This window comes from Protopterus annectens, chromosome 10.part0 (assembly GCF_019279795.1).
Source record: "Protopterus annectens isolate FY-2018-M chromosome 10.part0, PAN1.0, whole genome shotgun sequence".
Lineage (NCBI taxonomy): Eukaryota > Metazoa > Chordata > Ceratodontiformes > Protopteridae > Protopterus > Protopterus annectens.
The window spans coordinates 770,819,346-770,963,524 of record NC_056744.1 but is presented as its reverse complement, the minus strand read 5'-3'; positions in this window follow the sequence as shown (position 1 = coordinate 770,963,524).

The following is a 144,179-nucleotide window of genomic DNA, read 5'->3' as shown; positions in this document are numbered from 1 at the left end:
CATAGGGGACCTACAGACACTTGACCCCACCCAGTTCGGCTTTGTAAAGGGCAGATCCTGCCTTTTAAACCTGGTTGACTTTTTCTAAACAGTCACTAGAGCCATTGATGAGGGCAAAGCAGTCCATGCAGCATACCTGGACTTGGCTAAGGCCTTTGACACAATACCCCACTCAAGCATCATAGATAAGCTAAACAGCTTAAAAGTAAACCCTTATGTCACTAGATGGGTTGCAAACTGGCTAAAGGACAGAACCCATAAAGTTAAAATTACTGGAGCAATGTCAGACTCAAAGCCAGTCACAAGTGGTGTCCCACAGGGATCTGTCCTAGGACCCCTCTTGTTCGGCATTTATTTCTCAGATGTTAAAGCAAACATGGGAGGGCTGTGGCTGACAAAGTTCACAGATGACTGCAAACTAGGCGCCATAGTCGATACACCAGCAGACACACACATCCTACAAAAAGGCCTCACTGAAACGGACAACTGGTGCCGTAGTCACGGCCTTAAACTAAATGCCAAAAAATGTATAGTCATCCCTTTTGGAAAAAACAAAGTACTGTGCCTGTGTCTAGTAGTGACACAATAAAGGTCCCCTTATATAATAGAATTAGTTTACTGTGCCCCTGTCTAGCAGTGACACAGATGTGACCCCTGGGGTAAACTTACGATCTCCCATCCAGATAGCCTAGTACTATACTATGAAACTATGAAACTATGAAACTAAGGTACAGGGTTTAAGCCTGAGTAAATTAACCTGCCAGCCATCCCTAACTAGGGTGTTTTACAAACAAATAATCAGGATTTAAGTAAACGAAAAATATATGAATTTTCAATTAATTCAGTAAAGTTATCAGCATGAACAGTATGAAGTGAGTAAACATATAAGTATGGAAAATATGAAGTGACATTCACAGTCATCATTAAAAGTCCAAATATTTAAAAAACATACATAAATAAAACAGGATGAGCAAATCTATTATACTGTATGAACCATTACTTAAATTTAAATAATGGTTAAGTTACCAGCACTTGAATATTACGTTTAGTAATGTGGCTTCATTTAAACTAAACAGAAAATCCATCCTACACATAACGATCCATTTTTATTTTATTTGTTTTACTTGTGCAGTAATAATAGCTCCATGATTGTTAGTAAATATAGTATCATAGGAATTTAAAAATGTGTCAACTTGGAAAATCAATCAGCTTCAATAAAAGGTTTATCTAAGTACAAGAATAAGAACAATGCACAGTGAAGTAAAATTAACAGCCAGCTCTAGAAGCACTTTGGAGAATGTGAAATAAAAAAAATCTGTGGAAAGCAGAAAACATTGTTATAGCGTGAGGCTTATGTGTTGTATCTAGTATTTACACAGCATTTTACTGTTTTTGTTTGTCATTTTAATACATGTAAGTTTTAATGCTCCATTGATTTCCATCTTTATTTTATGATCTCCAGAACACTTCAAAAATACATGAAATTTGCCCAGGAATTCAGAAATATTGTGACCACAATCGTGCCAACCCTCTTTTGTTTGTTGTGATGCCCTATTAGCCCCAGTACTCATTAACAATGAATGCAGTCAGGGAAGTATGCACAACCAGCAGCTAATTAAACATAATGGCTGCAGACTCAGCAAGGACTGTGGACAGAGTGAGTAGGAATAAGATGTGGCCACAGGGATGTACAAGCAGTAATGATGCCCACTTGTTGACCATGAGCCTCAAGGGTACTCATTCTGATCTTGCATGCATAGTTGTAGTAAGAGAAAAAAGGTATGTGGCAGCCCAACAGGGTAATAATGCATGTGTGTTAATGTTTTTTGACATAATGGTAAATATATGCAGAGAATATAACCTGTGGAAGGTATTAAGGAAAGGAAGATTAAGGTAGGAGGTTAGGGGAGTCGGGCTACACAAACATAACTCAGACAAGACTGCAAAGGGAATCAGGGGATTCTGTCAGACAATAAATAAGGGTGTATGAAATGTCAGATAATGGAATATAAAAAAAATAATAATACACAATGAGTGGTGTAGAGACATAGACAAGACTGCAAAAGGAGTCGGGGAATTCTGTCAGACAAATAAGGGTGTATGAAATGCACAGATATAAATGTCAAATAATGGAATATAAAAAAAAAATAATAATACATGAGTGGTGTAGAGAAAAGAACCAATATATTGACCAAATACAGTCATGACATCAGCAGGATTTGACCACTGTAAGCTGCACTGTAATAAAAATGTCAGGGACCAAACACCCTACTGGGAAAATTAAGTGCTTATATGCAACCCTTATATAAACCCACAAATTTCTTCACTGACAGTGTGCAAAGCACTTCATATACAAACTGAACTACAAAGAGTATCAGAGAAGCACACAGCAGGTGGTTGTGGCACACTTATAGAAGGAGGAAAAGTGACAAAAAAAACACATACAGCCCTGGGGGGACATCAACCCATAACCCTCATCACTTGCATTAAGCAAAGCACTTCATGGGCAGGATGAGCTACACAACCAGCGAAAGAAGTGGCATCAGGGAAGCAACCAGCAGTTTGTAAAGTTACACTTGTAGATTGAAAGAAAAAAATACAAAACACATACAACCCAGAAGGGACTTGAACCCACACTTGCCGAATGAAAGAAAAAAGAATACAAAAAGTATACAACTCAGAAAGGACCCACAACGCTACTCACCTATAGTGATCAAAGCACGTCATTTGCAGGTTAAGTTACAGAAGCAGTGAGATAAAAGGTGTCAGGGAAGCACACAGCAGTTGGTAGTTGACACATAAAAACACCACCTTTGTGGCGTAATCTATTATCCACAGACATAGTTTACATTGCAAATCACTGCAGGGGTGAGTAGTCTAATCCTTATAGTTGTATCTTATTTTGTGCATGCCTGCTGCACTATGATGCTCAGCTCATATGTAAGCTGGAGCTGGCCAAAGCCAATATATGCGTACATATGGAACATGGTAACCTAGCTGATTGTTAGACAATGAGCAGTATCAGTAATCACTGACTGTACATGGTCAATAGTGGGACTGTTTACAGCCAACATGTACGATATAATTTCAAAAGGTAAATGATTTAGAAGCCATGGATGGGCATGAGTGGGTGTGTTTATCTAGTTTTTCATGAGATTAAAGATTAGAAATGAGAGTATAGGAAAGAGATGAAAACGGGAAGCAAGCAGAAGGAAGAACAGAAGGTGAGTAACTAAGAAGTAAAGAGGATGGCGGTGGGAAGGTGGGGCCATTTTGAGGGGGCAGGCACACATTTTTTATGCATAAACAGATGGTATGATGGGCAAGAAAGTTAGGGACATCACAGGAAGGTCAGAGGGTTAGATTAGATACCAGAAGAGAGACACAGCTATTAGGGTGAGGGGTAACTCAATGAGGGAGGGAGAACACAATGGTGAAGCAGACATCAGACAAACATAAGGAAGACAAGTTATTATAAACATCTTTATTAAATCACACCTACAGAATAGACAAAGGTACGCATATAGAATATAAAAGAAAGCAAATCAAAGTAACATTTTTTCATGCAGTATACACACACATTTCCACCTATAAAATCAGCATTCACTCTCACATTACATAAATTGTTGAATTCCTTCATTCCTTTAACTCACTTCTTTTTCTGAGTATTATTCTGCACGGATTGTTCCTACAGGTTTCATTTAAATCTATGCAATTTCCTTTTCCTTTTCAAAGGATCTTACCTCCAGTTTTTAATCTCCTTTAGATATTCTGAGGGGAGGATTGAACAACTATCAGGGGTAGGCATGGACACAAAATGGAGGGGAGGGGACCACCAGCTGTATAGGATCGGGTGCCACCAGCTGTAGTCTCTGCAGCTGTGACCATCTCTGCAGCTGTGACCCAGTGGGAGATACCACCCTGGGTATAGACACCACTGGGTTCTATCTCAGCAGTTGGTGACAGAGGTGGACAAAGACATGACTTAATGAATTACCGGAGGAGGTTCTTCACCTAGTTCATTTGGACATCCAATCTCCTGTCAATAATCTCACCCACAATGTCTACCAGCTGTCAATGGGTAACAAAGGTGTCACATTCACTGGCACTGCTACCAGTGGGCACAACTGTCCCAGCATCCATTGTAGGACTACCCAAAACAGGTCTTGCAGGCAGAACAGGGATTTTGAAGGTGATTCTGGCAGGGTGAAACATAGACGTGCCAGGTGCTTCTGCTAGTGGTGGTCGTGGTGGTGGTGATCGTGGCTCTGCTGCTGCCATCTGTTGGAGACCAACAGATTTTTCAGAAGGATGGTTGCAGTCCATGATGCTACTGTGTATAATAATAAATTAAATATAGAAAAGAAAACAAACCATAAATAAGATAAATGCATGCAATAGAAAGGATAGTGACAAAGAGGGTGGGGTAAACAGCAGTACAAATACGAAGAAAAACTGAAGCTGATATATATTTGAGTATGTTAAATTTAATAATATATATTTGAAGGATGAAAAATATAACAAGGTTATTAGTTCACTCAAACCAGGGATACCTGAACCAACAGCTATTACCACCAGCTTTCTAAGAGACACAGGAGTAACATGATGAGCTACTTGGACTCACCGGCAGGAGTCTCTAATCTCAGATGCAGAAAAGATGTCTGAAACAAATGTTTGTATATAAAGAAACCATGATACTCAGCTATACATTTCATTCACAGGCTGCAATTAATGGAAACAAATATATTGACAGTTATGTCCACACACCCAAAAATATTACTCAAACATATTTTCTGTGTCTAATGCTGTAATTAATATAATGAGGCAGAATCTCATTAAAAAAATATTTCATAATAACAAAACTGGGGAATGGGAAATAATTAAACCCATAGACATACTCATAATGTGGGACCACAGCCTTAATATTTTGACTCACTTGTCCATGTCTATGGCAGGATGATCTATAAACACACTAATAATAGTTAACAATCATACTGTCATCTTTGACCTATTTCAGTTATCACAGAACTGGCAGCAATGTCTGAAAGGTATACTTTTTGTAAATTAGTCTCTCCTACTGTTAATATTAAAAGCAGTGACATTCCCACTCTTGGCAAGTAATCAAGGAGCCTGAATCCTCACCACTGACACTGGATAGGTATGTTCACTCGGACCAAAAATGGATACACCCAGTATTTCCAGATGTAGCTCTCTGTATCAAGCACAATTTCCCATAAGACCACACAGGGAACAAACCCAGTCTGGGGTCTGGGTTTCTCTGTCTCTCCCAGGACCCCAGTAAGACTTCCCATTGGCACAGCTGTAGAGTTAAGTCCTCAGACAAGTGTCCAAGCCATGTCCTCCACCACTCTCTCTATAAAATCAATGCTTTGTGCCCTGCTCCAAGTAGATGACATACACATACACACACACACACACACACACACACACACACACACACACACACATGGGAAGGGCTGGCACAGGTTTACTAGCTATGCCCCCTTCTGCCCAGACTTTAAGGTAGTTACTACCATCAGACACTCCCAAGCCAAGTACTCTTAGGCTCTTACAAGGGTACCCAATTTTACTCAGTGATTATGATATTAGTACGAATGGTAGTTTGACCAATGCAGTAAGGCTTTCAGGAGTGGCCAAAGAATCACCAAACAGATATGAATACTCTCAAAGGTTAAAATATTCACTAAAGGACCAGCCACAATGAAAAGTTTAAATATATTTAATAATAAATAATAAGAGAACATGAAAATATTAAATATCTGTTTACAATAGACATTAGAGTTTCAACAAGAAATATTAAAATAACACAGATGAATAGAATCACCCAGATACAGAAAACAGTATTTAATTAATCTCAGTATATTTTCCTGACTAATCTAAAGAGTTACTATTCCCTGGTCACTTACTAGTGCAAGGCAAGATGAAGTAGGTAAGTGATCCTTGTGTGTCAGGTTTCCAAAACAGAGTGCCATGAGACTTCAGTCTCACCTAGTATTAATCATTATTTTAGTGATGGATTCCAAAATGACATCACATACATCTGGTCATATGACTTCTGGTTCCCATGCAACCCTCCCCCCCAGGCTAGAAGATGTCAGGATTTAGTAGCTATGTGTCAATAATGCACACACACACACACACACACACACACACACACACACACACACACACACACACACACACACACACACACACAGCTTTGCTAAGATTTGCTGCAGCTCCTGGAAGTCATAAAACCATAAAACATTTCCACTCTTTCTACAGGGCTAATAACCCATACTTTTTTACAGACATTGCATCTCTGGCTTCATTCAAATCTGTGAGGTTAACATCTTTATGGCCTAGGCCCTGTAATTTAATTTCTTACTATTTTTAAAGTTTCAGATTAACCTCTTCTCCTCCAGTATCTTCTGTTAAAACATATACATTTAAACAGTTACAATAATGCATGTATATTTCTTTTTTGTTCCAGCAGGGTATACTGTTGATACATTTTTAACACAAGCAACTTTACAAATACATGTTTAATCCCAGGTATCTCTACAAATCAGTTCAATATACAAATGACATATAATTCTTTACAAAATTCCAGATAGCTGTGTTGGGATATGTTACACATCCAGTGCCCTACTTCTCCTAGCATACCTCACATCATCACAAAAGCTGTACAGTCTAAAGCAAGTATACTCACCCTGTTAGGCACTACAGTCTCTTCCTGTGCAGCTACCTTTTCAACATCTTCAGGAGCTGCAGATGTATAAAGAGGACTGTGGGATATTTGTGGACAGCATGCAGTAGCAGGTGATATGTACAGCTAAATTATACTTACAGTGCATAGGTGGGGACTGGCATTTTGCTTCATCATGCCATCAGCATAGGAAGTCAGGATCATGGCACTTCTTATTATTGTAATGGTAAGGGCAGTGTTCCTCCATGAGAGGGATGACAGTAGCATGGGTGACAGCCTTGGCTAAACTATTCCAGTCTTCAATCTTATACTAAGGCCTTTTATAGTCCTTCTGAGCCACTGGCTGTAATCCTTAATGGAGGAGGTCCAGAAAATGTTTAGACTCTTCTTCATACCACCTTTGTGCTCTTAAGGAGCACCACCCTCTTCTTCTCTAGCCATGATATATCACTTTAAAGAATCTCACCGAAAAATGGCAGAAGACTGGCATACAGATCAGTGTTTGTGTGTCATCACATTGATGGGCATTAGCTGTCATCTCTTTTGCGTGCTGGCTAATGCGCTACACCGACATTGCTACAGTATCATTTTCATTCTCAATGGTACTTTATAAAGTACGAAATATGGCAGTCCTGTATCTCTGTGTATATATAGGTAAAAAAAACAGGCACTAGTGTGATTTCATTTCAAGATGGTTATAGGTGGTATTACAAATCTCCACCTAAAGGTTTGCAGTGGACCATGCATGCACGATGCTGCCACAGGGACATAGGCTTGTACATGGCACCAAGTACAACTGAGCACAATGGATAGCAAGTGTGTTCACTGGGAAGGCTGAGGGATTCAGAAACAATAATGAGTTGAGCCTTAATTAGTATACTTATCATGTCCAGCCAGAAGAATCTGTCCAAGGGTGAACAGAGAGAAATAATGTAATAAGGACCAGAAACTTCAAACCTGCCATAGCTGAACCTGTAAAGTATACCTGCTTTTAAGTTCTGTTACAGTTGTTCACCATAGTATCAAATAAGATGAGCAATACTTTTAAATGTTTTGGGAAGGTGTATTAAGCATTGTACTGCAAGGTTAAGGCATTCCTAACATTATTTAGCAATTACCTAAGCATGAACATAACCATTTGGCTGGATTTAAATATGCAGCAGGAGCAGCTCAGTTGTGTGTCATTTATATATTGCTGAAGCACTCCACAATCTTGTTTTGCCTTATTAGCGTACATGAAGATGCTCATTTTAATAAAGCTTCTCACTGATGTGCCATTATATGGCCAATGGCATATACTGAGGCTTACCATAATATCTAGCCTGGTGAAATCACTAAACTTGTTTTTCTGAATCACTTGTTTTTTTTATCTGGCAAAGGTTTTAGAATCTGGCCCCTTGTTCATATCAAATGAAGTATCATAATGGCAGAATGGTTTAGAAAAGAAAAAAAAGAAAACAGTGTACTATGCTGTTGGATTTTATAGCAAATCACAGATCCTGTTACTTGAATGTTTGATTTTTTATTTCATATATTTGCTGCTTAATAAATTCTTGTTTTTGACCCATTCAAATGTTGCAAGTACTTTAGGCAAAAAAGGCCTTTGAATAAAGAAAGTTAGTATTGTTCCTCTGTGAGCTTTTATAGTTCTGCTTTGCATGCCTTTTTTAAATTATATCCTTGAATTATGCCATTTCTCTACATTTTTGAGTGTTTCCATCAACCTCTGCCATCTCTGCCCCCTTTTTTCATACATGAATGATTTAACTATTAATATTAATTTTTCTGTGTTCTAAATGATTAAGGTAATACTGTTAAATAGAAAAACAATAAGCCAAAAAGACTGACTATCTCACAAAATAATAAATGTATTCAATAAACTGCAACACTGCAAAGTTTTAGAGTACAAAACTCTTTCTCAATGCAACCAGTGTTGTAGTATAATTAATTATAAATAAGTATAATTATATATAATTATATATTAATTATAAATAAGTATAATTATTTTTCAGATGGAATTTTTTATTGTATTTAGTTTCATATTACCGGTTTTGAATAGTGATTTAGTATTTAAGTAATATAATAATTTAGTTTTTTAGTGGATGCACAAGCCAGTGCATTTCTTTGTGCCGGTCCCAAGCCCGGATAAATGGGGAGGGTTGCGTCAGGAAGGGCATCTGGCATAAAACTTTGCCAGATCATTTCATGCAGTCACCAGTAAATATTTCCATACCAGATCGGTCGAGGCCCGGGTTAACAACGACCGCCACCAGTACTGTTAGCCAACAGGGTGCAGGCGTAAATTGGGCTACTGTTGGCCGAAGGAGGAGAAGAGGCGGAAGGCATGGCTGAAGGCAGGAAGAGAGGAGAAAGGCTAGGACTGTGGTACTGAGAGTCGGAACTTTGAATGTTGGCAGTATGACTGGTATAGGGAGAGAGCTAGCTGATATGATGGACAGAAGGAAGGTTGGTATATTGTGTGTGCAAGAGACCAGATGGAAGGGGAGTAAGGCTAGGTGTATCGGAGGTGGGTTCAAATTGTTTTACCATAGTGTGGATGGGAGGAGAAATGGCGTAGGAGTTATTCTGAAGGAACAGTATGCGAGGAGTGTTTTGGAGGTGAAAAAAGTGCTGGATAGAGTGATGTTTATGAAGCTGGAAATTGATGGTGCAATGATGAATGTTGTTAGTGCATATGCTGCACAAGTTAGGTGTACAATGGATGAGAAAGAAAAATTTTGTAGTTAATTGGATGAAGTGGTGATGACTGTACCCAAGAGTGAGAGAGTGGTGATTGGAGCAAATTTCAATGGGCATGTTGATGAAGGGAACAGAGGGGATGAGGAAGTGATGGGTAGGTATGGTGTTAAACAAAGGAATACAGAAGGTCAGATGGTAGCAGATTTTGTGAAAAGGATGGACATGGCTGTGGTGAATACGTATTTTAACAAGAGGGAGGAGCATAGGGTCACATACAAGAGTGGAGGAAGATGCACACATGTGGATTATATCATATGTAGGAGGGCCAGTTTGAAGGAGATTGGAGACTGTAAAGTGGTGACCGGAGAAAGTGTAGTTAGGCAGCATAGGATGGTGGTTTGTAAGATGACGTTGGTGATCAAGAAGAGGAGGAGGTGTGTGAGGACAGCACCAAGGATCAAATGGTGGAAAATGAAAAAGGGTAATTGTGAGGTGGGGTTCAGGGATGAGTTAAGACAGGCACTGGGTGGCAGTGAAGAGTTACCAAATAGCTGGGTAACTACAGCAGAGCTAGTAAGGGAGACGGCTAGAAAGGTGCTTAGTATCACATCAGGACAGAGGAAGGATGACAAGGAGACATGGTGGTGGAATGAGGAAGTACAGAAGAGTATACAGGCAAAGGGGATGGCAAAGAAGAAGTGGGATTGTCAGAGAGATGAAGAAAGTAGACAGAAGTATAAGGAGATGAGGTGCATGGCAAAGAGAGAGGTGGCGAAGGCTAAGGATAAGGCATATGAAGAGTTGTATAAAAGGTTAGACACTATGAAGGGAGAAAAGGACCTGTATTGATTGGCTAGACAGAGGGACTGAGCTAGGAAAGATGTGCAGCAGGTAAAGGTGATAAAGGATAAGGAGGGAAACATACAAGCGAGGAGAGTGTGTTGAGGAGATGGAAAGAGTACTTTGAGGGGTTGATGAATGAAGAGAATGAGAGGGAGAGAAGGTTGGATGATGTAGGGATAGTGAATCATGAAGTGCAATGGATTAGCAAGGAGGAAGTAAAGATAGCTATGAAGAGAATGAAGAATGGAAAAGCTGTTGGCCCAGATGACATACCTGTGTAAGCATGGAGGTGTTTAGGCAGTGGAGATTTTAACCAGATTGTTTAATGATATCTTAGAAAGTGAGAGGATGCCTGAGGAATGGAGAAAAAGTGTTTTGGTACAGATTTTTAAGAATAAGGGTGATGTGCAGAGCTGTAGTAACTACAGAGGGATTAAATTGATCAGTCACAGCATGAAGTTTTGGGAAAGAGTAGTGGAAGCTAGGTTAAGAAGGGACGTGATGATTAGTGAACAGCAGTATGGTTTCATGCCGAGAAAGAGCACTACAGATGCGATGTTTGCTCTGAGAGTGGTGATGGAGAAGTACAGAGAATGTCAGAAGGAGTTGCATTGTGTTTTTGTAGACTTAGAGAAAGCATATGACAGGGTACCTAGAGAGGAGTTGTAGTATTGTATGAGAAAGTCAGGAGTGTCAGAGAAGTATCTAAGAGTGGTACAGGATATATACGAGGGTAGTGCGACAGTGGTGAGGTCTGCGGTGAGAGTGACAGATGTGTTTAAGGTGGAGGTGGGGTTACATCAAGGATCAGCTCTGAGCCCTTTCTTATTTGCAATGGTGATGGACAGATTGACAGACGAGATCAGACAGGAGCCTCCATGGACTATGATGTTTGCAGATGACATTGTGATCTGTAGTGAGAGTAGGGAACAAATGGAGGAGACCCTGGAGAGATGGAGATATGCTCTAGAGAGAAGAGGAATGAAGGTCAGCAGGACTAAGACAGAATATATGTGTGTGAATGAGAGGGAGGATAGAAGAATGGTGAGGATGCAAGGAGTAGAGGTGGCGAAGGTGGATGAGTTTAAATACTTGGGGTCAATAGTTCAGAGTAACGGTGAGTGTGGAAGAGAGGTGAAGAAGAGAGTACAGGCAGGATGGAGTGGGTGGAGAATAGTGTCAGGAGTGATTTGTGACAGAAGAGTACCTGTAAGAGGGAAAGGGAAGGTCTACAAGAGGGTAGTGAGACCAGCTATGTTATATGGGTTGGAGTCAGTGGCATTGACAAATAGGCAGGAGTTTGCGCTGGATGTGAGAGAGTTAAAGATATTAAGATTTGCACTGGGTGTGATGAGGGTGGAGAAGATTAGGAATAAGAGTATTAGAGGTCAGCCCAGGTTGGAAGGCTTGGAGACAAAGCCAGAGAGGCAAGATTACATTGGTCTGGACATGTGCTGAGGATGGATGCTGAGTATATTGGGAAAAAGATGCTAAGGATGAAGCTACCAGGTAACAGAAAAAGAGGAAGGCCTGAGATAAGGTTTATGGATGTGGTGAGAGAGGACATGCAGGTGGTTGGTGTGACAGAGCAAGATGCAGAGGACAGGAAGAAATGGAAACAGGTGATCCGCTGTGGCAACCCCTAACAGGAACAGCTGAAAGAAGATGATGAATAATTTTGTTTTTTAGTAATATAATTATTATCAGTGGAATTTGTCCTGCAAACTTAGCAAATACAAAAACTAATACATTAATATATCATGGAGCTAATTCAATATTTTATATTTTTACATAGTTTCAAATTACAAAACACATTGTGTATGTTTTAATTTACAATATACACTGTTTGTTGAAAATTCAATAATTATATGCACAAATAAATCATTAAATAAATAACTAAATAAATGGAAGTTTATAAACTGATTCTGGATGGACCCAGTGTCAGTGGCCTAAGTTATAGCAAACACTTTATACTCACTTGGCCGTTAAGACCAGGGGTAGATTAACATGCAACATTAATTGCCAGTAAAGATTATATGCTTCCAGCCTGTTATTAAAAATTGTTGTTTTTATTAGTTTGTGTAACTTATATATGTTCATAGATACTCTCAGGCAATTTTTGTGAAGTCTTAGTTATGGAAAAGATACCTCAGGCATTGCATCAACATATGTACCTTGCCCCTCTACTACGGCAACAAAAGTGACCAGTAGTTCCAAAACTTTGTCCATGTGCACAGACATAACTATGGCGAGGCAGCAATGAACCTACAATATTTATAGTGGCTATTTCTGTTGCTGTTTTATAGCCAGTATTCTAATCTCTTTTGTTTACTATTTTAAGGTTAACACTCACCACCTTAGTAAGTTTACTGATACCTAGAATAATTTTTTAGATTTCAAATATAGTATTTCTTAAAAAAAAAAAAAAAAAAAAAAGAAGTAGAATTCAGTATACATGTTAAACTGAAAAATCAGCTGAATTCTTATTAATGTTTTATGACCCTTCCACCAATGCCTTTCCAGAGGCATTCCTAAGAATATTGCTGGATATTAAAAAAATCAACATTCAGGTGTTAATCTAGACAATCTGTTCAACTGCTTTTCAGGGCACTGCTTAACATACAGTGAGTAACTACTATAGCAATAACCCACGCCTGGGTGTGGGTAATGCGGGATTTAACCACGGTTGGCGTGGTTTGGTCCCGAGGGTGAAGCCCGAGGGACCAGACAAAGACAATCGTGGTTAAATCCCGCATTACCCACACCCAGAAGTGGGTTACTGCTATTATACTATGACATTATTTAAGAAAAGAAACAATTACTTTTCTTAAATAATGGCATTGTATAATGCCTCTTTGCTGCCCTTCCGCAGCTGTCTGGCATCCACGGCAGTTCTGATGTACTGCGCATGCCTACACAGTACATCAAAGCTGTGGCCAAAAACAATGGAGAAAGCAAGATCTCCGTTGCTTTTTTACTGTTTCGCTATGTTAAATGGATTTAACATAGCGAGACAGCTTTAAAATAAGCAATGGAGATGTCCGTTGCTTATTTTAAAGCTGTCTCGCTATGTTAAACCCATTTAACATAGCGAAACAGTAAAAAGCAACAGAGATCTTGCTTTCTCCGTAGCTTTTTTATTTTTTAAACCTGTCTCGCTATGTTAAATGGGTTTAACATAGCGAGACAGCTTTAAAATAAGCAACGGAGATCTCCGTTGCTTATTTTAAAGCTGTCTCGCTATGTTAAACCCATTTAACATAGCGAGACAGGTTTAAAAAAAAAAGCAAAGGAGAAAGCAAGATCTCTGTTGCTTTTTACACACTGTGTCACTATGTTAAAGGAGTTTAATATAGCGAGACAGCTTTAAAAAAAGCAACGGAGATCTCCGTTGCTTTTTTTAAACCTGTGTCGCTATGTTAAACTCTTTTAACATAGCGAGACAGTGTTTTAAAAAAAGACTTATACTAATGGAAAAAGCCCGGGCGACCGGACCTTTTTCCATTAGTATAAGTCGATTTACAACGTGCACGCTGGCCAATCAGCGTGCACGTTTTGGAATATTAATAGTATAATATGGCACTGGAAATATGGTTGTAGTTGTCCTGCAAATCCTAAACACATTTGTCCTACTAGTATCATCCTTAGTTTAACATCCAAATAACTGATCACATTTTCAAAACTAGCACTCTATGAAAATGTATATTCTATCAAAATATACAAAGAAAGTGATGCATCAAGTAAGCACAATTAGCACTGCTCACATTTAAAAGTGTTTGTTTTATGTGATAGAGGAAGTTGACAGGATTTCTGGGGTCATGATTTTAACAGCAAGATGAAAATATATTTTATGTACTGTCCTTAAGATGGCTTTTAATATTTGTTTTAATGTGATTAGACAACTAGATATGTTGTTGTTTGGGTGGATTGCTTTTTTCTGTTCTTATAAATGAAATATCTTGTGTATTTAAGGCAAAAACCCTCACCCAAATATTAAATTCATTTTTTTATGTTTTGTGGGGTCTTCTACAAATGATTGAAGTAAAATTCCTTGAGCATTTGTAACCTGAATAAACAACATGGAGGAACATAACCTCAGTCTTTGTTTTTCATAAAAAATCATTGCCTGTGTGATTTCTAATTGTGCTCTGACAATGATTCACTTCTTCAGGGAGATTTCTCATTTCGTCACATTTTGTGTGATTGTGGAGGTGGTATCTCTAGGGTGAGGAAGTGGCAAAAAACACTTGAAGTTATTTATTTATTTATTTATTTATTTTTTAATTTTATTTATTGCCATTTGTGTTTTGGGCACTTTTTTGTCATTATGATCCTTAGTATTTTATAATTTGCACGTGGGTTTGGTTTTTAGTTTTTACTTTTTTGTGCATTTATGAACATGCAGAGGTGATTTATATTTATTTTTTCTTAAATAAAGCATTAAAAGAGTAATGAAACACTGACTGGGTACTCTGTTTTAGTTAAAAAAATGCAAATGTGGCTCAAGAAAAAAATTTTACATAAGGCAGGTTTTTGCATATTTATTAGGGTATTATAGCAATGAATTCAAATAGTCTACCATGAAAAAAAAACTGGGTTGTAAAAATGAATCCAGGCTTAGATGGAAATGTTTATTTTTCAGTCTTTATAAAGGAAAAAACACATGTGATTAGTTTTTTTAGAGGAAAACTGCAAATCCAACATAAATTATAATACACTTATATACCAGAAATACTTTATAAGAAGTCAATAAAGTAATTGCTAGATTATAGGGCAAGGCTTAATTGAGAAGCATCATTTAATGATATGAAAAGGTTCAGAGCAAAGAATGTGACATTAAGGCTAGGTATACTGTCAAGAATGAATATTGTGAAAAAAACATCTTGTTTATTTTGTGACAAAGTACCCTTAAGGTCACAGGCATTTAAAGAATATACAAAAAGAAGCTGGATAATTTAACTTGCTAACTCACTACTCAAAATTACACTTCCAAAGACTCATATGATCTTCAGTTTATTAGCAGGAAATCTAGCACAAAGGTTTAGTACTATATTTTATCCAAGTAAACAGGGCTAAACAATTAAATTTTCAGACTGTAATATCTGGTCACGTATTGTGTCAACTACAATATGTGCAAATTTTGTGGTAGTGAAATTAAAGGATTAATTAATAATAATCATTTAAATTTAAACTTTTAGCCCCATACAAACTATGAAAAAGAGGAACATATTCATATTATGTATAGAATATAACCTGCTCTAAAGAGGCAAAACAACTATAGCTGTTATGATCTCTATACAGGATATGTCAGAGAATTTTATTTTACATAGTTAACTAGTAATTGAACAAGACACTTTACTGAAAGCCATGATGGAAGCTTAAGGTATTTAAAGTTTTTGTATTTTAGAAATTGCAGTCCAGTTTTAGACATGCAAAGGAACACTTGAGGCTTCCACATCAGCACAAAATAACCTGCTGAAAAACCATAGTGCACTGTTAGCGATTCCCTATGAAAGAAAAAGCACAATGCACAGGCAGTAATTTCCTAAGAAAGAAAAATCACAATGCATTGACAGTGATCCCCTGCAAAAGAAAAAGCACAATGCACAAATAATGATTCCCTGTGAAAGAAAAAGCACAATGCACTGACAGTGATTCCATGTGAAAGAAAAAGCACAACTCACTGACACTGATTCCCTATGAAAGAAAAACCACAACGCACTGACAGTGATTCCCTATGAAAGAAAAAGCACAAAGCACTGACAGTGATTCCATGTGAAACAAAAAGCACAATGCACTGACAGTGATGTCCTCTGAAAGAAAAAGTAAAATGCACTGACAGTGATTTCCTATGAAAGAAAAAGCACAAAGCACTGAAAGTGATACTCTATGAAAGAAAAAGCACAATACACTGATAGTGATTCCCTGTGAAAGAAAAAGCACAATGTACCGACAGTGATTCCCTGTAAAAGAAAAAACACAATGCACTGACAGTGCTTCCTTATGGATGAAAAAGCACAATGCACTGACAGTGATTCCATGTGAAAGAAAAAGCACAACTCACTGACACTGATTCCCTACGAAAGAAAAACCACAACGCACTGACAGTGATTCCCTATGAAAGAAAAAGCACAAAGCACTGACAGTGATTCCATGTGAAACAAAAAGCACAATGCACTGACAGTGATGTCCTCTGAAAGAAAAAGTAAAATGCACTGACAGTGATTTCCTATGAAAGAAAAAGCACAAAGCACTGAAAGTGATACTCTATGAAAGAAAAAGCACAATACACTGATAGTGATTCCCTGTGAAAGAAAAAGTACAATGCACTGACAGTGATTCCCTGTAAAAGAAAAAACACAATGCACTGACAGTGCTTCCTTATGGATGAAAAAGCACAATGCACTGACAGTGATTCTCTATGAAAGAAAAAGCACAAAGCACAGACAGTGATTCCCTATGAAAGAAAAAAACACAATGCACTGACAGTGATTTCCTATGAAAGATAAACCACAATGCACTGACAGTGATTCCTTGTGAAAGAAAAAGCACAATGCACTGGCAGTGATTCCCTGTGAAAGAAAAAGCACAATGCACTGAGTGATTCTCTATGAAAGATAAAGCACAAAGCACTGACAGTGATTCTCTATGAAAGAAAAAGCACAATGCACAGACAGTGATTCCCTATGAAAGAAAAAGCACAACGCACCGACTGTAATTCCCTATTAAAGAAAAAGCACAATGCACTAACAGTGATTCCCTATGAAAGAAAAAGCACAATGCATTGACAGTGATTCCCTGTGAAAGAAAAAGCACAATGCATTGGCAGTGATTCCCTGTGAAAGAAAAAGCACAATGCACTGACAGTGATTCTCTATGAAAGAAAAAGCACAATGCACCGACAGTGATTCCCTATGAATGAAAAAGCACAATGCACAGACAGTGATTCCCTATGAAAGAAAAAGCACAACGCACTGACAGTGATTCCCTGTGAAAAAAAAGCACAATGGACTGACAGTGATTCCCTATGAAACAAAAGGCATAATGCACTGACAGTTATTCCCTATGAAATAAAAAACACAATGCATTGACAGTGATTCCCTGTGAAAGAAAAGGCACAACATACTGACACTGATTGCCTGTGAAAGAAAAAGCACAATGCACTGGCAGTGATTCTCTATGAAAGAAAAAGCACAATGCACTGACAGAGATTCCCTGTGAAAAAAAGGCACAATGCACTGACAGTGATTCCCTATGAAAGAAAAGACACAATGCACTGACAGTGACTCACTATGAAAGAAAAAGCAATATGCACTGATAGTGATTTCCTATGAAAGAAAAAGCACAATGCACCGGCAGTGATTCCATATGAAAGAAAAAGCACAATGCACTGACAGTTATTCCTTATGGATGAAAAAGCACAATGCACCGACTGTGATTCCCTATGAAAGAAAATGCATAACGCACTAACAGTGATTCTCTATGAAAGAAAAAGCACAATGCACCAACAGTGATTCCCTACGAAAGAAAAAGCACAATGCACCGGCAGTGATTCCCTATGAAAGAAAAGCACAATGCACTGACAGTGATTCCCTATGAAACAAAAGGCACAGTGCACTGATAATGATTCCCTGTAAAAGAGAAAGCACAATGCACTGACAGTGATTCCCTGTGAAAAAAAGCACAATGTTCTGATAGTGATTCCCTATGAAACAAAAGGCACAATGCACTGACAGTGATTCCCTATGAAAGAAAAGGCACAATGCACTGACACTGATTGCCTGTGAAAGAAAAAGCACAATGAACTGACAGTGAGTCCCTTTGAAAGAAAAGGCACAATGCACTGACAGTGATTCCCTGTGAAAGAAAAAGCGCAATGCACTGACAGTGACTCACTATGAGAGAAAAAGCACAAAGCACTGACACTGATTCCCTATGAAAGGAAATGCACAATGCACTGATAGTGATTCCATATGAAAGAAAAAGCACAAAGCACTGAGAGTGATTCCCTATGAAAGAAAAAGCACAATGAACTGATAGTGATTCCATATGAAAGAAAAAGCACAACGCACTGAGAGTGATTCCCTGTGAAAGGAGAAAGCACAATGCACTGACACTGATTGCCTATGAAAGAAAAAGCACAATGCACTGACAGCGATTCCCTGTGGAAAAAAAGCACAATGTACTGACAGTGATTCCCTATGAAAGAAAAGACACAATGCACTGACAGTAATTCCCTATGAAAGAAAAAGCACAATGCATTGACAGTGATTCCTTGTGAAAAAAAGGCACAATGCACTGACACTGATTCTCTATGAAAGAAAAAGCACAATGCACTAACAGTGATTCCCTTTGAAAGAAAAAGCACAACGCACTGACAGTGATTCCCTTTGAAAGAAAAGGCACAATGCACTGACAGTGACTCACTATGAAAGAAAAAGCACAACACACTGATAGCAATTCCCTATCAAAGAAAAAGCACAATGCAGTGACAGTGATTCCCTATGCACGAAAAAGCACAATGCACTGACAGTGATTCCCTATGAAAGAAAAAGCACAATACACTGACAGTGATTCCTATGAAATAAAAAGCACAATGCACTGACAGTGATTCCCTATGAAAGAAAAAGCACAATGCACTGACAGTGATTCCCTACGAATGAAAAAGCACAATGCACCGACAGTGATTCCCTATGAAAGAAAAGGCACAATACACCAACAGTGATTCCCTATGAAAGAAAAAACACAATGCACCAACAGTGATTCCCTATGAAAGAAAAAGCACAATGCACTGACAGTAATTCCCTAAGAAAGAAAAAGCACAATGCATTGACAGTGATTCCCTATGAAAGAAAAAGCACAACGCACTGACAGTGATTCCCTGTGAAAGGAAAAGCACAATGCACTGACAGTGATTCCCTATGAAAGAAAAAGCACAACGCACTAACAGTGATTCCCTATGAAAGAAAAATCGCAATGCACTGACAGTGATTCCCTTTGAAAGAAAAGGCACAATGTACCGACATTGACTCACTATGAAAGAAAAAGCACAACGCACTGATAGCAATTCCCTATGAAAGAAAAAGCACAATGCACTGACACTGATTCCCTATGAAAGAAAAAGCACAATGCACTGACAGTGATTCCCTATGAAATAAAAAGCACAATGCACTGACACTGATTCCCTATGAAAGAAAAATCACAATGCACTGATAGTGATTCCCTATGAACGAAAAAGAACAATGCACCGACTGATTCCCTATGAAAGAAAAAGCACAATGCACCAACAGTGATTCCCTATGAAAGAAAAAGCACAATGCACCGACAGTGATTCCCTATGAAAGAAAAAGCACAATGCACTGACAGTAATTCCCTAAGAAAGAAAAAGCACAATGCATTGACAGTGATTCCCTATGAAAGAAAAAGCACAATGCACTGACAGTGATTCCCTGTGAAAGGAAAAGCACAATACACAGACAGTGATTCCCTATGAAAGAAAAAGCACAATGCACTGACAGTAATTCCCTAAGAAAGAAAAAGCACAATGCATTGACAGTGATTCCCTATGAAAGAAAAAGCACAATGCACTGACAGTGATTCCCTATGAAAGAAAAATCACAATACACAGACAGTGATTCCCTATGAAAGAAAAAGCACAATGCACTGACAGTAATTCCCTAAGAAAGAAAAAGCACAATGCACTGACAGTGATTCCCTATGAAAGAAAAAGCACAATGCACTGACAGTGATTCCCTATGAAAGAAAAAGCACAATGCACCGACAGTGATTCCCTATGAAAGAAAAAGCACAATGCACTGACAGTAATTCCCTAAGAAAGAAAAAGTACAATGCATTGACAGTGATGCCCTATGAAAGAAAAAGTACAATGCACTGACAGTGATTCCCTGTGAAAGGAAAAGCACAATGCACTGACAGTGATTCCCTATGAAAGAAAAAGCACAATGCACTGACAGTGATTCCCTATGAAAGATAAAGCACAATGAACTGACAGGGATTCCCTATGAAAGGAAAACCACAATGCACTGATTGTGATTCCCTATGGATGAACTCTGCTCGTTGACAGGTTAAACCTCAGACAACTGAAGCTCAAGTGCTCAGTCTTCATCCACCAGTAGATTTCCCATACTTGAACAAGAAATTAAAATAAAAAGTAACAGTACAAATATTGCAATACCATACTGAGATTCTACATAGTTTCAGGATCACGATACACATTTACAGCTTTCAAGGTTAATAAAATGCATCTTGTTTGTAGCACATTTCACAGAAGAAGAGTATAATATTAAGTTAGGATACTAGCATGTTGTTTGTTATTAGCAAGCATTAACTTCTTTAAGATGTATTTGATGAAATAGTTGAGTATTATGATGCTACAAAATGAAACTGTTGTAAGAACTGTAATTCTTTTCAAGGGATTTTTTTGTCTAAGGCATCAGAATATGTGAATTTTTTAAGTTAATAGACTTCTGCCATTTGAATGTTTACTTCTTTCCAGTGTTTTGTAGCTATTTGCTCTAAACATTAAATTATATTATACAAATTACAAACCTAGTAAAATGGATTATGTGATTATGTGAAAGTGATTTGCATCAGTATAAGCTGTACACAATACGTATATTTAATAAGTTACCATCTGAAGTAAGCCATTGCATTTAAATCTTCTCTTTTTTACAGCAACCAGCTACCAAGATAAATTGAAATTACTGTGGCTGGGATTCACAGACAAATTACACAGAGCAATGAGCAAATCAGTAATCACTTGATAGGGGGCAGACATTCAAAGACAATAGGTAATGCATAACTTCTCCAGTTTTAGCCATTGTGCAAAGCAAACTCCCAAATACTTGTGCCATGTTCTTGTGCAGCACTTGTCTGTAAATATCAGTCCCATATATGCTATATCCTGCAAAAGTTGTGTTGTTGTAGGACTAATATATATAAGAAAGTAAGCAAATATTAAACTCACCGGAACCCAAGTGTAATTGTGGTTTGATTTGTATCGGACTTCAAAATAGATCTTCTCATCAGATACATTCTTGTCCCAAAATACAATGGCTTTTGATGGTGAATCATTTACAAATTCCACTCTGGTGATATAAGGAGGCTTTGGTATCACTAAGAAGACAAACAATGAAATGATGTAAACCAAGTTCAAAGGACAAAGGCAAAATGAACATGTAACACTTTTATTGCTGAACTGTTATGGCTAATGCAGCTCAGATTAAGAAACTCTACTTCCAGTTTCACTATTCAGAGATATGAAATGTGATCTTAAACAAGTTTCATTTTCTAACAACATTTAAGCCATTCAGACACTGCTGTTTATGCTAAATTATACATAGACCACACCAAACACAGAGAATGTATATGGCTGCATTTGTGCTAAGGCTTAGAAGCATCTCACATTCATACATTTTCTGTTACATATTCTTACCTTAGCTCATAATTTCATGACAGTGTGCATTCAGGTATTACTTCTATATGTCTGATAAAATCTGTTTAATCCTCCAGGCATCGTTTTACAAAAATTCCCAGACTTAACTAAAAAACATAATTCTGTGTCCCTCTTAAAACTGTATCACTAGAGCACTGTCCTATTACAACCAGTACACAAAAAGTTTAGAATTCAGTATTTACTGGCTACAAGGCAGAGAAGGGTTTGTTACATATGGCCAATAATCTTTTTGGATAGCTTAACTCAAGTAAATGTCTTATTTTCATACACAAAACTGCTTCTTTGCAGTTTCAAAGTCACAATGTGCACTGCTCTTTTGAGATCTGAACTAATAATTTTCTACTTCCCAAAGAGGCACATTAATCTAACTTTTATCTCAAATACAAGAAATGATATGGGTGAACTCATTTTGGAGCAGATTCATATACTTAACTTGACTTTCTGAGCTTTGAAAGCTACTTCAAAGTCCATTTACTGGTGAGCCAAATGATACCACCTTGCAACAAACTGCACCCGAAATGTATTGTCTCCTTTCTTTGAGTGCGACATTTCACTCAGACAGGCACTCTCTATGACACAATGATTATATGATTATTTTTGTGAGAGAGACAACTGAACTCCAGTCATAACAAATGATTGTAGCTGAAAAGTCATATAGTTCTGATCATACTTTTGTTGAACCAAGATGCAAACAAGTAACAGTAACAAGCATACTTCTCAACCTCTTAGAGCAAGAAAGCTGGACAAAGCCGCAAACAATGGGGGCACAAAGGCCCAAAAATAATGACATTTTATTACTCTTACAGACTTAGAAAGTTGATAGAATGACAGGTTCTGCATTTATATGAATTTTCTAAAGGATATTAAGTCTGAAAATCAAATGTCTGCCATTGTTTTCTGACTTCAGTCCTCAGTTATTTGCCAGTAATTTGCAGTTTATGAGCTGCAACTGCCACATTTAAATCAACTTAGAATAAGCAATGATATTATTAACCACAAGATGGCAATATATATCACCTTAGCAGCATACAGAAAGTGATGACTAGAGCTGCAGAAAATAAAGTCAAAATCAAAACTACTGATGCGGAAAATGTAAGCAATCATCAAGTGATCTCCATAAATTAACAGACATTTCATTCACTGAAGTCTTTTTTTTTCTTTGTACATAAGAAAAAAAAACACAAGCACAAGAAACTGTTAATGAACCTGCATTCAAGAAATGGAATGTACCCTCATAGTTCTGAAGTTGTAAATATTTTTACACAAATTATCCTAAAGAGCCTGATGCTCTGCGTTACTGTCACTTTGTCACCCCATCAAGAAGAACAATTTCAAAACTGACTTCTGCTGGTTTTGCATTCTTCTTTTAGTATTGGAGAAAAAAATCACCTTCATGATAAAACTTTACATTTCTGTAAGTTCAGACATGAGCATGTACTAAAGTGTACATGAAAGAGAGAACATTGCTTTAGATCCAAGACTACTGACTTTTTCCTACTATTTGTTGACACCTACTGGCTGTTTTGATTGTTTTGTGAAGGCAATGTTTTAAGGAGTCTTGTAAGGAACTCCTAGCAATGACAAAGATGTGACTGCTGTTGCTTCACATGCATAGTTGACAAAATAGCTCCCTGCTTCACAAGTGTGGTGGTGGAAATTTACTACTGTTACTTTTCACTTTTAAATCCAATCATTTGGCAAGTTCAGCTATTCTGCTTTTCCAAATATATGAAGTGCTTAAGTTCACAGTCAGAGGGCAAACACTATTATATGTCCATAGCGTTTCCTTTATGCACTGGCTTGTTGCTCTACGATGTTGTCTTGTGTTTGCATTTCCCCCTTTTAGGCGCAATGTTTCCTCCCACATCCCAAAGACATGCTGCAGGTGGACTGAGCACTCCAAATCTGCCCTAGGCATGAGTGCATGCATGTGCCTTCTGTGGAAGGTTGGGTGCCGGGCTGGCAACTCGACACCGTAAAAACTCCACTGCCAATTATGAGGTGATCTGCTGGGCGACCCCTAACTGGGAAAAGCCGAAAGAAGAAGAAGAAGGCGCAACATTTTCTACCTCTTTCTATATCTCCTGTTTAGGAGTGCCCTAGGGCCCTCTACCAGAACCATTGCTATTTTTTTGATTTTACAGCTGCATCCATATTGATATAATTCTAATGATGCATAACTATTGTACAAGACTGATAATTCTCCCCACTGACATTTGATAGCCATAGATCACTACACTGAGCTACAAGTTGGGTGTTGGCTTCAACAAAATTAGATAATCTTAAATGAAATTTAAAACAAACATCATTGCACTTAGAAACTAGACAAAAGCAAATCAATATTTATTTACCATTTAAAACACTATAGGAGCTTCTTGTCTATAGAATTACTCTCAACAGGAAATACCCGCACAATATTATTACCTGTTATTCTGCATGATATCATTACATAGAACTGACTAGTGGCAGAAAATGAAACTTTTTAAAATCATACTGATACTGCTATAAAGAATCTTACAAAATAACCGGAATAACATAAGGTCTCTATAAAACTTCCTGGTCTTCTTTCGGCTTTTCCCGGTTAGGGGTCGCCACAGCGGAACTCCGGTCCGCTAATGATTGGCAGTAGAGTTTTACATGCTGGCTTTTGCCGGGCTAACGCACAACCTTCAACGAAGGAACGCCATTTCACGCATGTCACACACACTGGAGACTCGAACGGACTCGACTCGAACGGTCAACTGTGAGGCGACAACGCTACACACAAAACAGCTGCTTGTAGATGAATTAGTAATGCCTAAATTAATTTAAGGATTTTCAATAAAATTGTTCATACATATAGCAGAATTGCTAAAATTGCTTCCAACCAGCCAGCCTCTTTCTGTTGTTCATTTGTTCTACAATGCTAAAGATGGCTATCCCTGTAATCTAAGAGAAAGCTATCCCAGCTAATCTTTACCTAGAAACAGTGCTAAAATGGCCTTCTAGGCAAAGACCTTCATAGCCAGCACTGTGTACATCCCCTGTGCCCCAATCCTGGCTTCCCCACACCATTCAAATTACTTTATTTCTACCATTTCTCACATTTTGTCTTAATATTTCACTTTTTCCTGTAGCCTTTCAATAAACTGTAATTGGCCAAAACTCCACTCTTTATAACTGTGGTGGGAATAATTGAGTTAAGCTGAAGGTCTAGTCATGGGGGGTCTTGATGGTCTGAGTTGCATTCTAGGGGGTTTGTTTAAACAATCGTTCCATCCTCTGATGACATGACCAACAACCATGACTAAGGAAAGTATTACTCTTCAGCTTTGCTTTTTTGTGCATCCTTTCAATACACCTTTACTGGTCAAGAGCAGACTAATAACTGTTAAATAAATAATCATATTAAGACATTGGTCTGGGAGCTACTAGATCCCAGGTAACTATGCGGTAATAAAAGCTCTTGGGTACATTTGTCCCAAACATTTCATCCAATGCTGTTCAGCATGAAAACATGAGTAAGGAAAGAAGTTCAGTTTTATTTTTTCTTTCAATGAAGAAATAAATTGTGCTGACAAATTAGCAGTTCACAATAAATTCAGAAGACAAATGCTTGTGAGAATACACAAAACTTATCTGGGAAATGGGACTGTCTCCATGACCCTCTCCAACAAAAAATGTTTTTCACCTTCTCTGTATCATCGGGTGCTAGAATGACATGAAAGGGATGCCACAAATGGCCATAGTCATATATTTCAAGTGGTTGTCAACAAACATATATACAGCACATCAACTTATCCTTAGCCTGAAAAGGTAGCCACTTTCTGTATACAACTCTGATCTCAGATGGTAAGGAAACTTAAAGCGCAAACAAGACAGCAACAAATTTCATCCTGTTGCTATCACAAGTATAGAAACTGCATTCATCTTTATCTCTACCTCCTAAAAGATAGCCACCTGTATACACATCCTATATTTGATTGTGGAAAGTGGAAGAAACTAAAGATCACAGTTGCGTAATCTACCTTGTAACTCATAAACTTTACCTTGCCCTTAGACAAGCAGCATGACCTTTTATGCACATACCCGATGTCTGCGAGGAAAGTTAAATAACTAATGGCTATACTAACCTCAGTCCCTTCACAAGCTACAGCAACCATCGGTGCACACCTCTAAGCATGGCTGGTTTTAGACTACGGTGGGGGTCAGGGCAGACACCATTACTAAGTCTATGTGAAAATCCAGTTATACAGCCTGCGGTGGGGAGTCATCAGACCCTTAGGAGCTCTGAGGGTCTGGGTATTCTGTGAAGCATTTTATGCCTTATTTTTAAAGATAATAATTTGCTGTTTCTCAATGCCACCCAAAGAGTTATGCATGTGCCCACCAAAACTGAGTGATAAAAATCATTGATATTAGTTTGTTTACACACACACACACACACACACACACACACACACACACACACACACACATACGCATTCACAATCATACACATTTACTTACACAGCACCAGACAAGGCAGGCCTATTGCAATCTGATACACACATGCAGATTCAAACACATACACAGACACTGACACAAAGACGCAGACACAAATAAAAACATAAGCTGCACACTTACCTATAGGCAAACTGGTGGAATGCCAATCCACCTATGTTACTTTGGGGTATTGGTGGAAACCAGTACATACAGAAAAACCCACACAGAGATGTGTAGACTCCACAAAGGAGAAGCTAATGTCAAGAACTAACCAGATTCATGCACTGTGAGATGACAATGGTGTTGTCAGTCTTCAATTACTTTCATATGCATCCTGCTTCAGTCAGACCACCAAAAATAGACATCTACCATGTACATTGCTGATGCTTGTGATAGAAAATAAAAGAGATTATGGTCAACTTGTAAGTCTTAAATACACTGCAGACCCCCCCCCCCCCACACACACACACACACAAGTATAAGCCATAGCAAAACTAGTCAACCACAACAATGCATATGACCCTACTCCTGTCTGCTACTATCCATGAATGACCTCTGTACCCATCAATTATAGCCACTTCACTGACTGTACACTACAGATGTCCGACTGTGGTGAATGCTATTATTACTATTACTAGTACTACTACTCGTAATCATAATAATAATCACAGCAACAACACTAATAAAGTATTCCATCTACTTCACAGAAATGCACACTAGTCTTACAAAGCCAGAACGATGACAGTTTAAACTGAGCAAATGACAAGTGGGTTAGTTACTTTAAACAACAGATAACTCCATCCCAACAGAGCAATTTTAGGTACTTTAGTGTACATTTTAGATCCGAGATTATGATAAAAAGGATGGCCATGTGATGTATTTCAGTATTATTTCAAATAAACAATACCATACATTAAAGTATTCCAATCTGTTTCACACAATTCACAATATTCCTGCAAAGCAAGAATTTATTTATTTTATTTAACAGTTTTGGTTACAGAATAATGAGCAAACAATGACAGTTAGCCATATTACTTCAAAGAAAGCCCAGCATTTTATATACTATCTTATGTACTTAGAAAGTTAACAGAATTAGAAGGTTTGTATCAGCTTGCATTTTCTTTTTTTCAAAACAGGTTTATTGTTTTAACATATAAGAGAAATATCATAACAATTTTATACAAGTAATTAAAAATAGGTATTATTATAATATTCAACAAAACAACTAAAGTATTTACAAAGACATCCACTACAATCAGATCAATTAATTAAACTAAAATACCATGCTATTGAAATTAAAATTTTTTTAACAAATTTTGTAAATTATCCCATACAATAAAATAAGATGTTTTTCTATTTGTTCTAGTCCTAATTGTGTTTATTTCCATATGGCACACTATATTCATAACATTTTTAAATTCATTGAACGAAGGAGGTGTATCTGAAATCCAATTTCTAGTTATTATTTTCCTAGCCACTGCTAGAATAGACCATAACAAGGGAAGCTTAACCTTTTTACCACTTTGAGGTACAGGTGTGTTGAATAATATAAGAGATTTAGAAATAATGAAATTATCTGTAAAAAGAGCCTGCAAAATTCATTAATTGACTTCCAGTATTCTTTCAATTTTATACAGTCATAAAACATATGAGCCCAGTCAACATTAATTTCTACATTACATCTCTTACATAGATTATCTTTATTATTTATTTTTTCATCATCAAAGGTGTATAAAAATATCTATGTAAAAATTTCCATGTATAAAGTCTCCAGACAATGGAAGACGTAGTTCTATAAGCAGATTCCAATATATATTGTTTATCTTGTTGATTTGGTGGGTCCCCATTAATAGAAGTGAAATAATTCCAGTATGAATCTACACTGTAAAAAGTTTCTTGTCTGATAACTTTATGTATGTATGAAAGTTTACCTTTATCAGAAACTTTATGTTGTAAATTTAATATCAAGTAATCAATCAGTGTTGGAATAGATTCTTTAACAGTTATAGACTTTAAATCATCAACATAATGAGATGTTGTCTAAAGGTCTGAACCTCTAACCAGCAAGTTTCTCTTAGATCAAATTCTTGTTTTAAGAAATCTAGATTTTTAACTTTATTATCAGATATCAACTGATACCAGTACTTTAGATCATTATCTATAGCTAAATGAGTTCCTTCAGAAGTAGATGACAAAAGCATACCCTGAGTATACATTATAGGAAATACAATAAAATTCCATACCCTATACTTAGGGTGCATGAATATAAAGTTATGATAACTAATAATAATATTTAATGGGTAGCAAACCATATGTTTAGGTGTAATAGGTGAAGTACAAAATTCCTTTAGTAACCATAACATGGAGTTATTTACCATCATATTTTTATGTGTTAAGGAGATTTTCATGAAGTGTATACTAATTAGCTCCCAATAATCTTTCCATTTTGTGACATATGACTGATCTATTAATAAAGTAATAACTTTTACAATAGAAGAGATAGTATATAAATTAAAGTCTGGAAAAGAAATACCCCCTTGAGACCAGCTATTAGTATGTTTCTTTAATGCAATCCTAGGTCTATTAGGTGCCCATAAGAAATTTAACATTAGTGTGTTCAGTTTCTTGATAATTATTTTTGTAGGTGGAAGTATTATTGATTGTATTAAGTATAAAATCTTGGGGAATATTATCATTTTAATAATTGTAAGACTCTCCTCCATAGTAAAAACATATTATTCCAGGTATTAAAAAGATTTTGTATATTAAGAAAACAGGTATTATAATTATTATATATAATAGATTTAATATCTTTAGATAGTATTATACCTAAATAAGTTATCTGACCTGAATTGGGTACATATTTAGTAAAATCACTAATGAGAATATTTTTCGTGTATATATAGGTAGTATTTTAGTTTTTCTTCATTGAATATTAAACCAGAAATACTTTTAAAATTCATCATGTTATCAAATAGAGACTGTATAGAAGAATTAGATCCTGCTGATGTAATTAGAACATCATCTGCAAAAGTTGAATTTTGGATGTTGTATTTTCATCTATTTCAAAACCCTCTATGTCAGTACTGTTTCTGATCAAATTAGCCCAAGGCTCCATTACTAAAGTGAATAATAGTGGAGAAAGTGGATATCCTTGTTTTGTACCTTTAAGAATGGGTATTTTTGTGAAACATATGTTCCTACCTTAATATAAGCCAACGTTCCTTTGTATAAATGTTCAATTAGATTTACAAATGCATCCGAGAAGTTTGTGCACTTCATTAAGGTAAACAGATAGTCCCAACTTACTGAATCAAATGCTGAACTTATATCAAGACTAATAAGTGTTAAATCTTTCTTTTTCCTATTTGCAAAATCTATTAATGTTAAAGTTCTTCTTATATTATCAAAAGTATTTCTATTTACAATGAAGCCTGTCTGATCTATATCTATAATGCCGATAATGATTGTCTTCAATCTATCAGCAAAGATATTCATAAACATTTTATAATCAACATTAAGTAATGAGATGGGCCGATATGAAGAACATCTAGTTGGATCTTTATTAGGTTTTAAAATTGGCGAAATAAATGTATATTGCCAAGATGGGGGGGTTATTAACTCAGTTTGGGCCAAAATAAAAACCTTATATATTAATGAATATGTATTTTTAGAAAGGATTTTATATATCTCTGGTATAATACCATCATTACCCAGTGCTTTGTTTGATTTAAGCTTATTTATTTGTGTAATAACTTCTGTATATGAAATACTCTTGTCCAATAGTTTAATCTGTTGTTTATTAAGCTTTTTATTCATATTTGTGGTTATAAACTCCTTTATTTTATCTTTAGGTTCCATGTTAATATTATTATGGTTAATTTTGTGAAAGTGATTTCTAAATTCATCTAGTATTTCTGGTATACTAGAAACATTCTTCTTTTCCTTAGAGAAAAGATTTCTTTGATATGGTTTTGTTTATTCAACCTTTTGTTTTATTTGTAAGTCTATGTAAGTATTTGGGGCTTATTGAATAAGACAAAACTTGTATTTCTCTAAAGTTATTTTAACTTTATGAGTTAAAATTTCTTTGTATTTCTCATTTAGTTTGTTTATTTCTTCAATAACTTTCTTGTCCATAATATTTTCTTTATTATTATGTTTATAAGAGTCTAATTTACTTTGAATATCTAACAATTCCTTATCCCAAGATTTCCTTTTATTATTATACCATCTGATACTTTGTCCATATAGATATGATTTTAAGGCATCCCAAACATAAACAATGGAGACTTCAGGAGTGTTATTTATGTCTAAAAATGTTTTACTTCTGAAAGTATATATTCTTTATAGTCTTTTAGTTGAGTTAAGTATGCTGGTATCCTTTTGATCTGAACATTATGAGTATTTTTATCATGAATTCAAAACAATTGAATTATGATCAGATATAGGACATGAAATGATTTTGGAATTAATTAAATCTGTTACCATCTGGTTAGAAATAAAGACCCTATCTATTTTTGAATAAGTTTTGTATCTGTTAGAAAAAAGGTGTATGGTAATGATTTTGAATCTATCTGATTATTAATATCATTCAAATGATAAGAATTAGCAAAATCCTTTAAATGTTTTGCATTAGATGTAATTCTTCTCTTTCCTATAGTGGTAGTATCACTTTCATGTAGTATACAATTAAAGTCACCAGCTAAAATAATATCTCCTATAGAGAATGATATGATCTTATCAAGATGATGTTTCACTGTATTAATACCAATTCCAGGTATCCAATATACATTAATTAAAGTGTAAGCCTTCCCATTAATTTGTATTGTAACCATACAAAACATTCCTTTGTCATCCTGATAAGACTTAATGGTTTTAGGAATGGGCATACTTTTATTCCATAAAATAGCCACTCCTCTTGTTTTCTGAGTGTGCTCTGAACTAACCAATACTGTATATTTGTTTGTGGCTAGTTTATCAATATCTTTTTTCAAGAGATGGGTTTCTTGTAGGAAGACTAAGTTGGCCTTATGTAAATTAATGTATCTTATTAGGCTTGCCCTTTTACATGGATTATTCAATCCATTAATGTTTAAAGAAATTCCTTTTAAAGATGTCATTTGGCATTTTTAAAACTTAAGAATCTTATGAACAAAATAACAAATAACAAGATAAGTAATGTTACATCTCCTCCTTTAGGTGTACCTTTAAATATAGCTGTATTTATTGAATCTCTTATGGGATTTCGTATAGGATTCAATTTTGTTTGTAGTGACAATGAATGTACAAAATATATTGTGGATGTCAAAACTATATACAAATAACAATGAACAAGTGAAAATAATGTAAGGATTAATCCTTGCATCCAGCCTGGAGTTATAAACTCCAACTTAGAGTAGTATTTACCACTCAAGTTAACCCCCTACCCTAAGCAGCAGTACATCAGCTACCACCTTATCAATTTAATACTAGTTATATTTAACTGAAGTTAACAGTTTTCAATTCAATTATCTAGCAAGACAAGACTACACATTTGGTAAAACAGCATCATATAAACTAAAATAAACCTTTTTTTTTTAAAACTGTTCATACTACTATATACATCCATGTAATATAAAACACTTGTATTCAAATAGCATTCAAATAATCTTGATGTTAGAAATCAAGAGGAGAGAAAAATAAGTTCTAACATTCATTTAAATCAAAAACTTTGGCTAATATGATTCAGACATTACATATATTAGGATGCATCTATTTTCTGTCATGTAAATACAGTTAACAGCTTCCAAAAAAAACCTTGAATTGCTTGTATATGAGCATTTACTCAAACTCATTATTGCCAATAGAATAAAATATTGTATTCATAGAAATTGTTATAAATCATACTTCATAGTTAAGCAGATTCTCAGAAACATTTATATACATATCTACATACACACACACACACACACATACACACACACACACACATATATATATATATATATATATATATATACATACATACACACATACACACACATATATATATATATATATATATATATATATATATATATATATATATATATATACACACATGCATACACACACACACATACACACACACACACACACACACACACACACACACACACACACACACACACACACACACACACACACACACACACACACACACACACACACACACACACACACATACACACACACACACACACACACACACACACACACACACACACATACATATATATATATATATATATATCTGATCTCACTGAGTTGTATCTTTACTGAGCACCATCTTACATTGCTGTCCCTTCAATAAATCTGTCTGCTTTATACAAAATAATGCACAGCAAACACATTTTAGTAACCAGATTTTACAAACATGCTATACTACTGCTTTAAAATATATCACATGACAATTTCTTCCAGTATAGGGTTATAAAATTATTTATGCTTGTCAATCAGATGAATTAAATGAGTTATAGTAATGTATATGTTTGGGACATAGGTTTTTAACACATATTATTAATCTGCTATTCCTGTATCTGTGATGTGTCAGTGTGATATTTAGGTCAAAGGTGAGACCAGCTGCTTTCAGCTTCTCTGTGAGAATTCTGAGAGTTGAAGCTTTTGAAGTAGCTCATGGACACTGTGCATGAGACAGCCCACATCCCAGATTGTCTCTCTTAACATTTTGGCGGAAACTTATTAAAACTAGTGACAAACATTCATTTAGCAGTGTAAATGCATCTAAACATGACAAAACCTTCACAATGCATTCTACAGGTTATTACAGACTCTATGTAAGTGAAATCAAGCCCAAAATTATTAATAAGTAACAAAACTCAACATTTTTGTCCCAACTCAACTCCTATGCGAATCTTATTATTTACTGTGTCTATATGATCAAAAGTATTTCTATATATTAATAAAGAAAAGAAAAGAGAGTAGAAAGTAAAAGGGTGTAAGGCAGAAATAAAAAAAAATGTAAGAGAAAGCTATAAGAAGTATATACAATAGAATATTACTTACTGTTTATATTAATAGAGTTAAAAATAAAACATATTATTTACTATTATTTAGTTCTAATTATTATTAGTTAAAGCATGACAGATTATTTACAAACAAGCATAAGCAGTGTAATCAAGAAAGTATAATTAGGTAGTGTCATTCCTGTATCTGTGATGTGTCAGTGTGATATCTAGGTCAAAGGTGAGACCAGCTGCTTTCAGCTTCTCTGTGAGAATTCTGAGAGTTGAAGCTTTTGAAGTAGCTCATGGACACTGTGCATGAGACAGCCCACATCCCAGATTGTCTCTCTTAACATTTTGGCGGGAAACTTATTAAAAACTAGTGACAAACATTCATTTAGCAGTGTAAATGCATCTAGACATGACAAAACCTTCACAATGCATTCTACAGGTTATTACAGACTCTATGTAAGTGAAATCAAGCCCAAAATTATTAATAAGTAACAAAACTCAACATTTTGTCCCAACTCAACTCCTATGCAAATCTTATTATTTACTGTGTCTATATGATCAAAAGCATTTCTATATATTAATAAAGAAAAGAAAAGAGAGTAGAAAGTAAAAGGGTGTAAGGCAGAAATAAAAAAATGTAAGAGAAAGCTATAAGAAGTATATACAATAGAATGTTACTTACTGTTTATATTAATAGAGTTAAAAATAAAACATATTATTTACTATTATTTAGTTCTAATTATTATTAGTTAAAGCATGACAGATTATTTACAAACAAGCATAAGCAGTGTAATCAAGAAAGTATAATTAGGAATAGCATTTGAAGAACATATAAACTTTTAAAGGAAAAAAAATGTATCAAAGTACTGACCTTATTTTTCCTCTTCAGAAAGAGAAACAAGTTAAATCACAGCTTGCTATTAAATCTCCAGATATTTTGACTAGTTATGAAACAAAACATTTCTTTGCACACAGAGAATAACTTTGATTAAATCTTTTCAAAATATTTGTTGCTTCTTGGAAATGCAAGAACTATATTTAAAAAGATTAATAATAAAATAAAATGATGAGAGAGAAAAAAAAACATAGTATAAATCATTTGTTTTTTAGTCTCTTCTTCTTCTCTGAAGTCTTCCACGAAGTTTCAGTTGCCAGTCTCTTTAACGAAGGACTAGCCCATTCCATTTCTTCTATTTTTTCCAAAATCTTATTTTTTTGATAAACAGTAAAGCAGAGTCTAAGTCATCGAAAATTTTAGGACCATCAGGAAGGAAGATTTTAAGCTTGGCAGGAAACAGAAGGTATGTTTTAAACTGTGCTTTTTAAGCTCCCTTATTAGTGGCAGAAAAACTTTTCTTTTAGCTAATACCATGGAAGAATAGTCATTGTCAAAGCACAGTTGTTTCATTAATCTTAACAGGAGCTTTAGCCCAAGCAGATTTAAGAACCATCTCTTTATCAAAGATGATAGAAATCTAACTATAACTGATCTAGGATAGTTTTGTTAGAGTTAGTATTAGCTATAGATCTATGTGCTCTTTCGATACCAAAAGAGAATGCTTCTGGTAAATCTAAAGTTTTAGGGAGCCATGTTGTTAAAAAAGAAGTAATATTGTTACCTTCAATATTTTCTGGCAGTCCAAAAATCCTAATGTTATTGCGCCTAGATCTATTTTCCAGGTCATCCAGCTTTGTTTGTAAATGTGTATTTTGTTTCAGCAGAAACTCAATGTTGATTTCCTCTTCTTGTATTCTATTTTCCATGTCATTCACAGCTTCTTCTATGCCTGTCATCTGGATCTTCTGTTGTTGCAGGTCCATATTTAACAAGTCTATTTGTTTTGTAGTTTTTTCTATGAAAGTGTCTATTTTTGTATCCATTTTATCCATCTTAGCAGTAAGTTGCTGGACTATAATTATCAGAGACTGAAGTTCTTTCTTGATGCTGGAGTCTTGAGAATTTGTCTTACTGGAACTCATTTCAGACTGATAAACTGACAGGAAAATTTCCAAAGTAATTTCTGACAGGAATATTATTAAGATTTCCTTTCTTTTTTTAGATATAGTTAAAGAACTATATAAAACAAACATATTTAGAAAGAAAATTACTTCAAAAATTAATTTTTAAGTAATTAATTCCTGTCAATGTAATGAAATTGGTGGAGCTGAAGAAATCTGCTGCTATCCTGTGTTCATCCTTGGCCACGCCCCCTCAGCTTGCATTTTCTGAAGAATAAGAAACATGAAACCATACTGTATGGGATTTTTGACTGGCTGACGGAAATCCCCAATGATTTACCAGAAAATTAATAACCTTATGAGAGATAGGGCAAAAACATACAACTAAAATTGGGGAAGTTGTGCAAAATCAGGGACAGTTTAGAACAGTGGCTAACCTGTCCAATATATCTTGTAGCCTACCAGTACTAGCATTAAAAAAAATATATATATATATATATATATATATATATACACATGCACACACACACACACACACACACACACACACACACACACACACACACACACACATATTTCATGCTACCATTGACAGAACACTTATTTTCACACTTTGGGTATTCCCTACATTTTACACTTTCAAATTTGTTGGCTTCCTGCTCCCTTCTACCCATGAATCTATATACACTGTACTGTATTCATTATCTAGGAAGAGTGAGACGGACATGGACCTGGAAGGCAACAAATTGAATGGCCAGATGTACAGCACCTCCCCCACCCCTTGCATGCCACAGCTGCTTTATCTTCAAACAGGGTCACTGCAGGCCATTTCTTCATTTATTTCCTTACTTTTTAATGTCAAGAAATGCAGTGCTTCTTTAAATAAATAGCAGAAACATGCCACTGGCAGAACCTCCCCCTAAGTGGCCTCCTAAGTAGCCCATGTATACGGCTGCCCATGCCCATAAACTGCTACACAAAAAAATTATGCCCAGATATCTAATTTATCATCTTGGTACACCTCAAGTAGATAATTTAGTTCTACAGATCAACTTTTACTGGACAACTACATGGTTTCATCAAAAATGGGAAACAAAGCATCCAGAAATTCCCTTTAATCTATATGGAATGTCGTCCTTACTTGTATTAAAACCATACCCTCCCTTGTACTCTTCAAATATATTTGCAAAACACATCTTGACACAATAATATCATGTTATGCTTGTGGATTCACTCAGGATTATCTTCAAAGTGCAGCTCATATCTTTAGCTCACTTACTCCCTATGTACTCTATACAAAGTTCATACTATTACATCTGTTGTCTCAGCATCTGTCACCACTGGTCTCAAAACTCTGTTCCTAAGTTATAGACAGATAGATAGATAGATAGATAGATAGATAGATAGATAGATAGATAGATAGATAGATAGATAGAAAGAAAGATAGATAGATAGATAGATAGATAGATAGATAGATAGATAGATAGATAGATAGAAAGATAGATAAATTATATATACTTACACAAACATGCCTGCACGTGCGCGTGCGCGCACACACACACACACGTACATAATCAAAAAGGCTGAATACTTGTATGATTGAACAGTTGTTGTGAGTGTAAAAAAAGAGTGACTATACATTGAGTGAATGCTTATTTGTGTGAATACAAGATTACTGAATTAATATTTTAAATGCTGCTGGAAAGCAGGAGTATGCATTGAAATTAATGTTTGACTGAAGAGGTGCTGATATGAAGATGTGCACATTTGTGTTATAGTGGTTATTGTGTAAGTGTAAGTGTTTGTAGGTTATGGTTAGAGTAAGGATTAAGGAGAGGGAGAGAAGTTGTTCTATAGGGTGGCCACGGTGGTGCAGCGGTTAGCATTGCCACCTCACAGCAAGAGGTTCTCCGATTCGTTTCTCAGCTGGGGTGCCTTCTGTGCGGAGTCTGCATGTCCTCCCTGTGTTCGCGTGGGTTTCCTCCAGGTGCTCCGGTTTCCTCCCACATCCTAAAGACATGCTGTAGGTGGATTGGACACTCTAAATTGGCCCTAGGTGTGAGTGTGTGCATGTGTGTGCCTTCTGTGGAAGGTTGGGTGCCGGGCTGGCACCTCGACACCGTAAAACTCCACTGCCAATCATGAGCGGACAAGTGATCCACTGTGGCAACCCCTAACCGGGAAAAAGCCAGAAGAAGAGAATTTGTTCTATGTTTTTCTAGTGGTGTACTTGAAGTGTGTGCATGTGTATGTGTGTGTGTGTGTGTGTGTGTGTGTGTGTGTGTGTGTGTGTGTGTGTGTGTGTGTGTGTGTGTGTGTGTGTGTGTGTGTGTGTGTGTGTGTGTGTGTGTGTATGTGTGTGGGTGGGTGTCTTGTATAGTGGTACTGTTAGTGAAAGGGTTTTTAGTAATGCAATGTGTAAGTTTTGGGTTAGGAGCAGGGACAGAGCTAGAGTTAGGGTTAACACAAGAGTAACGCTAACCCTAACTACACTACCACCTCTAACCATAACCCTGCACATTTCATTTCTAAAAATCCTTTTCCTAACAGTACATCTTTTCAGACAATGTCTTTTCTGGATTTATTGGATTGGGTTTACTGAGACAGAGGTCTTCTATTGAGTGAGAAGTATTCAATAATTTGTTTATTTGCTGTTTGTAGTTTTCAGTGTTTTGTACATTTGCCCTTTCTTTTCATTTATTTGAATGCCACTGTTTTGTGTCTTTAGTGTTTCATGACATAATTATATATATATATATATATATATATATATATATATATATATATATATATGCATTTTATATATTTATATGTATGTGTGTATAGGTATATGTAAAATACCTGGTACAGTAAAACATCATAGCACTGATTATCAACAAAAACCTGATTGGAACTCAAAATGCTGACAGTTCAATATGCTTGCTCTGAAGCGTGAACCTGGACCTTGCATGCAAATGAAAAAATATTGTTCTTTGTAGATGAGAAGGTAGTCTGCATCCTGATGCATACACCATGCAGGGAGGTACCCCCCCCCTGTTACTTATATATACCAAATCCAAGATTGCACAGCAGTGGAGAAAAGGCACATTCATAGGATCACAGGAAGTTACTAGGCTATTGGCCTTGAGGTTCTTACAAGCCTAGCCAAGAATTTAGCTTATGTTCCAAGTCAACACACGATTTTCCACCACTGCTATTACAGCAATGTGTAATCAGCATCTTCAGTCAGCTGATATGTTGACCAAACAGTTTACATAACAACTGCTGACAAAATGCAAAATAAATCTCTTTCTCTCACTCTCACTCTCTCTCTCTCTATATATATATATATATATATATATATATATATATATATATATATATATATATGTGTGTGTGTGTGTGTGTGTATACATATGCATATGCACACAGAAGTACCCTGTGTCGAACTTCCTTTTTGTTTAAACATGAATCGCTGAATCATTTGGTCATTTCCTAGTATAATGCATGCTTACTTGTGTCTACACGACACTTGCATTTTACTTAATACTACAGTTGCATCACTGACTTTCTTATATCATACACACATAGAAATACACATAGACTTTCTATATGCCTGACTATAATAGTTCAAGCCCTTAGAAATATGTGTATATGCACCTAAAAAGGAAGTTTACACTGCATCAGTCTATGTAATTCTTATTTACCACCACTGCACATGTATATATATATATATATATATATATATATATATATATATATATATATATATATATATATATTAAATATACAGACTGCATAAAGTGATAACTACTGTATTTGCCTAATTACACTACATTCACTTTGGAGCTAAGGTTTAAAATTACAAATATGTAGGCAGCATCATAGGTCAGCTTTATACTATAACATATATGTATTATATCAGATGTTGGACTGCATGTGACATGTGTATTTTATCATAACTGCATATATATGATGTCAAGTGTGATATGTTTACCAATTTGTACCACATATGCCAAGTGTATACCTATAACAAATGTGCATGAGCATCTACTTTCCTATATTTGCCTGTTTAGGTTAAATTCACTTTGTAAATTAGTTCTAATGTATTTTATATGTTTAAAGAAGTTAGTCTTAGTGGGCAAAACCCATTTACAGAAGGCAGCCAGAGGAGAAAAGCACCTATAAAATATCAACAGCAATACAAAGAACATCAGTTATGGGAGATGTTACACATTATGACCTACAATTAAAACCGTCAGCCAAGTAATTTATATAATGTCAGCCAAGGGAACCTGAGCTTTTGCACCGTACAACGCGGACAGAATCAAAGAGAATGAAAGCATTATACATGCAATAAACATAATTCAATTTGCAGAGCAACACCTATAATAATGCACTTGTATCTAATGCAAAAATTAATTTTGGTAACAACACCCAAAGTACACTGCACCACAGAGGAAATTACTACCAAACAAATGTACAGAGAAAACTGCACCAGGAAAAAATAAATAAATAAATAAATAACATTATAATATATTTTCAAGTGTCATGAACATTACACAATGTTTTGGTGATAGTACTGGTGAAGTGTAATATAATCCTATAAAACTTCTGAAGAAAGACTTTGGAATATATGATATGCATATATAATTGTGTTATTGGGTGTTACTCTGTGTTGCAAAAACAAACTATAAACATTGAAACTGAAGACAGGTTATGAGCTGTACATAATATTCTTCCCTTCAGTGTCATCAGGTACTGGTGTTTTTGAGAGCACATTTAAACATTCATTTTGTCTGTATGTCTGATTTTCTGCAGAAGCTTGCTGTTTTGCATATTATGGGACAAATTTGGCCAGGTAACCTCTAAAAATTCATATGACCTAGTTGGGCTTAACCACCCGACAAAAGTAAAATCATAAAAAATGCATCAATTTATAATGGACATGTATGTTTATAACATATGCCACATAAATCATAAATTCAAACTTTAGGCTCAAGATAGTGAAAACTGTTCAAAATTCATGGAAATATTTGTTGTACGATGTATTAATATCATGGTCTTCTTTTGTAAAAGGCAATTTTAACAATTAGAATAGGGTACAATTTACTTTTTTGTCTAAACTGTGGAATGGCAGTGAAATAATTTGTGGCAGAGGGACTGAAGTCTCCCTTAGGAAAAACTTGGACCGGAAATTAAAAAAAATGGTTAGCTTCTTTTATTTGATGACCTTCTGGCAAAAATAATAAAGTATAGGCATGTTTTCACATTTTACCTTAACCTCCAAAGCAATAAAAAATATTTCCAAGAAGAAGGTTAATTCTATTGCCACATGGTAAGTATCAGTAACTATAGATTCATGGGACCATGGTCCTAGGTAAAGAATCATTTTCTTTATTTCAGGGTTAGAAAAAGGGCAAAGATACATAGTTTTTCAATTTCATGGAAAGTAACATATATGCAGAGAAATTAATTATGGAAGGAGGGAAGAGAAGGATGCCCAGGTATGGAGGGTAGTTGCTTTAGCAGGGCAACAGAAACAAACAGAAATGGACAGAAGACTGCAAAGGGAACTGATGACCAAATCAGGGCTGGAGAACACAAGGGGAAAAGGAGGAGGATGAGAGATACAAACATATAGCAATCTAAAAGTCTTGAACTTAGAAAATGTGAAAATCAGACAGAATAGGTGGGATACAGAAAAGTAACAGGAAGTACCAGTCTACAGCAGTCCTGCCATCATCAGAGTATTATCAATGTATCTGTACTATAATGCAGATGTCATAAAAACATCATTTCAGCCTTATGGGGATTTGAACCCTCATCTCACTCTAGTTGCACACTGCCCAGCATTTCCTCAACAAGGTGAACTGTAGAAGCAATGATGCAGAAGGTGTCATTGAAGCACATATCAATTAAATATCACATATTTGCAGACTGAAAGCAAAAAAAAAATTTCAGGCTATAAGGGATTTGAACCCATTGCTATTAAACACTGCATTAATATGGTGAGTCATAGAAGCATTCATACAGAACGTCAGGGAAGCACATAGGAAGTGAATCTTAAACATTTGCAGACTAGAAGTAGAAAAAAAAAGACAGGCCTCAAGGGATTTGTAAATATTACCTTTTTCAGTGATATGCTATTAAACATTATATTAATAAGGTGAGTCACAGAAGCATTCACACTGACCTAATGTGATGCAGTTTGTATGCAGAAAATAAATCAATGTTAACTAAAAATCATAATGCAAAGTCAAAAATATTTGAAAGTACATACAGGCAAAGGCACCCAGACATGGTAGATGTTACAAAAAGTAGAATAGTAGCACAGAGGTCTAATGTAGTGACAAGTAAGCAGTTTGATATAGAAATGGAGGAAACAAAGTAATAGATCAATTATAGAGTGAAGGATTTGAATGGGAATGCCAGACGCAAAGGTCACTTCAGAATGGTAGTTTATTTAAACAGGTGCAGCTTGAAGAAGGGACAAAGGAAGTAGAGCAGTACGGTAGTAGAGAAAAATCACTCTTTAATTTAGTTAAATGTTGAAAGTTGTAAAAATGTCTCACAAAACAAAATGCCACGGTAATTTTCAAGCCGAGATATTCCCACATAGAGGCAGAAAGAGCAGGAACATTAGACGATAGAAGTAACTCTCAATCAGGAAGCAAACAATTTAAAAGAAGATCTGCTGGATTTGATAGAAATGGATAAATATAATAATATGTATGAGAGACAGAGGCTGCCAAAAATGAATAAGACACAGATTGTTAGAATCTTAATAAGCCAAATTAATAAAGTAATTAGAACTATAAAGAGATATCCCCATGATATAATAGAAATTAACAGAACACATTATTGTGCAGTGAAAATAATAACAGACAAGGAATTACCAAGAAAGCATAAATTAGTAAAGGAAAATAAAGGGGCAAATAAGTTACCACCATGGAAGTATCAACTAGAAACACTTGTGAAACAGTTAAGAAAATAAGTAGCATTACTGGAAGAATACAGAAATGGGAATAAAGCTAAAATGCTAGAAAAGCAAAAGTATTAAAACAAAAATACAGCATCAAAAAAGATCAGGATTTGAGGTATACTATAACAATAAATTAAAAATCTTTGTGCAGGCTGAAAAATTTAGGACATACACTAAAAAATGTAAAGAAAGGATACAAAACAAACAGTTTAGGGTTGAGCCAAATAAATTTTACAGGGAGTTAGGAAAGAAAACAGCAATAGTTGATATACAATCAAGAAAAGAGGAAATTAATGTATTCCGGAGAAATAGCTATGAGGATCCAGTCTAAAACAATAAGGAGGATGAGTGGAAAAAAGAAGTAAAAGAACAGTTAAGAAACTCTGATACAGAAAATATGGATTAAAATGAATTAATTCCTACTGAGACAGAGATAAAGTTAAGAAAGACCCCCAACTGGAAAATGCCAGGCCCAGATGCTGCACCTCACTTTTGGTTAAATGTATCGACATCCTTGTACTGTGATTTAGCATCTAGTAAAAACTATTTATATGTACATGCTGAAATCACGCCCAGCTGAGTAGCAATGAGGAAAACCATATTCATACTTAAGTGAACATACGGATCACCCAGTAACTTGTCTTCCAACAACATACAACCTATATATGGGAATTTATGCAAATAGAGTAATAGAACAGCAGGGGAATAAAACAAATTCATGTGGAACAAATGATCATCTCTTGTTAAATAAATACATAATGTAGACCTTTAAAAGGAAAAGGAAACTCAATATGGTGAGGTTAGATTAAAAGAATGCAATATTCCTCACTCCTAGATTATAGAATGCTTAGAGATGTAAATGAGTAATCATGTACTGGTAAATTTTATTACAGCTACTATGAAGAAATGGCAAACCACTTTGCAGTTGAACCACAAAAAAAGGGAAAAATTGTTATTGAGGGTGCAAAAATCCAGCATGGAATAAAATTCTTGGGTAATTCTTTGTCAACATTATTGTTTTGCCTTGCTTTTGGACAGCCACGGTGGTGCAGCAGTTAGCATTGCTGAATCACAGCAAGAAGTTTTCTGGTTCGATTCTCGGCTGGGGTGCCTTCTGTGTGGAGTCTGTATGTCCTCCCTGTGGTCGCGTGGGTTTCCTCCAGGTGCTCCAGTTTCCTCAAACATCCCAAAGACATGCAGTAGGTGGATTGGACACACTAAATTGACCCTAGGTGTGAGTGTGTGCATGTGTGTGCCTTCTGCGGAAGGTTGGGTGCGGGGCTGGCAACTTGACGCTGTAAAACTCCACTGCCAATTATGAGTGGACAGGTGATCCGCTGTGGTGACCCCTAACCGGGAAAAGCCAAAAGAAGAAGAAAAAAGAATTGTTTTGCCTTGCTTATAATCCATTAAGCTGTTTACTCGACAACCTAGGTCATGGATTCAGTCTGACTCCAAGAACATCAACAAGTGAAAGGATATCTCATTTACTTTTGGATGACTTGAACCTATATAGTTCATCAGATAAACACCTGAAAGAGCAACTACAAGTTGTTAAAGCCTTCTCAGATGATCTGGACAAATATGCAAAAGCAAAATTTGAAAGGAGGGAACTGAAGACTCGAGAAAATATAAAACTTGGGGACAAATGTACTATAAAAGATTTAGAGCAATAAGAAGTATACAAATCTCTTTGAATAGACAAAGGGGTAATGATACAGCATGAAAAAATGAAAACAAAGCTCAGTAAGGAATATTTTCAAAGACTAAAATTAATACTGAAAACAGCCTTGACATCTAGGAATAAAGTTCAAGCTACATATCAATTTGTATTTCCTGTTTTAACTTCTAGCATTGGGGTGATTGACTGGCCACAAAAAGAGTTGGATAAGCTTGACAGGAAAATAAGAAAATTGCTCCATTCACATCAAATGATATACAAGAACCAGTGTTTGCTGAGATTATATACTCCTCACTCTGAAGGAGGCATGGGGCCTCCTCATACCTCCCAACCGTACTGAATTACTCAGTTTTTACCGGTTTTGAGGTCCAAATAATAGGGTGCCATGATTCCTGAGTGACACCCCTTAATTTATGAATTTCCCAGCTTTTGTATTTAATTTTTTTTTCAGCTGACATCATCACATGCACGATGACTGCAGCTCTGTGAAATGGCCTGCCAGCCTGTCAGAATTGGGCTCAACAACATAACGTATAATGTGCATGCATTTCTGGAAGCCACAAAGCTGTTGAACATAATGAGATGCCCTCTCTTGTGTTAGTGGTGAGGACTGAGGCTCCTTGATTGCTGGGCCAGGGCACGGGTGTCACATTTGTGGTTGGCAGTGGTGGGATATCCACATCACATATTAATTAGTTGGCAAATACTAAATGGCTTGTAGTGGTGTGGCTAGAGTGAATTCCTGTAGCTTGTGTACAGTGAGCTTTGAAGTTGTTTTGTACTCTAAAATAGCCATGCAGTGAATACTCAGAGTTCAGATCACAACTGTTGTATTTCTTTTGTTAGCTTAGTTAGTCAGGGTGAGCAGGCAGCATGTCAGCAGAGGAGTATGGAAATCTGGCAAGGAGCCAGCTGGAGGAGATGTGCCAGGCTAGGGGACTGGTGCATGGAAACCTGACTAAGGCCGACCTGATTGCAGCCTTGGTTACATCTGCACCAGAAAACAGCAACCGGGAGGACAATCAGACTGGCAGTGGAGATATAATACTCTCGAAGAATGGACAGCTCAACCTTTCTGCAGTGGACTTAAAAATCCAGCTGGAGCTAAAGAGACTTGAATTAGAGACTGAGGTGTCTAGAGAGTGAGGAGAATAAGAAACTGCTATGCCTAGAAGCTGAGGAAAAAGAGAAGCAGAGGCAGCATGAGAAGGAGATGCTGACTCTTCGCCAGAGTCATGGAGGTAATAAGAAAGGGAGTAACTGGACCCCAGAAGCACAAAAGGTTAGTAAATTTCTTCCGCAGTTTAAAGAGGGGGATGATTTTGGTAGTTTCATTCATATGTTTGAGAGGGTATGTAAACAGTACGAAGTTGACCAAGGGCTCTGGGTACGGTTCCTGACCCCCTTACTCCATATTAAAGCTGTAACTGTATTATCTAAAATGTCTAAAGTTGCATGCTTTGATTATACTGCTGTTAAGAAATGTTTTTTAGAACTATTTAAGCTAACACCTGAAATATATAGGAAAGAGTTTTGTGAACATAGACGCAAGGCAGATGAAAGTGTGTGTGAATATGTTGCTGAATTGAGCACTTATTTCCATAGGTGGGTGAGTGGATGTCAGGTCACCACTTCTGAAGGGCTGGCAAACCTTTTGGTGAGGGAACAAGCCCTTAGCACTTTGCCTGAGGACATGAGGATCTGGTTAGCTGATAGACAATGTCCTACTTCAGATGAGTTGGGTAAGGATGGAGACCTATATCTGGCAAGCAGAGCAGCCCTGCACAGGAAGGGGACCCCCCAGTACTGCTCATGGGTCTAAAGAAACCCATGGTGGGCAGCACAAACTGCCACAACAGAATCTGCCAATAGCAGGGGAAGCCACTAGTCCAGGTACACATCCAGGAGCTAGGCTTAAATGTTTTGAATGCAACCAGTGGGGCCACGTGGCATATAGGTGTCCATGGAGGCAAGGTGGGGAACCAAAGGTGAGGGAGCCAGTAAGTGGGAAAGACAAAATGCCAATAATAGGTTGTCTTGAGACAACAGGGGTACCAAACTACCATCCTGCAGATGTCTTTATAGGGAAGGATTTAGATGAGGCAGTACCATGTGCTTATGCAGTTACACGCAGTCAGGCTAGGAGACAAGCATGTGGGTCTGGTAGCCTGGGGGAGACCCAGACAGACTGCATACTTGCAGCCAGGACTGGTGAGGTGGTTACTTCAGGCAGGAAGCTATTCTGTAGCAGTGAGATTGAATGTAAGCCACAGCTGCTTGGGAGTACTGATGGTCCCTTGGACAGAGTGACTGCAATGGTAGAGGTGAGTAGTAGTACCCAGGCTGACAGTGAGGCACCACTGTCAGGGGATGCCAGACTTCCTGTGGAAGGAGTGCTGGGAAGGGTTACAAGGACAGAGTTGAGACAGGCTCAGCTCTCAGACCCTACATTGCAAAGCCTATGGCAGGTAGCTAGAGAGTCACTTGATTCTCAAGGAAAGGGGGAATCTGTATACTGGGACAAAGAGTTACTATACAGAGAGTGGACCCCTGAGAGAGAGCTAGAAGGTGAGAGAGTACAGCAGTTGGTAGTGCCTAGAGCCTACCATCTGGCACTTCTAGCCATAGCCCATGATATTCACTTTGCAGGTCATATGGGCATAAAATGTACGAAGAGGCGAAGCATGCAGAACTTCTATTGGCCTGGAATTTCCAAAGATGTAACAGCATACTGCAGGACCTGTGAGCAGTGCCAAAAGGTAGGCAAGGCAGGAAACAAGGCGAGAGCTCCTTTGATGCCTTTGCCTGTGATTGAGGAGCCATTTCAGAGTGTAGCTATGGATATTGTGGGTCCTCTGAGTACCCCAAGTTCCACAGGGAAAACATATATCCTAGTGGTAGTGAATTATGCTACACGTTACCCTGAGGCAGTGGCTTTGTTTTCCATTGAGAGAGAGAAGGTGGCAAATGCTTTGTTAGAGTTTTTCAGCAAGTTCGGTTTCCCAAAAGAAATATTGACTGACAGAGGTGCCAATTTCATGTCAGACCTGCTGGCTTGTCTGTGGAAGTCCTGTGGGGTGAAGCACATGAAGACCACCCCCTACCATCCCCAGACTGATGGTCTTGTTGAGAGGTTAAACTTTACAATCAAGTCTATGTTACGGGCATTTGCAGATCAGTTTAAGAGAGAGTGGGACAAATGTTTTCCCCATCTGTTGTTTGCTAACAGAGAGGTTCCCCAGGAATCCACAGGTTTTTCACCCTTTGAGTTGCAGTATTGGCTAAGGGTTAGGGGACCTCTAGATTTAATTTGAGATGAGTGGGAAGGTGAGTGCAAGTCTCACAAGGAATTTGTTGTGGCATATGTCCTAAACCTCAGGACAAGGCTCAGGGAACTCATGGGCTTGGCCCAGGAGAACCTGGCAGAAGCCCAACAACAGAAAAAGGTGTGGTATGACAGGAATGCTCAAGCTAGAGAGTATGCTGTGGGGCAGCAGGTAATGGTTCTCATTCCTGTCAGACACAACAAACTGCAAGCAGCTTGGGAGGGACCTTACAAGGTGGTAAGAAAGGTAAGTGATGGTAACTACATGGTGGAACTGCTAGGCAGATGGCAGGGGCACAAAATGCACCATGTTAACATGATGAAACCTTACCATGATAGGGAGGCCCTTGTGCTCAGCATTTGCAGTGGATTGCAGGAGGAGTCTTGAGGGAGATCTGGGGACTGATCTCCTCAGGGAGGCTCGGGCTGACACCTCAGTGGAAGGGGTAGCAATGTCCCAGCAGCTATCTCCTACCCAAGTTCAAGAAATCCGAACAGTGTTGCAGGAATTTGGGACATGTTCACTGGGAAACCAGGGTGCACCCACCTGGTGCAGCACAAGGTGGATACAGGACCCCAAAGGCCTATTAGGCAGGCCCTTTATAGAGTGCCTGAGAGAGTCAAACAGACTCTGAGGGAGGAGGTACAGGAGATGTTGGAATTAGAGGTGATTCAAGAGTCCAACAGTCCCTGGGCTTCCCCAGTGGTGCTGGTGCCAAAGAAGGATGGCAGCACCAGTTTCTGTGTGGACTACAGGAAATTAAATAGTCACACAGAGTCAGATGCTTACCCCATGCCTAGGACAGATGAGGCCCTAGAGTGGGGCTAAGTATCTTACAACCATTGATCTTACCAAAGGTTACTGGCAGGTGCCCTTGACTCCCAGTGCTAGAGAGAAGTCAGCCTTTGTGATTCCTTTTGTATTGTATGAGTCCATAGAGATGCCCTTTGGGATGAAGAATGCCCCAGCGACTTTCCATAGGTTGGTAGATTGTATCCTAGCAGGAGGGTTTGCCCTTGCTTACCTAGATGATATTGCCATCTACAGCCATTCCTGGTCAGAGCACCTTCAGCATGTCAGGGAGGTGCTTGGCAGACTACAGAGGGCAGAGGGTAGGGTTGACCATTAAGCTGAGCAAATGTCAGGTGGGTATGGTGGAGGCCTCCTACCTAGGACATAGAGTGGGGAGTGGTAAGATAAGGCCAGAACCTGCCAAAGTGGAAGCCATTCAGGTATGGCCTGCGCCTGTTACCAAAAAGCAGGTGAGGGCATTTTTAGGGACAGCAGGGTACTACAGAAAGTTTGTCCCAAGTTATAGTACCATAGCTGCTCCCCTCACAGACCTGACAAGGAAGAACAGGCCAGATAAGGTAGTGTGGACCCCAGCATGTGAGTAGGCATTCCAGAAGCTTAAAGAAGTTTTGGGAGGACCCCCTGTGTTAGCCAGTCCAGATTACAGCAAAGAATTTGTTGTGCAGGAGAATGCTTCAAACCATGGGGTGGGGGCTTTACTTAGCCAGATTTCTTCAGAGGGGGAAGAGCACCCAATGGTTTATCTCAGTCATTGGCTTCCAACCCAGGGAGAAATGCTATGCAGCTGTAGAAAAGGAATGTCTAGCCATAGTGTGGGCACTGCAGAAACTTCAGCCTTATCTGTATGGAAGGAAATTCACTGGTATGACAGATCACAACCCCCTAATATGGTTAAACAGAGCCAGCCAGCAAAATGCCAAGTTGCTAAGATGGAGCCTAGGGTTGCAAGCATATATGTCAGTGCAGCACCGCACTGGGAGTAGCAATGCCAATGCATATGGGGTCTCAAGACAGGGAATGGGGTAAGGTACACTCAGATAGACCTAGCCCTCTCAAGCAGTGTTTCTCAAGGGTGTGTGTGTGTCAGCTACTTGGACAGGGACACGAAGTGCTGGTTGGACAGAGAGGGTGCTGGAGATTTTAGCTTGCCCAGATGGCTGATATCTGGACCCTATAGCTGTGCCAGTGGGGAGTCTTATTGGGACCTGGAGAGCAAGGGAGTGACCAGCCCCAGACTGACTGTGATCTCTGTGTGCTCTTAAGGGAAATTGCACTTTACTGTGTGTATTTGTTATCCTTTCCTCACACATAATGGTGGTGGAATTTACGTCCAGACGTGGAACAAGCCGAAAGGCAACAAACTGAACTGCAGAGGTAGTTTTATTGTATTATGCTGCCACTGAGTTATTCTATTATATTATGCTGCTGAGTTATTAGTTACCTGCCACTGCTGAGGTATTCTTGTATTATGCTGGCAAGTTATTTGTTATAGTCTGCATAGGCATTTTTAGTTAGCTGCTGAGGTAGGTGTGTGTGTGTGTGTGTGTGTGTGTGTGTGTGTGTGTGTGTGTGTGTGTGTGTGTGTGTGTGTGTGTGTGTGTGTGCATGTGTTGAGGTAGGGGTGTGCATGTGCTGAGGTAGGTATGTGTGTGTGCGCTGAGGTAGGGGTGTGTGTGCTGAGGTAGGGGTGTGTGTGCATGTGAGCTGAGGTGGGAGTGTGTGTGTGTGTGTGTGTGTGTGTGTGTGTGTGTGTGTGTGTGTGTGTGTGTGTGTGTGTGTGTGCTGAGGTAGAGGTGTGTGTGCTGAGGTAGGGGTGTGTGTGTGGTGTGTGTGTGTGTGTGTGTGTGTGTGTGTGTGTGTGTGTGTGTGTGTGTGTGTGTGTGTGTGTGTGTGTCTGTGTGTGTGTGTGTGTGTGTGTGTGTGTGTGTGCACATGTGCACGCGTGCATGCGCATAAAATGCCCCAGTTGAATATACCTAGTGGCTAGAGGTACCCAGGCTCAAACCCTGTACTTTGGGATTTTGGGTACATGTAACAAGAGCCTAAATTCCCTACCCACCACCACTTTCCAGATTTTTGCCCCACATTTTTGTTCTGTTCCTCATACAATCTGTGGATTTCTGGATTTTTGTAGCAAATCAGTGAAGGACTGAATTCACTAAATAATGACAGGCATTTGAATTGCAAACTTTATATTCTTCAGAAAATACATGGTAACAAAAAATCTTTTATTCTAGCAATTTTCTAAGTTTATAAGATCAGTATTTGAAATTTGTCCTTATTTTGGGGCTGTATTCCCCCATTATTGGCTTTGCCAAGATGTTTTGTGCTAAGAGGTTGAAAGCTATGGTGAGAACTGAATTCGGTGAATATGTTTGGGGGCTGTATTCCCCCATTATTGGCTTTGTCCAGGTGTTTTATGCTAAGAGGTTGAGAGCTATGGTGAGATGTGAGAACTGAATTCACTAAATGCCAGCCATTTTAAGTTTCAGACTTCCTATCTTTCTAGAAACTGCTGATTTGGCATACTGATATGTTGCTCTGACTGTAGTGCACAGGGTCCTGGATTCAAGACTTGGCAGTGAAATGCATGGTGGCAACACAGCATTTTATTCTAGCAACTTTCCAAAACTATACAAGCAATGTTTAAAATGTGTCCCTGGTTTTGGGGCTTTTGTGCCCCCCCCCCAATAAATTTTTTTCCCTGATTTATTGTGGTGCAAAGTTGAGAGATACAGTTGAGTGTCGAGTGGATTTTACAAGGACCTGACATTTTCAGGGGAAGAGAAGTTTAGTGTTGCTTATGCTGTCCTCTTGCATTGTTAATAGCATAACAGGTTAAATACTTGCTTTTGATGCAGAAGGCTGTGGGTACTATTCCCACAGTATGTAGACATATTGCTGATACTGTACTGTGTTGTTGTACTTTTAAAAGGAGTGGGTGCAACAAGTCAAAGGTGCAGCTACAGATACAACAGAAGTGAGAAAATGTCATGCACAAGGGCATTTGTGCCTCAGTGGAAAAAGCAAAAAATATCATTAACCCAAATTCAGGAACAGAAAATCAGAATTATTATGTTCTGTGCTGCATTATAAGAAAAATATTTTTAAACAAGTGCAGTACATTTTCCAGCATTCAAAATAAAAAATATATGTTTCTATTGCAGACAGTGGAGAAGCAAGGGTCGCCAGTTGACAGCACCTGGATTACAATGATAGTTAAGATGCTTAAGGATGAATGTAGGAGAAGGTCTGTCAGGAAGTGGACTAAAAATTGGAAGTCTTAAAACATGCAGTTCACCTAGTTTATTTTGCTGTGCATTTACAGTTATTGAGTTGGTCTGATAACATAAATTAGAGTAAGTCAAGCAAAAAACTGAAATTGAAAATAAGTTCGAGAAGCTGTGCAAGATTCCCATGGCTTAAACTACTGTCATTCTATATACATGAAGTTTTTATATATGTATATATATATATATATATATATATATATATATATATATATATATATACATGGGAATCTTGAGGCAATGTTACAACTGCCTCATGTACACAGACAACCCGTTCCTCCTCCCAACAAATTCCAATACATGTGAGAGATGCAACCATATAGCCAAACTGGAGGCTAAGCTCTCTCAACTCAGTACTGGCATAACCAGTCAGGAGGAGAAGGAAACCACACTCACTACAATTCCAGTCTCACATAGACCTACCATGACAGCAAACCAGACACATAATCACACAAAAACATACTCGGAGGCTCTAAATAAAGATCTGCTTAAGCAGCAGAGACCTCCAAAGCAGACACCCAAGCAACCGCTACCCCAAAACAAAACATGTGCAACACATATCTCACAAAGCCAGTGTGCCGAACAGTCACAGCCCTTAAGACTAAACAACACACCTGATACACTTGTAATAGGTGACTCTATCGTCAGGCACACTGACGTCCCGCTCACCAGGCTGAACAAGGAGAGGGTCACGGTGAGCAGCCTGTCGGGCGCTAGGAAACGTCACATAACACAAGCACTCAGGTCACTCCAAGGCAAGTACAAATATGACTCAGTCATTGTCCATGCTGGTGTGAATGACCTCAGACGTACCTCCCTGGACTACATGAAATGAGACATAAAGGAGCTCTCTGAGCATGTAGCCCAGGCCGGTATGACCCTGACCTTGAGTAGCATCTTACCCTCACCAAGAATGATGCCACAATATGAAGACAAGATGATCAATTTCAACAATTGGCTTAAGTACTGGTGTCATTCAAAGGGGATCCAATGCCTGTCAGCTTGGGACGATATGCTCGACAAGCCACGATGCTTCGCTAGGGACGGCTTGCACCTGTCACCCCTGGGCTTTTGGATATTGGCAAAGGCTCTTGCTACCCCCATAGTGCCTTTTTAGGCAAGGCTCAAAAGACAAACCCACCTCCATAGGTATCACAAAGGATAAGAAACTAAGAGTAATGCTACTCAACGCCAGAAGTCTAAACCTCAAGATGCACACACTCTAAACTCTCCTTAGCATGGAGAACATCGATATCTGTGCAGTAACAGAAACCTGGTTCAGGGCTCCCGAGAGCACCCCAGCACTACCAGGTTATACCTCATACCATGCTTTTCGGCCCCATAACTTGGACCGAACCACAAAAGGAGGGGGAGTATCGATATTCATCAAAGATACCCACACCTCCAGGTTGGTGGCAAAGCACGAAGCATCAGAGACTATCCATGTGCAACTAACAGTGGGTAAAACTGCCTTCCAGTTTATAGCCTGCTACAGACCACCCTCCCAAACCCAGGAACCCCACTCGGCCTTCCTGAGAACACTGGAAAATATGAAGGTCTCTACAAACACCATTATATTGGGCAACTTCAACTACCCAAACATAGACTGGGAGCATTACTCTAGCTCCAGCACCCTAGCCCAAAGGTGCCTAGAATTTATAAACTCAAATGCTATGGAACAACTTGTTACCACTCCCACAAAAGGGGAAAACATACTGGACCTGATCATCATCAACATGGGGACTCTATGCTCCAGACCAGAAGTGTATCCCTCACTGGTAAGATCAGACCATAAACTAATCTCACTGGATATTCACATCCCGAACCCACCCCCTGCCCAGAAAACCACAGTGAAAAACTTCTCTAAAGCAAATTTCACACTCCTCAAAACTGAGGTGGAATCCTTCAAAGCCCCCAGGCCTGTGGAAAATACGGCCCAGACCGCAGAATCCTTTATAAACACATTCTATGAACACCTTCAGGAATGCATGGATCATGCGATCCCAAATAAAACCAAGACCCAATACTCCAAAGGCAGACGTCCTGTCTGGTGGACCCCAGCCATAAACAAACTATACAATAGAAGGAGGAAGCTGCTAAATGATAGAGCAAAATCCCAAAAAGGGAAGGCATCACTGATCAGTATTAGCAAAAAACTATGGGCACTCATAAAATTGTCTAAGGCCAGCTTTGAGAGAAAAATTGCACAGGACACTAAGGATAATCACAAGGCTTTCTTTAGTTATGTTAGGAACCTGGGTGGGAATTCCCAGATATGCTCAGAATTAGTCCAAAATGACAAAAAATATACTGAACCCACAGACATTGCCAACATCCTAGCTGACAGGTTCAGCTCAAACTCCCCCCTTCCCCACCAAAAGGGCAAATATCTATCCCAGCAGAGTGCTGCCCCCCTGACATCTCAGATGCTCAGGTAAGAGCCGCCCTCTCCAAAGCAAATAACACAGCATCAATGGGACCAGACGGTGTCCCGGGCTGCATCCTACATGAACTCCAAGAAGAGCTAAACCCAAACATAAAACTACTGTTCAATCTTAGCCTTACTACAGGATATGTGCCCAAAGAGTAGCGTACAGCAACAGTGCTCCCTCTCCATAAAGGTGGTGCCTCAACGGATCCTGGAAACTATCGCCCCATAAGCCTGACTAGCTTGGTCTGCAAAGCTATGGAAAGGATCATCATGGACCTCATAAATAAAGATATTGGGGACCTACAGACACTGGATCCTACCCAGTTCGGCTTTGTTAAGGGTAGATCCTGCCTCTTAAACCTGGTTGATTTCTTTAAAACAGTCACCAAGGCCATTGACGAGGGGAAGGTGGTCCACACAGCCTACCTGGACCTCGCAAAAGCCTTCGATACTATACCCCACTCGGGCATTATAGATAAGCTCACCAGCTTAAATATAAACCCCTATGTCACTAGAAGGATTGCAAACTGGCTCAAGGACAGAACCCACATGGTTAGAATTGCTGGAGCCATGTCAGACTCCAAACCAGTTACAAGTGGTGTCCCACAAGGCTCAGTTCTGGGACCTCTCTTGTTCGGTATATATTTCCCGGAGGTACAGGCCAACACAGAAGGAATGTGGCTGACCAAGTTCGCAGATGACTGCAAACTGGGCGCCATAATCGACTCGCCAGCCGACGCAAGCATCCTCCAAAAGGGCCTCATAGAAACAGACAACTGGTGCCAGTGCCATGGCCTCAAGCTAAATGCCAAAAAGTGTATAGTCATCCCCTTTGGCAAAAACAAAGTGCCCACAAATTACCACATAGGTGGTAATCCATTAAGTACAGAAGAAGTAATTAGGGACCTGGGGACCCAAGTTGATAGCAATCTCTCATTTGACAACCACGTGGCCAAAGTGGTTAGAAAAACATTTTATATAGCCCACCTAATCATGAAGGGATTCACATCTAGATCAGGGGAGGTCATCGTGCCTCTTTACTCATCCCTCATCAGGCCCATAATTGAGTACAATGCCCCTTTTGGGATGTACCTTACCAGACACCTGCAGCAACTGGAAAGACCCCAAAAGTACCTCACCAAGAGGATCAAAGGGCTCAAACAGATGCCATATGCTGCCCGGTTAAAGAAACTCCAGCTGTACTCAGTGGCATACCGCCTGTTCAGAGGCGATCTGTGCCTGATGTATAAAGCCATGTCCAACCTGGAATTAATGGACATGCTGCACCTCAGAAAATCCAAATCCCATTGAGCTACACGCTCGAGAGACTTGAACCTCAGCACTGAAATAAATAGGACATGCTGGACGGACAGATTCATAACCCAGAGGCTCCCTTCACTCTGGAGTAAAATCCCAGTTCAGATTAGGCAGAGTCCCTCATTGACTCTCTTCAAGAGGAATCTTGATGAGTGGATGGAAGATCGTAGGTTTACCCCGGGTATCACTTCAGTGTCACTGTTAGACAGAGGCACAATATACTAACCTCGAAAAAGGGCATAGCAAAATAAATTTAAAATGGTTGGCGAAAGCCAAACACATTCTGGCTAGGCTTATAAATGCCCTAGGGCAGATAGCCTAGTATGAACCTATGAACCTATGAACCTATATATATATATATATATATATATATATATATATATATATATATATATATATATATATATACATGTGTGTGTGTGTGTGTGTGTGTGTTGTTTGTGAAGGGAGACTTTTATGATGGAAATGTTCTGAACTGGGCAGTTTTTCATTATTGGTTCATGCATTTTGTTTCATTGCTTACTGGAAAAATGTTCAAACAATAAATTTAAAATGCGCTCTAAGTCTAACAAATATGCTGTATTATACAAGGAATATAATTTAATAAAGTCAGGAAGGTATATCAAAGAACACATGTATGTTTCTTGTTTCGTGTGCAAGGGGCCTAATTTTTGAAAACAGCCCAAAGGTAATCATTATCCACCACTGTCTAGATGCATTTTCTTTGGATGTGGTGTGGGTTTCAATGCTATTTCAATGAATGTGAGTTTCAAGAGCAGAGACGTTTTAATGCTAAGTCTATTTTCATTGTGAGGCACTATTGCTTTGTTTAGCAGATGTCTGTTAGTATTTCTGCATTGTGCTATAAAATGCAAAATAAAATCCAAATAATCATTGCAGAAGTAAAGGAGTATGCACATTAGTGTTTATGGTAAATGGGGTGAAATAGCCAGGTAATGGGGCATTGGAATGGCTGCAGGGGGACTCTGGAACCATATTTTGGTTGTCTGTTCTTCAGTTTGCATTTGAAAGTTGGTATCCCACAATTCCACTGGAGTGGGCAGGGTTTCTTAATTATGTATGCAAATTTTATGTTAATCAACATACAGATTTGTACCTAATTGTCATGGGCCTTTGTCCAGATTTTTGATGTTTTCAGGATGAGAGGTATGGGCCTCCTTGAAATCAGCTACACATATATGTCTGTGATTCTGGGAATGCATATGCATTTACTGACATCATCTGATCAAAATACACCAAAGGATCTAAAACATGAGCAAAATAAGTCCAAGATGACCTCCTTCCTTAGGTTAGTAGAAGCCTTTTAGGAAAAAAGGCAGACACGGATATCCAGCCAAGTATGGCAAAAAATCAGGTGGCTAAACAAATTGCAAAAAAGCAAAAGAAAGAATACTAAGAACAAGATCAGGGAAAAAAAGAAAAGACAAATGCAAAGATCACAATTATGGCAAGAAGTGTAGAGATTTGCTGGAAGAGCCACATGTTGATCAAGAGTTTTCATGTGAATGGCTTAGACAGGGTGAATTTAAACCAAAAGATGAAAGGTTAATACTGGCAGTGCAAGATAGTGGATTTCTTACCAGAGGGTTCACAAAATCCATAGAAAAGGTAGGAGATACAGATAAATGTAGGTTTTGTGATAAAGAACTAGAAACAGTTACATATCTTGTTGTAGAGTATGGTAAATTAATGACTGTAGGTTTCTATACTGAAAAACATAGCAATGTGCCAAGACACTTAAACTGGAGACTTTGTAAACAATACAACATAGAGGCAACTCAGAGACATTAGAAATATGACCCACAAAAGATTGTTGAAAATGATGAAGTAATGATGATCTGGAATTAGCCCATACCAGCAGCTAAGGGGGTAGAAGCAAACAGACCACATATTGTACTTCAAGAGAAAAACACAGAGAAAGCTTTGATTAGCAAAATTGCTCCTCCCGGTGACTATAGTGTCTTACAAACTGAAAGACATAAATTTGTGAAATATCAGGACTTGCAAACAGAAACTACAACTATGTGGAGTAAAGATACACAGATAGTTCCAGTTGTACTAGGAGCAACTGGGCTAATAAAAAATAATCTTCAAGCACGTCTAAACCAATAAAAGCAACACCTTATGAACTGCAAAAAGAGGCAATCCTGGGTACATTGTGAGTGGTGAGACGAGCACTCATATCCAATGTCAAATAATGATGCAAAACTGATTTCATGAAATTTAACTATGACCTGACTTAGGAATGGGGTCCATTCCCATCAAGGTTTATAAAACCAAAGCATTTGGAGAAACTAAACCAAGATGTCTGGGAAGCATATAGGTGGTGTGTTACATCTTTTCATAATTAAAACAGGAAAGTTTAAAAAATACAAAAAAACCTAAGGAGATGTGAGCTCCCTATTCTGGACATTGATACTCTACAACTTGTCATTAACAAATTGAGCCAGGCATGCAAACAGACTATGAGGATATACATCAACGTAATCTGTACAACCATTGGCAGCAAAAGCCAATTTACGTAGGCCATGACATCAGTTGAACTTTATTTTGCTATGCAAACAGCAAGGCCATACCTCATTAGTTGTACAAGGGCATCAACACTGCTCTCTCTGACCTACTGCACACAGCAGAACCAGAAAAAGATAAGTGCTTTAGAAGCTCATTTTGAGCATGTGTGCGATGTGTTCATTTTTTGATCAGATTAAAAGCTGGAAATGGAAGTATAGGATAGCAATGAAAAGGGGAAGAAGCAAAGGGTCAAAAATGAGAGGAAATAAGGAATATGCAGAAAAGAGGTGGGGTAGGAATGAAAGGTCTTTTTTGTGCGACAGTAACCCACTTTTTATGAAGAGAAGAAAATGATTTTGAAGGAAGGAAGGAAAATAATAGGTGGAAAGAGGGTTAGATTAAGTAGCAGGGAACAGACACGAGTGACAGGGTATGATGTAACACAATAAAGGAGGGGAGGAACTCAGTAGTGAAGGATACATCAGACAAAGTGAAGACAAAGGTAAGAAGATGACAGTAAAATCAACAGGGGTGGGCAGGGACAGAAAATGGAGAAAAACATCAGGTTGGGGGATTAGCTGCAGTATCTGCCACGTGAGACACAGATAGAGATTACTTATCACCCTGGGTACTGTTACCACTTGGCCTTGGCTCAGAAGGTGGATCGAGTGCTGCACAAGGGGATGACTCAGTGAGTCACAGCAGCATGATCTCTATTTGACTGATGCAGACACTCCAGTAGATGATATCTCCCAGAAGCTCTGTCAGCTGCCAATTGGTGACAAATTTGGCACCTCCATTCACACTGCAACCAGTGGGTACAACTGCACCAGCTTCCGGTGCAGGGCTGCATGATGCAGGTGGTGCAGGTAGGGAAGCAGGTGTGAAGATAACTGAGGTGCTGGGTACTTCCACTGGTGGTGGGGTGATAATGGCACTGCTGCTGCCACCAAGACAGGGTGACCTTGCTGGTGAAATGGGTGCAGGGTGCTGTGCTGCTGCATATAATAGTAAAAGAGATAGTGAGAAACCAAAAAAATAAATGTGCATAAGAGACATGATAACTACAAAGACAGTGGGAAAGAGAAATACAAATACAACAAAAACCTGCATTTATTACTATGCTGATAATTGTTCATTTAAACAGAATACACTTTTCACACTAATCATAAATTTCAGATGCATGTTTGCGTATGTGAGCGCGCATGCGCGCGTGCGCACACACACACACACACACACACACACACATATATAGATATATATATATATATATATATATATATATATATATATAAAGACACACACACACACACACACACACACACACACACATATGCAAGATGGAGCTAAATCTAAAGACATGATTACATACAGTCTGATATACAGAAGATTAATAGGAGGAGCTATTTACCATTCCACCACACTACTAATTATGACCTTTTTTATATGGACCATATACCACTGTAGTGATACTACCACAGAAAAACATACATAACATGTTTTTCATGATAACACAACTATAGAGTATCCTCACAATGAAAGAACAAAGGCATAACATCATGACCCACTTGCCCACCTATACAGGATGAAGCATACAGAAACACTGCACAGTCAGACTGCTACCTTTGAGCTATGCCAGTATTGACAAATGTGGCCTTGGTGTATGAAAGTTGTACAGTCTTTTTTAATCCCTGCTGCTGATGCTGATAAGGGATATTAGTTTGCCAAAAGTGTCTTAAGGGATACATTGTAAGCGTGCTGAATGCAGTAGCCTGCAAGATTGTTAAGGTTGATGGGAGGCACACCCCTGAGCTCCCATTCAGAGAATTGCTACATACTATTTTAACATTATGTGCTTGCATATCTTTTATTAGCCATAACCTTTGTAACTCTACTATTGTAATGGTCATGTATTCTTATTCAATTGCATTCCATTGGGGAATGTATGTTCAGTATACATACATCCCTGACATTTACTTAATATTGTAGACATAGATATCTGTCAAGCAAAAATACAGCTTAGTATATGACCCAGCAGAATAGTAGTAGTGTATAGATTTATAAGGCCTGTACAGGAACAAGGCTGTTAACTCCACTGTTTACCATACCAGCAGAGCTATGCCTTAAACAGGCTATACAAAAAAAGTGCTGTATCTGTTGGGCAATCCATATACACCCACAAACCAAAATTCACAGACACTGAGAATGAGGTGGTACTACAATCCCTCCATCTCCACAGCTGATGACTCCTGATGTCCATGCCATTGACCAGCCATACTTTGACTGTGCCTGGACATTGGATGTTCAGGACCATGGTTATGAAATGATCCACCACAGGGTTATGGATATTATCCATGCTGCCACCCTCAGAGGAGAAGCTGTGATAAAGTAACATAGGGCAACAGGTGGTGGGCTCTCGATTAATCATTTCTTAATGATATAAAGGAGTTCCTGGCCTCTGTTACAGGCAGTACCACATCCACAGAGTCCCACAGTGCAGTGATAGATGTTGGGCAGAACAGGACAGCCTCCAGAGAAATTCAACTGTTGATACCCTAGGTATGTAGTCCTATTTTATTGCATCAACAGCTGCAAGTCCCCTTAGTCACTCTAAGCTTCATTAAATCTGTCAGACATATGGTATACAGGTGCATTGGAGATCCAGCAGGCATGACCATCTGCATAAGGTGTGGACAAGGGTATTCGTTTTTATCATATGTTTATAGTTGTAAAGGAATCAGTTGCATGTGTAGTTGTAGTGCTGGGTCATACTTACTCTGGACATCTTTGCTCTAATGTAGTCACATGTGATTCTTTATCCAGCAACAGTACTGTGGAACTGCCCTTGTCTGGCTGTAGAAGATGTAGCCTCTAATACTGATGAGAGTAATGAGCCAGCACAAACATGGAGGTGCACAGTGTGTGTTTGACACAGGAAGTGTAACTACTGCATCCCCAGCACAGACAATGGATACAGTCTCTACACTTGTGTATACTCAGGATGCACAAGCATCTGAGAGATGAAAGGTATAATGGGGGCTCTTTAGATTAGGAAGTGTCACGACCTCTAGTATAAAGATGTTTGAATATGTCCCCAGTAGTTATGGGCATGGAGGTCCACACAGGCATGGTTAGCAATGATGTTCACTGGAAATATGGATATCTTCATCCTCCTGAGTTTGGTGTGTCAATGGCTACAACCAAACTTACGTGCATTGCCATCACAGCTATGACTGAGATAGTGAGGGTGATGCAGAGTGTGCATACTGGTCTACTGGATTGCATGTTCTGTATGTCTGATTTCTTGGATAGATTGAGTCACACACTGGAATGTGTGGTATCTTCTATGGGTTATCTGACAGAGGTGAAGGGTCATACTTGCAGCCAGTCATATGCTACATTTCAGATGTTAGCCAGCATGGCCATGAACATGCAAGATCTCATTCCTGCAGTGCTAGCAATTTGCAACAGTGACATCTATTGAGAAGGAGTCTACTCCCACAAAAGGGCATTCCTATGCTTGTGACTGTCAGAATGCCTACACATCACCTAGCAGATGTCAGTTGAGCTCACATACCACACCAGCAACTATCCAATATCATTGCACAGCCAGTGCAACAGCAAGGAGAGCCAGCTCCCATGGGTGGGGGTGTGCACAGGAGGGTAAACCCTCTGTGATGCATGGCCTGGACCTGTGTAGTAGGCCAAACCTCAGTGTTGCACCATCTGCTAAGGCTGTGTCCCTGCAGAGAGAGAGACACACACACACACACACACACACACACACACACACACACACACACACACACACACACACACACACACACATGCACACACACACTACCACCACAACCCACAACATATTACAGGCTTCCACTGATCTTGGCCCTTCAAGACATTAACCCCCCCATACCGCTTTTGACACATCACATGAAAAAAACGTTTGCTTTTTATACACATCAGCACAAACACTCAAACCCTTCCCTATGAAATATACGCATTCATGTACTCCTTTCTCCACCTTTGAAAATGATGATAACTGTGTCCTACCCTTCATACTTTCTTAGTTGGGTTGCTTGTATCTGAGACACAGGGTGGCCAGCCTGTGCATTGGTAAACACAGCCCAGTAGTTTTGCATGCATCATTTGTTTTACTTTAGTGCATTTGCTTAACTGTTGTATAGTTATTTTGTAAAGCTATGTGCAATCTGCTGTCCAGTTGCTAGTACCATAGCATACTGGGCCTGCCTCCATTTGGCATGATCATCAAACTGATGCTGGGTCCTCCTCTGATTCTTCATTTGTCCCAGGTTCTGCTGCCTTTTGTGCAAGAGGCTACTCTGCTGTAGCGACTTTTTAAGTATAATACTATGTAACATTACACATGGCAGGGTCATACTTTAGGGCACCATCAGATGAATCCAGACAACAACAGCATGACTTCTGCAGCTCAAACACATATTCTGTAAGGTTTCTGGTTTGCAGTAGTACATGATTGTACCCCTGGTCTGCTTGATTATGTAGATTTCTGATCGGTATCATGGACCAGGGTTTAAGGGTGTAGCCAACATCACCAACAAAATGCCCATGTAGGTAGTCACCCTTTGCAAAGTGTTAGTATATGTCAAAAGTGTGCTATATGTGGGAGTCATGAAAACAGTCTGGGTGGCCTGCGCACACAATGTAGATGATACCATGTGCGTTACAGACCACCTGGCAATTGATGGAGCTATAACCTTTGAAGTTCATATACCTCCTTCCCAGTTTATCAGGAGGAGCCCTTATTTCAATGTAGGTATAGTGTATGGCTGGTAGTACCTCAGGGAAATGAGATATATCATAGAACTTTAAGATGGTGTTGGCTCTCCTCTCCGGGGTAGTGGGAACCATGTATGCTTCCCTACATGCTGAAGCATAACATCAAGAAATTGATGGAGCTTAATCAAGGAATAATCCTGAGATACCCCACTGTTCCACCAGAAAGTCACTGAAAGAGTCTGTAGCTAATATACATAAAGCCACACATACCTTTTATCCACTGGGTTAGGTACTCTAAAATTCCCATGGCATTGCAGAACAGACTGATGCATTTCCATGATTTGTTTCATGGTGTCCCTTTCAACACGGTACTGGTCCACTATGTCAGTGTTGAGGAGGGCATGAAATGTTAAGCACTGTCAGATTACCTTGTGCCTTGGATATTACAGCTGCAAGGAGAGGCTCTTTCAGATCCACATTTACTAAGGTTGCAGCAAGCCCTAACATAATTTAGCAATCTACTCTGCCTGGGCAAAGACATATGACCTAATTCAAATTTAAAACTCCACTATCTTGTTTTGTTTCATTATCATACATGCCAGCTTATTATGCAGTCATTAGCATGTTGCACAGCTGACCGTATTATTTGGTTTAGTCATATCATATGGAAGAGTTTTCTAAATTGCACATACCCTTACTGTGGCCTCTCATCTTACAAATTTGCTTAGTGCAATGACTTCTGCTAAGGGTGCTTTTGGTGAAATCTTTCCTTCTAATTCAGATATCTCCTTGCATAAGGTAAGTGCTACTTCTTATAAACCCATTCTTTTATACAACAGTTGCTTTTGACAGCCCTTTAGCCTGATGCTCATAAGGGATGTAAGTTTGTCAGTACTTTTAAATGTGTGGGCCAAATTGTCTTGGGGATACACTGTAAGCATGCTGAATGCAATAGCCTGCAAGATTGTTAAGGCAGATGGAAGGCACAACACTGAGCTCACATTCAGAGTATTGTTCCATGCTATTTTAGCATTATGTTCTGTACATTTTATTAGCTCCAACCTTTGTAATGCTATTATTATAGCAAAGTTTTCTGAATCCGGCACCCAGTTTCCTTTGTGTTGTTTGGTGACATAGAAATGTAAATCACAAATGGGCTTTTTCTCTGCCTTTTTTGTACAGTACCCACATCTATGTATCCCATTCAGATGTTTCAGTTAAGCTCATCATGTCAGCATGACACAAAAGTTGATTTCTCTTCATGTATTTTTATTTATTTATTTATTAATTTACATTTGTTGACCGGGAGTGAGTGGGAGTTGACCATTTTACCAGAAGAAATACTAAAAAGCACAATGAACAACAATGGACCAAAAATACATCCTGAAAGATTACTTCTTTGCAAGAAGTAATAATGAGAACATTTATTATTTTTAGCATAATGGTGATAAATGCTCAGAAAACAAAATACCATCTGTCATTGCACTATTATGGTGTTTATGTGGTAAACCCCACATTCAGGACAGTCGACATCTAAAATGCAAGTGCACGCATACGAACATATTTATCATGAATTGTATTTGTAATTACTTATCACTTCTAAATACTTGGTCTAAAATTGTGTGCTAACTGAATATGAATGCTTGTTACCAAAGAAGGTATCTTGAAACATACCTGTCAACCTTTTAGCAGAAGAAATCTGGACAAAGCCAAAAATAATGGAAGGGCAAAGGCCTAAAAATTGGAACAAAGTTTACATATTGTCCTTATAAACTTAGAAAGTTGCTATTATAAAAGATTTTGTGTTGCCATGCATTTTCTGAAGGATATGAAGTCTGCAACTGAAATGCCTGTCATTATTTATTGTATTCAATCTTCATTGATTGACAAAAAAACTCCACAAATATTGTGAGAAACAGACCAAAAATATGAAGCAAAAATCTGGACATTCTGTGAAACTCTGGACAGTTGAGAGGTATGCTTTGAAGGTGCCAAGGAACTACCCTGGACATGACTGCTGCAACAGTAATTGTGAACTAGTTGATATACAGGACTGTTGCCAACAGTCAATTTCTCTTTTCTTTTTTTTTTTTTTGGTTAAGGGTTTCCTGACATCAAGCGTTCATCTGTTTTCTCCAGTGAGACTGAGATAAGCATTCGACCTCAGTGAAGAAAAAGTTATCACTTACTGTTGACAGTGTAACCAAACCTAGTACTGTTTCCAAGTTCCATGTTTATTATAAGACTTTAAACCATTCGCTTATGTTAACAGATTCCATGTTCACTCTAACTTCTCTTAATCAGTCAAATGTTACGGTTTGTGCTTCATTCAGTTGATTAACAGACATTAGAGTTTGTATCACTTTACCAAATCCTGTCTTATTCTAAAAGATGTAGAGGGTAAGGAAGTTGTGAGCATGCATAATACAAGCAAATTTGATTTATGTAACTATAATGTTACACTGTTTGTTGGCAGAAATGTCAATTTTCTAGAATATTTTCCATATCAATCTATTTCTTCAAAAGACACAAATAAGGGGGGAGCGTGGCTAGCATGAGCCTTGAGTAGCAGTACTTTCTTTCAGCTCTGCCTTATCACATCTTTTATGACAGGAAATTTTGAAATTAACTATCTAAATAGTAATTATTTCTACTTATTTGGACTCTCCTTACAGTTTATTTGGATAGTATATCATTCATTTTTAAATTGTATTACTTTATCCTGTCAAATTTCACAAGACAAGCTTTTGGTACCTGACTTCAGTATGAGCTTCACAAAATCTTCTCACCAGGACACATCATTAAAAAAGAAGCTACAATCTCTCCTATCCACTATCCAAGAGCTATCCACTAAAATAGACAGAGTAGACCTGAAATTGGATCATTTTAAAGAAAAATGTTCACAGCAAACGGAGACTTTACACCAAGACTTAAAACAGCAGAAAGAACAAATTACTGGCATAGAAACCTCACTGAATGACATGGACTGTAGAATTCAAGAAAATGAATATAACTTGGAATTTCTCTTAAAAACAAAACTCTTTACTTCAGTCAAAGATTGATGACCTAGAGAATAGAAGTCGTAGAAATAGCATCAGGATCTTTGGGTTGCCGGACAATATTGAAGAAAATAACATGAAGACATTTTTAACCTCATGGATACCCAAGATTTTACAACTTCCTGAAGCCCTCTCTTTTGGTATTGAAAGGGCTCACAGATCCCTGTTTCAATATAAGAACAATAAAATTAATTCCATAAGGTCAGTGATAGTCAAATTTTTATCTTCACATGATAAAGAAATTGTATTAAAGACTGCATGGTCCAACTCACCTATAAAATTTCAAGATAATATCATACATTTTGACAATAACTATTCTTCCTCTGTGATTGCCAAAAGAAAACTATTTTTGCCACTACTCAAAGAACTAAAGAAAGCTCAAATAAAAACACACCTGCCTTTTTCCAGCCAAGCTAATGATCTTTCTGCTGGACGGTCCTAAAATATTTGATGAACTAGAACCAGCTATCATATTTATCAAATCAAAGAAAATATTGGAAAAGATAGATGAGATGGATTGGGCTACTTCCAGTCACAAGAGATTAGCAGAAAACGGATCCTGGAAAACATCTGATCCTAAAAAGAAACTAAAAAAAAAATGACATGAGTCTGTTGATATTACCATTGTAGTTTTTTTTTTGTTCTATTTCTTTATATATAAATAATTCTTGTTTATGACCCAGAAGTCTAGAGAGATGAAAATGGTTCAACACGTGAGTGTTTTTTTTTTTTTGTGTTCTATGCCTGCTATTAATGAATATATACCTTTTTTTTCCCTCTCTTAAAGTCTTACTCTATCTTACATATATAGGAATAATAATCAGCTTAATACTTTCTGATCATACAGAATAATTAACCACCTACTTGATAGGTATTGAAAATATCTTGCCCAGTTATTAATAGTTTAATATGTTTTTATTGCTCTTTTTGGATCTAAAAACTAGCATTTATCCTTAAAAATTAATAAACTTATAGCTTATATTCATATACATAATGTAGAAGTGGTATATCTTGTTTGTTTGTTATAATACATAGGTTTAGTTAGATATTTTAGTAAGCTAGGGCTTGTTGCACTGATTGCTCTGGTCTTTCTTTTGGGTTGGTTGTCTAGTAATTCTGTTGTGAATTACATGTACGTTAACAGTAAAAAAATGGTGGTTTGGTAGTTGGTGCAGGGTTCTGGTGGTTAGTGCATACATTTGTTGCTTTTGTTTGTATATTAACAGGATAATAATGGTGGTATGATAGTTGGCACAGGGTTCTGGTGCTTTGTGAATTTATATGTCGCTAACGCTTGTTACACTTTTTTTTCTCTGTTTTGCTTGTACGCTTGTATTCTGTTTTGGACAATGCGTATATGTTCTTGAGAGTAGTGCTATGCTGGTGGCATTATCTTTGGTGATGTACATGGTGAGCCCGGGAAGCTCTTAGCCTTTGCAAAAGCATTTCTTGCTTTGTATGTGATGTTGAGATTGTCCCAAGCAGCTCGTGAGCCTAATAAAAGCTGTGTTTGTTGTTAAAGTGCCTTACCATTTCCCACTCTAACTATAGCAGCTTATTTTAATCCTCAAACTAGTTGAATTGTTTTCCTTATCACAGGAACAATTCCCATTGCTATGTGATGTCATCAGCAACTCGACAAAATACAAAGGGCGAAACCTTTCGAACACCTCTTTACTCAGCGGGAAAGGGAATGAAAGGAATCAGTCACCCTACTTATAGCATAACAGCAATATCAACATGAAATGCAGATGCATCTTTGTGTTATACTCAACTTAAAGGTACTATGCAGATTATATTGATTGCAGTGCTTCTCACAAATAGTTTTACCGTGAATGCCTGTTATAAAGCAATGTTTTGTATGACCTCCTTACACTGTATTATAATATAGTTAGGCTCTCTTAGAGAGCTCTTTTTCAACCCTTAGCCAGTTGGTGTTTAGTTAAAGAGAGCTGATAAGATACATTGGTACAGCTAGAGCTTTATTGATATAATTGGGAAAATAAAAAGTGTAAAAAGCAGAAAAGTATACATTTACAAGGGTGACAGCTCAAGAAAGAGTAACATACTAACATTTACATCTTATATGGGTTGTTGTGCAGTACTGCAAAACAAGTAAGAGTTTATAGATCATAATCTTGATGGTATAAGATATAGTAGCGAGATTCCTACACAGCTTAAACTTTTCTTATAAAAGTAGTTAAAGAATAATCCCTATTACCAACTTGATACATAAAGCTGTTATGGTACAAGATGTTTTTTTTCTCTCATTAGAATGTATTTTAGTTTGTTTTGTTGCAGAAATATAATACATTACTTTCTGTACAAGAAAGATTACAGTATTCCATGAAAGGCCTGACAATATCAGTGTACATCTATACTTTGTTGAAGTTTATAGTTTTGTTTAATGAACAGAAATTCAGTCTTGAAAGTTTTACAAAAAGGAGAGATAGGATTGTTGTAGAGATTTTATGATTAATATATAGAGTAGTTCTTTCAGTTGGAATCCTTATAATGGAACTATTTACTTCTGAGTACAATTTCATTAGAGTTCTCTATACAGCCTTAATCTACTGTATTACAATATTGTTAATACGAGCCCTGACACTATTTTGATCACTATCCTTACTTGACTTTGAAAGTATTACTATATGTTCACATTTACTGCATGTTTGTTTTTAAGGACAGTATATAAGCATAATTAATTGTCATCAGTGCACCTCAGCTGATTTTATTCATCTTGGTTATACAACATAATCTTATTTTAATATATGTTTAATAATCAGCTTATTGATTCATTGTAGTACAAAATAGTAATATTTCATATTGTTTTTCATAATTACTTAATAATATTTAACAATTTACTGATTTTATTATTATTCTATTTTAGTCGTGTTTACTTCTGTACATAAGAACGATAAGTTTACTTAAAAGTCATACATTTGAATATATAACAGTTTGCAAATAGGCAGTTCCTGTTTGAAACTTGCTGCTAGTTAGAATGATAATTTGAGTGATAGATGTCACTCAAATTAGGAGTTTATAACTCCAGAAAGATCTTGGGTGTTTTTTTTGTTAAAAAGTTTTGCTACAATTTATTGATAATGTTGTTTACGATGTTCACTGTAACTTATATAGTTGAAAGTTATTTTAATATAACTTTGATTTTACCTCTATATCATTTTTTAAGTATATCAAGCAGTGGTATTTCTTACATTTATCTTTTATACATAGACAAAAGAGTAATAAATGTATAGACAATATGCATTATCACACACGGAAACTATCTCATGACTTCTTTACATTGTCTGTCACTCAATGTTAATGGTCTAAACAATCCTAATAAGAGAAGATCTTTAAATAAATACCTCAAATTGCAAAACTCCCAAATAATATTTCTATAAGAAACCCAGTTGATATCTGAAGATATTTCTAAACTGGACTCTAAATCCTTTTCTATTCTAGCCAGTTCAGAACATTCAAAGAAAAAAAGGGGAGTTGCTATATTATAGCATAACAAATTACCTAAACCAAAAAATAATAGAATCATACCAAGATAAAAAAAAGGTATGTTAGCGTCAGTTATTATAGAATTTAAAATCAAAATATTCACTTTAATTAATACATACTGGATTCCTGACTTTGGACTTAAATCAGCACAGCAACACGCAGAACACATCTTACATTTTTCTAAGGGTAATATCATTTTGGCCAGTGATTTTAACTGTATTTTTGATAGCAAAGACTCTACCTTTATTGGTAAAAGAAAAATCTCATCAACGGCTAGACTTTCGAAAGAATTTTCTGATTATCTCCTGCTAAAAGATGTAAGTAATTATGCAGACCCCAAGTTTCTTTTCTACACGTTCTATTCACATAGGCATAATTCATATTCTAGGATAGACAGAGCCTTTGTTTCTAATAACTTGGTTGATTCTTTAACTAGAGTAAAGGTAATTACATGTCCCCTTTCTGATCATAACTCCATAACCTTTGATATAAATATCCACTCAACTTCTAATGTACAGATAAAAAGAATCCCAGCATATATCACTAAACTAAATGGTTTTAAAGCTTTCTTGTCTGAAGAAGTACATAACTTCATAGAACTTAACACAACTAGTGATACATCTGAAGTCTTTATTTGGGACGCAATGAAATCCTACTTATATGGTAGAATTACTAATTGGTATTTAAAAAAAAGACTTATGTGGGATAAAGAATTAAAAGAAATACAATCTAATCTTGACAAACTGAACCTTGATCTTTTAAAAAACAAAGATGACAAAGACAAAGAAAGAAATCTCTTTAAACAAAAGGTATCTTGAAATATTAAATCATAAAACCACGATTAGCTTAGAGAAATTTAAACTCATCACATTTTCATCAAATCCTAGATCCATGAATATTCTAGCCAACAAAACTAAAAGATTAAATAAATTTAACTATATTAACGACATTTTCTCACCAGAGAAGAAGAAAATGGTCTCTGGTTTACATAATATACTAAACGAATTCAGAGAATTGTTTCATAATTTTAATCAGTCTTCCGAATTATTAAATCCAGAAAAAGACATACGGACATTCATTAGTAAAAACTCAAAGAAAAAATTAACAGAAGAGCAAGCTGAATTACTTGATAGACAGATTACTTTCAAAGACATTCAACTGCAAATTAATGAACTTAAACAAAACAAAGCTCCGGGAAATGATGGCATCATCCCAGAAATTTATAAAATTTTACCTAATAAAGCTATCACAGTTTTACATGCTGTTTTTAACATAGTACAAACTAAAAACTTCATCCCACCATTGTGGAAATATACTTTTATAACCCCTATTCTAAAACAGGACAAAGACCCCACTAAATGTAACTCATATAGACCTATATCCCTACTAAATATAGACTACAAAATATTTATGTCTATATATGCTAATAGACTCAAAAATTTTCTTCCTAATCTAGTGGAGGTGGATCAAACAGGTTTCATAATAAATAGAACCTCTTACGACAATATTAAGAGAATATTAACTTTAACTGAATCAGTAAAGATTTAAAAAAAAATTTAACTATAATTAGTTTAGATATAAATTGTGCCTTCGATACAATTAATTGGGATTATCTCCTCATTCTTTTGGGGGAACTTAATTTTTCGGAACATTTTGTAAACCATATTACTAAATTATATAATGGTTGTCATGCATACATCAAAATAGGTCCTAATATCTCTCAATCTATACCAATAGTAAAAGGCACTAAACAAGGTTGCCCGCTGTCCCCTCTTTTATTCACCTTAATCATGGAACCCTGGGCAAACTTGATAAGGGATAACACTAATATAATAGGATATGAACTGGGTTTTAATGAAACATCAAAAATTCAAATGTTTGCAGACGACATTCTGATTACACTGGGTGGCAAAGACCCATCATTGCCAGAACTATTTAATAATATGGTGTTTTTTCAAGGGAACTCAGGCCTTAAATTTAACCACAATAAAACACAAATTCTTTTAGTTGGGCAAAAGAAAATTTATATACAAGATAATTTTAAGAAATATATAGCACAATCTAAACAAATAACATATTTAGGCATAATTATTACTAGCAGCATAAAGATATTATAAAACTGAACTTTAATAAAAGTATTGCAAACATAGATAATTTAATAACTAGATTGTCTAAAATAAAATTCTCCATGGATGAGAAATTATCAATTATAAAGATGGTGTTACTCCCCAAAATATTGTATATAATTCAGTCCATCTCTATACCCCCAACAAACTTAGTAATCAAAAAGTTTAACATGATGATTAAAAAATTCCTTTGGCTTCCAATTAAACCCATAATTGCTCTATCAATCCATATGTATAGCTGGGATAATGGAGGTATAGCTTTACCCAACCTAGAACTTTATTCAATTTCTTCAGTAATCAAATCAATCACTGAGTTAATTGACAGTAAATATTCAGCAAAATGGAAAGATTTTTTACTTTGTCTATCTCAATCTCCAAAAAACAATGATACTCATATGTTATACTTAATGAATAACACATTTATTTGGAGACTGAAAGAATATTTTTCTTTCTACTACACCCAAACATTTAAATCTAACTACATAACTCTAATTTTAAGGTCATTTAAAATGTTCATCCTTAGACATAAAATATATGAAAGCTGGATATTTCTTACTTTCCCCATTGCCTATACACAAGGGATTATGTTTACAGTAGATTTTCAGAAAATGTCACTATTTAAACAAAGAGCCTCATAGCATGGCATCAATTGATGAACAACCATGAATTAAAAGCTCTTAATACTATTATAGAAGAAAATAAATTTGACTCAGTACTATGGCTAGAATTACAAGAAGCAAGGAAATATATCAAGGGTAAACTCAATCTAATCCTTCCTTCAATTAAAACCTCAATTCCTAGTCTGATACAGCTTTTAACTCTCTTAACTCAAAAGAACATTTCACTGAAAGTTAGTCTTTCACTCATATATAAAACAATAAAATCAGACTTGGATATATATACAGATAATTACTGGGAATTTTTACCACCACTAATAATGCCCATCCTTCAGATAAGGATAAATTAAATATTCTGGGAACATTGTGTGCTAACAGTTATGCGAATGCTGTAATGACCAAATGGGAACAAGATAATTTGGTCGTGGGTGACTTTAAAGATGACATGTTATTTTTTCGCAGGTTTGTAGATGACCTCTTCCTTCTCTGGGGGGGGGGGTCTATAGAACAGCTAATGATGTTTGTAGACTATATTAATGCTTCAACGCATTTTCTTAAATTCACCATGAACTGTTCATATACTGAAGTTAGCTTTCTAGATGTCTCTATTATACAAGAACTTAATAGTGCACTGAGCACTAAAATGTTTAGGAAGGGATGTCATGTGAACGGTTTACTAGGAAAAGATGACATGCACCCTCAATACATTTTCCGGAATGTTGCACAGAATCAAGCTTACAGGGCCTCTAGATTGAATGCTAGAGAAACAGATTTTGTGGAACAACTAGCAGAGAGGGGCTATAACCAGAAACTTGTCAATCAAAGTATTAGGACAGTGAGAAACTCTAGACACAGTAGAGCCAGACCCTATTTCTCTGAACAGGTAGTGAGTGACGTATGCAACGGGGGTCAACAGAAACAAATCTCACAACCATTTAAAATGTGTTTTAGCTATTCTAGAAACATAAGATACTACACAGACATCATAGGCAAGCATTGGAATATTTTGACATCTGATAAACAAGTTATCAACCTGATAGGAACACATCCACAGTTTAATTTTAAAAATATGAAGTCGCTAAGGCGACTTTGCAATCCCAGAGACCAAATCAGGACTGAGGATACACCAGGGACTAAACCGTGCACTAGGTGCCAGTTCTGTAAATTTATAAATCAATATATGGAGTTTCTGCATCCAGACACTGGTGTAACTTATACACTAAGAACCAGTGCAAGATGTGATACTTCATATGTGGTTTACCTTGCTACTTGCAAAGTATGCAGTAAATTCTACGTGGGAAAGACAGATAGACTATTAAGGGATAGGATCAGGGAAAACCTATACCATATTAAGAAGGGTAGTGTGTTCAATACTTTAGCAAAACACATTAAAGAAACGAATGATCAACACACCTTTACATTTATGGTATTAGGTAAATGTTATGAGAACTTGAGGGGTGGTGACACCAGAGTTCAAACTGAGATCCTGGAGGCTAAATGGGATTGGGAGATTAAGAGCTAACACAGGACATGGTCTTAATGACCATGTACCATTGAGACCCATCCTGAAAAATAGACCATTACATAGATAGAATCTGTTACATTTATGTGGTTTACATGTACTTGTAATATGTATTTTTTGTAATATTGCTTTTATGAAATGTGGTTTTTGCAATGAAGTTTTTATATATTTTACTATGCATTTTACTGTGGGCTGAATACAATTGTTCTTTGTGCCTTTAAGAGTTTTCTCTTTTTAATCATGTGACTAGCTAATGCTTAGTATAAGAATGGGTGTGTTGAGTGCTGCTTTTTATACACCTGAAGAAGCCTTGTGGTGAAAGCGCTTGTGTGTCTTGTAAATGATACTCATATGTTATACTTAATGAATAACACATTTATTTGGAGACTGAAAGAATATTTTTCTTTCCACTACACCCAAACATTTAAATCTAACTACATAACTCTAATTTTAAGGTCATTTAAAATGTTCACCCTTAGACATAAAATATATGAAAGCTGGATATTTCTTACTTTCCCCATTGCCTATACACAAGGGATTATGTTTACAGTAGATTTTCAGAAAATGTCACTATTTAAACAAAGAGCCTCATAGCATGGCATCAATTGATGAACAACCATGAATTAAAAGCTCTTAATACTATTATAGAAGAAAATAAATTTGACTCAGTACTATGGCTAGAATTACAAGAAGCAAGGAAATATATCAAGGGTAAACTCAATCTAATCCTTCCTTCAATTAAAACCTCAATTCCTAGTCTGATACAGCTTTTAACTCTCTTAACTCAAAAGAACATTTCACTGAAAGTTAGTCTTTCACTCATATATAAAACAATAAAATCAGACTTGGATATATATACAGATAATTACTGGGAATTTTTTACCACCACTAATAATGCCCATCCTTCAGATAAGGATAAATTAAATATTCTGGGAACATTGTGTGCTAACAGTTATGCGAATGCTGTAATGACCAAATGGGAACAAGATAATTTGGTCGTGGGTGACTTTAAAGATGACATGTTATTTTTTCGCAGGTTTGTAGATGACCTCTTCCTTCTCTGGGGGGGGGGGTCTATAGAACAGCTAATGATGTTTGTAGACTATATTAATGCTTCAACGCATTTTCTTAAATTCACCATGAACTGTTCATATACTGAAGTTAGCTTTCTAGATGTCTCTATTATACAAGAACTTAATAGTGCACTGAGCACTAAAATGTTTAGGAAGGGATGTCATGTGAACAGTTTACTAAGAAAAGATGACATGCACCCTCAATACATTTTCTGGAATGTTGCACAGAATCAAGCTTACATGGCCTCTAGATTGAATGCTAGAGAAACAGATTTTGTGGAACAACTAGCAGAGAGGGGCTATAACCAGAAACTTGTCAATCAAAGTATTAGGACAGTGAGAAACTCTAGACACAGTAGAGCCAGACCCTATTTCTCTGAACAGGTAGTGAGTGACGTATGCAACGGGGGTCAACAGAAACAAATCTCACAACCATTTAAAATGTGTTTTAGCTATTCTAGAAACATAAGATACTACACAGACATCATAGGCAAGCATTGGAATATTTTGACATCTGATAAACAAGTTATCAACCTGATAGGAACACATCCACAGTTTAATTTTAAAAATATGAAGTCGCTAAGGCGACGACTTTGCAATCCCAGAGACCAAATCAGGACTGAGGATACACCAGGGACTAAACCGTGCACTAGGTGCCAGTTCTGTAAATTTATAAATCAATATATGGAGTTTCTGCATCCAGACACTGGTGTAACTTATACACTAAGAACCAGTGCAAGATGTGATACTTCATATGTGGTTTACCTTGCTACTTGCAAAGTATGCAGTAAATTCTACGTGGGAAAGACAGATAGACTATTAAGGGATAGGATCAGGGAAAACCTATACCATATTAAGAAGGGTAGTGTGTTCAATACTTTAGCAAAACACATTAAAGAAACGAATGATCAACACACCTTTACATTTATGGTATTAGGTAAATGTTATGAGAACTTGAGGGTGGTGACACCAGAGTTCAAACTGAGATCCTGGAGGCTAAATGGGATTGGGAGATTAAGAGCTAACACAGGACATGGTCTTAATGACCATGTACCATTGAGACCCATCCTGAAAAATAGACCATTACATAGATAGAATCTGTTACATTTATGTGGTTTACATGTACTTGTAATATGTATTTTTTGTAATATTGCTTTTATGAAATGTGGTTTTTGCAATGAAGTTTTTATATATTTTACTATGCATTTTACTGTGGGCTGAATACAATTGTTCTTTGTGCCTTTAAGAGTTTTCTCTTTTTAATCATGTGACTAGCTAATGCTTAGTATAAGAATGGGTGTGTTGAGTGCTGCTTTTTATACACCTGAAGAAGCCTTGTGGTGAAAGCGCTTGTGTGTCTTGTAAATGATACTCATATGTTATACTTAATGAATAACACATTTATTTGGAGACTGAAAGAATATTTTTCTTTCCACTACACCCAAACATTTAAATCTAACTACATAACTCTAATTTTAAGGTCATTTAAAATTTTCATCCTTAGACATAAAAGATATGAAAGCTGGATATTTCTTACTTTCCCCATCGCCTATACACAAGGGATTATGTTTACAGTAGATTATCAGAAAATGTCACTATTTAAACAAAAGAGCCTCATAGCATGGCATCAATTGATGAACAACCATGAATTAAAAGCTCTTAATACTATTATAGAAGAAAATAATTTTGACTCAGTACTAAGGCTAGAATTACAAGAAGCAAGGAAATACATCAAGGGTAAACTCAATCTAATCCTTCCTTCAATTAAAACCTCAATTCCTAGTCTGATACAGCTTTTAACTCTCTTAACTCAACAGAACATTTCACCGAACGTTAGTCTTTCACTCATATATAAAACAATAAAATCAGACTTGGATATACATACAGATAATTACTGGGAATTTTTTACCACCACTAATAAAGCCCATCCTTCAGATAAGGATAAATTAAATATTCTTCAATCTGCTGGTAAAACAGCATCTTCACACAAATGGAAAATTTTCACCTGGAGATTTTTAAATAGATCATTCCTTACACCTCATATTATCAGCAAGATAACTAAAGATAGTGTTTTATGTTGGAGATGTAGGAATGAAATTAATGCAGACTGGATACATATATTTTATGAATGCTCACTTTTAAAGAAATTGTGGGAAGATGTTAATAACTTCTTACAAGCAATCTTTACAGATAATTTTATTATTACTAAATCACTTGTTCTGTTTAACACTCCAATCCCAAAATGTGTAAATCCAAGCAAATATTCAATCTTATGGTCTATATTGTCCATCGCCAGGAAAGAAGTCACAAAAAATTGGAAATCTTCACATAGTCCATCTTTCTAAAATTTTAAAGATCTTCTCAAGGATGTTGACAATTAGATCTTGATCCTCAAGGAATACAACATACAAATATTGGAAGAGTATAGCTGAGCTATTAGAAAACCAATAACCTGAATGTAAAATCAAATCCTTTTTCTATTAGCCTAACAGTAATATTTCATTCTTGTACAGTGAACATTTATGTATATAGTTTATGGTATTATTGTTTATTATACCATTCTTTTTTTATTTGTATCTAATGTATCAAAAATCTGTACAATTATTTTAATAACGGTGTATATTTCAGTTTTGATTTCAATAAAAAATTTTATTAAGAAAAAAAAAAGCCACAAATAATGATGGTGCTGATACTGTTATTTGAAAAGAAGAATATTATCACATTCCTTCCATATTATTTGAATCCTTTTTTTGTCTGAAATGATAAAATATTACTTAAAATACAATAAAAATACAATATCTTACCTATATCATGAATATTAAATTTCAGAATGTCTGACTTCGTCATTCCAAGAGTATTATTGGCTTGGACCCAAACCAAGTATTCTGCATCTGTTCTTAGATTTTTTAGTGGTAATGTTAGATCATCATTTACAAAAAATATTTTTTCCTCTTTAGTGTACGAGCTGTAAAGACAAGAAAACATATACAGCATTATAGCAAACAGGTGAAAATAAAATAATTTCTGATCAAGTCACTTGTACTCATCCATCTGATTATGAGATTTCTATATAAAGTTCTTACAGACTACAGTTCCTGAAAATATAGCTTATGAGAAAGCTGTTAACTAAAGTAAACAGACCAGAATTAAGTCTATATTCCTCTTTATTCATTTATTTTTCTAAAAGTAAGCAAGCTGTCTAGATGGCTACATGGAAGTATATTGTACCTGACCAAAGATTCAGAATGTTCCAGTGACTCCTCTTTTTTGTTAAGGTGCCAATTTCTCCAACAGTACCACTCCTAGTGACCTTAGGATGTGGTTTGTATCAGCTTGGTGTCCCCTAGGGAGGGGGACCAAGGAAAAGAGCAAAACTCACAGTGGTAGAAGCCCTTAGAGACCTTATGAGACCTTATGATTGCCATGGATATCCTTGATCTAAAATTTGTGGTTCCAGTAATTGCAGTTCAAATAATTTGTTTCAGTTAAATTACATTCAAACAAATAGCGGAAATTTCACTAAAAATACCATTGCTGACAGAATATAGCTGAAAAATATCAGTGCTTATGGCCGGGAGTATATTGGAGTTGTGAAGAGATACAGTAGCAGGGGGAGGAGAGGAGTTGATAGCTGCTTTAATGGACATCAGACATGAGGGATTTATATGTGACACTCACTGAGGGGGATAAACAGGAAAAAGGAAACCACAATTCAAAGTCAGTTTAGCCCTAACAATTATCAAGAAATATTGTTGTTTCATTAGGTTTCACATTAGTTAGTCTAGCTTTCTCAGGTATAACACAAAGCGTGTGGCACATGTATTTAACAGTCACTCCATTACAGTGAAACAGACAATATACAGTTCAGTCAAGCTTTATTCCAAGAGGTAGAGAAATATTTAAGAATTGTTAGTCAATCAATTTCAGTGGAAACGTTGGGTTTTGTTTGTTGTTCAGGAAAGTCTTCAGCCTAAAATATTACTGTGTTTAATGTTTCTTCACAACAGGATGAACCTGAAAGATTATCAATAAATACAGCTTTAGTCAAAGTAATGCATTATACTAAATTTTGGGCCTTTGTTAGCTTTTATACATATAGTTTTGTTAGCATCCCCACAGCTGTTTACATCTGTTAACTCTCAAGAGGGTATATCATATTCACAGATGAAAAGTTTAGAACAATGCTCTAAAATGTACACAAATCATTTAAAACCCAATAACTACTGGAAGCCAAATGCACCCCCCCGACATCCATCAACATGTAATTCCCATTGGTAAAGTGAGCTAAATTTGCTTGCTCGGCAGTATAACTATTTTCAGTTCACATAAGCTACTTTAATTGTGTCTTAATTTAGTGGTTTCTGGAAAATTGTACCTACCTGGACAATTTCCTGTGAACATACCTCTCAGCCTGTTAGTGTAAATCCCAGCAAATACTGGATGCATATATATTTTAGAAATCTGGGAGGACAAATGACCAAAAATAGGGACACATTTTAAACATTCTCTTAGAACTTTACTAGAATATCAGGGTTTGTATTAACATGCATTTTCTGAAAGATCTGAAGTCTGAAACTCAAATGCATGTCATTTTATTAATGACTTTAATCCTTAGATCATCCCAGTGTTTTGCGAGAAAATTACAAATTTTATCAGGAACAGACTAAAAATATGAGGCAAAAATCTGGATAGTTGAGAGGTATGCCTGTGAATTACCTTGCTGCCATATACTCTTTAAAAATCTTTGTTTTCCTCACTACTGTTCATGACTAAATGGATGTACTGCAAGGTTATGTCTTCCTGGTGGATTAGGACCCACCAGGCTGTTTTATGTTTCGTTATACTTGATCAATCACTTGAGTCTTTGATAGACAAAATGAGACTAGAGGTGATAGTTCAGTAGTTCCAGGTGCACAAGGCAAAGATCTTCACACACATACACACACACACACACACACACACACACACACACACACACACACACACACACACACACACACATGCATATGCACATATATGCATCTATACCAACATAAAGCCTTTTTTTGTAATCCTGAAACTATTCCATAGTTTATGTTGCTTGAATTTACCTTCCCCAGCAGCTGGCCCTCAACATTATAGCTGTTGACAAAAATAATTTGACAGTGGTGAAAGTAACATGAATGCCTATCCTTCCTTTATACTAGGGGAAGGAGGTTGCCAGTGGGCCTTCCTTTATAGGTTGCATTAATCTGGTGATAGATTTTTCTACTTTTCCTTTGGTTTGACTTCATTTAAGAAATGGATGAGAAGCACAGTTTATTCATACGCTGTGGAAAAATCTGAATGTTAAGTCTTCTCAAACTTTTTATATGTCATGTAAACAAGCTTGTCTGTCCTGTCTTCCTATAGTATCTTTAAAGATGCAATACAATGAGTTAATCATTTCAAGGCCTATAGCCTTGCCCAGATAAGTCCTGAATATTCAGTTATAGTCAGTGACCAGAAAAAATGAAAATTGTGGAGTAGAAGACATACTACTAGTTATCTTATGTAACTGATTTCTGCATATTGCAATCCTCAGTATCAGTGCAGATCAAAGATACATTCACGTAGCACCATTTTGGCTTCTTGTTTATTCTTTCCATTTGTGAATTTTGCTCAAAAGTCAATAAAGATCCAAATAAAATAAAAAAAATGTTAGCTTTTGTCTCTGAAAATTGCCAGCCAGTTCTTGATCTTTACATATGAACAGGAATATGCACTTCTAAGGAACAGTGGCATGTTTTCCCCATGAAAACTCTTGACATTCCTCAAAAATGAATGCAGAGTTTCACAGAAATGGTAAGAATGATTAATAGACCCACTGATACAGGGGTGAGGTATCTGTCTGTGACACTGATAATCTGGGATGAACTAGCAACCTGGCAAGCAGCTTTGGAGGCAGGTAGTTTGAATGGTTGATAGCTGATGGACCTTAGGTAGAGGATGTTGGGCCTCTGATACAATATCACTCTCTGATGGAGTGTCACACATATGTGTGCTTGGCAGAGACAGGGCACACGTATCACTGAGTCATGCATGTGAGTGCACAAATGAACACATCGAGACATTACATACCCTATCTCCTGCGGAAACATTAGGGCAAAACTACCTGCCACAAGAAGAGATAACAATGCAGCATGCAGCTCATTCTCCTGTCTTTTTCGAAGATGAACACGTGGTCTGCCAGTTAGAGTTACAGGTTGGGAGTCACATCAGTAGGTCTGAAGGAGAGATAAGGAGATGAAGAAGGGGCACTGCTACAGCAAATGGTCTCTCAGTTTTTCTATGGGAGGGAGGTGGTGGAACCACAGCAAAAAATAAACAATGTTAATACTTATTATGATCAGTAGTTTGTTTCATATGCCTTTCTAGTTTTAGGACATACATCAAAACTGAACGTATTGCTGTCTATGAAGAGTAAATAGAAATGCATTGAAATACCACTTATTTTTTGTGTGTTCTTTCATTACAAATAAGCATTCTTGAAACACCCCTATACACGGAAAAACTGAACTGCAGCAATCTGAAGCCAAAGAAAGCTTTCTTGGCTACTACATGTCACATTTTCTATAGGTTAGAACCACAGGTGCAACACACATTTTACATTCATTTTTGTTGTTGTTGTTGCTCTGAAGTTCTGCATCTTTGTAACTTGATAACACACCTTAAAGAAAAATATATATATATATGACATGGTAACTGCCAAAATTATGTGTAAGCAAAATCTGCCATTTTAAAGTTTTGAAATACTATCTTTCTCTCTCTTTTTCAAGTCTTTCAAAATGCCTTCATGGGATTTTTGTAACATTTCTTCCACAGCTATTAAAACCTATGCCACTATTCTAGAGGCCTAATTTTTATGGCATAGACTACTTTCATCTATCTTCCTGATTTCAAAAGACATCATGTCACATTGCAGAGAACCTCCATAATCTGAAATTGCTACTCAAAATATAAATCCTAGTACTGCTCCCCCCCATATGGCATCATACCAGACTTTGGAGTAGACCATGGACTACCCAATTCTTTGGAAATGCAGTAATTCCATGGAGTACATGCTGTGCTGGTAGCAGTCAATGATAGTCTGTAACATTCTTTTTCAATCAGCCTCATTACCTATTAATGAAGTAAGCTGATGACTGTCAAACCTACACTAAATTCTCCAGGTTCGTCTGAAGATGGACAAATTCTATGTCCAGCATGATATTGTATGCATGACAGGTATAAACTCTGCTTGAAAATGCAGAAAGGGCATGCTGTGGTGTTGTATTAGAAAAGTGCAAGTAAAACACATTAAGAAATAGATGTCTGAGGTCATCTGCTGTATGCAAAGCAAGTGCTTCCTACTGAACATTATTACATATGGCCATGACCCACTTCCCCCAGCTAAATTCCCTCATCCTGCAACACAGCTTTACCTGTATGGGTATGTATATACTCATATATGTAAGGAATGGTATAGCAGGCATTTAGGCTGTACACTAGTTAATGCCTGCAGTACCAGTTTTCCCATGCAGGTAGAGCTGCTCTTCCTTAACAAGACACCAGCTTATCTCAATGGGCCCATAGCTCTCAATCTTCCATCTCCGAAATGAGAAACATTACCTTTCATAATGTGGAACAAATGGGCAAAATGCGGAAAACACACTAACAGTTTACTAACAACTTCATCTAGCAATTTCATAGGATGGTTGAAATGTGACATTTTTAGTTATATAATAGTTCTTTTAATGAATTAGTATAATTTAGTTTTATTTACCATTGATAACAGTTAAACAATTGCTAACACTGAATGTGTGAAACAGCCTTTCAATGTGAAACTTCGAGGGACATGAATGTTTTAAGACCCCCCAAATAGGACTGCTCCTTGTAATGAGGTACATTTGAGAGGTATGAATGAGCCACATCATTGTTTTGAACTTCAGATTCAAAGTCTGACTATAAATTGTGCCGATTTCATGTTTTGGAATCAAGAGTAGTGCTTTAGGATTGCTCATTAGTCTATGTTTGCAGCATGGAAAATCCCAAAGCCTTTATTTTGGAATCAAGGATAGTGTAAGTGTGGGGCATAGTGTGCTAGCGAAAACACCTTATTTTCAAACCAGCCTAATGCCTTAGATACCATTCAGCTTCCATTTCCTGTTATCATTTGGTTCTATGATCTTTAGAGACTGTTAATATTTTGTTAGGTATAGTTACTAAACAACAAAGTACTCATAGTGTCTTTTAATGTTTATGAGCTCAGATTTCCAAAATGGTAAAATAGCCTACTGGTTCTTGTTATTCTCCTTGTGTGGTGCAACAGACCAGTAAGCTAAGGATTTGCTTCTGATTTGTTTCATAAGCCTACCAGCAAGAACATCTTAAAGGTCATGTGAAGCAATTCTATAGAAAACTTGCACATTTTATAATGTCATTCAGACAGTAAGATGCGAAGTAAAGAGAAACAAAAGGACTGAGCCAGTAAAAATAAAATGATAGTAAACTACCCGTGTATGTGACATAAAAGTAATAACTATACATCAAAGCTTCTCACCTTCCGATGCACACCTACATAATCTTCGGTTGGTGGAATGTTCTGTCTGATTTCGGTTTAGAAATGAGTGTTCCTTTTGGAATCTGATACGTATTTTTTGTTTTAGGAAATTTTTTGCTGAATTCATTTTGACTGTTATTAACTGACATAAAAATATTTTTTCCTGTACACTTTTTCATGTATGTTGCAACAGTTCAGTTTAATAACAATGAAACCAATTAAATTCTTGAGCAAACTTCTCTAATAAACAAAGTCTGTATTAGAATGCATGAATTCTTAATGACATTCATTTCCTATATATTCTAATTCTCCATATAAACAACTGGCAATGATTGTATCTAAAGTTCTGAGAGATATGTCTCTCAGTGGTGAAGAACATTAGATAATAGCTGACAGTGATCAGGATTAGGAAATAAATGGGTAGATTCATGGTGGTCAGTCCATTGGGCAACAGGCACAGGGAAATAATAAAAAATAGTTTAGTTAGATTTGGCATTTAAATTATCATGTCAGTATGATGTAGTAAGAGAAATAGCTACTTCACATGTAAGCATTGACATATTTGTAAATAAAAATAGTATGAATAGTATTGCTGTTCTTGCCCCATTATGATAGGAAGTTTATGCTTTACATAAATGTTATTCTATTAGGTAGTACATTACTTAACAATTTCTTTAGAAAAGGTCCAAATAATTTCAGAGATAACATAACCAATCACTACTCACAGAAAAAAAGAAGCTCTTTGGTTAGGATGAGATAGCAGTTCATAAACTGAGAATACAAATGCTTGCAAGGTACATACATTATATTTATGAATAGTACCAGTCTCCCTACCCCACTCAAAAAAGGCAGTCTTTTTCTGTGTATCCCCGTTCTGTTAGAATGAGTTGAAAGTGAAAGCACAAAAGTTGCAGTTTTTATATATATATATATATATATATATATATATATATATATATATATATATATATATATATGTGGACCTCTCTGGTGTTTGTTTGGGAACAAAATAAAAAAACAGATAGAACATAAACATTTCAACTTGTTGCTATAAGATGTATATAAGCAGCATGCCTCCTTACCCTCTTCAAAGGTTAGCCAGTTATATAAGCATATTATGTTTGCTTATAACGAAATTGAAAAAAAAAATAATGATCACAGTAATGTTTCCAGTTTGTTGTCCCTAGACATACACTGCTCCTGTACAAGCTATAGTGACCCTCTGTGGATATTTCTGAAGTTTGTGAGAAAAATTAAAACAAAATAATGACCATGCTATCCCCTGACCAACACAAGCTATATTGACATGTGCATACCTTAGGTTTGGAAGGAAAATTAAACAAATAATGACATTGTCCCCAACCCCCCAAATAAGCTACAGCAACTATCTGTGCACACCTCTGAGCAGGACTGGTTTTAGAATAAGTGGCATTCAGGGCAGAACCTACTACTAAGCCTGTTTCAAAATCCAGTTATACAGGCTTAGGGTGTAGGGGCCACCATGACCCCAGAAGCTCTGAAGGTCTGGATGTTCTGTGATCATTTTATGTATTAAATTTTTGAAAGATAACTGTCTAAACTGAGCAATTGACAAGAAAGTGAGTTCCTTTCAGTCAGATAAACCCCACCAAACAATTACAGCTAAGTTTGTGGACAATTTGGACATCTGCAATAAAAGAAGATGGTCCTTTAATGTTCATAGGTTCATAGGTTCATACTAGGCTATTTGCCCTAGGGCATTTATAAGCCTAGCCAGAGTGTGTTTGGCTTTCGCCACCCATTTTAAATGAATTTTGCTATGCCCTTTTTCGAGGTTAATGTACTGTGCCTCTGTCTAACAGTGACACAGAAGTGATACCTGGGGTAAACCTACGATCTCCCATCCACTCATCAAGATTCCTCTTGAAGAGAGTCAATGAGGGACTCTGCCTAACCTGGACTGGGATTTTATTCCAGAGTGAAGGGAGCCTCTGGGTTATGAATCTGTCCCTCCAGCATGTCCTATTTATTTCAGTGCTGAGGTTCAAGTCTCTCAAGTGCGTAGCTCGATGGGATTTGGATTTTCTGAGGTGCAGCATGTCCATTAATTCCAGATTGGACATGGCTTTATACATCAGGTACAGATCGCCTCTGAGCAGGCGGTATGCCACTGAGTAGAGCTGGAGTTTCTTTAACCGGGCAGCATATGGCATCTGTTTGAGCCCTTTGATCCTCTTGGTGAGGTACTTTTGGGGTCCTTCCAGTTGCTACAGGTGTCTGGTAAGGTACATCCCAAAAGGGGCATTGTACTCAATTATGGGCCTGATGAGGGATGAGTAAAGAGGCACGATGACCTCCCCTGATCTAGATGTGAATCCCTTCATGATTAGGTGGGCTATATAAAATGTTTTTCTAACCACTTTGGCCACGTGGTTTTCAAATGAGAGATTGCTATCAACTTGGGTCCCCAGGTCCCTAATTACTTCTTCCATTAATGGATTACCACCTATGTGGTAATTTGTGGGCACTTTGTTTTGCCAAAGGGATGACTATACACTTTTGGCGTTTAGCTTGAGGCCATGGCTCTGGCACCAGTTGTCTGTTTCTATGAGGCCCTTTTGTAGGATGCTTGTGTCGGCTGGAGAGTCAATTATCGCTCCTAGTTTGCAGTCATCTGCGAACTTGGTCAGCCACAGTCCTTCCGTGTTGGCCTGTACCTCCGAGAAATATATACCGAACAAGAGAGGTCCCAGGACGGAGCCTTGTGGGATGCCACTTGTAACTGGTTTGGAGTCTGACATGGCACCAGCAATTCTAACCATGTGGGTTCTGTCCTTGAGCCAGTTTGCAACCCATCTAGTGACACAGGGGTTTATATTTAAGCTGGTGAGCTTATCTATAATGCCCGAGTGGGCTATTGTATCGAAGGCTTTTGCGAGGTTCAGGGAGGCTGTGTGGACCACCTTCCCCTCATCAATGGCCTTGGTGACTGTTTCAAAGAAATCGACCAGGTTTAAGAGGCAGGATCTGCCCTTAACAAAGCCAAACTGGGTAGGATCCAGTGTCTGTAGGTCCCCAATATCTTTATTTATGAGGTCCATGATGATCCTTTCCATAGCTTTGCAGACCAAGCTAGTCAGGCTTATGGGCCGATAGTTTCCAGGATCCGTTGAGGCACCACCTTTGTGAAGAGGGACCACTGTTGCTGTATGCCATTCTTTGGGTACATATCCTGTAGTAAGGCTGAGATTGAATGGTAGTTTTATGTTTGGGTTTAGCTCTTCTTGGAGTTCATGTTGGACACAGCACAGGACACTGTCTGGTCCCATTGATGCTGTGTTTTTTGCTTTGGAGAGGGTGGCTACTACCTGAGCATCTGAGATGTCAGGGGGGCAGCACTCTGCTGGGATAGATATTTGCCCTTTTGGTGGGGGGGAGAAGTTTGCACTGAACCTGTCAGCTAGGATGTTGGCAATGTCTGTAGATTTGGTGTATTTTTTGTCATTTTGGACTAATTCTGAGCATATCTGGGAGTTCCCACCCAGGTTCGTAACATAACTAAAGAAAGCCTTGTGATTATCCTTAGTGTCCTGTGCAATTTTTCTCTCGATGCTGGCCTTAGATGATTTTATGAGTGCCAGTAGTTTTTTGCTAATACTGATCAGAGTTGCCTTCCCTTTTTGGGATTTTGCTCTATCATGTAGTAGCTTCCTCCTTCTATTGTATAGTTTGTTTATGGCTGGGGTCCACCAGACAGGATGCCTGTCTTTCGAAGATTGGGTCTTGGTTTCATTTGGGATTGCATGATTCATGCATTCCTGAAGGTGTTCATGGAATGTGTTTATAAAGGATTCTGTGGTCTGGGCCATATTTTCCACAGGCCCAAGGGCTTTGAAGGATTCCACCTTGGTTTTAAGGAGTGTGAAATTTGCTTTAGAAAAGTTTTTCACTGTGATTTTCTGGGCAGGGGGTGGAGTTGAGATGTGAATATCCAGTGAGACTAGTTTATGGTCTGATCTTACCAGTGAGGGATACACATCTGGTCTGGAGCATAGAGCCCCCATGTTGGTGATGATCAGGTCCAGTATGTTTTCCCCTCTTGTGGGAGTGGTAACAAGTTGTTCCATAGCATTTGAGTTTATAAATTCTAGGAACCTTTGGGCTAGGGTGTTGGAGCTAAAGTAATGCTCCCAGTCTATGTTTGGGTAGTTGAAGTCGCCCAATATAATGGTGTTTGGAGAGACCTTCGTATTTTCCAGTGTTTTCAGGAAGGTCGAGTGGGGTTCCTCGGTTTGGGAGGGTGGTCTGTAGCAGGCTATGAACTGGAAGGCAGTTTTACCCACTGTTAGTTGTACATGGATAGTCTCTGATGCTTCGTGATGTGCCACCAACCTGGAGGTGTGGGTATCTTTGACGAATATTGATACTCCCCCTCCTTTTGTGGTTCTGTCCAAGTTTTGGGGCTGAAAAGCATGGTATGAGGTATAACCTGGTAGTGCTGGGATGCTCTCGGGAGCCTTGAACCAGGTTTCTGTTACTGCACAGATATCGATGTTCTCCATGCTAAGGAGAGTTTCGAGTGCATGCATCTTGAGGTTTCGACTTCTGGTGTTGAGTAGCATTACTCTTAGTTTCTTATCCCTTGTGATATCTATGGAGGTGGGTTTGTCTTTTGAGCCTTGCCTAAAAAAGGCACTATGGGGGTGGCAAGAGCCTTTGCCAATATCCGAAAGCTCAGGGGTGACAGGTGCAAGCTGTCCCTAGCAAAGCATCGTGGCTTGTCGAGCATGTCATCCCAGGCTGACAGGCATTGGATCCCCTTTGAATGACACCAATACTTAAGCCAATTGTTGAAATTGATTATCTTGTCTTCATATTGTGGCATCATTCTTGGTGAGGGTAAGATGCTACTCAAGGTCAGGGTCATACCGTCCTGGGTTACATGCTCAGAGAGCTCCTCTATGTCTCTTTTCATGTAGTCCAGGGAGCTACGTCTCAGGTCATTCACACCAGCATGGAGAATGACAGAGTCATATTTGTACTTGCCTTGGAGTGACCTGAGTGCTTGTGTTATGTGGTGGATCCTAGCGCCCGACAGGCAGCTCACCATGACCTTCTCCTTGTTCAGCCTGGTCAGAGGGACGTCAGTGTGCCTGACAATAGAGTCACCTATTACAAATGTATCAGGTGTGTTGTTTAGCCTTAAGGGCTGTGACTGTTTGGCACACTGGCTTTGTGAGCTATATATTGCACGTGTTTTGTTTTGGGGGTAGCGGTTGCTTGGGAGTCTGCTTTTTAGAGCCTCTGAGTATGTTTTTGTGTGTTTATGTGTTTGGTTTGCTGTCGTGGTAGGTCTATGTGAGACTGGAATTGTAGTGAGTGTGGTTTTCTTCTCCTCCTGACTGGTTATGCCAGTACTGAGTTGAGAGAGCTTAGCCTCCAGTTTGGCTATATGGTTGCATCTCTCACATGTGTTGGAATTTGTTGAGAGGAGGAGAGGGTTGTCCGTGTACATGAGGCAGTTGTAACATTGCCTCAAGATTCCCATATTCACCAGCTGGACCAGAGAGGAGATTGACAACTGACCTTTGGACATGCTAGAATAGTATTGGGAATTCCTTTATAATTGAAAAAAAGGGCCAATGGGGAACAAGGTACTCAAGGGGAGTTTGTGAGGGTGTAGTGCTTTTAATTTTTTAGTGCTGACCAGGCTTTAGAGTAGGAATAGGGTGTTTATTATGAGAACTAGATCAGTTCTAAGGGAAAAAGTGAAGAGCAGACTTTGTGGAGCCGACAATGGTTTAAACCCAATTAAGCGGAGCTGCCCAATGCTGCGCTATGCGCAAAATCGTGCAAAGCCGCGCCAAAGCGGGTTTTATACAGGGGGACTTGAAAGAGCTAGAAATTGGCCCAAAACGGCCAATAGACTACCAGATTCTTGTGCTGGGAACACTCCTCCAGGGATAGATAGGCTGCTCTAAGCTCCCCACTGCCACTGGTGAACAAAGATGCCTCCCTTTATCCAAGAAAGGAAATGGGCAACACCGGAACTTTCCAAAAGTCCAGAATACAGCAAAGCCTGTATTTGGACTACTCTAGGTCAGGAAAGACAGGAAACAATGATAATTTTCTTGTTTTTTTCTTTTTTGCAAGAAACAGCAGGAAAATGCAATAAATATGTAACACAGGCTAGCGCACTTGAGTGTGTAGCCTCAACTGGTAAATGCAACAAACAGGACAAACTTTAAAAGTGCAGGTGCAAAAACAACTTTAAACAGTTTAAAACAGTTCAAGAAGCAGAAATACTTGCAGTTTCGCTAGATCGGACAGTCGCCCAGGTAGTAGCAGGAAAAAAACACTTTTATCAGGTTAGCAGTCGCTCTTTTAGCCTCTTTGCTGCTAGCACCACTCTGCAGGACCACGAGGAGCTTGGCTTAGTAGTAACAAGCACAAAAACCACGCCAAAGTGGGTTTTATACAGGGGGACTTGAAAGAGCTAAAAATTGGCCCAAAATGGCCATTAGACTACCAGATTCTTGTGCTGGGAACACTCCTCCAGGGATAGATAGGCTGCTCTAAGCTCCCCACTGCCACTGGTGAACAAAGGAGGAGCTTGGCTGAGTAGTAACATGTATTTCATCTTTGTTTCACACACTTGACACACATTGTTTCACATAAATCATAGTAGTCCTGCAAAGTCACAATAATGAACAAGCAACGGAAGGCAGCTAGCCATATCCTCTACAAGAACACCCAGAAATGATATGTGCTTTGTCATGCATATTTCAGATGTCCAGTTAAGTTGCCCATCTAACTTCACATAAATGCATACTAACCCTGCAAAGCTAGGTAGTAACTGTTAAAACTGAGCAAACAACAAGGGTGTCAGTTACTTTCAACAGAGAGCCCCAACCTCCACCCAACAAGTTATAGCTACTTCCCAGCTGCCTAGTTCACCTGGATGTCTTTTTGTGACAGAATTTCAGAAGCAGGCTGAGTTGCATAAGTTCTGATGAAGGGAGGTTGGCATAATGGTTAAGGTGTTTACTTTACATACAAAAGGTGCATGATTTGATTCTCACATGGGGTAATTGGCTAGGCTTAAAATCCTCCACAAGAGCTGTTATCCTAATACTAATCCATGTACCTATGCATCAGGAGGAGGTATGATTGTAGCTAATTCCTACTGCTCTCTGAAGCCCACAGTCTTTTTATTTAGGCATTCAGCTGCTGTTTTTACCAGTCTCAAGATGTCCAACAACAGAGCTAAGTGGATGAGAACATATCCTCTCACCCTTGCCCTTTTCTTTGTTGTGTTCTTAAGAAACTAAGAGCTGGTGATATTGAACTAAATCCTGATCATCAGAGCACACATTGAAAAAGATACCCTTTTGGTTACTTGAATATATGCAGCATAAATAAATGGCCACAGCTACAAGCTTAAGCTGCTCTGTATCAACCACATATTATTGCTATCATCAAGACAGGGCTGAAAGACAACTTTTGGTTATTCCAAGTCATTGTCCAAAAATGCATACTAGGCACTGATAACAGGAGATGACCAAGACGTAAGGCAGAGTAATGGCTCTAACTGACACAACTGCAAATCTTTCCTCTAAGTCAATTGAGCAATGCACTGCTGCTAAAGTTACATATGCCAAATTTCTAGTGCTTGAACTTCTCAGTGGAAAGGCTAATCTTTACATAGCAGTTTCGCATAAATACATGTGTATGTATATATATATATATATATATATATATATATATATATATATATATGGGTCCCCTTCATAAACTTGAAAGCCCCATCCTTGAAAGTCAAAATATTGAGTCCTATTTATCAAATGGACAAAATATCAAAATGTGCCAGTAGCTGGTTATCTGAGATTGTGGTGCAGTGGAAACAGATTCTGCCCTTTCCCTGTTGTAGTGCAATGAAAATATTTAACAAATATGGAGGCTTTACTGTCACAGCAAAAAAAAAAGGCATGGACTGCAACCAACATACACAACCTCAACACTCTGTACTAACCCACACTAAAATATCTTACACTGAGGCTGTAAAAATCATTAACAAAGCCTCCAAGACCCATGAAGACTAGGTCTCAACAAAAATTCAGCAGCACATCACCTTCAAGGACACTTTCCAAAGAGTCACCAAAACTTAAACTATCTCAAATTCAATACAACAGATCACTCTGCAAATAGAAATGTTTTAGTGATTGGTGACGCTATAGACAGATACACTGATTATCTTCCCACTAGACCCAAAAAAGAGAAGGTAGTGGTGAGTTGTCTTTCAGATGCCAGGACCTCTGTTATCTCAGGGACTCTTAAAATCCTTTCACTTATGACATGGTTGTGGCACACATGAGGGTGAAATGACTAAAAAATCAAGACCCTATGGGTGGGATATGCAGAGAAACATGTTGGAACCATCCATGCATGTCAAAAATGCAGGAAAGAATCTGGTCCGAAGTGGAATCCTCCTTTCTCTAAGAATGATGCTTAATACAAAGAAAGGAAAATTGGCTTCAACAATTGGCTAAATACTTGGTGTCATTCCAGGGAATCCAGTATGCATCAGCATGAAATGTGATGGTCAACAGTTCTACTTACTTTGCAAAGGATGACCTACACCTCTCATTCTAAGGCTTTCACATACTAGCTAAAACCTTTGTTCCCGTATAGTGCCTCTGTTAGGCAGAGTCCAGGTAATGGACATCCCACTGTAACTAACATATTAAATCCAACACAAGATAACAACTAGGTGGCTCTGCTCAATGCCAGAATTCTCAACAACAAACTGCTTGACCTTAGAACTTTCCTGCATTTGGAAAATATCCATGACTGTGTAATTACTGAAGCTTGGTTAAAATGTTTGAACAGCATTCCCCCCATACCTGAGTTTTGTGACTATCATGTCTTCAGACCTGATGGCAATTGTGGTGGCATCTCCATATTTCTTAGGGACCATATTATCTCTAGACAGATTCCCAGAGACCCAGAGATGGAGCTTACTGAGCTCCAAATCACACTTAATACAACAACTATAATTTTGTAGCCTGTTAAAGGACACCGTCTATGTCCCTGAGAATCATGTCAGGTTCCTAAATGTACTTGATGAACTCCCTGTAAACAAGACCTCCATTATGTTTGGATACCTCAACTACATGCCTGCGATGTAGGATATACCCAAAATGTTCTTAGATTTAATAAACAAAACTTCCTGGAACAGATTAACAAATCCACTAGAGAACATAATATTTAGCGTTTATATCACGTTATTGAAAGATGAAAATAGCGAATGCTGTTTCATCGGCCCCAAAACATCTAAACATGAAAATATCGAACATTCGGAACAGTGAATTTTTTCCCAAGGAAAAAATTCGCTGCTCCGAAACACATACATACAACACAAGCACATCAAACAAACAGCAACCACACACATACACTTAAATTCCTACATCTAACCCTACACTAAACTAAACATGCACTGCTATCTACCCACTTACTTTAACCCAAACCCTAACCCTAAGTTCCGTCACTATTGTACACTCACCTAACCCGCACCCTAACCATAACTCACTTAAACTGCCCCCAACCCTAAAGTCTGTCACTATCGCACACATGCCTAACCCGCGCCCTAACTCACTTAACCTGCCCCTAACTCTAACGTACAAACAATCACACACTTACCTGAGCCCAACTCGTAACTCAAAGCCACAGAAACGGCCAACCGAATTCTTTCCCGAGGAAAGAATTCGCTGTTCTGCAGCTTCGCTATTCTTATCGTTCACTGAATAGTGTTCGATATCAGAACATTTGAAGTTTTAATACTTTGATGTTCTGATATAGACACAATATTTATGATGTGGTTGGAAATGCTGCACATCCACAAATCAAATGGGACAAGAGTCACTCGCTCCAGGAATCTCAACCTAGCCTGTGACATTAACAAAACATGTTGGCGAGACAGATATATCTCCCAGAGATTGCCACTCCTCCGGCATAAGCTCCCACCTCACATGAAGCAGAGCTCCTCAATGACCCTATTTAAGTACAACCTTAACAGTTGGATAGGTGACTGTAAACTCACCCCAGGGGTGGCAACTATGTCTCTCCTGCACAGGGGTAGTCGGTCCTGATCATAGAATTGCTGTGCTAAAATGACCCTCTAACTATGGACAATTAGGGTACACAGGTTTTTTTACATGGCTAGGCTTGTAAAGGCCTTAGGGCTGTTAGCCTAGTAACCCCCTATGAACCTATGAATCGATGAACAAATATAGCTTTTTTGTTTACTCTTCTCCTTGCATCTCCTTCCTTACTTAAGTCAGATCATAAACTAGTTACCTTCACCTTCCAAATCTCTAAACCCACTGAAAACAGTGCCTCAGAATTCAAGGATTTTGAATGCACTAATTTCATCAAACTGTATGACACAGTTTCAAAATTTACATATAACAGCCTCACCTCAGACATTGCCATGGCAGGTAACATCACTATGAAATTGTATGCCCATATAGATAACAAATTTAAATATAACATGAAATTAAAAAACAAAACCACCCTGGTCATCCACCAACACAAAAAAACTCTACAATAAAGGAAAATAATCCTTAAAATATACAGCAGGTCAATAGACATTTTAAGGATAACATTAGAAAACTGACTAAAAAAACTGAAAAAACAGCCCATATACTTAAGTTAGCATGTGAAACTATGGGCAATTACAAATCCTTCTTTAGCTATATTAAGAAACTAAGAAACCTGTTCAAAATGGCATCACCTACTCTGCTCCAGCAGACATTGCCACTATACTAGAGGATCAATTTTGTGTAAATTTTGACCCAAATATGACTGTCCAAAGATCACTTTTTGTGTAATCTCTTAGATGCCTTATCATCACTAAAGGATATGTACTAAAGCTGCTCTCCAAGACTAAGAATAGTTCCTCCATGGAACTTGGCAATGTACCTCACATTTTAATAACCACTACTAAACAAGCCCTGTCAGAGCCAGTCCTTATGCCATTTAACCTGAGTTTAGCCACTGACTTTGCTCCCAGGGTTTGCCCCTCAGCAGTAGTGATGTCTCTGTAAGGGTGACTCCGCCACTGGTCCCGGGAATTATAAACTCATCAGCTTGCAAGTATTATTTGCAAAACTTTGGAATATATTATAATTGACCTGATAAACCATGATATTAAAATATAATCAAGGTAGACAGTCAGCAATTTGGCTTTGTCAAGGGTAGATCCAGACTAACAAGTCTGGTTAACTTCTTCAAAAGAGTAACACAGGCTGCTTGTGCCAGTCTCAGGCTATTCAACAAGAGAGTTAATTGGTTGAGGAAAGGCTGAGAAAAATCACATCCTCCCATGGTTGCCATGGTATATGACACCATCCCCCATACCAGCATAGTTAGCAAGCTTTATGCATTACAAATAAGACCACTATGTTGTACACAGAATCTACATGGTTCCATAGCAGATGCATCAGCAGATCCCTCAGCAGAAAGTATGAAGTTGACGACTTCTGTGTACATAATATAACCACACATCTCTTTCCTACCAACCCTGTCTACTGGGATAAATTAAATAAATAGTCAATTATATGATTGGTCAACATGGAAACATGGAAACATGGTCTGGTATTTGGACATGGTATACATTTTGCTGCCATACAAGACACAGTATAAATGAAAAAAAATACTTGTGGATTGTGAGTTGCTTCCTGTTTAGGATAACTCTTATCTTTTTATGCATGGCTAAGCTACCTGACACACATAAATTCTATTTACCATGGTATAAAGCCTCCACTTGGTTCAACAGGTATTTTATGATGAAGTTATTGTCAAATCTTGAAATATCAAAAGAACCATTACAGCATACTTTGAAATCCACAGGCCTCAAGAAACAATAGCAAAGTAGCTATGCTTTGTGCAACTGACAACACAAGTGGCATGTTTTCCAATTGATATATGAAAATTGCAGCAATGCATTTGTTGCAGGCCAAAATGCAGCTACTATACCGCACAGAATTGTGTTGATTTAGCTGATTTAGTCACACAAAACTGCAACAAAATATCCTACAACATCTATATTTTATGTTCTGTGCTGTAGGCTAGCAAAGCTTGTATTCTATATATGTAGACATTTTAAAATATACATTGTAAAAGTTAGCTTCTGGCATTCCACAACAAAATTAGGCAACCTAATAGTATTTTTGTGATACTGTTTTTATTTTTATGGCTTTTGAATAGAATATTATTAGTATTTGTCGGCTACATTGTTTTATTTCAGTAACAGCAAGTTGTAATTATAATGTGATTACTGAAAATGTTGATTTAATCATTTTCAAACTTCCCTCATTAACTATCATGGAAAAATGATGCATCTGGGTTGGGAGGGTGGCCTAATGGTTAAGGTGTTTGTCTTACAAACACAAGGTACAGGGTTTGAATCTCACAGGGGATAATTGGCTAAGCTTGCAAGGGCAGTTAGCCTAGTACTTATCTATGAAACTATGTGGGCTGTATTCATTAGCACCTACACTAAATGTACACCATTCTGAGTGAATAAACAGCACAAGCATAACTCCCATCTTCCTCCTAATATTAGTTTTCTTGCGCTGCGGTAGCGTTGTCGCTCACAGCAAGACGTTGTCGTGTTCGATTCTCAGCTAGAATGTCTTCTGTGTGGAGGCATGCGTGAATGGGCGTGCCTTCGTTGATGGTTGTGCGTTAGGGTTGGTAACTCGGCACGTAAAATCCACTACCAAACATTAGCGGACCAGAGTTCCACTATGGCGACCTCTAACTGGGATAAGCCGAAAGACACAACAACAACAACTGATTTTCTTGCAACCTTCAAAATTAAGGGGGATTTGTAAAGTTTACCACAATATATGGACTATGTCTACACTTAGTGTAATCTTTCTGACTGAATAGACAGTTCAAAAATGTGGTAGGGATGTTCATGAGTACAGGTTATGAGCACAGTGTAGGAGTTCATGATTCTGGTGTCTATATATTCTCAGTTTCTCTGGAAATCATTGCACATTTTAACACTTCCTCTTCTGAGTTTCTCATTTAAAGGGGATGGGAGGATCACAATTTAAAAGGTATTTTTACTACACCAGTTAACATAATCAGTTGCTGTTATCACTCTTATCAAGCAACAACTTCCTTAAGAACTATAATAAAGATTGCACTGCAACTACTGAAGTTTGGAGACTAGAGAAGAAATTATAATTTAAAACAGCAAGTTCTGAAACATGATCTACCTGACAAGCCACACCCTTTCCTTCCCTTCTTTGATACCATGACATTGATAAGAGTGTTTTTGCAGTGTATGTTCAGAGGAAGTCAAAAGCTACATTTCCACTGTTCACCTTATTTTACCTAAAAAAATAATGTTGCTCTCAGCTGATCTAAAAGTCAACAACACAAAAGAGTTTAATTAATTTTGAAAGGGGTCAAAAGAATAAGTAATGATTTGACAAGCATGTTTTCAGCAACTCTTATTTCTTTATTCCATTCCTATATAAATCTACTTTTATTTTGGTGTTTAAACTGTCTCTCACTATTATGTACTAAGTTTGCAAGCCCTAATCCTCCTTCCATTTCCCAGTGAAATTTTTCTTATGAGTCTTGTTTACTATGTACCCTACAGTTTCTTGTAGCATCTTAATTTCTGCCTTCCCTTCTGGCAAGTAATTTCTTATACGTAACCATTTATGAAACAAAAAATTTAAGTGAGTGTTGGGAACTTATCAGTACATAATACTATAAGTATATAGGTAGTGTCTGACAGGAACACTGGACCTCATTCAAGTTGTGATAAGCAAAGGTGGCAAATGTACACCATTAATGGACAGACTGTAGAGAAATTGAAGAAACAACTTGCACATCTCCTTAACCTTGTCACAATACCATCCTGAGCATAAGCACTACCTAAAATCTTAAGCAGTTTATAGACCATTCTTAAAGCTGAAGTCACTATAATAGTCAGAGGCCTCAGTAGAGCAAAAGGTGCAGATGTGGCAGAGATCTGCCCAGAGTTGTTGAAGGCACTATACAGGGCTGACTTGTGTGGCTCATACAATACTTCAACACTGTATGGGAATCGGGGATGGCACTTCTAGGGACTCCATATTCAAATCGTAGTATTCCAGAAATAAATCTTAATAGCTTAGGCACAAGTGTGCATGAGGCCTTAGAACAAAAGAGCTACAGGACAGACATGCTGTTAGCTCAAAGGCTTCCTGAAAGTGTCAAGACCCTCCTATTCACATGAGTCACATGCCAAGTAACTCTACACTTTTAAGGTATCCTACATCTCCCTTTTATTATAAAAAATTTAAAAACTGCATACCTTTTTCACTGTACGTACACACATATGTATACGTGTATACATATATATATATATATATATATATATATATATATATATATATATATATGTATATATATATATATATATATATATATATATATATATATACACACACACATATACATATACATATATCCACAGTGTACTTTATATAGTACATCCAAGCTAACCTTACAGTATGCTAGCGAACACCAGGATGCAATGCATAAAACTAAAAATACCCCAGTGGCATGAAATTCACATTAACTATAAACATTATACAATCTTCCCAGTGGCATAGAACGCTAAAGACCTGACTATGACCTAACTGACCTGAGTTCAATTAGGGACTCAGGTGCTTGACAGCAGAGGCAGGGGGTATAAGGGCATGCCTATTCTGATTGAGGCAAGGACTGCAATGGTGGGAGGTGGGACTTTCTCAACCCTGGTGGAAGCCAGGACATACAGATACAGGAGCAGGCCAGCCTGGTGGCATATCTACCTAGGGCCTGAGGTGTGCACTTCTCCTGAAACATGCCTCATTGTTCAACGAGCCTTAAGCAGATGTCACCATCTAAGGGAATGGTTAGGGATGAGACCAAGAATAAGTTGCCCTGCTGGGAGCAGCAGTGGCAGCTCTCTGGATTCAATCCACTCTTATGACCAGAGTTGACTTGGTTGTGGGGGAGGGTCAACAAGCCACAGTCTTGAGAGGGTATGCAAATACCAGACAACCTAGACATAAGTGGTAGATTGAGCATAGATGGACTTGGGGGAGGTATTCTGCTACCACATGAATATATTCTGAAAAAAGACAACCCCTCAGGAAAAAAAAATGAACATTGTAAAGAGCCCATCAGTATTGGTACTTTTGATAAGTCTACCATATACGGTATATCTATCTATTGCATAGAGGTAAGGAATCATAAAGCTCATGAGGCAGTAGAAATGGGAGAGAGCAGATCATTGATTATAAGTAGCCTCTAAGTTAAAGCTGAAGTCTGAGCTCTCAGATCAGCTAAAGAAAATTTCACAGAAATATCTGGCATCTCAGCATTTCAGATCAGATCATAGATTCAGTGGCAAATAGAACTGGTCTGTTCATTTAAACAAATATCTACAATGTCTTCTGTACAACTGCATATCCTTTCCTTAGACATTGTAGGATATTGGACTCTAGGAAAGCCCAATATAGTTGCCTGATTTAAAGTTCCAGCCAAAATTTTCATGCAGTGTATCTGTGACTCTTTACCCTTTTTAGACTAGATAGGTTTCTAGCGCTTCAGTCATACAATTACTACTATTGTAGCCACCTTTTTTCTAAGTAACCTTGAAAGTTGGCATTCTACTTTCTAATAACGGTAGATTAGAATAAGATGACAATGTAGTTCACAGACTGCAAAGTTGTATTTCTTTAGTCTAGTAAGGAAAGATGAATGTTTAATCAAATACATTAATTCAAAATATTATTTTACTGACTGTATAATGCAGTCTACCTGCCCATTTAAGTGTGGATGTTCTGTTCTTGAAGAAACAAAATAAAACCTATGAGATCTTGAAGCCTATTTAAATTGTTGACTGATAAACTAGGGAACATTTTATCTGATATCACTTGCTTGGGTATTCCAAGTCTTGTAAAAATTGACTTAAGTAAATGTAGTACTATAGATGATATATGTATCAACTGGGCAAACTCTGGGATACTATGAATAATTCTGTACCAAACTTTGAATAATACAAAATGCATAGCAAAAAGCTGAGATTTTTACAATAAGAAATTGGGGGGATTACCATGAGCCTGATTAATGTCAGAATGTCATGCAGTGTCCTTTCCCCTTCCTGGTTTTGATTTGATTTCTCTTCCTCACAGTGAAGAGTTTTGCTCCATTTGCTCTCTTTATATTGTCATGTTACAATACATGATATTCTTTGTACCTAGATATGCCCAAATGAAACTAATAGAGCTTCACAACTATGACATTCACACATTTAAATAGTAATTCTTGAATGCATGACAATTTCTCAGTTATAGTATGGCTGAATGGACATATATCCTTTGCAATGTCTAGCTTCCCTGCCATTAAAACTTCTCTTAATGCTGAATTTCTTTATCTTCACTGATATCTGGGTCTTACGTTTTTGTAGTTTCTCAGGAGTTACTTGAATTTGTGTCACAGCTCAGAGGTCTTCCAGATCTCCTTACAACAAATCATCCCAGCATTCATCCAGATATTAGGTTTTCCTTAACATGTCAGCAATATCCATAAGTCTTTCCAATTTGAATTTGTAGATCAATATCATATTTCTGAAGTGTCAACAACATTCTTTTGCAATGTGGCAGGTGCTTTATGCAATGAGGTTCTAAGGTATTTTCCAAAAGCTTATGATTTGTATCTGATTTAATGTCTCCATCCATCTGTCCATCCTTCCCTTCACAACCATTCATAAATAATTATGACATTTCTGACAAAGAGTAGAGCCAGCATATGCATATCTGATCTGAGCATCTGTCAAAGCCTGTGACAAATTAGCAATAAGTGTACCCTCTTCAGTAGTCCTGCTTCTAGTCCTTTCTGACTTATGTACACTTGAAGTATCATATGTAACACTGCACCAAAATATTTAAATGTAGATATGTAGTTTGGAACAAAATAAAAAAACTAAATAGAGACATTAATGATTTCAAACAAGGGCGGATCTTTGAATGGCTCAGGGAGGAAATAAGGTCTACTACAAATCACATTAACCCTAGCACCAGACATCCTGCATCCATTAGGAATGACACATCTGTGTCTAGAAACCATACTGGGACTGAGGAGCAAACATCTGGCACATTGAATACATCTACCAATGTTACAGGGACACCTGTGGCCACTACGGCAGATAGGATTGTTGAAACATCCTCAGAAACAGGAATCATTCCTAAGAAAGGGCATTTCTTCCCATCACCACACAACTTCCATTTTTTCTGAATCAAACCAGTTACAAGAACCCACAAACTCACAGTCAAGACAGAAAAAGAAAGAAAATACTGAATTAAACAGTTCTATAGTGGTGAATATTTCTCAATTTGAATTAACCCAAGCAGAAACTTCTGTTTTACAGAAGGGGTTAACTTTCATATCCTCTTTAAGATCCGATCTGAATGAATTTGTTATAGACATAAAGCATTTTGGACGTAATGTGACATTAAGAAATATTTATGTCACAAACACAGAACAAGTTAGAACCTTAAGGAAACCAAGTACATTTGTACCTGTAGCCCATCCTGCTGTGGAACTGTTCATGCGGCTGTGTAATAATGCAGTGGAGAAATTAAGAATGGACACGCATACTAAACATTATAGAAACATTACGTATGAAGAAAGACAAGCCCTATGCAACTTACAACAAAATGAGAATGTGGTAATCAAACCAGCAGACAAAGGAGGTACTATAGTGGTTATGGATACTAATTGGTATAAGAAGAAAATGACCACCATGTTACAAGATGAAAAGACATACCATAGAGTTACACCAATCCATTTAAATCGAACTATACAAAAAGTGTCTTCTAATTCAGGATATGTTGACTGAAAGCCAAGTGGATCTGGACCTTTATAATGTTTTGAACAACACAAAACCTACTGTTCCGAATATTAATGGACTTCCTAAGATTCATAATGACCTTCATAACCCTCCACTACGGCCTATAGTAGCAGGACAAGGGTAGGTGACAGAAACAATGTCACTATTTGTGGAGAAAGAATTGAGAACTATTTTAAAATATTTTGATACAGTTCTGCAGGATACTGATGACTTCTTAAGAAAGATAAATCAAACCATGAATAGCATTACGGATTATGACCACCTACTTGTGACCACCCTGGATGTGAATAGTTTATTCACTTCCATTCCCAACGAAGCAGGCGTAGAAGCTGTAAGAAAGATCTTAAGCCACAAAAAAACTGTTAATGAAACCAGTAGGATTTGTGCTTTATTAGATTTAATACTGGAAAATAATTATTTTGTGTATGGTACATCAATCTATTGGCAAAAATGGGGGGTAGCCATGGGCACCCCTTGTGCGAACAGCTACTCAAATCTTGTGCTTGTAGACTGGGAATTGGAGCATGTATTGAACTCAAATAATCCATGGTATGAATGCATCAAATTTTATGGTCGATTTGTGGATGATCTTTTTATTTTTTGGGAAGGAACCGTACCACAATTTGAATCATTCCATCAATATCTAAATAGGACTACTACTTTCTTAAGATTTACAGCAGAACACTCTCATAATCAAGTTGCATTTTTGGATGTGAATGTTATTCTTAACGAAAACATGTTGGAAACCGAATTACACCGAAAAAATACATGGAAAAATCATTACTTGTTGAAAAGCAGCATGCATCCTAAACATGTCACTAAAAATATTATGCGAAATGAAACACAAAGAATACGTAAAAGATGTAGCAAAGATGAGACAAGAGAAAAGGAAATTTTGTTTCTACAACAAAACCTAATAAAGAGAGGCTATAATGAAAAAGATGTGAATGTTCAAGAAGTTATCCCAAAGAAAAACAAGACAGAAGACAGAACCACCAGAGTGATGTTAACTTACAGCACAGACAACACACAAGTTAAATCCATAATAAGGCAGTTTTGGCCAATCCTCACCCAGGATGCCAAGCTAAAAGACATTGTAGGTGAAACACCATGCTTTGGCTACAAGAATAAGAAAAATTTAAAGAGGTTACTTTGCACAAAGGATGGGTTTAGCAAACATAAAATCGTTGGACATAAAGGCACATTCAAGTGCAGCCACTGCACAGCATGCCCACTGATTGACTGTAATAATGAATTTGAACATCCAAGGACAAAGAAGAAATACACCTTTAATGTCAAAGCCACTTGTATAACCCCCAATGTGGTGTACATGGCTACCTGTAAACTATGCCCTACATTCTATGTAGGAAAAATCAATCAGATGTTTAAAAATCACATTTTGAGACATCAAAGAGACATTACCAATAAAGATCCACATAATGCTTTAGCAACGCATGCTGAAAGAAATGTCGGTCATTCTTTCACTTATAAGGTGACAGAGAATGTATATAGTGGAATAAGGTCAGGCGACATTGAAAATATTACTGAATGCAGGGAGAGTAAGTGGATTATGAACCTCCGTGCTGAAATTGAGCCAGGCTTGAATAGCATCATTACACTGAAACCTATACTAAAAGCTAGAAGACCAACTATCAGCTAACATGGAGGTGTGTCTGGCTTAATAATTCATGACTGGTCACACCCCTCAAAAGCAAAAGGTATAGGAAATGGAACACCCCCAGCTGAGAGGAAAGAGGATTGGTGCATTTAAACAGCTGATTGACAGTGTGATGACTGAATGATTGTCTCAACAGTAAAGGAAGCAAGCACTATAAAAAGGAACTTCCAGTCCCAATCTCTACAATCTGAAGAAGATACCAAAAGTGCTTATCATTTGGAATACGTAGGGACTGTTTTATTCTACATCAAGATTTTAAGCTGACATGAAGATTTTAACTTTTCCTACAATAAAAGGATTTTAACTGCCATTAAAACTAGAAGCTTTCATTTGATCTGTTAGACTGGTTAAGCTGTTATCACAGTTCATCACAGTCACATAGCAGCTACTACATCTTCAGTGTGGATACTTTGTATATCAGACCAAAAAGATTGGATACTTTGAAGTCATCATAAGACTGGATACTTTGGAGCCATCATTTCGCTATGGCATAACTGCATTCATAGTGTGAATATCTTGTAAGTGCATTTAATTTAAGTACTGGAAATTAATGCAAGTTTTTTGCTATATATGTTGCACTTTTAAGTTTTATATCATTTAACCACACTACCTATTCTCCAAGAGAACTTTACTTCATTAGCCATTGTTGTACAGCGTTTCATTTTGAATTTTGTTTTACTTGTTACTGAGAGCTGTACTTTAGCATTAGGAGGCACCCTTTCTTTTTTTTTAATTATGACATTTCTGACAAAGAGTAGAGCCAGCATATGCATATCTGGTCTGAGCATCTGACAAAGCCTATGACAAATTAACAATAAGTGTACCCTCTTCAGTAGTCCTGCTTCTAGTCCTATCTGACTTATGTACACTTGAAGTATCATATGTAACACTGCACCAAAATATTTAAATGTAGATATGTAGTTTGGAACAAACTAAGTTGTCCTGGGACATCTTCATGGGGGGGGGGGGGGTTAGGTTAATATTAAGGGGAGTTAAATGGGTTGGGGAGGTGAAAGGGTTAAGTGGAGGCAGGGATGGTTGGAAGGAAGTGAGATAATGATGGGGAGGGGCTTAAGAGGTTTAGTCTAGTGTAGTTGGGATAAGCAGTCACATTTGGCGTGAACTTGCTAGAGGGCAAGTTTATGTCCGAGATGACCTTGATGTGCTGGTATCAGGTAGGCCTTGGTTTGGTAGTCGTGGACAGGTAGTAGAGGTGAGTAATTACTATATAGGATTCATTGGTTTGAGGATGTTAGCTTGGGAGGAGGTTACTTGGTGATCATGGAAATAGTCAGTGCTAATTTCCTGCTTCATATGTATTTCTGGCTCTCTTTAGCACATGGTAGTTCTACTGAAGAAAGGCAATGGGAAAGTGGATGATAGGGCATGCTACTGGGCTTGGGAATGGTCTATTTGGCATTGGCTATTGCTGAGGCTGGTTCAGCAAAATAGTAGATGGTGTAAGGTAGGGGACTGTATAGCTTGGTATTTAGGAAGTAACTTATGGCCATTTGAAGTAATGTAGGAGTGTTCGTGCTGTGCGGTGTGAGTTTATCAGTTGGATTTCCTTTTCTGCTCATCCATGGTGCATTAATTTTCAGAGAAAAAAAAAAGTTTTCCTTGGTGGTGGTTTTCGTGGGCTCTGAGTGAGTGTTCATAGTAGTGCTGCGCATGAGCAGTGCAGAGCTGACAGTCAGAGCTAGGTGCAAGCTTATAAGTTTGAGTTTGTCGGGGGTGTTCCCCTGTTTTGTTATTAGAGAGGGTGGCTGTGGTAGGACCGAGAGGTATCTGGCACTGAAGTGCACTTTAGGGCAGCTTATGGTGCCGTATTCTAAGAAAAATGTTCGCAGTGGTGGTTTTGTGGGCTCTGAGGGAGTAGTTGATAGTAGCACTGTGCATGAGCAGTGCGGAGCTGTTAGCCAGGGCCAAGCATTGGCTCCATACTCACGTACATGGAAGGAAATTAAAAAAAAAAAAAAAAAAATGCTTGGTGGATTACTTTCTTTTCTGGGTGCTTGTTACCCATTAGTATAGCAGTAAAGCTAAATGAGGTAACGGTTGTTGCAGGATTGTGGTTGTCTGTTCCAGGGAGTGCTGGTTGTTTTCAACTGATGTTCCCTCCCTCATTTTCACAATCCCCCCCCCCCCTCAAATGAGGGATGATGAAAGTTTGCCGTAGGTTTGGTCTTTATTCCCCTCTGGAGCAAGTACAGAGTTCAGCTGCTGTAGTGCGGGTTCGTTAGTGGAATTCTATCAGTGACGTTTGCTTGTGAGGCATGGTGGCTGCTGTAGTATAAGTCATACCTTGTGGTTTCCTGACAACATAATCTAATTTTCACAGCTTCTGAGTATTGGCTGGCTGCGGGAAATGAGGGAACTCGATCAAGGGAGTTTCTTGTTGCTTTGGCTTCTTTCCGTGGGTGTTTGGGGGCTGGATGAAGGCTGGAGGGAGCTGTGATCGCCATTTTCATGGGCTAGGAGTTCCGCAGGGAAGGAGTGTGGGCTCTGCCTAAGGACAGTGTGGTCTGTGCATGCGTTCAGTTGCAGGGGAGGTGTTGGAGCAGCGTTAAGTCCTTCGCATTAAAGCCATTCGGTGTAGAAGAAGGCTAATGCTGAATGTTAATAAAGGGCATCCACATGATTTCAGATACTGCAAAACAGATGCACATGAACATATAATTCGTATAGTTAATCTCATTCTAAAACACTGCAAAAATTATCTCAGCAAATATTATACTGCACTGTAGTATGCATCATGTAAATATAATGGGATAAAACTACTAAGTTTGTGAAACATATTTGTCCAGATTATATAATATGTCAGGTATAGTCCAAACTCATTGAAATTTGATGAAGCTGTACAATAGTCATGCACCAGAGTGTACCTCCCCTAGGTTGTAAGGGGGGAAAGTAAAATGTCCCTCTGTAGTCAGAAGCTTATATGAAGGCAGGAGAATAGCTAATATTAAAAAATTAAAAAGGAGAAACACTGATTCATATTGTTTACTTAACTGTTAACTCAGTAAGTAAAAGGGTCAAGTTCTTATCAAGCCATATTGTGGACCAATATTTGGTTAAATGAGCTGCTCAGATTCATCATATAGATTATATAGACTGAGGGAATCAAATCCACAGCAACATAAAAAAAAAAAAAAATGGGCTGACCCGCTGGATAGAGCCTTGAGTTAAACGCCTGCAGCACATGTGCAGTACGTGTGGGGGCGGTTTAGACCACATGAGAATTGATAGGGTCCTTGGAAGCAGTTTCAGTTATAGCTGCTTTGTCATAGATGTGAGTGGTGGTGGTACATTCCTTCCTGGGTTGGCAGGATAGGTTGTCCTTGCATATGTCTTGGAATATGTATTTTGAATTTACATGTCTTTTCTTTCTTGCAGATGGGGTCTTGGAATGCTGCAGCTGTAATCTGGGATAGGTGGGTATAAGGTGGAGCTTTCTCTTTATATATTAGAGGACTTACTTTTCTACTTTTCTTTGTAGATGGTGGTGTGCCAAGTACCAGTTGAGACGATACACAGTGATTTTATAGAGGATGGAAGCAGTGATGAGCGAGGAGGTTACACATGGGGAGCACATGAGGGCAACAGTTACTGACGGAAGTAAGTGGATTTCAAAGTTGTTGAGTTTGGTAGATGATTTACACTGCTAGTCAGAGAAGGATAGGCATTTGAGTTTTTGATCTCAGGGTTAATTGATTGTACAATTTGTTCTATTAACCATTCAGTATGTTAGATAAGTTGTCCCTGTTTTAGGCATTTGCATTCATTAGTAAAAGGGAGCAATGGCCATTGGCCATAAGTAAGAGTTTGGGTTCCTGCATCTTGGCCATTGGCCATAGGTAAGAGTTTGGGTTCCTGCCGGGGGTTTGATGAGGTTACAAGTAATGCATCTTATTTAGTGCTCATTAAGACACGTCAATGTGGATGGGGTTCGGGTAAGTGGAGTGGAGTCACAGCACTCTTAGTATCATATGAATTTAGTAGGCTACTGGCTCGGGGATGGTTACAAACTAGACAAGTTTGGCTCTTTTCTTCAGGTAGCACTTATCACTCTTGTTCAAGAGGATATGTGTCATAGTATTATAAAAAACTAAATAAATAAAAAAAAGAGGGGGGCTGGTGCCATATTTTGGTGCAGAGTTTGGCAAACACTTGATGGGGTGGCAGGGGTCCTTGTCAGTGCCTCCATGTTAAGTAATTATTGGTATATGTGCACATAGAATTTATTGTTTTTTTTTCTTTTCTTTGCAGATGGTTGAAGTGCAGAAGGCATCATGTGGTGGCTTGAAAGGGGATTTGAAAGGTGATGTTGATAGGATGGATGTTCTTGCCACTGGAATGGAGCACAAGGAGGGTCTGAGTAATCACCTTAAGGCATGTTAGAGCTCTGTATTTAATTAGTGGGAGCTGATTGTGTTGATATAGGGAGCAAGTAAGGAAGAAGTAGGTAGGGGGCCAACAGGGGAAAACATTTGGATGGTTTATGGGGAGTGTGGGAATCCCACAAGATGAGTAGAGTTACAGGGGAGTTAGAAGGTGTAAGGAAGCCTGGCTGCAGGATAAGGCAGCTGTAAGATACTAGTGGTATAGGTAAACATAAGGAAAGAGAGCTTTCGAGGGCAAAGGCTAGGGACAAACAAGGGTTAAGTTTAGTAATGAGTGAATTGGGAGTGTTTATGGATTGGCACATGGAGTATTTTATTGTTGAGCATAGGGGAGTTTTCAGGAACTAGGTCAAGGGCTGTTTGATTTCTGTCATCTAAGGTTAGGACATTAAAAGTTTTGGAGTTGGACTATTCCCTATGGTAATGAAATTGTTGCACATATAGAATTGGGTAGTGGATGGGCTAAGGTGATATGATACGGTTATCAGCGATTTGGGTGTGAGACTTGCTACTAATTTGACTGGGTGTCATCTTGAGTTCAAGGGGTTATAGTTTGTGGTTTTGTTGTGCTTATAGGCTGTCAATACATTCAAGTTGAGCCATGACTTCAGCTTTGAAGGCAGTGGACCAAAAGGGGTATGTGTTCTCTTGGTGTGGATGTTCTAGTGTTACAATGGGGTCACAGTTATCCTACTTCGGTTTCATTAGGGTGTGTTTAAGTGATGGCATGGCAAAGGGGTTTATGATAGGATTCTAAGGTGCTTTACAGATGATGGGTACACCAAATGATGTTTGGCTTGACTTTTCCCTTTATGGGAAGTGGATTTAACAATTGGGGGTAGAAGGGAGGGGGAACAGCCTGGTCAGGCTGGTTGGCGGAGAAGAGGGATAGGCTTTCCCTCTTCTGTTTCCCCCTCTGATGTCTGGATGTTCATTTCAAGGATCTGGGGAAAGGAAATGAGTAGTTGGAGGAAGCTTGCTGAATAGATAAGCAAGCTGAGGTAAGGATGATGTTTTATTTTGTGGACAGTAATTCAATGGATGATGTATGAGGTGAGTCGGGACGCTGCTTCATAAGAAAAGTAAGTGAGCAGAGGTATGGACCAAGCTTGTTGGGCATGGTGAGTAGGTATGCTACCCTGATTTATATTACAATGAATGGTGTATGACGTGAGATGGGACATTGCTTTATAAGTAAAGTGAGTAGAGGTATGGACACTGCTTACTGGGGCAGGGTGAGTAGGTACGCTTCCCTGTTTAACATTACAAGGATGCTATGCTGTATTTAGTATCAATTATATCATGAATAGTTGTAATTAATAAAGTTGGTGATCAAAGCTATGTTATGGAAATCTAATAAAGGTCGTCAAATGTCATTTGGTGTGATGTGTGTTATTGAAGGGGACCGGGACAAGTGGTAGTTACCAGTCAGTTGGTTAGGTCAAAATTCTTGGTTTGGTCATCAAATCAAAACCAGACTGTATCCACCTCAGACAGTGTTTTAAATGTACAAGTATATCTAAAAAGTGAGGTATGAACTTGTGTCTTGCACCATCCCCAAGAATCACATTATAGGTTCATAGGTTCATAGGTGTGTACGAGGCTAATGATCCTGGAGCCTTTACAAGCCTAGCCCATAGGATTACCCTGGCATTGTGCCACCCAACCTTAGTTTCCAGTGCCTCTCTTGAGTAGAGCCGCTGAAGTGATCCCCAGAGTGAATTTTCTATTTCCCATCCACTCGTCAAGATCTCTCTTGAAGAGGGCCAGCAAGGTGCTCTGTTTGACATGTATGGGAAGTCTATTCCATAGCATGGGCAGTCTCTGGGTTATGAACCTGTCCCTCCAGCATGTTCTGTTGATTGCAGTAATGAGGTTGAGGTCTCTGGAGCATGTGGTGTGGAGGGATTGGGATTCTTTTAGATGTAGCATTTCTAACAGAGCTGGGTCAGACATGGCTTTGTACGTCAAACAGAGATCGCCTCTAAGTAGACGATATGAGACAGAATAGTTGGAGTTTTTTGAGTCTGTCCATATAGGACAAGTGTTTAAGACCTAGGACCCCCTTTGTGAGGTACGTTTGTGACCTCTCCAGTTGTTGCTGGTGTCTAGTGAGGTACATGCCAAATGGGGCATTGTACTCGATGACTGGCCTAATGAGGGAAGAGTAGAGGGGGACAATGACCTCTTTCTTCCTGGATGCAAAAGCTAATGAGATTAATAAGACTTTTCCTGTTTGCATATTTGACAGTATGTACCATTCTGTATCTGGCCATAGCCCATTAACAGTAAGAAGATGACCAAATGTATTTCAGAATTAATTTTACTTTGTTCAGCTTAAAACCTCGTGTCCTTATTTTATTCAGAAGCTTAAATCAGTCTGCTATTATGGTTTTGCTCTTATGTTTCCAGTTCTTTTCTTTAATCAGCTCAGCTACAGCAACTGAAAAAAAAACTCTGAAACTAACCAAATGCTACAAGGTAGCTGAATGAATCTTTATATGCTCAATAGTATGTTAAATTTACATTGCACAGAGATTGTGTCTCTAAGTTAGATGCCTTCAGCATTGAAAATATTTTTTTCATAACATATAATATTGATGACTTCTATTGTCTGTAGATTTCCTCAAAATCAGTTTGTTAAGATTTTAAGGGTCTAGGCAGATTCTAAGTTTGTCTAGCTTTACAATAGTCATCATGATGTTAACCTATTCTGTCAGATGAGTCTTTTTAAAGATAACACCTAGCTGTTTCATAAATTTTAGTCCCTGCTCTCTTTTGTCTCGGAGCTGGGTCTGTGTATTCTGTGTGTGAATATATCAATGACACAGCTTCTTGCAGTAATTTAATGAGATACTTTATCTTCAGGCAACTGAAATCCTCAAATAAATTAGAATATTTTAGTTGTAGAATGTTGCATACTATGCTTCTGCATCTGTAATAATGCTGATAAAACAGATATGTTTGTTCTGCTGACTCTTTTTTTCTGTGCATCTTTTGTCTAGAGAAACTTTAAAAGTTTGTTTTTTCTCAATTCAGATACTTTCCTGTGTCATTGCTTCTGTACTGTGTTTAGCGTAACACTTCATTCACACCAAAATGTTCTCAACTGCTCTTGCAGTGACAAAGCAAGGGACATAGTTGTAGGCCATTTCTATCAGCAACAACCAGAAAGGCCACAGAAATACCACATTAAAAGAATCACAGACCTAAAGCAGATGCCCTATGCTGACAGTGTAAAAAAAAAACTCCACCGATACTCTGTCGAATATCGTCTACTCAGAGGCGATGTCTGCTTAACATACAAGGCCATGTCAAACCCAGAGCTGTTGGACATGCTACACTTAAAGAAATCCCAATCCCTCAGAGACACGCTCCAGGGATCTAAACCTTGTCACCACAATGAACAAAACATGCTGGAGGGATAGCTTCCTGACCCAGGGACTCCTCAGACTCTGGAATAGACTGCCCATACATGTCAAGCAGAGTGCCTCTTTAGCCCTCTTCAAAAGGAACTTTGATGATTGGATGGGAGATAGGAAATTCACCCCAGGGACACACAGGGGTCCAGAGAAGTAAATACTGTGGGAAGTGTAAATACTGCAAACTGGGCGCCATAGTGGAAAGTGCATCGGACACGGATATCCTTCAGAAGGGACTCACGGAAACAGATAGCTGGTGCCAGAGCCATGGCCTGAAGTTAAACACCAAAAAATGTATAGTCATACCCTTCGGGAAAAACAAGGTAACCCCAAGCTACCATATAGGTGGCAATCCACTAAGCACAGAAGAGGTTATCAGGGACCTGGGGACCCAGGTTGACAGTGGCCTTTCTTTTGACACTCACGTTGCTAAAGTGGTTAGAAAGACCTTCTACATTGCCCACCTGATCATGAAGGGATTCACATCCAGATCTAGTGAGGTCATTGTTCCCCTGTACTCTTCACTTATCAGACCAATGATCGAGTACAATGCCCCATTCGGGATGTATCTCGCCCGACATCTGCAGCAATTGGAGAGACCCCAAAAGTTTCTCACCAAAAGGATAAAGGGACTCCAAAATCTGTCATATGCTGCCAGATTGAAGAAACTCCAGCTCTATTCAGTCGCATACCATCTGCTCAGAGGTGACATGTGCCTGACATACAAGGCCATGTCCAACCCGGAATTAATGGACATGCTCCACCTCAAAAATCCAAATCCACCAAAACCACTAGAGCAAGCGACTTAAACCTTAGCACGGATATAAATAGGACATGCTGGAGGGATAGATTTATCACTCAGAGACTCCCTATGCTGTGGAATAGAGTCCCGGTCCATGTGAGGCAGAGCACCTCGCTGGCTCTGTTCAAGAGAAATCTTGACCTGTGGATGGGAGATCGTAGGTTTACCCCGGGAATCATCTCTGTGTCACTGCTGGACAGAGGCACAACAAACTAATGGGTACAGTATTTTTTCATATAAGGGGTGGCGTAAGCCACAAAAATTCGGGCTAGGCTTATAAATGCCTTGGGGCAGATAGCCTAGTATAAACCTATGAACCTATGAACCTATGAAGAAATAGCCAGGGAATTGTTATGACTAGGCTTGTATAGGCCCTAGTACCAGCCTATGAACCTATAGTTGAAGGAAATGCATATTAATACTAATAATGGCAGTGGGTCCACATAGGGGATTTAGGCAAGGTTATACTGCAGCTAGTATTTGTCTTACGGCTGCACTTAGGTAATAGTTAGTACTATATCCCTGACTTATGTTTTTTTGTCTGAGTTCCTTTTGTAGTAGTGCGTACATGTATTTCAAATTTATATTTGTCATCAGACTTTATGTTGCCAATTTGGTCAGCAAAGGGTTATCCCATGATATTACTTATTTTGTTTATTTATCCTTTGTTGAGCAGGTTAGTACCACTAGGCTAGTAGCCTCTTTTCAGGGAAGACTCAAGCTGGCATTTATACTAATAGGAAAAATTTGACCATAGCATTGGGGAACTTTCCCTACACATCATTGTTGCGAGTAGGATCCATTTTGCAGGAGAACTTCCTGTTTCCATTCCAGTGACAGAGGTAGCCTGGAGAAACAGAGAAACAGAGAGACAGATGGAGATATGCGAGTTGTAAGAGAAATGGAGGAGAAAGCAAATATTGAGGCTGGAAAATGTGTACTAGATTCTGAGGAATCTGTTTGATGGAGATGAGTAGGCAAATGATGGCTGTATAATTACAACCCTCCAGTTGGCAGGGTTGTGGGATGATTTACTCAAAAAAATGGTGATGCAGAATGAGCCAGAAAATGAAGGAGATGTTTCCTGGGGGACAAATTGTGCAGAAAATACAAAAGGAGGATGCAGAGACCATGCTGAAGAATAGAGGTGAGATGGAAAAGAAAAGACATGCAAAGAAAGAAGGCAAAAGAGGAGTAGCAGAAAAAAAGACAGAAGAAACTGAAAAATGGAAGTGCATGATAAGGATTCAATGTAAAGAAGACGAAGAAATGGACAAGTATGAAGTGTAGAGCAATTTAGTAGCTCCTTTGGGTGTAAAGGCACATGAGGTAAGAGCATTTATTCTTATTAATAAAGAGACATTCTGTGACATTATATTTGAGACAAGTTTTTCAATGGAAATTTTTATTGTCGAATATGAAGCAAAGTAAAACTGCAACTCATATAATCTTTATGTGATAAAAGCATTTAACAGGGGAAAAAAATAAAATTCATACACAGGCTCAACTAGAGATAGAAAGAGAGATTTTGAAATCCAGGATCGCACTACAGTGGGGAAAAGGGCATGTACCATTTACTTGCCTTACAGTACTCTGTACAGTGCCATATATACTAAGTTCAGTTCAGTGAAATGAGTTTTCAGTAATTTGTGTTTTCAGAGATGTGATCGGGGTGAAATGAAATACAGTGAAATGAGATTCCCATATATATATATATATATATATATATATATATATATATATATATATATATATATATATATATATATATATATATAGTATAAAAGGGAAGAGTTGCCAAGAATGATAGAGAAATTGTGGATGACAGTATGAATATAAAAGAAGATGCGAAAATCATGATAGGAGACCTTAATAAGGCATTTGATACAAGTGGACATGAAGTCTTATGGGTAATAATGAAAGAATATAATATAAGTGAGAAAGTTAGTAAATTATATATGTCAGCACATAGTAATAAAGTAAAAATACTTGTTAATGGCTGGTTAAGCCAAGAGATACATATGAAGAGTGATGTAAGACAGGGATGCCCAATGAGTTGTGTACTCTTTGCATTAGTTATGAATGTGATAGTAGGTGAAATATATTACAAAATGAAGTAGGTGGGGTATATAACACGTTAAGAATTTCAGTTCAGTTAACATATGCAGATGATATTATAGTAATTGCAAAAAAAATTTGGATTAAAAAAAGGAAACATTTGCACACATGAGTGTCTAGAGGTGTTATGGGTGGCTTTAAATAAAGAGAAAAGTAAAAGTTTAGGTGATGTAGTAAAGGTAGGAGTATATATTTTACAATGAATGAAATTCCGTGTTAAGTTTAAATTTGAGAATAAAGGTGCAAGTAGAATTCAATGGGAAAAATCAATACAACAAATAAATCAAACCTCTTTTCTGGAAAACACATAAATTAATCATTAAGAGAAAGCTTATTTAATAAATTCACTACCGATGAGAAAAATAGCATGCTTAGCAAGTGCATTTCTGTTGCCAACAGTATTTGAAAAGGAATAATTGTAGATACGTTTTTTCATTTATTTGGGATTCTAAATTAAACCCACTAAAAAGACAAGTTTTGTATGCAAATAAAGAGAAATGAAGTTTAGGATTAATTAACCCAGTGGTATATGCTGCTTCATTAAATTTGTACAAAGTGGTAAAGTGGATAAATGAAAAAGATCAGAGATTAGTAGTAAAATTGTATAAATATAAGTACAGTAGGACAAATTTTAGGGTATTGTAAAAAAAAGAATAAAAGAGAAAATGAGTGTATAAATGAAGAAATACAATGTTACCAAGATTTTTTAATGGAAAATAAAAGTTGTTGATATAGAAAAAGATAGAAAGGTATAGTATACGAATCTATTGATAAAACATTGCTTTGCAAAACCATGGGAAAATCTAACAGATAAAAAAAATGAAAGCTATAAAAATAAGAAGCAAATGGTATAATCAGAAAGTATCGTCAAGATTTTTTTTGTGGAGACTGGTAATAGATAAATTACCAGTAAAAGGAAATATGACAACTGGTAAACGAAATGCAGAAATGGTGTATCTCCAATCACTCGAAGCTGGTAGTATCCACAAAGTACACTTTATTTACAAAATTCACAAAGGTTGAGCGCTTTCATTTGCCGTAATACAGATTTCATCAGAACCAGTAACATAACAACAGACCATACATTTTGTAGTTATTTTGGCGCCAAAAATCAATTAATTATGCTAATCTTAAAACGGTCATGCCTCCTAAAACCTATACTAATAAATTACTATGCTAAAATACCTTTTCTATGCTAGTAATACCCTAATAAGATGTTACAATGATGCTAAAAATACTATAGTTCAAAAATGCTATAGTTCTTAAAAATACTTGTGTGTAAAATAATTTCCATGAATATAAATTTCTAAAGAGATAAATGAATGACTTAACTAATTATAACTATTATTTACTAAATAAAGACTGTACGTTCACTAAGATATTCCAGTAGTTGACTTAATTTATACATCAAATTGTCCACTGGATGTAAAACTGTCCCTTAGTACGTATACACAACATAATACATAAATTTGTATACTGAAATTTTTTGTATACTGAATTTTTAAATACTGAATTTATACATCTTCACAAGTGATTTTTACAAACACATCCGGTTATATACTAGATTTTTGGATGATGTGTTTATCATTTGGACCGGACCAACCGACATGATTCCCACTTTTGTGGAATACCTCAACAACACCACAGATTTTTTGAGTTTCACGTTCCAATATGACAAAAAGGGTATTGCATACTTGGACACATGGATAGGGAACACTGGTACTGGATTTATTTCCAGATTGTATAGGAAGCCCACCTTTTCCAACGATTACATTCATTACACCAGCTGCCACCCACGTCACATTTTCAAAAACATAGTGAAGGGCCAGTGTATCAGAGCAGCAAGAATGTCATCTACCCTTGAAGATATGAACAGTGAATTAGACACAATCACTCAACTCTTCATAGAAAGGGGTTATCCTAAGAAGTTTTTGGATAACATCACCATTTATGTCAAAGCACAATGGGGACTCAAATATAAACCATTGTTAGGGAGTTCTATCACTATACAAGGTAATCCAAGTCCGGTTTTCAATAAAAAAGCATGTGTGATAAGATTCAATCCTTTTGTTAATTTGATTACAGATATTCTGAAGAAGCATTGGAGTATTATCACCTCTTCGGGTACTTTAGGTAGAATAGTTGGAACTGAGATATGTACGGTGTACAAAACTGGAAACAACATAAAAAGAGTATTGGAATGTGGAATGAAGCAAGAAAGAAAAAAGAGTACTAAAGGGACTAGTAAATGTGGAAGTTGCAAACAATGTACGTACATTAACACCACACGTACTATCAGACTTAACAATATTATGCATACCAAAGTAACCTGCATTACAGGGAATTGCAATTCTCAGCGTCTAGTATATATAGCTACCTGTAGCATGTGCCCGGCCTTCTACATAGGCAAAACGGAGAGGAAGATTAAGACACGGATATACGAACACATGTACAGGATAAAAAAGCAAGACACCAAAAATGCTTTATATAGACACATTCATGACCAAGGTATTGAGCATAAGTTTAGGTTTTCCATCATAGATCAAGTAGATGTTAAGGATAAAGGTGGAAATTGGAAGACATACCTGGCGTGGAAAGAAAGTAGATGGCAAATATGCACTGATGCCACTACACCGCCAGGTATTAATGACTTCATCAGTTTGAAACCCTTGTTAGCATTGAATTAAGAGTTTTAGTGACATTATCAAGTTTTTAAAAATTAAGTTTTTAAAAATTCAGTATTTTAAAAATTCAGTATACAAAAAATTTCAGTATACAAATTTATGTATTATGTTGTGTATACGTACTAAGGGGACAGTTTTACATCCAGTGGACAATTTGATGTATAAATTAAGTCAACTACTGGAATATCTTAGTGAATGTACAGTCTTTATTTAGTAAATAATAGTTATAATTAGTAAAGTCATTCATTTATCTTTTTAGAAATTTATATTCATGGGAATTATTTTACACACAAGTATTTTTAAGAACTATAGCATTTTTGAACTATAGCATTTTTAGCATCATTGTAACATCTTATTAGGGTATTACTAGCATAGAAAAGGTACTTTAGCACAGTATTTTATTAGTATAGGTTTTAGGAGGCATGACCGTTTTAAGATTAGCATAATCAATTGATTTTTGGCGCCAAAATAACTATAAAATGTATGGTCTGTTGTTATGTTACTGGTTCTGATGAAATCTGTATTACGGCAGATGAAAGCGCTCAACCTTTGTGAATTTTGTAAATAAAGTGTACTTTGTGGATACTACCGGCTTCGAGTGATTGGAGATACACCATTTCTGCATTTCGTTTACCAGTTGTCACATTTGTATATATTTTCCACTTATCAGTTGTTCGATGGCAGTAAAAGGAAATATGCCATAAAAAAAACAAAAGTGAAATAATGTTTACATTATCAAGGAGAAGAAACTACGGAACATGTGTTTTTGAAATGTAAAAGAGTAAAAAAGTTATGGGGAAACTATGTAAAGAAGATTTTTTCAGAGATATAAAATAGTGGATAAAATAAACATGGATATGATTTAATAAAGATATTATAAGACTAGAAGTAAAGGATATGGTAAATAGATAAAAAGTTATTTATGTCATATGGTATACATGGAATGCCTGAATAATTGAAATTTTGTTTAACAGCAAATGGATTTTAGCAACAATATTAAGTAAAATCAGACAGTGTTTATGGAGAAAGGAGTGGGGGGGTCTAATAGGGATGAAACTTTAGTATGCTTGCAAAGGAAATTATGAATATGTGCAAATATATTTATATATCTATAAATCTGTACATATGTAAATATTTGTAAACATGTAAATATGTTGTAAATGAAAGTTCATTTTGTGTATAAATAAAGGACCCCTCTACTCCTTTCAGTAGGTGCCATGGTATCTTTTGCATCTACCTGAGGTACCACCAACTCAAGCAGATGGGACTTTGGCTTAATATCTCATACAAAGAAAGACATACTCAGGAGTGCAGTATCCCTTAATGCTGTACTACATCATATTGTCTGCAATCCAGTCACCTAGAGTAGGAATAGAACCCACATCCTTCTGGTTTTCCACTACAAAAGGCCAGTATGCTACCTGTTTTGCCATAGATATTGTTAATAAAAGTCTTTAAACTTTTCCTGGTTAGGGGTCGCCACAGCAGAACTCCGGTCCATTTATGATTGGCAGTGGATGTTTTTACGGTGCCGAGTTGCCAGCCTGATGCCCATCCTTCGAAGAAGGCACGCCCATTCACGCTCACACCTACCTACATGACTTTAGCATCACTCAACCATGGGAAAGACATGCAGACTCCACACAGAAGGCACTCCAACCGAGAATCGAACGGAAGAACCTCTTGCTGTGAGGCGACAATGCTAACCGCTGAACCACCACGGCATATGCCATAGACACTGTTAATGATGATGATAAAGCAGATGCATTTGTTCTGCTGCCTCTTTTTTTTCTGTGCACCTGCTGTCTGAAGAAACTTTAAAATTCTACTTTTTAAAGTTGATTGCAAGCACATTCTGTGTTGTTACTGACCCTTAGGCTTTAATACTACTACCTTTATTTTATTACTGCTAGGTATAAGGTTGTAATGCTTTAGTAGTAATGCACTGGAAAAAAATCATTTTTGCAACGTCAGTCTTTTTACACTGAGCAAATGAAGGTGGAGTTGTAAGCATGATGTGTGAGTTCAACACCCCCACGGTGATTTCACATTTCAAAAGGATGGGCCCAAAAACTGATCTTTGATGTATTCCTGTGTGAATGTTTATTGATTAAGGCAAGCTGTTATTTCAATGTATAACTTCAGATTTATTATGCAGGTAGCTATTAAACTAACTAATGTCTGATGCTTTGGGTCAAGGACAGATAGTCTTGAGATGAACAAGTAATGATCTGTAGTGTTAAAAACCTTGGAGTATTTCAGAAATATTATACCTGCATATCTTCCCTTGTTAATCTCGAGTTGAATAAGATTGCTGAATGTGCAGTATAGATACCATTGCTTGGAAAAATACCATGAGTCATGTTTTGTGGAATTTAGGTGGTAATCACTAGGATGGTGTGCAAAAAATTGCTTTTGGACAACTGTTTCTAGCATACTTGCTATTGGTGATAGTAAAACAATGGGGAAAGTCATAGTGTGCAGTGCATAATTCCCTCCTCTCAGCAAGGCTACTACAGCTTTTCTTTTTTAGTTGGACAGTTGCACTTCCTCAGATACTTCAGTTGATGACAATGGCTACAATCATAGCAAGTGCATTAGTAGCTAGCTATAGAAAATGTTGGAAAAGCACCTTTGACTGGTGTCTATTTTGTTTGTTTTTCTGAAAAAATGTTAAATTATATCTCCAGGTGGTGGGTTTTAGAATTTAGCTGAAAGGTATCTGAAGTCTCAATCAGTCCACATAATTTAGCTGTCTCTTCCTTGCTGGCAGATCAGTAAACCTTTCACCAGTGGACAGTGCCTATTGCTTAAGACTATGAAGGCAGTAAACTGCATGTTTATAATTGAACATTTTTTCTTTCAGAGAAAGACAAGACTCATACAACAAAATCCAAAGAAATCTAGATTGTCGTGGATTTATCAGATCAATGGTGTACTTAATCCATCTGGTAGATGGTGTTTGAGTTGTAGAACTGCATCCTTCATGTTTTTTTTTAGTTTTTGTTTTACAGAAATTTCAGCCAGACAAAACAAACTAGTTGCAGTTTCAGCTCAGTGAAACAAACAAAACTGTTTGCGGGGTGAGGAGCAAGACTCCCTGCAGCCCAATGGAGGATTTGTCCCTTACCGTCTTACTTATATATGCTAACTCCACAACGAGATTATTGTTTAACAAAAAAGAAACGTCCAAATACTAGAAATCATTTTGGCCCACAACTAGAAAGCACACCAGCAGTGATGTTTATGCAAGAAGTGATTGTGAGTTCCTAATCAGAGAACAGAAACTGATAAGGTTAAACTTCTCATCATTACATTATACTTTGTGAGAAATATGTGTGCAATATCAGAATCGGAGAAGATGGTTGAGAAATGGTGCCCCAGCTCACAATAGTGTCATGACAGTATTAATAGGAATCATGCCAACTATCATTTTTACTATGAGAGGGCAAAGTCAGAACAATGATATACCATTAGCTCTTTTGGACTGGGATATAGAAATATTTCATATTTCTTTCCACTTCTAATTCTATATTTGAGCACTTATTTCATATTTTATAATTAGCTAATGTTTATGACTGCATTATTTTGAAATTTCTCTGTATTACTGCTTTTTGAATGTTTAGTTACTGATTCTTCCTTTTTTATAAAAACAGATTTGCAGAGAGTTATCATTTCCATAAAGTTCACCTTCCCAAAACAAACACCTCAACACTTTTCCTGCACACCACCATAATCTGGTCTCCTTTGATTTCTCTGCAACTAGGGCTACTTTGGCTTCTGCTTCGATGACCTCATTTCTTCATCTTTCCTGCAGTATGCATCCTACCACTCATCTCTGGCATTTCATCTCCATCACCTCAGGCTTCTTCACCTGCTCTGCCTTCATTGCCCAGGTTTCTGTACCACACAGTGCTTTCACTGCTTGCTAATTGTTTATAGTTCCTCTGCAGGTTTCCTTGCACTTGACACAGGTGTCTTATCAAATTTACATTTCATCTTCTTTGACATTCTTCTGTCACAGTCTATCTGTGACACTCTGTGCCACTTGACTGCTTTCAAGCATAATTTCAGATACTTTAAGCAATTAGCCTGTTGCACTGGTTTCTCTACTATCTCAATGTTCAGCTTCTTCTGATTTCTCCTTTTGCTGTCATGACAACTGTCTTTTCAGCTTTGCATTCCAGTCTCCTATCTTTTTCCTGAAGTTCCTGTTCAGAATTTGTTTTTTGTACCACCTAGTCTGCATGCAGCAGCACAGTAGATCTATCCCTTCTGACTTGTTTGCTAATGTAGTCTATCATTTGAATGGATGGTAGTGGGCTCAGAGCTGAACTCTGATGCATATCCATTCCCACTGGGAACTCCTGTGTAAATCTGAACAGTTTGCAGTTCTGTCATTGAGTCCCTGTTTACAGCCAGTACAAATTCTATCAATGTTTCTGGGACTTTGAACTATCACAGTACTGCCTAAAATCCACTTTTTGGGACCTAGTCATATACTTTCTCCAATTCAAGAAATGATCACGGACTCTTTTCTCATCTCCAGTTTCATCTCCGTTACCGGTCTCATGGAGTTTAGTATAAATGTAGGAAACAGAAAAAGACTGCCAAGCCTTTCTTCCATATCATACACACATTGTATGTACACCTAGGAAAAATGTACCAATCTGCCTTCCACATGTCTTTAGGAGGTGAAAGAAAACTAGAGTACCCAGTGAAAGCATACAGCCATAACAAAGGCTGTCTTTTGAAGAGTGTTTATGTCTGCAAGCTTTTTGTGAGCAAAGCTGCATTACAGGCATTAGTTTACACAGTTTTAGATGTTCTTGATTCTAAGAACCCTAATCACAGAGACACTCATTCTTACTCATGTCTGCTAACCTAAACTCTAATCCTGCCACCACCCTTGACCCCACCTCAGTTCTACACACTATCTCATGAAAACCCCTTTTCCTAAAGTATGTCTAGTGTTACTTAAGGTTTTGGGTTTGTTTTTTGTTTTTTTCTTTAATTTACCAATCAGAAAAGGAGAGTGTTTGCTGCCCTTTTTTCAGTTGGTGGATTGTCAGGATTTTTATTGTTTGATTACAGTAACTATCGATGTGCAGATGTCTATACAGTGATTATCAGTGGGTGCAGTAAGGCTTGCCATCTTCCAAAAAAATGTTTTTGTAATTTGCAACATAAGAGCTGTCAGTGTTTTGAGTAGTATCTTCATAGGTTGGTACTAGGCTATCAGCCCTAGGGCCTATGCAAGCCTAGCCATAACAATATTTTAGATGTTTTGGGATCAAATAAACATTTGTTGATTAAATAAGACACATTTATTCCTAGTAAACCACATCAAGCACCATACCTTTAGCCTAGGGTCCTTATTTTCACTTCTTTATCTAAGTCAATATGCACATTACGTACAAGATAACAGTATGGTCAGTGATTATAACTAGTTTATGTGTCAGAGAAATGAACTTCAAAAACATGTAGCAAACTACTATTAAGATTCACTACCCTTTCATAATAATTTGTAGTACACCAAGGTATCTTGTATAGAAAAGCTTTCACGCGGTGTCCTTTAATTTTTACTGAATCAAAATGGTATTTTTATGTTACACTTCTGCACTGTACTTTAAATATCCTGGTTAGTTCCGTTATGTTAGTCTTGATGTATTGATCAGTAGCTCTAACAGGATCTTTTCAACAACGGGAGTACTAGTAGTTACTTTTTGAGCTTCCATCCATTGTTAAGGTTTGTTGTTGTTATGTTCTTAATGTAAGTACATTTAGGATTTAAAAAACTCACAATAGCCAGTACAATATTCAGTTTCTGACCATTATCTTATACCACAGGCTTGTTTGCTTGCAATTAGGTTTATCATATATCTGTTTTATGAGTCATGCTCCTTTTGATTGTATAGATATTCAGCGTGCTTATCTCTTTATGTAGTTTTATTAAATTCATCCGCAAAATGATGCATTATAAATTTTCTCTTCTGCTTTGTATTGACACTACTAACTTGTACCTTTGTCCACTGATGAAGCCTTTGCCCCAGGGACTCCATGCTAAATGGGCACTGTCCAGCTGGTTCATCCACAGCCAAAAAAAATTAAAAGCAAACAAACTAACAAATAATAATGAGCTGGACTGTTGCTAAGAAACAGAAGTACTTTGTTCCTACCATATGGCATGCTTGGGTCCAAAGCCTTTTAAGCCTTTAGACCACATTTTTGCTGTAAATAAAGTTTTGTAATTATGTTTCTATTGAGCAGAGGAAGTCTGCATGGTTGTAGAGTTGTGGTCTTGTTGCCAGTGATTAAAATGGGGAACCAATCACTGTTATCAGTATTCAGCATGGGGAAAAGCATCACTTTTCACTCTGCTTTATGCTGAAACATATCTCATTAAAAATTGTAGTAAGCAGTTTGGATGATGGTGTGTATAGTTTATGAAAAAGGACCTACCAGGACTGGAGGAATTGCATGAAACATGACAACTTCTTTCTGATGGTGAAATACAAAATACTATACCTAGGAACCAGTAACTAAGGAATATAGGATACAGTTGGAATGGAACAAAGAGCAGTGCTAAAGATTGAAAAGAACCTGGGAGTTGTTTTTCTTTTGGCATTTCCCGGTTAGGGGTCACCACAGCGGAACTCCGGTCAGCTAATGATTTTTACAGTGCCAAGGTGCCAGCCCGATGCCCAACCTTCAACAAAGGCATGCCCATTCACGAATGTCTTTCGAACACCACTCGACTGCAGGGAGGACATGCAGACTCTACACAGAAGGTGCTCTAGCCGAGAATCAAACGGAAGAACCTCTTGCTGTGAGGCAAAAACTCTACCACTGCACCACCATGGCTTGAAAAGAACCTGGGAGTAGCCATGTAAAATAATCTGAAAGTGAGCAATGAATGTGATAAGGCAGAAAAGAAAGGCAGTTAGGTGAGGGATGATAAAAAGAAGCATTAGCAGTAGAAAACAATAAGCTGTCATCCCAGGCTTGAGTACTGTGTGCAGTTCAGCGCCTTTACAATAGTGTCAGAATCACCTTACAGGAAGGTAGCAACACCCATATGCAATCTTCACCAGTAGCCATAGTCAGAATAAGAGAACTTAATACTGACAGCCTTAGGGAAAGAAGGAAGGATATAATGGAAATATTCCTCAAGGAAATTTAAAGCCCAAGTGAGAATCATATTGCACACAAGAATGTAAGGAAACAGTTTGAAGATACAAGATAGGCAGATCAGAGAAAATGCAGGTAAATATTGTTTTTACTGAATGGGTGGTGAAGACGTCAAAGGGAAAAAAGACTGTGGCAAAATTCAGTAATCCATGGAAAATATGCAAACCAGTTCTCAAGAGGTGGGAAATACAAGCTTCCGATTAAATAGGACCTACAGTTTAGAAATTTATTAGGAAGCTATGAAGACTAGCATTGGCCATGCAGTCGTTAATCATTGTCATAATCAATGTTTATTTATGGTAATGCCCAGTGGAGAGTATACATGTACAAGAGAAGATAAAATGATCGATAACCATCCTCCAAAGTTTTTTGTTTCCTTGCTATCAACACTCCCTTTATTAATTTAATCCTTAGATTTCTTCATTGCTTGGACTTTTCAGGTCAACATGTGGGACACCTGTGGAACATGTGCAGTTAATTGTTTCTTCAGAGGAAGGAATGCTAATACTTTCTGCCTTAGTGCATCACCATAAGTGGAGATATTACTTCTTTGTTCTATCATCCTGTACCTCTAAAGTTGCACTTCATCTACCTCATTTTTTTGTACTACATGCATTGCATGCTATTTCTAACTGGTTTGTCACTGGACCACTGCCATCTGCACTGGACCAATGACATTAGATTGCTAGCCTTTGTCCATAAAACAGATCTAAGCTCTTTGTGAAACTTAGCTTACATTTTACCATGGTTTTCCAGTTCTTCCAATAATTCTGTGCTCTGCTTAGACAGCTTTAAATAAGCAACTTCTGAACACTGATACAGAGCTGTGAGATAGTGACATCATATGAAGTGAGAAAAAGGTGAGTTTTAAAGTTTCTTCAGACAAAAGCTACACTTTAAGACAGTGAGTCATTACAGTGACAGGTTTTATTTAAATAAGGTATTAACTGCTATCAGATGGTATCAGCTTTAGTAATTTGCTTTCAAAGCTCATGCATAGTCTGAGGACAGGACAGCTGTAAGAAGAAACATGTTTAAGAGATTTTATAAGACTGTGTTTCAAAGCTGATACCCTATGATTATTTTGTTCTATACACTTAAAGGTCTAAATACTGGTGAAATACAAGTGGAAACTTGTTCATTATAATGAAAATTGTCTATATATTTACATTCTTACACAGATATGCGCACTTGCTCACAAGAGCACCCAGACACACAAATGCATGCATATGCACACAGACACATTACGTTATGTGTGCGACTGTTTATACATACATACATATATATGTATGTACATCCATATATATATGGATGTATATATTGCAGACTGAGTAAACATTGACAAGTCTCACTGAACATGTTCTAGTAGGGGGGAGGAAGAGAACAGGATGAAATGTAATATGCCTAGCACCTAAGTGTATAGCAAAAAGCCTAGTCTATGCTGCAGACAACCCAGGTTCAGTTAGCATTTAAGGCACTGATAAGTTGGTGTAGGAGATGGAAGGAGAGGAGTGGAGTGCTGATAACAGATCACCTGCCTTGGGAGAAAGGACTGTGGCTGTTTTATTTACGGAAGTCCATGACATCCCCGGCTTGCATAAAATGGAAGATAGCACTGCAGTTAGGACAACAAGCATACAAGCATATATGTATGTGTGTGCTCCACATTGGGAATGATCTAGTATAAGAGCTGAATATGGGGCTATAGACTCAAAACAGAAAAATAAATCACTGAACTCATCTCTGATGACATCACTGCTTTAATGTTTAACTCTCACTCCTCATGGGAGTGAACAAGCTATATTGTTCTTTCCTACCAGGTGAATAAACAAACCAGTAATGTGGTCAAAGGAAAGGTTAAACGGTCATAGACAGATTCAGGAGCACAGACCGTGCCCAGAGATATATTCTGATAACATATAGGAGACATATGTCACCTTGAACTGACAACACATGAATGTCATGTTTACTAAAAAGTCACTAATAACTCTAAAACCATAGCTGCGTAGTGCAATTTCCATTCACTAAAAAGACCAACAAATTTACATTAGATTGGTTTGTGGCTGTTGCTTTTCTAATCACATGTAACTTTAATGTGTGTAAATACTAGAAATGTGTAGTACATGTTTAGGTGTCTTTTGTAATGTTTTAATAACAGTGTGATATGTACATTTGAAGGCAAGTAAGAGAATGAGTAAAATAAAGAATGGTAATCGTTGTTGTTTTTGTTGCAAACTATCTAACCATTAAACTATATGAAATGAATCCCAACAGTAAAAATGGTAACATTTAAAAAGATATATGTGAAAACAAAGCAACAAAGTCTGAAAACTGAAGGGCAACTTGGTAGGAAATACAAAAATTTGTTTTCTGAAAGAAAAGGTGGTAGTTGACAGAACAGCCTTCTTCATGAGGTAGTAGAATTAAAAAAAGAATAATTTAAATTCAGGAATGCAAAGGCAGGACACATGAGCGATGAAGAAACAAGTTATTAAGAATAATGAACTAATAATTCAGAAAATGTGCTACATACTGATATATGTTTGAGGAAAACTAAAATTAAGGATCAAATATGGTACAAACCTGATACCACATTTTAGGCCATACAGTAACACTGTTGATGGCAGAGTCGCTATAGCTGATGTAGTATATTTATAAAGCTACATGAATAAGAATCGCTGTTTAACCCAAAGATAAAAGACATCTCCACTGCTAAAGCTGCCACTGAAATGAACATTTTGTAAAGAAGGACACATGCAAAGTATGACTGAGAAGTATAAAATAGTGTAGTCACAACGAGTCATACCTCTGATTTGTAGAGAATTTGTGCAGCCCTTCAAATTAATTCACAAGACTCAAACTTGCTAAATAATGTAGCTTTTGGTCTGCCAAGCACTGACATTTTTAACTTTATCTGAAAAGACAGTCCTCCAAGATGTTATGCACACCACTTTTTGCATCTGTGGCATGTGGTTATCCTCACTTGCTCAGAGTCATTCATTATCTTTCTTCTCATTTCACTAGTCCTTCAATAAGTGTGTGTGTGTGTGTGTGTGTGTGTGTGTGTGTGTGTGTGTGTGTGTGTGTGTGTGTGTGCATCAGTCTCTATGTGTTATGTATTCTTCTTCCTTTTCCTGTGCAGGTGATACCTGTAGTAAAGTGTTTTACTACTGTAGTGCAACACCATCATAAAATGTACAGACAAATTTACATGAGTATTAACTGCTCAATGGGTATTTTTGTTGTGTTTTTTTATCAGATTATGTTTGTGGGATGTAGTGACATGTATGATATTGTGTGGTACACATGCACATTTGACATAAAGTGTGTTTTGATATCCACTACGTATGAGCAGTTCCATTGTTTATGTTACACTCATGGTATTCCCATTGATGTGGTCTCATATCTGTATCTATCATGGTCATTATATATGCAGGCTTGCCCTGCACATGTATAAAATACTTTTTTACATTTATCAGGTATTATGGTGAACACTTTGCTGCAGGGTACATTATGTTAGTTACATTGTTTTGTGTGTGTGTGTGTGTGTGTGTGTGTGTGTGTGTGTGTGTGTGTGTGTGTGTGTGTGTGTGTGTGTGTGTGTGTGTGTGTGTGTGTGTGTGTGTATCTATATCTATATCTGTATCTATATCTAGATATGCCACAGACACCATGTTTTGTGTTGTCACATTAAACATTGTTTTCATATACCTATATTGCTCTGTGTAGCATCATATCTGCTGAAACCTATGGAGTATGTGGATATGCACTTGCATCAATTTGTCATGCAATGCTTATCCCTTCTCTAGAATAAACCTTCACTCCTTATGAAGCAATGTGATACACTATCTTCCTTCAAAAAGGAGTTAGACAACTGGATGGGTATCCAAAATGTACTCCTAAAATGACTTGCCAGTTGTACCTTGAAAAAGATGGTAAGATCACAGGAGAATGCTGATATGTTGTAAATGGCCACAGGGCCCGATTGCCTTGTACATTTTATGATTCTATGAAATCTTTTAGGTTTATAGGTTCATATGTAGGTAGGTACTAGGCTATCGACCCTAGGGCCTATATAAGCCTAGCCATCAAGGTTCCCTGGCTTTTGCCTCCCAAGAAGGTTATTTTCCTGTGCCCCTGTTGAGCAGAGCCACTGATGCGATTCCTGGGGGTGAATTTCCTAATTCCCATCCATTCATCAAGATTTTTCTTGAAGAGTGCTAATCAGGAACTTTGCTTGACATAGATAGGTAGCTTGTTCCAGAGTATCGGAAGTCTCCAGGACAGGACTCTATCCCTCAGCATGTTCTATTTATTGTGGTGACAAGGTTTAAGTGCCTAGAGTGTGTATCCCAGAGGAATTGGGATTTCTTTAGGTGTAGCATGTCCAACAGCTCTGGGTTTGACATAGCTTTGCATGTTAGGCAGAGATCACCTCAGAGGAGGCGATATGCTACAGAGAAAAGCTGGAGTTTTTTGAGATGGTCAGTATCCACTTGGCAGCCTAACAGACAATGCAAGGAGTTTACATTAAGTTTGTCTAATTTTTCAGTACTGTGGGGATAGTGTCAAAAAGCCTTGGCAAGGACAATATAAGCAATGTGCACAGAAGTTTACTAGCTTTAGGAACCAGAGCCTCCCCTTTACAAAACCAAAATGATTCAGGTCCAGGGCAGTTATCATGTGTAGGAGAGTTACAGTGGCTGTTGTCCAGCCATCAGGCACAAACCTTCTGGACAGGCAAAGTCTGAACAGTTTTAAAAAAGGCTTTGATAGTGTATATCTGACATTGTTGAAAATGTATCTTGATATGTTGTCTGATTCCATGGAAGTATTATTTTTAGCCTTTGACAGAGACTTGCTCCAAGCTTAACTCACTGGAAACTAAATTTATAGGGATAGTGGAGGCTACTATGTGGGTAGATGTGGTAAAGTTATCACTATATTATTCTGTTAATATATTGGCTGTATCCTTATGACTAGGATGTGTGATATTATTATTGATGAGCTCAGTGCATTGTTGGACATTATTCATTCATTTCCTAATATAAATGAAGAAAGATTTGTAATTTCTGTGATGACCCATCACTGCCAACCAGTAATCAAGGAGCCTCAATCCTCACCACTGGCAATAGTGAGGATTGTTCACTGGAAGGATGACAGGTACACACACAGTATTTCCAGATGCAGCTCTCTGCATCAAGTGCAATTTCCCTTAAGAGCACACATAGACCACAGTAAGTCTTGGGCTGTTTTTCCCACTTTTTCCAGATCCCCAATAAGACTCCCCACTGGCACAGCTGTAGAGTTGAGATCTAAGCTGAGTGACCAAGCCAAGACCTCCAGCACCCTCTCTGTCTAACCAGTGCTTCGTGTTCCTACCCAAGTAGCTGATACACACACACTCTTTGAGGTTTGATTTACACACATACACACACATACACACACACACACACACACACACACACACACACACACACACACACACACACACACACACACACACACACCTGGGAAAGGCCGGCACAGATTTACTAACGATGCCCCCTTCTGCCTAGACTATAAGGTAACAACAAAATCTAGTTAACCACACACCAACGATAAGATGTTCAAGACGACCCCAATAAGTGCACTGTTTCCTCAATATAAATAAATTTATTGCGGACACATAATAAAACAAAAAACAAAATGCAAGTGGAGAAGTGTTAAGCGCTTTCACTCACTATGTGAGCTTCATCAGAACACTGTTATACACTATAAATTCAATTAAATATACAAGTTTGGCGCCAAACAGAACTCATCTATGACGTGTATGATATGCTTTTTAACATACAATATAGATTTTATAAATACACATACATTCTCAAAGGAGTGTTATATAATTGTTTTTTTAAAAAAGGAATAAGCATGAATATTATGTGACATATTCTGTACCTTTAAGTACACATCATAGATGAGTTCTGTTTGGCGCCAAACTTGTATATTTAATTGAATTTATATTTATTTCACAGTGACATCAGAGTTCAAAACCACAAGAAATATTTAAAACAACATTGCAGACAGTCTCAAATAAATAAAGAAAAACATATAAACTAAGCTTCACTATATTTCTGACTGTATCTAAGAGAATTACTATAACCTACGAACTTACTAATAGAGCAAGGCAGATATAGTGAATGGATCTTCCAGATGTTGTCAGATCCAAGACAGAATGCAGAATGCTCTGTCTCAATATGAGACTCCTCAAATTAATATCTCAATTATTACTGCTGGGATAGCTTGCAGAATGACATAATTTCTTGTCATCTGACTCTAGTTCCCAGGTGAAACCCCCACTGCTGGAAGCTGGCAGTATTTAGCATTTACTTGTAAAAACACATAGACCTCAGATTTTTGGCAGATGCTGGACGTCATAAAACAATTGCATTCCTTCATGCTTTCAGAGATAGTAATTAGTTCACTCTGAAGACAATACAGAAAGCTTCTCAGCACAGACTTTGTGTCTCTAGCTACATTGAAAACTGAAATATACAATATTTTATTATGTAGCCTATAAAGTAATTTAATTTCAACTATTTTCCTAAAATTTCCTGGGCTGAAGTTAACCTTCTGTATTCTAGTTTCCATTATTAAAATATATACATTCAGACAGTTACAACAGTTCATGTACATTTCTATTCTCTCCCAACCAGGCACACTGTGGATGCATTTCAAACACAAACACTTTATAAAATACCTTTTCAACACACGTCTGTACAAGCCAGTTTGATATACACATGACATGCAGTTTTAATACAGTTGTAACACAAGCATCTTATATAAAGCATGTTGATATTCACAAATGATATATAATTATTTACAAAATTCCAGATAGCTGTGCTGGCAGTATCTTCCTTAATTAGAGTTTCTTTTTGTATCTGTAGTGTCCTTAAGCTTGTACTATGCTGTACATTCTCTCATAGTACTCTTAAGATCCTTGTTGGCATACTTCACTATGGTCCTGAGGTAGGGTATTTCTTACAACTTTTCATTATTTTCTTTTTTTGTTATTAAGTTTATTAATATGGGAGCTCCACCAGAGAGGTTTATGCTTGAATTTACCAATATTTAGAATGGATGGATACTAACTTTTCTATGCAGTTCTTTAGGTGCTGGTAAAACTTGCAGATAAATATGGCAGCTCTTAGTCCTCTCATTTGAGTCCATTTGTTGGGGATTGTTGGGAATTTTTTATAGGTCTTATGCATGCTAAAAGATGGTCTCATTTGGTAGTTGGGTAGTATGAACAGGCCTAACAGATAAAATGACTGATTTGAGATTATATATCCATTTCTCTTTGTGTGACTTTTGGTGCAGACTCTGCACCCATACTCTTGGTCTTAGCTAAACTGTTTTTATCCAGCCTTTGTTATTGGTATTATCTGATTTCTAGAACTGCACACAGTAACCCATATGGGATCTTACTGCCCCCTCTCTCTCTCTCTATACATATATATATATATATATATATAAAAAGGGGATTCACTTCATAATCTCAAAATACTGCAATATCGAATTGCAGTATCTCGAAACCATGAAGTCAAATACCCTAAACACCAAACATACATAAACCCGACACCCAAAATTGCGAATCCACAAAATAACGAAAAACACACATCACACACTGGAAAACACATACATACATGAATGTACATACCTCCCAACACTTCCCTACAACAAACATAACAGGCATGCACACAACCAAACACATACACACACCTACCCTTAGTATATTGTCCCCCTGCACCCCCCCACTTATATATATTAACTCCGAGGTTGCACAACACTCCATAACACACACAACCCAGCACCGCACATTCCACACACCCCCGCACAAACACACATCACATACACATGAACAGCAGCACTCCCAACGCTAACACATTCACACTGCACAACACCTACCCTAACCCACACCTCAAACATTCCAACACACTCAAACACACACAAACCCTCTCCAAAACCATAAAAAAGTACATTTACCTAATGCACTATCCATACCGCAGATTTGACATTCTGCATTCGACATTTCCAGGTTCGCGATTTCCGTCTGTTCGACTTTACAGGCTCGAAATTCTAAAATTTAATATTTTGGTATTTCTAGCATGTAAAGTGTTCCCATAGAAGGACAATGACTTATTGTTTTTCAATGATGAGTCCTCTTTCTGTATGTTCTCATATTGCATTATATAAGCCTGATTAAAAAAAAGTCTCTCTTCAATGCATTTAACATTCTTCCTTCTGTCCATCCTTCTATTCCCCTTTGTACCCTTTCTCCACCCATCCCATATCTATTTGGAATCCCTCTCAGTACCACCCATTGAGGTAGTGTATTCTGTGGATCTAAAACCCTACCTGTGAAGAAGCACATTCATGTATCCAAAGAATACTTACTCTTACAATCAACTGCTTGTTAATAGTGGCACATTCCTATATCCACTGACATTGCCTAACCACTTCAAAGACTCTTTACCTCTTGTTACATAAGTGACTGCACTGCTCAACACCATCACATAAGCATGCATAATGTTAACAATTGTATATATTTGTAAATACCTGTTTATCTGTCTACCTATCTATCTATCTTTGGGTTTAGGGCAGCTGGTCAAACAACTGTAACACTGACACCTGTGTGTTTATCAACACCATTTGGTTGACTGGAACAGATGGTCAACAGGAGTGCAAGATCAGCAACCCCTGTACTGGGGAATTTTCCTTTCCCCAGAGATTGTAGAATGCCAGAGTTAGTATACATAATTAATAAGGGGTGTGAGGGCACAGTTCCCCACATGGGGGGTGCAGGGGAGCATGCTCCCCCTACAAAAATACTTGCATTTGATTTACTCCACCTAAGGGTAATCCCCAGGGCATGCAGAAAATGTCAGCATTACGTGTTTTAACATAACAACATCAATATTCAGGTCATTGACATTGCAATCATTCAACAGCTGCCCCAATATATAATATATATATATATATATATATATATATATATATATATATATATATATATGTGTACATATATATATGGGTCTACTTCATAACATTGAAATTTCATAACTTTGCATTTTCATAACATTGAGACCATAACATCGAAAATTCAAAACAGTGAAAACCCAAAACATTGAAAACTCAGAACATTGAAAGTGTGCTTCATAACATTGAAAACTATATTGCACAAGTAAATAAGATCCCATCCACCTACAACAACACCTAACACACACACTTTCTACTACGTTCTCCTGCACCCCCCACACCCCCCCCAAATTAAATATACCAACTCCAAGATTGCAATACAGTGAAAAAAAGTTAATTTCCTAACCTCTGGAAATTAACTTTTTTTTCCACTGTAGTACGATCTTAGAGTCGATATATTTAATTTGGCTATATGACCTTATTCAAGCCTCGTTCCATCTAGTATTTTAATAAAATTATTCTTCAGTATTTGTAACCTGTACTACTGTAACAAAGTGGAAACTACTACTGCAAAAACATAGAAAGTGTCTTTGTTAGTTAGGTGTTATATGTGGAGAGGATGTTATTTACATATGCATTGCAGTTTTCAGTGTTATGAAGCACACTTTCAATGTTCTGAGTTTTCAATGGTTTGGGTTTTCAGTGTTTTGGGATTTAGATGTTTTGGTCTCAATGTTATGAAATTTAACGTTATGAAATTTCAATGTTATGAAGTAGACCCATATATATATATATATATATATATATATATATATATATATTCTGCTTACAATCACTTTCGTTGCTTATGTTATATTTTACTGTCACTGTACTTTGCTACAAGGTTCTTTCTGTCATTGTGTTTGCAGCTGAATGGTTTTAGTCTATTTTGCAATTTTGCTCGGGCTGAGACTGAAATTGGTCACTTGTGATCAGTGCTCCACCCCGGTTAAATTCAAGTAAAAGTAATCCTTGATCTGTCCTTGTACAGCCATATAATTACCTTCCTTTTTCTTCTGGTTTCCTGTGAAAAGAAAATACAAACTACTGCAGCTCTAGTAGTTACGTACCAATAGTAGGTTTCAAGGAAAGAAAACAGCAGTATACGAATATCTATTAACTTCTGTAGTTAACACAAATAAATAAACAAATAAACCAGGTAAAAACAGCTTAAAACTTTTCATCAGGCAAAAAAGGCATTTCACAGAAAGCATTCAACATTTAATAGCAATTGCATCCATTCAAAACACAGAAAAGCAAAGCTCAATACATATTTCAAAATACAGGTTCAACATTATGCAATTTTTTTGTATCAACACTACTATTATTTTATATATTTATTTATTTTGCCCAAGAGCACTACCACTTCTCAAAGCAGAATATTCTTACCAATATCAGTATACTAAATATTATATAGTATACATACTTATCAAAACTAGCATAGTAGTAGTTTCCACTTTGTTACAGTAGTACAGGTTACAAATACTGAAGAATAATTTTATTAAAATACTAGATGAAACGAGCCTTGAATAAGGTCATATAGCCAATCATATGTAACAATTAAATTTCAATGCAAAGAAATACAAAGCTGGATGCCACCTATTAATGCAATTTAATGGTGCTTCTTAAATGCAAGAAGCATCTTATAGAAACAGAAACACAGTTTAATATTTCCCCTTTTGAGGAATTAAATTCACTTTGTCATCTGGAGTGTTAGTATAGTTAAACTTTATATTACTTTTATTCACTTGTTTGTGTCTTTTGACTTTTCCCGGTTAGGGGTCGCCACAGTGGAACTCCGGTCCGCTAGTGATTGGCAGTTGATTTTTACATACCGGCTTGCCAGGCCTGATGCACAACCTTCAACAAAGGTACGCCCATTCACGCATGTCTCCACGCAGAAGACGCTCTAGCTGAGAATCGAACCGGACAGCATCTTACTGTGAGGCGACAACGCTACCGCAGCACCACCACCGCGATATTACTTTTATTCACTATTTGGAAAAATAAATGTAGCATATGATCAGCTTCAAAGAAGTGCTTATATGTGGCATTATTAAAGTCTTTTTTTTCCGTATGCCTCTATTGTGTTCTAAATTTCTGACTTGCAAGGTCCTTGCTGTTTTTATTTTTTTTCAGATGTTAGAAACTTCTTCTTTTAAAACTCACAAAACAAGATACTCATCTTGAGTTTGATGTGTCAGTATAACCAAGCATGAAAGCTGCTAAAGGAGGAAATGAAAGTGTACAGAAGACTTATCATGTGCCAAGAGATAGTAATGAGGTGGTATAGAACATCAATGCCTGGGACATATTCTGAGGTGTGAAGCCTCAGGTTGCACGTACAAGTACTAACCTGTGGTATGAACTGAAAGGAAAACAAGAATGATGTTCATGGTGTCACTTGACTACATGTACTTTTTGACACAACTGTGTTATGCATGTATATAACTGGAAATGCCATGTGGAGAATTCCACAGCTAATCATAATATATTCTACACAGACAAACGTATGCTCCCCAAGCTAGTACTGTATTTTGCAACATACCATTCAGCTGACCACATGTTAGATTGTCAACACCCAAACCCATATCCTCACACAGGATGGATGATATCACTTAGTCACATAACAGCCATGGCCACCAAAAAACTTGTAGGACAAGAAATATTGTGCAGGATGCCCATAGCACTGTCTGACAAAACATACACTGCAATACATGTTAAATCAGAACTTTTATGCTAGATACGTGCAGTAGTAGCAACCAATGCTACCACTTGTAGGAGAGAAAGAACACTGCAAGATGCCCAACAGCACATCATATTTTGACCAAATATAAACTACAATATGCTGTAGGCCAACACCTATAGTCTAGATGCTATGTGAAATTATTAAACACCAACACGACCTGTAGGACAGAATGAGTACCTCAGGTTGTAGATGAGAATATTGAGTAGGACAGAGGTGATGCTGTAGGCAGACATAATTTCACAAATATATGATTGAATGCACAGCAATGTACTTGAAAGCACTAACTGTATAGGTGCAACATAACATTCTCTGTAATAAACTCCCCACTGAACATGCAGGAACATCCATAAAAAAGATATCAAGCATCACAAGCCACAATTCACCAAAAAATACACACTGCCACAGTGATGACAGCGCTACACTGAATGTGACTGATGAATGCAGTAATCTATCATAGAACAGCAAGGCTTGCAGACTTGTCTGAGTCCACATTTAAAGCAAAAGGACTGCTATAAAAGGTAAGAGGCATGCAGTATAAGACAAATAACATAGGCCATAGTATAGCAGTGAGAGCCTTTACAACACCGGTCATAACCCTCTCCACAGGTGCAAGGTGTTATGGGGCACATTCAGGGGATCACTGCAGCTGCCAGTCAGTTAAGCAGTGCTTAGAGTTATGGAGTATACCAGGCTTTTTGTGTGCTTTTGAGATAACATTGTCTATGTGCTTCTAAAAGGTTAGTCTACTAGAGGTTTGGTCACAGTGACTTGTTCAATTTGTGTGCTATTTTTGAGGTAATGGTTATCTTACCAGGGCCCCAAAAAATCAGCTTGTTTTGTTGAGACATACCAACAAAGTTAGTAAACTAGTGTTATAAGCAGACAAATTTGTGATGGGTAGCACTTTGTAGATGATAAAGGGATTTGGATCAGCAGATAAGGGTCGAGTCATCTGTATATTGTAGGAGCTCTACATTAACACTTGAGATGTGCATGTCATTGACAAAACTACTGAATGGGATTAGACCAAGCTGTGAAACTTTGTAAAAAACCTGTATTGGTGAGTTGTAAGTCTCAAACTGATTGAGACCATATAACTGCATGAAATCTTTTGGAAAAGTAACTTGAACCAGTTTAGGGTGCTCAAAAAGTCTTCTGTAAGGACTAGGGTTGCCACATGTCAGGACATTTGCCTGGCAGTCAGGAAATCAAGGCCTTTGTCAGAAAATCCTGAAATCAGGGTTTTTGTCAGGAAATGCAGTTATGGTGAATACTAAATAGGTATTTCAAATCATTCTCAGAGCCAATACATTTCTGAAGTATGCTTGCAAAGGTATTTACTCTTTCATTTGAATTTCCTATCTGCATTCAAGTTTGAGTCTTACTGGGATGTCGTCTGTGCTGTGTCTGTATGTTCTGTGTTCACATGGGTTTTCTGTGGGTGCTCTGTTTTCCTCCCACATTCCAAAGACATGCAGTGGGTGGACTAGACAGTCTAAATTGGAAGTATTAAATACATGTGTGTGGTATGGAAGAACACCTGCAGCAGGGTTAGCCACTTGGCAGTGTGAACATTCTCTCTAGATGATGGTCACTGTTGATGGAAAACCTCAACCCCATGTGGAAAACATGGGAAAAAAGAAGGATGGATAGATTCAAATGCAGTGTAAAAACGGTCATTATTGTGGCTTATGTTTGTGCATATGTGTGTTTGGCATGATTTGAAGTGTATACAAGAACAAGATGGTCATAATTTCTTTCACTTTGCATCACTGTCAGACATCAGCACTGCAAACAATAAGTGGCTATTTTTGGTGGCCTCTATAAGATGTGTGGGAAAGGAACACAACATTGGTACAGTGAGTAGATGAACTGATGATCTTTCAATTTGTGTAGAAAGCACGGTGTGTGTGTATGTGTGTGCATGCATGTGTGGTGTGTGTGTGTGTGTGTGTGTGTGTGTGTGTGTGTGTGTGTGTGTGTGTGTGTGTGTGTGTGTGTGTGTGTGTGTGTGTGTGTGTGTGTGTGTGTCTAATGATAGAGTTGGCTTATCAGGGGCAGTAAAAAAAAAGGGTTTAAAAATAATATTGGAGGGTTGCATACATAATCTCTTGGGTCATGAAACAATAAGGGAAAATGCATCCCATATCACCTAGAAACACAGAGCTTCTAGGAGTCCTCATTCCTGGCTATATAAGTGACTTAATCCAGTCCTCAACTATGGGCCTTATCTAGTAGAAGTGGGTACAGAAATTGCTATAGTTTGTGGTGGGGCTGGGGATACTGTGGGCATTATTTCTTAAGTTTTCCTCATAGTCAAATATCAGAGATGTGTGCAGAATGTCACTACACCTTGTGTGTTGGCTAAGGACTGTATGGTCATTATCTCATTAACCTTCCACAAAATCACACCTCCTGTGTGTCGAGGATGCTGCTATACCTTGCCTAGACCCAGTGTACTGTGTAGGAACAACAAGAGGGAATAAATTACTGTTAGTGTTTTTTTATCATTTTCTTCACAATTTAAATCAGATGTGTGTACAGGTTGATATCTTCTGGGGTAGAGGAAAGGAGGCATATTGCATAAGTACAGCTGACAGCAGGGAGTTGAAATATATTGCCATGCTCGATTTCTTCTTTCACTTTCATCCTAGTTTGACTTCACAGTGGTACACAGAAGATGTCTTCCTTTGGGGTTAGGGATGAGGAGGCATGCTGTGTAGATATCTGACAGCAGCAACTTGAAATATATTTCATTTGTCCTTTCGCTTTCATCCCAATTTAGCACCATCTGATGCCTAATGATGTTACGGCACTTAACTCAAGAGTAATAACTGGTGTCTAGAGTTTACCCACACCGCACTCATCATACAGATGTCCAGTGCCATTATGGCACTTCATGGTAGAGTAATCTCTGGTGTCTAGTGTTTCCTGTACCCCCAATCCCCATGCATGGTCATGTTAGGTAACTGAACATGGCCACATTCACTTCCACAATGTGGTGGGAACAGCTGTGTTGATCTACACAGGTGTGCAATTTCTTAAATCACTTGGCATGTAGATGCCTTCCTGGAGTTGGTTCTAGCACATGGCTAGTTAGCATATCCCTCTCCCCCAGACCACCATATTAGCATTCATCACAGCCATAGATCCAGCTCTATGTGGTGCTGCATATCTTTGTGCTAGAGCACTATACAGCATCATGATGTGGCAGTTCATGAATCTCAAAATGTTATAGCATGATGTGCACAAAGGTGTGCACATCATGGTATATTCATCATTCATTACTGTCAGTGTCAATGACTCAACAGGTAGCACACCATGCCTTTGGTGCCAGGAGATCAGAAGGCTGTGGGTTCTATTCCTTTACAAGGTACTTAGATTCATATTCCAATACTTTGCTGCAGAGCAACATGAAGAGTGCTGTACTCTTGAGTGTGCTGTCATTTCAATGTGGTATTAAACAGGCACAATGGCTTCAGGTAGATATAAGAGATCCCATAACATTTACTGAAAAGAGTGCTGGTTTAATTCATTTTATTGCAACATCCCTCATAAAAATGAAGCAAATAAACAACTAAACAATATTCATCATAATTTCACAAGTTAATGATAAAGACTAAAAAAATGAATAATTTCCACGCAGTCATGTTTCATACCCCATGTTTTGTTATTTAAGACTTTTGCATATCTAGCATACCATATTCTCCAAAATTTGTACATCCAAACTGGAGTTTCATCCTTCCATCTTTTCAAAAGATCCCTATAACATTCAGTATCAAGCTATGCCAAAAAAGTATCATTAATCACCTTCATCAATGTTCACAAAAACATGGCATGATATATCAAAATAAGCGGAATCATACATAACTCTCCTTCTTTAATACTTTTATATAAAATGCCTCATTTAACAAGATTCATCCTATTTCTCCATATCCTGTAAAAGATGCATTCATGATCTATTTTTACTAGGACAACCATGCATGTGTGTGTGTGTGTGTGTGTGTGTGTGTGTGTGTGTGTGTGTGTGTGTGTGTGTGTGTGTGTGTGTGTGTGTGTGTGTGCGTGCGTATTTATTAAGTATACCTTTTTCTCAAATTTGTATGAAATGGTTCCCATTTCTATATACTGTCTGCCATTTCTTTTAAAATTGAATTCCATTGATCATGGATCATATCAACTAAACAAAACTGAATTTCTAATATTATTAAAGATTCCATTGTAAGCAAAATTCATTCTAAAGTACCATCAAGGCCATTCCCTTGGCTTTTCACTAAATTCGTGTTTAGTTTAAAATGCTTGAAGTCCTAATTTCATTTTATTAAATGCAAATGGAAATATTTCCATTTTATTGGCATAAATTAAAGCATTAGCTGCATACACCATTAACTCAGGATGATAAAGAGATCCCTTTTTTTCCTACTGTAAACTTTAACTACTACCTGTAGAATGAAATTTGGCTGAAAACTGGAAGCTTTTGACTTCGCTGCAAGGGGGATTAATTGAAAAATATGAACTGGTATCTATAGTGTGCTGCATTCCAGCATGTTGCTGGGGATAAACCATAAAGGTATTTAATGTTTTTATTTTTCCTAACTAGAAAAAAGACAAAACGTATGTACTCACATAAGCATATGATGATAGTTCAGTAGTTATGGTCAGTCCAGAAACAACTTTTTGTTGAACATTTATACTTTACAAAACCACAAGGTGCTACAGAGGTCTTAAATGCTTATTTTATTGAAATGATGAGCAGAGTCAAAGGCTGCGAATTTGGTGACTGGCTTCATTCTCTTATAAGGGACGAAGAGAGAAAAACAGTGGTATAAACAATAGGAAAACAGACCCGAAGTTATCAATAGATGTGGATATGTGCAAAGGGAGTGCAATTAATAGCAAACAGCTAAAAAAACTGACAAAAAGAATGTTTAAATAAAATGTGCCTCAGTTTATAAAACAACAGTGACCAATAAAAGCAAAATGTGTTGTAAAAGCAATGGGTGTGATATAAATGTGTATTGTGTTAGTAACTCTCATATGAAGCTCTTGATATGTAAATCAGTGTATATTTTTAATCTACTGTCAATAAAAGGCCAACAGCTTCTTGATGCAGTTTACTCACAATTTAGTGACATAAATCTATTGTTGTTGGAGCCATTCTAATCATACTATGTTTATACCTTAATGATGTGATTATTAATGCCTGAAGCCATTTTGGCATGAGTTGTGCTTGAAAGGGGTCTTCACACCAGTTTGATTACCCAGTTAACAAATTAAAAACAAATAAGTAAAACAATGAATCCAATATAGAAGCCAGACAACCCTTAACATATTAATTCAAAACTGAGGTAGTCATGACTATATTCATGACAGCAAACGTCCTGCATTTAATCAATTCTGCAGAAACTGTAATAAAAAGGGACATTTTCTATAATGTGGAAATGGAAAAAACAAGTGAACTGCAAAGAATATGCATGTGATAAAAAGAAATATGCGCATGGGGTGTTTGTATGTTAAGACTGGGAAAAAAAAACAAGTAATCTCCGTGGTATCTCCGAAGTCTCAAAACAACCCACTGAACAAGTGTAGTGGGTCCAAAAACAAAACAGTGTAAGAAACTTCTCTGTGTGGAATATTTTCACTCCATATATCTCTAGTTAATCACTGTATATTAATCAGAACAGACAAAAGTAGTAGAAGTAGCAAACATAAACGCGTCTTAAGTAAAAAAAAAAAATAATAATAATAAAAAATATATAATTGTACAGAATTACTAAGTATTCAAAAGTAATCCAAGAAAAACAGGCAGTCTGTTTCCAGTTGAAAATCCTTTATTAAGTATGCAGACAAGCAATCCAAGTAAAACAAAAATAGAGTAATAGTGTCCTCACAAGCTTTCTATATATATATATATATATATATATATATATATATATATATATATATATATACTTTTTATCAGGCAAGAGAGTGTCCTCACAAGCTTTCTAAATATATATATACTTTTTATCAGGCAAGGGAGTGTATTATACAGCAAGGTGATAGTTTTTATTGCCCTTATTTAAAGAAAATCATTAAGACCAGTGCAGGGGGTGACTGTAACACTACAAAAGTAATTTATTATTTTACAGGGCACAGTGCAATGAATGTGATGCATTCTATGTGGGCAAGACTGTAAATAAACTCAAGCACAGGATTTTATGTCATCTGTCAGAAATCCGCTCTGGATGTAAAAATAATGCACTAGCCAAACACTTTTCTCTTCATAAAAGACACACAGGTTTTAAGTTCCATATCCTGGATCATATAGACATGGGTGATCTTGGAAGGAGACATCCCAAATATTCTGGAGAAACATGAACTCATGTGGAAATTAAAGCTGAACTATTTTAGGAAGCCTGGACTAAACTAATATTGTTCAATTAAAAGTGCACTAGAACTTAGAAAATTACCACATTGCTTACATGACTAATTTTATTTTATTTTATTTTATTTTATTCTACCAGTTGGTTTTAAATACCATTGTAAATCAGTTGTAATTTAAGTGTATATTTTGTTTCCATCATCATACATTTTTTCTTATTATTTTTTCTTTTTCTGGTTCTCTTTATTCCACTTTATTAAAAATGATGTGCAATAACAATACTAACTAATTATACAATTATATATATTTTTATATATATTGTTTAGGGTTCTTGTACACAGACCTGAAGAAGTCTCGAAGGACGAAAGCGATCTTTGTTAACAATAGGTTATGAAAATAGTATATGATTTTTACAATTGATTTTTTTACATGCAAAGTGTATATGTATATATATTTATATATTTTTTTTGATTGCCAAATGGACTAAAGTTGACATATTTTCAGCCATGTAGTATATTGTCCTGGATAAAAATCACAGACTTAATAATCTACTTAATAAACTGGTTAAATAAGAGGTACCACATCATTATAAATTTTATTTAAAGTACATAAGGGTTATATTATTATGACAGCTACTAAGTAGGGCAAGACCAGCTCGAATGTCACACTGATGGTGAAGAGATGTGAATTTATCATGTGTACCAATAGCACTTTGTTTTACAGCACAATAAACCACTACTGTGCCTGATAAAAAGTAAAAATATATTTAGAAAACTTGTGAGGAAACTATTACTCTATTTTAGTTTTACTTGGATCGCTTGTCTGTGTACTTAATAAAGGATTTTCGACTGGAAACAGACTGCCTGCCTTGCTTGGATTACTTTCAAATACTTAATAATTCTGTACAATTATATATTTTTTATTATTATTATTCTGTTTTGTTTTGTTTTTTTTTTTACTTAAGATGAGTTTAAGTTCGCTACTTCTACTACTTTTGTCTGATCTGATTAATATACAGTGATTAACTAGAGATATATGGACTGAAAATCTTCCACACAGAAGTTTCTTACACTGTTACGTTAAGACTGGAAATACTTGATATTGTGAAATTTGAATCTGCTTCTGTGGTGCTGAGACAAAAATGCAAGTTAGACTATTAGAAAGTAATGCTGCTTATTAACTGGCACAACATATCATTTAATTTAGATGTGGATGCAGATTGCAATACCTTGGTCCAAAATACTGTTAAAATGGAAATATAAAAAAGACATAACAGAGGTCTGAGTACATTTTAACCTGTTCCAGGCATCAAAGGGCAATGTAGCATGAAAAACTACTGACGTGAATAAATAAATAAATCTAAAGTACAGACTTATTTTTCAAACAGTAACACCTAAAAATCTGATTTTCCTAATATCTTGGATTGTGTGGCTTGAAAGAAATAAATTCAAAGTATAAAAGTAAAGACTGTGCTCTCTGTAAAGACAGTATGTGTACAGAATGGAATTCCAGTGTTACACAGGCATTTCTCAAGCTTAACTAAGCTGTAACAATGAACAACATGTGCAACTGTTTCCAGTTCTGTTTACAAAACCTGCATTTGTCTGTTTCTCCAACATCTGCCCTTGACAAATCCAAACTGGCTAGGGTCAAAATTTTGTAGGTTATCTATGTCCTAATTTATTAATTCCATAATGATCCCTTCCATAGCTTTACAGACGAGGCTGGTCAGACTGATGGGTCTAAAATTTCATGGGTCCATTGATGCCCCACAGTTGTGCAAGGGGATGACAGTTGCTGTCCTTCATTCATCTGGCACATAGTCTCTGTAAGGGGTCTGACAAGTCCTGTTTAAGGCTGCCAGTAAGCAGCCGTGTATGCTATTAGGCCCCAAAGAAGCAGTGTTCTTGACCTTTGATTCTACCTTGAGGACTTGTTTATGGGAGATTTCGGAAAAGATGTGGGTATGCGATCTGGGAATGAAGAAAGGGAGAGGGGCGTGAAGTTAGAGTTATATTTATCCTCTAGTAGGAGATGTAGTATGTGATATTTTTTACTATTACTTCTATGCAGTGCTGCACATGGTTTCAAAGACTTCTAATACAGTTAAAGAAGGCTTTGTGGTTGCCCTTTGACTCTCTGGCAATTTTTACTTCATATCTGGATTGGTTGACTTGATCAGAATCTGGATTCCCTGTTAAGTTTAAGTGGATAGTTTTTTGTTTTTTTTAACTTGAGAGTTATTTTCAGTGAGTTTATTTTTTTTATTATAAAGCCGGTTTATATTTGGGTTTTCTATAGGGTGTTATGTTTGAATTTAGTTCTGTATTTACTTCAGTGAGGGGTGCAGATGCATCTATACAACTGTTTATATCTGCAAAGAATTTGGCAGTAAAGAATTTAGCATAAGCAGTGGGGGTCATCAAGCTGGACGGAGATGTTGAATTTAGCCAGGTCATCCTGCAGTTTCAGTAGATTAGCCTTGGCATAGTCTCTGAATACTGAAGTACTGGAGGATGCTTCTGGCTTCAGTCTTAAGGTGAATGTGATTGGTTTGTGGTCTAATTAGAACAGTAAGAGAATTGCAATTGGTAGGGACCATAGCTGCCCCACATTAGTAAGGACTAAGTCCAGGATTTTATTACCCTGGGTTAAGGTGCTGATTAAGTGGTCCAGAGGGTTTTTATTGATGATGTTCAGAAATCTTAGGGATACATGTTAGAGGATGTAAGTCTCCGAGTTAATGGAAGGGTAGTTGAAGTCCGCTAGGAACATGGTGTTTGACTTAATGTATAGAGACTTCAGACTTGTTAGGTAAAATTATGGAATGAGGGGGAAATAGAGAGGGTCCTATGATTAGATATGATGTGATAAGGGTTTGTTAATGATAAATTGGAGGTAGAGTACTTCCAGATTGTTAACTTCTTTAACTAGCCTGAATGTGAAGTTGTTTCTTTTATAAAAAATGGAGACATTCCCTTCTTTAGTGCTTTCATGTAGTGTGGTAGACCTGAATGTGTGGTAGGCATTGAAATCATGCAATAATGGAGTGCTCACAATGGCCTTTAACTAGGTCTCTGTAACTATGCAAAATAAATG